The 144,179-nt window shown below is 46.3% G+C and overlaps 1 protein-coding gene, 1 long non-coding RNA gene and 2 pseudogenes across 2 annotated transcripts; 2 read left to right on the top strand and 2 right to left on the bottom strand.

The window, feature by feature from the left end:
• The first annotated feature begins 28,576 nt into the window (after positions 1-28,576).
• On the top strand, positions 28,577-98,696 carry LOC135530419 (semaphorin-5B-like). Its single transcript, XM_064958751.1, has 21 exons — positions 28,577-28,793; positions 34,945-35,044; positions 35,461-35,506; positions 40,821-40,883; positions 42,240-42,338; positions 44,989-45,202; positions 46,688-46,973; positions 52,785-52,920; positions 54,579-54,786; positions 54,934-55,141; positions 68,668-68,785; positions 71,018-71,202; positions 77,752-77,895; positions 78,360-78,507; positions 78,867-79,092; positions 81,326-81,565; positions 94,411-94,581; positions 94,915-95,064; positions 95,297-95,335; positions 97,174-97,379; positions 98,504-98,696. The coding sequence occupies exons 1-21, from the start codon at positions 28,601-28,603 to the stop codon at positions 98,687-98,689; spliced, it is 3,366 nt and encodes a 1,121-aa protein (XP_064814823.1). The 5' UTR covers positions 28,577-28,600; the 3' UTR covers positions 98,690-98,696.
• A 29,636-nt stretch (positions 98,697-128,332) lies between these two features.
• On the top strand, positions 128,333-139,539 carry LOC135530420 (uncharacterized; annotated as a pseudogene).
• Positions 139,540-139,879: 340 nt separating this feature from the next.
• LOC135530421 (uncharacterized) lies at positions 139,880-142,226 on the bottom strand. Its single transcript, XR_010453840.1, has 2 exons — positions 140,052-142,226; positions 139,880-140,014 (listed from the first exon to the last, which is right to left on the bottom strand). It is a non-coding gene; the product is annotated as an uncharacterized LOC135530421 (long non-coding RNA).
• A 734-nt stretch (positions 142,227-142,960) lies between these two features.
• The window catches only part of LOC135530418 (trafficking kinesin-binding protein 2-like), a 4,849-nt pseudogene continuing 3,630 nt past the window's right edge, over positions 142,961-144,179 (bottom strand).

The raw sequence follows: 144,179 nt of genomic DNA on the forward strand, positions 1-144,179 counted from the left end.
CCCTCATGTCTCTGTATAATACTGTATATAAGATGTAAGGGAGTTCCATGCCCTCATGTCTCTGTATAATACTGTATATAAGATGGAAGGGAGTAACATGCCCTCATGTCTCTGTATAATACTGTATAATACTGTATAATACTGTATATAAGATGGAAGGGAGTTCCATGCCCTCATGTCTCTGTATAATACTGTATAATACTGTATAATACTGTATATAAGATGGAAGGGAGTTCCATGCCCTCATGTCTCTGTATAATACTGTATAATACTGTATATAAGATGGAAGGGAGTTCCATGCCCTCATGTCTCTGTATAATACTGTATAATACTGTATAATACTGTATATAAGATGGAAGGGAGTTCCATGCCCTCATGTCTCTGTATAATACTGTATAATACTGTATATAAGATGGAAGGGAGTTCCATGCCCTCATGTCTCTGTATAATACTGTATAATACTGTATATAAGATGGAAGGGAGTTCCATGCCCTCATGTCTCTGTATAATACTGTATATAAGATGGAAGGGAGTAACATGCCCTCATGTCTCTGTATAATACTGTATAATACTGTATATAAGATGGAAGGGAGTTCCATGCCCTCATGTCTCTGTATAATACTGTATATAAGATGGAAGGGAGTTCCATGCCCTCATGTCTCTGTATAATACTGTATAATACTGTATAATACTGTATATAAGATGGAAGGGAGTTCCATGCCCTCATGTCTCTGTATAATACTGTATAATACTGTATATAAGATGGAAGGGAGTTCCATGCCCTCATGTCTCTGTATAATACTGTATAATACTGTATATAAGATGGAAGGGAGTTCCATGCCCTCATGTCTCTGTATAATACTGTATATAAGATGGAAGGGAGTTCCATGCCCTCATGTCTCTGTATAATACTGTATATAAGATGGAAGGGAGTTCCATGCCCTCATGTCTCTGTATAATACTGTATAATACTGTATATAAGATAGAAGGGAGTTCCATGCCCTCATGTCTCTGTATAATACTGTATAATACTGTATATAAGATAGAAGGGAGTTCCATGCCCTCATGTCTCTGTATAATACTGTATATAAGATGGAAGGGAGTTCCATGCCCTCATGTCTCTGTATAATACTGTATAATACTGTATATAAGATGGAAGGGAGTTCTATGCCCTCATGTCTCTGTATAATACTGTATATAAGATGGAAGGGAGTTCCATGCCCTCATGTCTCTGTATAATACTGTATAATACTGTATAATACTGTATATAAGATGGAAGGGAGTTCCATGCCCTCATTTCTCTATATAATACTGTATATAAGATGGAAGGGAGTTCCATGCCCTCATGTCTCTGTATAATACTGTATATAAGATGGAAGGAGTTCCATGCCCTCATGTCTCTGTATAATACTGTATATAAGATGGAAGGGAGTTCCATGCCCTCATGTCTCTGTATAATACTGTATATAAGATGGAAGGGAGTTCCATGCCCTCATGTCTCTGTATAATACTGTATAATACTGTATATAAGATGGAAGGGAGTTCCATGCCCTCATGTCTCTGTATAGTACAGTATATAAGATGGGAGTTCCATGCCCTCATGTCTCTGTATAATACTGTATAATACTGTATATAAGATGGAAGGGAGTTCCATGCCCTCATGTCTCTGTATAATACTGTATAATACAGTATATAAGATGGAAGGGAGTTCCATGCCCTCATGTCTCTGTTTAATACTGTATAATACTGTATATAAGATGGAAGGGAGTAACATGCCCTCATGTCTCTGTATAATACTGTATAATACTGTATAATACTGTATATAAGATGGAAGGGAGTAACATGCCCTCATGTCTCTGTATAATACTGTATAATACTGTATATAAGATGGAAGGGAGTTCCATGCCCTCATGTCTCTGTATAATACTGTATATAAGATGGAAGGGAGTTCCATGCCCTCATGTCTCTGTATAATACTGTATATAAGATAGAAGGGAGTTCCATGCCCTCATGTCTCTGTATAATACTGTATAATACTGTATATAAGATGGAAGGGAGTAACATGCCCTCATGTCTCTGTATAATACTGTATATAAGATGGAAGGGAGTAACATGCCCTCATGTCTCTGTATAATACTGTATATAAGATGGAAGGGAGTTCCATGCCCTCATGTCTCCGTATAATACTGTATAATACTGTATAATACTGTATATAAGATAGAAGGGAGTAACATGCCCTCATGTCTCTGTATAATACTGTATATAAGATGGAAGGGTGGTTCCATGCCCTCATGTCTCTGTATAATACTGTGTATATAAGATAGAAGGGAGTAACATGCCCTCATGTCTCTGTATAATACTGTATATAAGATGTAAGGGAGTTCCATGCCCTCATGTCTCTGTATAATACTGTATATAAGATGGAAGGGAGTAACATGCCCTCATGTCTCTGTATAATACTGTATAATACTGTATAATACTGTATATAAGATGGAAGGGAGTTCCATGCCCTCATGTCTCTGTATATTACTGTATAATACTGTATAATACTGTATATAAGATGGAAGGGAGTTCCATGCCCTCATGTCTCTGTATAATACTGTATAATACTGTATATAAGATGGAAGGAGTTCCATGCCCTCATGTCTCTGTATAATACTGTATAATACTGTATAATACTGTATATAAGATGGAAGGGAGTTCCATGCCCTCATGTCTCTGTATAATACTGTATAATACTGTATATAAGATGGAAGGAGTTCCATGCCCTCATGTCTCTGTATAATACTGTATAATACTGTATATAAGATGGAAGGGAGTTCCATGCCCTCATGTCTCTGTATAATACCGTATATAAGATGGAAGGGAGTAACATGCCCTCATGTCTCTGTATAATACTGTATAATACTGTATATAAGATGGAAGGGAGTTCCATGCCCTCATGTCTCTGTATAATACTGTATATAAGATGGAAGGGAGTTCCATGCCCTCATGTCTCTGTATAATACTGTATAATACTGTATAATACTGTATATAAGATGGAAGGGAGTTCCATGCCCTCATGTCTCTGTATAATACTGTATAATACTGTATATAAGATGGAAGGGAGTTCCATGCCCTCATGTCTCTGTATAATACTGTATAATACTGTATATAAGATGGAAGGAGTTCCATGCCCTCATGTCTCTGTATAATACTGTATATAAGATGGAAGGGAGTTCCATGCCCTCATGTCTCTGTATAATACTGTATATAAGATGGAAGGGAGTTCCATGCCCTCATGTCTCTGTATAATACTGTATAATACTGTATATAAGATGGAAGGGAGTTCCATGCCCTCATGTCTCTGTATAATACTGTATAATACTGTATATAAGATGGAAGGGAGTTCCATGCCCTCATGTCTCTGTATAATACTGTATATAAGATGGAAGGGAGTAACATGCCCTCATGTCTCTGTATAATACTGTATAATACTGTATATAAGATGGAAGGGAGTTCTATGCCCTCATGTCTCTGTATAATACTGTATATAAGATGGAAGGGAGTTCCATGCCCTCATGTCTCTGTATAATACTGTATAATACTGTATAATACTGTATATAAGATGGAAGGGAGTTCCATGCCCTCATGTCTCTGTATAATACTGTATATAAGATGGAAGGGAGTTCCATGCCCTCATGTCTCTGTATAATACTGTATATAAGATGGAAGGGAGTTCCATGCCCTCATGTCTCTGTATAATACTGTATATAAGATGGAAGGGAGTTACATGCCCTCATGTCTCTGTATAATACTGTATATAAGATGGAAGGGAGTTCCATGCCCTCATGTCTCTGTATAATACTGTATAATACTGTATATAAGATGGAAGGGAGTTCCATGCCCTCATGTCTCTGTATAGTACAGTATATAAGATGGGAGTTCCATGCCCTCATGTCTCTGTATAATACTGTATAATAAGGGTAACACTGTATAATACTGTATATAAGATGGAAGGAGTTCCATGCCCTCATGTCTCTGTATAATACTGTATAATACAGTATATAAGATGGAAGGGAGTTCCATGCCCTCATGTCTCTGTTTAATACTGTATAATACTGTATATAAGATGGAAGGGAGTAACATGCCCTCATGTCTCTGTATAATACTGTATAATACTGTATAATACTGTATATAAGATGGAAGGGAGTTCCATGCCCTCATGTCTCTGTATAATACTGTATATAAGATGGAAGGGAGTTCCATGCCCTCATGTCTCTGTATAATACTGTATATAAGATGGAAGGGAGTTCCATGCCCTCATGTCTCTGTATAATACTGTATATAAGATGGAAGGGAGTAACATGCCCTCATGTCTCTGTATAATACTGTATAATACTGTATATAAGATGGAAGGGAGTTCCATGCCCTCATGTCTCTGTATAATACTGTATAATACTGTATATAAGATGGAAGGGAGTAACATGCCCTCATGTCTCTGTATAATACTGTATAATACTGTATATAAGATGGAAGGGAGTTCCATGCCCTCATGTCTCTGTATAATACTGTATAATACTGTATATAAGATGGAAGGGAGTTCCATGCCCTCATGTCTCTGTATAATACTGTATAATACTGTATATAAGATGGAAGGGAGTTCCATGCCCTCATGTCTCTGTATAATACTGTATAATACTGTATATAAGATGGAAGGGAGTTCCACGCCCTCATGTCTCTGTATAATACTGTATATAAGATGGAAGGGAGTTCCATGCCCTCATGTCTATATAATACTGTACGTTTCGTGGAATTTGTCCTGGGCCTGGGGACTGTGAAAAGACCCCTGGTGGCATGTCTGGTGGGGTACACAGCCACGTGGTAGTACAGTCCTTCTCCAGGACAGTGGGGTTCTCCCCGGGGAGTGTGGGAAACACAGAGACACCCTCACAGAGCTGTCACACACTCTCATAATCCCATGTAAAGCCCTGTGTGTGTGTGTGTGTGTGTGTGTGTGTGTGTGTGTGTGTGTGTGTGTGTGTGTGTGTGTGTGTGTGTGTGTGTGTGTGTGTGTGTGTGTGTGTGTGTGTGTGTGTGTGTGTGTGTGTGAGATTTGGATTGGCAACAGACCTGGCTTCAAATAGTATTAGTTTTCTTTTAAATACTTTAGCTGTGCTTGATTGATCTTGCCTGGCGCAATGCAACTAACAAAATAGTCCCAAAAGAGCACACTGCAAACCCCATCCATCTGGGATCTCCAGGCAGGCTCAATCAAACCCTCACTGCATTTGAAAGAAAACAAACACTATTTGAACACAGGTCTGATTGGGGCGAAACCCCTGTCAATCTGCTACCCAATTACCCAGCCTCAGTCCCCTTGTAATTGCGTCATTTACGTGTCAAGAAGTTGCCGTCATTCAGTACAAAAAAAAACTGGAGGGAGCCGACACCTGTTCCCCTATTCAAGTCAACGAACAAAGCGGTCAGAACATTGGGCCTCGCCTGGGTCTGCCTCTCTCTGCCCCTCTGTGCCTCTGTCTGTCTGCCTCTCTCTCTCACTGCCCCCTCTCACAGCCAGAGCTTTTCTAGCAACAAAGGCAAGTTCAGCAATTGAATGGCAGTACTAGTTGGTTCATTAATCATCACAAGTTCACAACTGCTGAACTCCCAGCAGGTTGCAGCCAGGGCCTTCGGCCTCCAGAGTCCAGGTCATTCTCTCTGTTGGAGAAGGGCCACAGTGACCCACCCACACAATGACCTGCCTCTCACACTGTAGCCAACGGTGTAGGGTGAGGTTGACATTAGATGCTGATGTTGGGTCAGGGTGCCCTTTGGGATGCAGTCACAGTAGGAAGGTGTCAGTCTGAATCCTGGGCTGAATGCTCTCTCTTCTGCCTGATAGCAGCCATTAGCTGAGGGACTCCGGGACCAGGGAGACCAGGGATGGAGGGACTCAGGGACCAGTGACTCAGGGAGACAGGGACTCAGGGACCAGGGACTCAGGGAGACAGGGACTATGGAGACAGGGAGACAGGGACAAGGGACTCAGGGAGACGGGGACCAGGGAGACAGGGACCAGGGAGACCAGGGATGCAGTGACTCAAGGATGCAGGGACTCAGGGACTTAGGGAGACAGGGACTTAGGGACTCAGGGATGCAGGGACTCAGGGACCAGGGAGACAGGGACCAGGGAGACAGGGACTCAGGGACCAGGGAGACAGGGACTCAGGGACTCAGGGACCAGGGACTCAGGGACCAGGGATGCAGTAACTTAGGGAGACAGTGACTCAGGGACCAGGGACTCAGGGACTCAGGGACCAGGGATGCAGTGACTTAGGGAGACAGGGACTCAGGGAGGCAGGGACTCAGGGAGGCAGGGACTCAGGGAGGCAGGGACTCAGGGAGGCAGGGACTCAGGGAGACAGGGACTCAGGGAGGCAGGGACTCAGGGAGACAGGGACCATTATCCAGACTCAGCTGTACCACTCTGAAGCACAAGGTAGATAGAGACTTGCATCAAGCCTTTAGAAGTCAAAAGACAGAAGTTATCATGCTGTTTTGCTGTATTGTTGGTTTTCGTGGAAGGTACATAAAGGCTTCAATGGGAGGCATGTATAGATGTAGGATCTTAATTTGATCACCCTGTTGCTGCATCAATATTTTCCTGCTGTGAGACACTGGTCAAATTGAGATCTTATATCTATCTGTATGTTGCTTTTGGCTGTTACTCGATATTTTGAAACACTGTAGAGTAGAGGTCATGTAGAGTAGTGTAGAGGTCGACCGATTAATCGGAATGGCCGATTTAATTGGGGCCGATTTCAAGTTTTCATAACAATCGGAAACTGGTATTTTTGAACACCGATTTGGCCGTTTTTTTTATTTTATTTTTTACACCTTTATTTAATCTTTATTTAACCAGGCAAGTCAGTTAAGAACACATTCTTATTTTCAATGACGGCCTAGGAACAGTGGGTTAACTGCCTTGTTCAGGGGCAGAACGACAGATTTTTACCTTGTCAGCTCGGGGATTCAATCTTGCAACTTTACAGTTAACTAGTCCAACGCTCTAACCACCTGATTACATTGCACTACACAAGGAGACTGCCTGTTACGCGAATGCAGTAAGCCAAAGTAAGTTGCTAGCTAGCATTAAACTTATCTTATAAAAAACAATCAATCAATCAATAATAATCACTAGTTAACTCCACATGGTTGATGATATTACTAGTTTATCTAGCGCACATATGTCAGAGTCAAGGCCCGCGGGCCACATCCGGCCCGCGAGAAGGTTTTTTACGGCCCCTGGGATGATCTTGATTTATTATTAGAACCGGCCCGCAGACCGCAGCAAGCCGGCAGCCCGCAGATCTTTTACACGCACCAATACTACATTTCCCACAATGCAACGGTGACGCACCGAGCAGTAGGCTGCTTCATTTCAATATTTATTGGCACAGCAGTCGTCAGCATCACAGTAAAATTAACTTTCAGATACCCATCAACAATGGCAAAACGGAAGGTGGACACTGAGAACCGGGGGTTTCAAACAAGGTGGGAGTCGGAGTATATGTTCACGGAGGTAGCTGGAAAACCTGTGTGTCTTCTGTGTGGAGAAAGTGTGGCGGTACTGAAAGAGTATAATCTGAGACGACATTATGAAACGAAACACGCGGACAAAAACAAGAATATGGACATGGAACAAAGGCTACAAAAGGCAGAGGAATTAAAACGAGGCCTCAAATCTCGACAGGCTCTGTTCAAAAAGCCAAATCACAAGGCCAGGCTGCTGTCAAGGCCAGTTTTATTTTGGCAGAAGAGATCGCTAAATCAGCCCGGCCATTTACGGAGGGGGATTTCATCAAAAACTGCATGATTAAAGTTTGTGACGAAGTTTGCCCAGAAAAAAGGCAACTCTTTTTAAATGTGAGTCTGAGCAGAAACACCATTGCCGAGAGAGTAGACCAGTTGTCCATCAATCTAAAAGAGCAGCTTGTGAAAAAGGGAAAAGATTTCATTGCATATTCCTTGGCTGTGGATGAGAGCACCGACATTTCTGACATTGCCCAGTTGTCAATTTTCATCCGCGGAGTGGACTCCAGCCTAAGCGTGACAGAGGAGTTTTTGGCTTTACGTCCTATGCATGGCACAACTACGGGGCATGATTTGTATGAAGAGGTGTCAAGATGTGTAAATGAGATGGAGCTGCCTTGGGAAAACTCGTGGGTTTGACAACCGACGGAGCACCTGCGATGTGTGGACACAGGAGCGGACTGGTGGCGAAGATACGGGAAAAGATGCAAGAGGAAAACGCGACAGGTGAGCTGACAGCTTATCATTGTATCATACACCAGGAAGCGTTGTGCGGTAAAGCCTTGAAAAGGTTTTTTTCTTTGAAGTAAATTTAGCCCACTTTTGCTAAAATAGAAAATATAGGCTACTGATGGTGCCTTGAATACCGGTTTCTTTCATTTAATGTTCATGTTATGGGGATTTTTATATAAAGGAAATTTGTCTTTTGTGTCTGTTGAAAATTAAAGATTACTGACAGAGCCATAAGAAAATATTGCTTTATTTATCTGATCATATTGGAATATATTTGTTAGGTTTTCAGTAGGTTCAATTAGGTTCACTAGACTATATGCGTCATTTAAAAATTTTTCAATGAACATTCGAACAGTCCGGCCCTCGGCTTGTAGCTAAATTTTTTATTTGGCCCTCCGTCCATTTGACTTTGACACCCCTGATCTAGCGTGTCCTGCGTTGCACATAATCGATGCGGTGCGTATTCGTGAAAAACGACTGTCGTTGCTCCAATGAGTACCTAACCATAAACATCAATGCCTTTCTTAAAATCAATACACAGAAGTATATATTTTTAAACCTGCATATTAAGCTAAAATAAATCCAGGTTAGCAGGCAATATTAACCAGGTGAAATTGTGTCACTTCTCTTGCGTTCATTGCACGCAGAGTCAGTGTATATCAGTTTGAGCCACCTAATGTGCCAGAATTTTTAATTATGACATAACATTGAAGGTGGTGCAATGTAACAGGAATATTTAGACTTAGGGATGCCACCCGTTAGATAAAATACGGAACAGTTCCGTATTTCACTGAAAGAATAAACGTCTTGTTTTCGAGATAATAGTTTCCGGATGCGACCATATTAATGACCTAAGGCTCATATTTCTGTGTGTTATTATATTATAACTAAGTCTATGATTTGATAGAGCAGTCTGAGCGGTGGTAGGCAGCAGCAGGCTCGTAAGCATTCATTCAAACAGCACTTTTGTGCGTTTGACAGCAGCTCTTCGTAATGCTTCAAGCGTTGAGCTGTTTATGACTTCAAACCTATCAACTCCCGAGATTAGGCTGGTGTAACCGATGTGAAATGGCTAGCTAGTTAGCGGGGTGCGCGCTAACAGCATTTCAAACGTCACTCGCTCTGAGACTTGGAGTGGTTGTTCCCCTGGCTCTGCATGGGTAACGCTGCTTCGAGGGTGGCTGTTGTCATTGTGTTCCTGGTTCGAGCCCAGGGAGGAGCTAGGAGAGGGACGGAAGCTATACTGTTACACTGGCAATACTAAAGTGCCTATAAGAACATCCAATAGTCAAAGGTTAATGAAATACAAATGGCATAGAGAGAAATAGTCCTATAATTCCTATAATAACTACAACCTAAAACTTCTTACCTGGGATTATTGAAGACTCATGTTAAAGGGAACCACCAGCTTTCATATGTTCTCATGTTCTGAGCAAGGAACTTAAACGTTAGCTTTTTTACACGGCTCATATTGCACTTTTACTTTCTCCAACACTTTGTTTTTGCATTATTTAAGCCACATTGAACATGTTTCATTATTTATTTGAGTCTAAATTGATTTTATTGATGTATTATATTAAGTTAAAACAAGTATTCATTCAGTATTGTTGTAATTGTCATTATTACAAATACATTTTTAAAAATCGTCCGATTAATCGGTATCGCCGTTGAAAAATTATAATCGGTCGACCTCTAGTTAAGTTAGAGACTGTTTTCTCTGCTACCTCACGACAAGCGGTACCGGAGCGCCAAGTCTAGGACCAAAAGGCTCCTTAACAGCGTCTACCCCCAAGCCATTAGAGTGCTGAACAATTCATAAAAATTGCCACCGGACAATTTACATTGACCCCCCCTCGTCCATTTTCACTTTTATACTACGGGTTACCGACATATTCAAATAATGACTGACATATTTTCATTAAAAGCATTACTTTGATGAATGTATTCGTACTATTTGATCCTTCCATGATATATGGTCCCGACACGGTTCGTTTGCCTGACCCAGTCGTTAAGTTTCTTTGTTCTAAATCTACGGAGTTGATTGTTCTAATGATGGCTGGCAACGTTCTTATACCTTGCTTGCTAGCTAGCCAAATTCGGCGAACACAGTCACGTGCAGCTAGAATAATAGCAAATTAGCTGCATTTGCATTTGTTTAAGCTGTTGTCTAGTGATTTTATTTGAGTACATCTATAACAATGGGCTAATGATGAGACATTTCGCCTGGCATAGAACATTTGCTCTCTCTCCAGGACACTGTTCAGAGGAGCTAGCCAACTACACAGCTAACACAATCACTTCAAACTGAAGCTGGAATGACAGCAAACTAACTGTATTTCTTTGTATATATCCATAGAAATGTTCCTGATTCATGATTTCAGCTGGCTGAGAAAAGCAGCCAGTCTGTCTGTCTCATCCCGACTTCCGACATATTCATTACCCTAGTTTACCTGGAGATCAAATTTCAATATTGAAATAATGTTGGAAGTGTCAGAGAGACAGACAGCAAGTTTATTACAAATCTGTGCTGTTGAAAACCAAATGTTAGTCTAAAAGAAATGGGAGATAATGTCTAGATGTTTTTTACAGGGTAGATCTAGTATATAAATTGCCTGGCTGGGCTGATGAGACAGTGGATTGCACAGTCAGATGGAACAGAGTAAATAGGCATTTCAACATCATAGATTTAGCCGGTGGTAACTTGTGGAATAGACACCGGCTGGAATGCGGTTTTAACCAATCAGCATCCAGGATTAAACCCACCCATTGTATAACACTGCATACTCTCTGATACAACATTCACAGTCTTAGCCCTATCATATACTTAAGCAATAAGGCCCGAGGAGGTGTGGTATAGGGACAATATACCATGGCTAAGGGCTGTTCGTAGTCTCGATGCAATGCGGAGTGCCTGGACACAGACCTTAGCCGTGGTATATTGGCCATATATCACAAACCCCAGAGGAGCCTTTATTGCTGTTATAAACTGGTTACCAACGTAATTAGAGCAGTACAACTAAACGTTTTGACATACCCGTGGTATACGGTGTTATATACCATGGCTTTCAGCCAATCAGAATTCAGGGCTCAAACCACCCAGTTTATAAAGTACAATATATCATTAATATCTCACTGATTCATCTCATTGTTGTCATGTAAATGTGTGTCTTGAAGATGTTGCTTGATAGTAATGGTGTGGATATGGAAAGGGTACTCTGTTGTCCCTGTCCAGCAGAGACGAGGCTCCCTGCTTTCTTAAGGAAATAATGAATAAATGATCCTACTCCACTCACTGTTCAGATTAGCAAAGTAATGTTGTTTATGTGGTTTTAAACAGACACCTTGCCAGCAAGTAGAATGTTAGGTTGAGTTAAAACAGCGACTAGTCATGGTAGCCTGCCAGTAGGAGCAGCCTTTTATCTGGGACAGAGTGAGTGTGAGGAGAGACTTCACAGGCCAGTGTTTAGCTACAGCATTAGAGGGAACAGCAGAACACAACAGGTCGGAGCAGGAAATCAATAAAGACGTACACACTGGTGATTCACAGGGAAACATCTCGGTGAAGAGCAGTTAGTAGCAGGCCACTGGAGCCTGGACTGGGACTGGAGAACACAAGTTGTTTACTTGTTTTGTCCATGTAAGTATCTAAGTGTATACTTGTTCTGTCCATGTAAGTATCTAAGTGTATGCATTTTTTTGGTCCTCTTTTCTGAGAAGTGAATACAATTAGTGAATACAATTAGTGAATAATTGAAGTGAATATAATTAGTTATTTTGTTTTTTATTCAGGAAACATTCAGGAAAATGTAGTGTTTTGGTCTCATAAATAGTTTTCATTATGAGAAGTGCATTGTATTTATTTATTATCATTGCGATATGAATCTATTTTTCAAGGGAGCCCTGACCAAAATATATTATCATAATGGTATATAATGAGAGCAGCATAATAGTGTATAATGAGAGCAGCATAATGGTGTATAATGAGAGCAGCATAATGGTGTATAATGAGAGCAGCATAATGGTGTATAATGAGAACGGCATAATGGTGTATAATGAGAGCGGCATAATGGTGTATGAAGGTAGCAGCATAATGGTGTATAATGAGAACAGCATAATGGTGTATAATGAGAACGGCATAATGGTGTATTATGAGAGCAGCATAATGGTGTATGAAGGTAGCAGCATAATGGTGTATAATGAGAACAGCATAATGGTGCATAATGAGAGCAGCATAATGGTGTATAATGAGAACGGCATAATGGTGTATTATGAGAGCAGCATAATGGTGTATGAAGGTAGCAGCATAATGGTGTATAATGAGAACAGCATAATGGTGCATAATGAGAGCAGCATAATGGTGTATGAAGGTAGCAGCATAATGGTGTATAATGAAACTCGTTTAATGGTGTATAATGAGAGCGGCATAATGGTGTATGAAGGTAGCAGCATAATGGTGTATAATGAGAACAGCATAATGGTGTATAATGAGAACGGCATAATGGTGTATTATGAGAGCAGCATAATGGTGTATGAAGGTAGCAGCATAATGGTGTATGAAGGTAGCAGCATAATGGTGTATAATGAGAACAGCATAATGGTGCATAATGAGAGCAGCATAATGGTGTATGAAGGTAGCAGCATAATGGTGTATAATGAGAACAGCATAATGGTGTATAATAAGAACAGCATAATGGTGTATAATGAGAGCAGCATAATGGTGTATAATGAGTGCAGCATAATGGTGTATAAAGATAGCAGCATAATGGTGTACAAAGGTAGCAGCATAATGGTGTACAAAGGTAGCAGCATAATGGTGTATAATGAGAGCAGCATAATGGTGTATAATGAGAACAGCATAATGGTGTATAATGAGAGCAGCATAATGGTGTATAATGAGAGCAGCATAATGGTGTATAATGAGAACAGCATAATGGTGTATAATGAGAGCAGCATAATGGTGTATAATGAGAGCAGCATATTTGTGTATGAAGGTAGCAGCATAATGGTGTATAATGAGAACAGCATAACGGTGTATAATGAGAGCAGCATAACGGTGTATAATGAGAGCAGCATAATGGTGTATAATGAGAACAGCATAATGGTGTATAATGAGAGCAGCATAATGGTGTATAATGAGAGCAGCATAATGGTGTATAATGAGAACAGCATAATGGTGTATAATGAGAGCAGCATAATGGTGTATAATGAGAGCAGCATATTTGTGTATGAAGGTAGCAGCATAATGGTGTATAATGAGAACAGCATAACGGTGTATAATGAGAGCAGCATAACGGTGTATAATGAGAGCAGCATAACGGTGTATAATGAGAACAGCATAACGGTGTATAATGAGAGCAGCATAACGGTGTATAATGAGAACGGCAAAATGGTGTATGATGAGAACGGCATAATGGTGTATAATGAGAACGGCATAATGGTGTATAATGAGAACAGCATAATGGTGTATAATGAGAGCAGCATAATGGTGTATAATGAGAGCAGCATAATGGTTTATGAAGGTAGCAGCATAATGGTGTATAATGAGAACAGCATAATGGTGTATAAAGGTAGCAGCATAATGGTGTATAATGAGAGCAGCATAATGGTGTATAATGAGAGCAGCATAATGGTGTATAAAGGTAGCAGCATAATGGTGTATAATGAGAGCAGCATAATAGTGTATAATGAGAGCAGCATAATGGTGTATGAAGGTAGCAGCATAATGGTGTATAAAGGTAGCAGCATAATGGTGTATAAAGGTAGCAGCATAATGGTGTATAAAGGTAGCAGCATAATGGTGTATAAAGGTAGCAGCATAATGGTGTATAATGAGAGCAGCATAATGGTGTATAATGAGAACAGCATAATGGTGTATAATGAGAGCAGTATAATGAGAGCAGCATAATGGTGTATAAAGGTAGCAGCATAATGGTGTATAATGAGAGCAGCATAATAGTGTATAATGAGAGCAGCATAATGGTGTATGAAGGTAGCAGCATAATGGTGTATAATGAGAACAGCATAATGGTGTATAATAAGAACAGCATAATGGTGTATAATGAGAGCAGCATAATGGTGTATAATGAGAACAGCATAATGGTGTATCATGAGAGCAGCATAATGGTGTATGAAGGTAGCAGCATAATGGTGTATAATGAGAACAGCATAATGGTATATAATGAGAGCAGCATAATGGTGTATGAAGGTAGCAGCATAATGGTGTATAATGAGAACAGCATACTGGTGTATAAAGGTAGCAGCATAATGGTGTATAAAGGTAGCAGCATAATGGTGTATAAAGGTAGCAGCATAATGGTGTATAATGAGAGGGGCATAATGGTGTATAATGAGAACAGCATAATGGTGTATAATGAGAGCAGCATAATGGTGTATAATGAGAGCAGCATAATGGTTTATGAAGGTAGCAGCATATTGGTGTATAATGAGAACAGCATAATGGTGTATAAAGGTAGCAGCATAATGGTGTATAATGAGAGCAGCATAATGGTGTATAATGAGAGCAGCATAATGGTGTATAAAGGTAGCAGCATAATGGTGTATAATGAGAACAGCATAATGGTGTATAAAGGTAGCAGCATAATGGTGTATAATGAGAGCAGCATAATGGTGTATAATGAGAGCAGCATAATGGTGTATAAAGGTAGCAGCATAATGGTGTATAATGAGAGCAGCATAATGGTGTATAAAGGTAGCAGCATAATGGTGTATAATGAGAACAGCATAATGGTGTATAAAGGTAGCAGCATACTGGTGTATAATGAGAGCAGCATAATGGTGTATAATGAGAGCAGCATAATGGTGTATAAAGGTAGCAGCATAATGGTGTATAATGAGAGCAGCATAATAGTGTATAATGAGAGCAGCATAATGGTGTATGAAGGTAGCAGCATAATGGTGTATAATGAGAGCAGCATAATAGTGTATAATGAGAGCAGCATAATGGTGTATAATGAGAGCAGCATAATGGTGTATAATGAGAGCAGCATAATGGTTTATGAAGGTAGCAGCATAATGGTGTATAATGAGAACAGCATAATGGTGTTTTAAGGTAGCAGCATAATGGTGTATAATGAGAGCAGCATAATGGTGTATAATGAGAGCAGCATAATAGTGTATAATGAGAGCAGCATAATGGTGTATGAAGGTAGCAGCATAATGGTGTATAAAGGTAGCAGCATAATGGTGTATAAAGGTAGCAGCATAATGGTGTATAAAGGTAGCAGCATAATGGTGTATAATGAGAACAGCATAATGGTGTATAATGAGAGCAGCATAATGGTGTATAATGAGAGCAGCATAATGGTGTATAAAGGTAGCAGCATAATGGTGTATAATGAGAGCAGCATAATAGTGTATAATGAGAGCAGCATAATGGTGTATGAAGGTAGCAGCATAATGGTGTATAATGAGAACAGCATAATGGTGTATAAAGGTAGCAGCATAATGGTGTATAAAGATAGCAGCATAATGGTGTATAATGAGAGCAGCATAATGGTGTATAATGAGAGCAGCATAATGGTGTATAATGAGAGCAGCATAATGGTGTATAATAAGAACATCATAATGGTGTATAATGAGAGCAGCATAATGGTGTATAATGAGAACAGCATAAATGTGTATAATGAGAGCAGCATAATGGTGTATGAAGGTAGCAGCATAATGGTGTATAATGAGAACAGCATACTGGTGTATAAAGGTAGCAGCATAATGGTGTATAAAGGTAGCAGCATAATGGTGTATAAAGGTAGCAGCATAATGGTGTATAAAGGTAGCAGCATAATGGTGTATAATGAGAGGAGCATAATGGTGTATAATGAGAACAGCATAATGGTGTATAATGAGAGCAGCATAATGGTGTATGAAGGTAGCAGCATAATGGTGTATAATGAGAACAGCATAGTGGTTTATAAAGGTAGCAGCATAATGGTGTATAATGAGAACAGCATAATGGTTTATAAAGGTAGCAGCATAATGGTGTATAATGAGAGCAGCATAATGGTGTATAATGAGAACAGCATAATGGTGTATGAAGGTAACAGCATAATGGTGTATAAAGGTAGCAGCATAATGGTGTATAAAGGTAGCAGCATAATGGTGTATAATGAGAACAGCATAATGGTTTATAAAGGTAGCAGCATAATGGTGTATAATGAGAGCAGCATAATGGTGTATAATAAGAGCGGCATAATGTTGTATAATGAGAACAGCATAATGGTGTATAAAGGTAGCAGCATAATGGTGTATAAAGGTAGCAGCATAATGGTGTATAATGAGAGCAGCATAATGGTGTATAATGAGAGCAGCATAATGTTGTATAATGAGAACAGCACAATGGTGTATAAAGGTAGCAGCATAATGGTGTATAAAGGTAGCAGCATAATGGTGTATAATGAGAGCAGAATAATGGTGTATAATGAGAACAGCATAATGGTGTATAATGAGAGCAGCATAATGGTGTATGAAGGTAGCAGCATAATGGTGTATAATGAGAACAACATAATGGTTTATAATGAGAACAGCATAATGGTGTATAACGGTAGCAGCATAATGGTGTATAAAGGTAGCAGCATAATTGTGTATAAAGGTAGCAGCATAATGGTGTATAATGAGAGCAGCATCATAGTGTATAATGAGAGCAGCATAATGGTGTATAAAGGTAGCAGCATAATGGTGTATAATGAGAGGAGCATAATGGTGTATAATGAGAACAGCATAATGGTGTATAATGAGAGCAGCATAATGGTGTATGAAGGTAGCAGCATAATGGTGTATAATGAGAACAGCATAGTGGTTTATAAAGGTAGCAGCATAATGGTGTATAATGAGAACAGCATAATGGTTTATAAAGGTAGCAGCATAATGGTGTATAATGAGAGCAGCATAATGGTGTATAATGAGAACAGCATAATGGTGTATGAAGGTAACAGCATAATGGTGTATAAAGGTAGCAGCATAATGGTGTATAAAGGTAGCAGCATAATGGTGTATAATGAGAACAGCATAATGGTTTATAAAGGTAGCAGCATAATGGTGTATAATGAGAGCAGCATAATGGTGTATAATAAGAGCAGCATAATGTTGTATAATGAGAACAGCATAATGGTGTATAAAGGTAGCAGCATAATGGTGTATAAAGGTAGCAGCATAATGGTGTATAATGAGAGCAGCATAATGGTGTATAATGAGAGCAGCATAATGTTGTATAATGAGAACAGCACAATGGTGTATAAAGGTAGCAGCATAATGGTGTATAAAGGTAGCAGCATAATGGTGTATAATGAGAGCAGAATAATGGTGTATAATGAGAACAGCATAATGGTGTATAATGAGCAGCATAATGGTGTATGAAGGTAGCAGCATAATGGTGTATAATGAGAACAACATAATGGTTTATAATGAGAACAGCATAATGGTGTATAACGGTAGCAGCATAATGGTGTATAAAGGTAGCAGCATAATTGTGTATAAAGGTAGCAGCATAATGGTGTATAATGAGAGCAGCATCATAGTGTATAATGAGAGCAGCATAATGGTGTATAAAGGTAGCAGCATAATGGTGTATGAAGGTAGCAGCATAATGGTGTATAAAGGTAGCAGCATAATGGTGTATAATGAGAGCAGCATAATGGTGTACATTGTGGTGTCATTTCACACACATTGACTGGTTTATCAGATTTATACTTTTTCTTCAAACTTCACTCCAGGTCCTCACTATTAGTTGATCTCCAAATCCTTTTAATTCCATTCCGTTTCGTCCATAAAGCCAACATTTAATTTCCCAAATGAGAGGCATTAGTTCAGAGTCTGCTGAAACCCCTGTACAACCAAGTGCTAATGTTGTTACAATGTTAGTAATGGATTGATAGAAGGAACACTTCTCTGAGAATTAGCCATAAGTGAAATAGTTGACATTCTGAAACCTTTAACAAGACACATTTCTAGGAACTGCCAGTATGGTGTGGTAGTTGTTGTGTCTGGACTTTCATTGGCCAGAAACATGTAAAGCATCTCATGGCTGTGAGAGAAAGGGGGGCTAGATTCTGTCTGCCATACCTTGCTCTGCTCCCTCTCCAGAGAGAGTGCCTTGTCATTCCACGTAAAAGCTGTGGTCCCACTTAAACCAAGCAACCATTTAAAAACCTTTTTAAGACCTTCACAAATGCTTCACAGATCATTCATCAATAAATGTTATGTAAAGGATGGGGAAAAGGGTTATGCCACATATCCAGATATATCCTTAACACCTGTTATATAGTGTGACTTATAAAACCTTTGTGAAGCATCTACGAAGGCCTTATAAAGGGTTGACGAAGCCTTCATTAAGCGTTGACTTTAAACATGCTGTTTGTTGGTCATTAAGTCCCTGTTAGCAGCACATCCTCATTGTTCCAGTATAAACGGTACTGTAGTCCCACGGCTGTCCAGACAGGCCACCAACGCAGCATTTATCCACTCCTTCCATCTCCCCAGGGGGTTTTCACCATGTTTGACACATCATCTCTCGCTCTACCCAGTAGTTAGACTCTCATCTTTCACAGATGATCACATTTGATACGTCCATAAAAGGACTTGGCATCCGTATAAAGGACCTTTATGTGCTTTTACAACACATTGTTCTCTGTCTTCTTCTTTGAGATGTTTTCTCCTCCCTCCCTTCCCCATCTCTTTCCCTCTCTCTTCCTCTCTTTGGTTCAGGCTCATATCTGAATGGAGCTGGATCATAGAGGGCTCTAGAGATGCCACCCCTGGTTTGGGAGCAGGCTTTAGAGGGATTTTGTGGGTCTGGGCCATTGAGGTGGATTAGACATGGTCAATACAGACCTGACTTTAGGGGGTCTGGAGAGAGTGGAGGGAGAATGTGTCTGTGGCAGGCCAGAGGAGAACGGGTAACGCTCATTAGAAGACGTGGAGGGAGTGTGTGTGTGGGGAAGGTGTGTGGGTGTTAGGGTTACAGCTACAGACACCCTCCTATAAGGGCCATGTCTGCCTCAAAAAACCCCAGGCTACAGGGCAGTCCAGACCCTACTCTCCCCTGTCTGTCTGGACCAGCCCCTACTCTCTCCTGTCTGTCTGGACCAGCCCCAACTCTCTCCTGTCTGTCTGGACCAGCCCCTACTCTCCCCTGTCTGTCTGGACCAGCCCCTACTCTCTCCTGTCTGTCTGGACCAGCCCCTACTCTCCCCTGTCTGTCTGGACCAGGCCCTACTCTCTCCTGTCTGTCTGGACCAGACCCTACTCTCCCCTGTCTGTCTGGACCAGCCCCTACTCTCTCCTGTCTGTCTGGACCAGCCCCAACTCTCCCCTGTCTGTCTGGACCAGGCCCTACTCTCTCCTGTCTGTCTGGACCAGCCCCTACTCTCCCCTGTCTGTCTGGACCAGGCCCTACTCTCTCCTGTCTGTCTGGACCAGCCCCTACTCTCTCCTGTCTGTCTGGACCAGCCCCTACTCTCCCCTGTCTGTCTGGACCAGCCCCTACTCTCCCCTGTCTGTCTGGACCAGCCCCTACTCTCTCCTGTCTGTCTGGACCAGCCCCTACTCTCTCCTGTCTGTCTGGACCAGCCCCTACCCTCTCCTGTCTGTCTGGACAAGCCCCTACTCTCCCCTGTCTGTCTGGACCAGCCCCTACTCTCTCCTGTCTGTCTGGACCAGCCCCTACTCTCTCCTGTCTGTCTGGACCAGCCCCTACTCTCCCTGTCTGTCTGGACCAGCCCCTACTCTCTCCTGTCTGTCTGGACCAGCCCCTACTCTCTCCTGTCTGTCTGGACCAGCCCCTACCCTCTCCTGTCTGTCTGGACAAGCCCCTACTCTCCACTGTCTGTCTGGACTAGCCCCTACTCTCCCCTGTCTGTCTGGACCAGCCCCTACTCTCTCCTGTCTGTCTGGACCAGCCCCTACTCTCTCCTGTCTGTCTGGACCAGCCCCTACTCTCCCCTGTCTGTCTGGACCTGCCCCTACTCTCCCCTGTCTGTCTGGACCTGCCCCTACTCTCCCCTGTCTGTCTGGACCAGCCCCTACTCTCCCCTGTCTGTCTGGACCAGCCCCTACTCTCCCTGTCTGTCTGGACCTGCCCCTACTCTCCCCTGTCTGTCTGGACCAGCCCCTACTCTCCCCTGTCTGTCTGGACCAGCCCCTACTCTCCCCTGTCTGTCTGGACCAGCCCCTACTCTCTCCTGTCTGTCTGGACCAGCTCCTACTCTCCCCTGTCTGTCTGGACCAGCCCCTACTCTCTCCTGTCTGTCTGGACCAGCTCCTACTCTCCCCTGTCTGTCTGGACCAGCCCCTACTCTCTCCTGTCTGTCTGGACAAGCCCCTACTCTCCACTGTCTGTCTGGACTAACCCCTACTCTCCCCTGTCTGTCTGGACCAGCCCCTACTCTCCCCTGTCTGTCTGGACCAGCCCCTACTCTCCCCTGTCTGTCTGGACCAGCCCCTACTCTCCTCTGTCTGTCTGGACCAGCCCCTACTCTCCCCTGTCTGTCTGGACCAGCTCCTACTCTCCCCTGTCTGTCTGGACCAGCCCCTACTCTCTCCTGTCTGTCTGGACCAGCTCCTACTCTCCCCTGTCTGTCTGGACCAGCCCCTACTCTCTCCTGTCTGTCTGGACCAGCCCCTACTCTCCCCTGTCTGTCTGGACCAGCTCCTACTCTCCCCTGTCTGTCTGGACCAGCCCCTACTCTCTCCTGTCTGTCTGGACCAGCCCCTACTCTCCCCTGTCTGTCTGGACCAGCCCCTACTCTCCCCTGTCTGTCTGGACCAGCCCCTACTCTCCCTGTCTGTCTGGACCAGCCCCTACTCTCTCCTGTCTGTCTGGACCAGCTCCTACTCTCCCCTGTCTGTCTGGACCAGCCCCTACTCTCTCCTGTCTGTCTGGACAAGCCCCTACTCTCCACTGTCTGTCTGGACTAACCCCTACTCTCCCCTGTCTGTCTGGACCAGCCCCTACTCTCCCCTGTCTGTCTGGACCAGCCCCTACTCTCCCCTGTCTGTCTGGACCAGCCCCTACTCTCCTCTGTCTGTCTGGACCAGCCCCTACTCTCCTCTGTCTGTCTGGACCAGCCCCTACTCTCCTCTGTCTGTCTGGACCAGCCCCTACTCTCCCCTGTCTGGAGTCAATCATGAGCTCTGAACTACTGCTATTCTCTCTCTAACTGGTGGAGAGCCTTTGGCTAGAAGCCTAAACACTTCTCCATACTGAGATCCAGTGGTGTAAAGTAGTTAAGTAAAAATATTTTAAAGTATTTCTTAAGTTGTTTTTTGGGGTATTCGTATTCTACTTTACTATTCATATTTTTGGCAACTTTTACTTCACTACATTCCTAAAGAAAATAATGTACTTATTTACATTTTGACAAGAAAAGGGTCCAATTCACACACTTCAAGAGAACATCCCTGGTCATCCCTAATGCTTCTGCCCGAGTGGACTCACTAAACATAAATGCTTCTTTGTAAATTAGTTTTGTAGTGTGCCCTTGGCTATCCGTCTCAATAAAAAATATACTTTTACTTTTGATACTTAAGTACATTTGAGCAATTTAATTTACTTTTGATACTTAAATATATTTTAAAACCAAATACTACTACTCACGTTGTATTTTACTGGGTTACTTTCACTTTTACTTGAGTCATTTTCTATTAAGGTATCTTTACTTCTACTCATGTATGACAATTGAGTAGTTTTTCCACCACTGCTGAGATCTAACATCTATTCATGACTGGTGGAGAGTCATTGGCTAGAAGTTGCCCAGCTGTGAGACTGTGACACGGACTACTAGCCTCTATTGTCCAGTTTGATTCATGGTTCTTCAGAACTGTGTGCCATGGGCTCTGGTCCAAGGTAGTGCACTCTATAGGGAATAGGGTGCCATTTGGGATGCACACACTGTGTAGGGCAGCAGTTTAATGAGTAAGTTGCCTGGTCAGGACTTAGATCCAAAGGCCAATTAGAGACAACAGAGGGCCTGGAGTAAAGCCTATAATCAAAGTTGTTGCATGATTTATTGCTGGCTGGGTGGTAGGAGGGTTTGGACTGTGTCTGGGTTCCACAGAGTGTAAGAAACAGGCGCACTTTAAATCCAGTCCAAAAATGACAGCACATAAGAACAATAACGTGCCAAAAACACGGAACATAGCAAAAGTGTAGCGCCTGACAAAATCCACATAACAATAAACAATTACACACAAAGACATGGTGGGGAACAGAGGACTAAATACATGCAGTAATTATGGAATGAAAACCAGGTGTGTAGGGAACAAGACAAAACAAATGGATATATGAGAAATGGAGCGGCGATGGCTCGAAAGCCGGTGACGTCGACAGCCGAACGCCGCCCCAACAAGGAGAGGAGACGACTTCGGAGGAAGTCGTGACACCGTTGGTGTCAACACGAGCCGGCATCCCTATGGAACACCTTCAACACCTTGCAGAGTCCATGCCCTGACGAATTGAGGCTGTTCTGAGGGCAAAAGGGGGTGCAACTCAATATTAGGAAGGTGTTCCTAATGTTTTGTTAATCAATATTTGGAAGGTGTTTCTTATGTTTTCTTAATCAATATTAGGAAGGTGTTCCTAATGTTTTGTTAATCAATATTTGGAAGGTGTTCCTAATGTTTTGTTAATCAATATTAGGAAGGTGTTCCTAATGTTTTGTTAATCAATATTAGGAAGGTGTTCCTAATGTTTTGTTAATCAATATTTGGAAGGTGTTCCTAATGTTTTGTTAATCAATATTAGGAAGGTGTTCCTAATGTTTTGTTAATCAATATTTGGAAGGTGTTTCTAATGTTTTGTTAATCAATATTAGGAAGGTGTTCCTAATGTTTTGTTAATCAATATTTGGAAGGTGTTTCTAATGTTTTGTTAATCAATATTAGGAAGGTGTTCCTAATGTTTTGTTAATCAATATTTGGAAGGTGTTTCTAATGTTTTGTTAATCAATATTAGGAAGGTGTTCCTAATGTTTTGTTAATCAATATTTGGAAGGTGTTTCTAATGTTTTGTTAATCAATATTAGGAAGGTGTTCCTAATGTTTTGTTAATCAATATTTGGAAGGTGTTCCTAATGTTTTGTTAATCAATATTTGGAAGGTGTTTCTAATGTTTTGTTAATCAATATTAGGAAGGTGTTTCTAATGTTTTGTTAATCAATATTAGGAAGGTGTTCCTAATGTTTTGTACCCTCAGTGTACAGCATGTATAGGCTACATCACAAACTCCTAATTAAGACTCTCTATAAAAAAATGCATCTGTTCATAATCATCCACATCACTAATCATCTCCATCAGCAATACATGCTGTTACCATGACAACCTATCTACTGCCATAATCAACAGAAGGAGACCCTCCCTTCTCTCATCCAAGATACCTGACTCTGATCATGTACACACGCACGCACGCACGCACGCACACACACACACACACACACACACACACACACACACACACACACACACACACACACACACACACACACACACACACACACCCCTGGCAGCTGCTTGACGCCCAAACACCAAGTCATTACAGTTGTGGCTGAACACCTCTTATGGTTCACTGCCAACATTAATGATCAACTTTACTTCGTTAAAAACTCTCCAGTCCTTCAGCACTACAACAAGGACATTGGGGAGAGAGGGAATGTGAGAAGGAGCATGCCTGTGTGCGTGCGTGTCCGTGAGTGCGTGTCCATGTGCATGCACGATTGTGTGTGCGTGTGTGTTTTCCTCAGTGATGTACAGTACAGTGTGTGTGCCAGCGTCTGCTGATGCCCATGGTGATAGTGGGGCATTAAGCACCCAGATGGTTTTAGACTGGACTTGTGCCAAGTTGCCAACTCCAGTGGTCTCAGAGGCTGCTGTGAGCAGCTAGCTAGGGCCAGATGTTTAGGACTGCAGCAACTTACGCTTGATGCTTCCTTCTTCCTTCACTTGCCCCACATCTTTAAAGAGGAAGGAGGGTTCCACATCTGTGCCCACAACATGCAGGAGAGACGGTTGAATAACTGCACCAGAAGTTTACAGTAACAGATGTAGTGTAAGTGTTTGAGTCTGTCTGTCTTGGGGGTGTTGGGAGCAGAACAGAAGAAGAATGTCAGTCTCTGATGGACTAATATACACTATGATATTCTGGACTATTCTATACTATTCTAGACTATTCTATACTATTTTATACTATTCTATTTTACACTATTCTATTCTATACTATTCAATTTTACACTATTCTAGACTATTCTATTCTAGACTATTTTACACTATTTTATAGTATTCTATTCTATACTATTCTATACATTCTATTTTACACTATTCTAGACTATACTATTCTATACATTCTATTTTACACTATTCTATACTATTCTATTCTACACTATTCTATACTATTCAAATCAAATCAAACTTTATTTGTCACATGCGCCGAATACAAGTATAGACTTTACTGTGAAATGCTTACTTACAGGCCTTTAATCAACAGTGCAGTTCAAGAAGAAGAAAATATTTATGATGTAAAATAAAAGGTAATAATAAAAATTAACACAATAAGAATAACAACAACAAGGCTAAATACAGGTGTACCTGTACCGAGTCAGTGTGGGGGGTATATACAGGTGGTACCTGTACCGAGTCAGTGTGGAGGGTATATACAGGTGGTACCTGTACCGAGTCAGTGTGGAGGCTATATACAGGTGGTACCTGTACCGAGTCAGTGTGGGGGGTATATACAGGGGGCACCTGTACCGAGTCAGTGTGGGGGTATATACAGGTGGTACCTGTACCGAGTCAGTGTGGGGGTATATACAGGTGGTACCTGTACCGAGTCAATGTGGGGGTATATACAGGTGGTACCTGTACCGAGTCAGTGTGGGGGGTATATACAGGTGGTACCTGTACCGAGTCAGTGTGGGGGGTATATACAGGTGGTACCTGTACCGAGTCAGTGTGGGGGGTATATACAGGTGGTACCTGTACCGAGTCAGTGTGGGGGGTATATACAGGTGGTACCTGTACAGAGTCAGTGTGGGGGGTATATACAGGTGGTACCTGTACCGAGTCAGTGTGGGGGTATATACAGGTGGTACCTGTACAGAGTCAGTGTGGGGGGTATATACAGGTGGTACCTGTACCGAGTCAGTGTGTGGGGGGGTATATACAGGTGGCACCTGTACCGAGTCAGTGTGGGGGGTATATACAGGTGGTACCTGTACCGAGTCAGTGTGGGGGGGTATATACAGGGGGCACCTGTACCGAGTCAGTGTGGGGGGTATATACAGGGGGCACCTGTACCGAGTCAGTGTGGGGGGGTATATACAGGTGGTACCTGTACCGAGTCAGTGTGGGGGGTATATACAGGTGGTACCTGTACCGAGTCAGTGTGGGGGGTATATACAGGTGGCACCTGTACCGAGTCAGTGTGGGGGGGTATATACAGGTGGCACCTGTACCGAGTCAGTGTGGGGGTATATACAGGTGGTACCTGTACCGAGTCAGTGTGGGGGGTATATACAGGTGGTACCTGTACCGAGTCAGTGTGGGGGGTATATACAGGTGGTACCTGTACCGAGTCAGTGTGGGGGTATATACAGGTGGCACCTGTACCGAGTCAGTGTGGGGGGTATATACAGGTGGTACCTGTACCGAGTCAGTGTGGGGGGTATATACAGGTGGCACCTGTACCGAGTCAGTGTGGGGGGTATATACAGGTGGTACCTGTACCGAGTCAGTGTGGGGGGTATATACAGGTGGTACCTGTACCAGGTCAGTGTGGGGGTATATACAGGTGGTACCTGTACCGAGTCAGTGTGGGGGGTATATACAGGTGGCACCTGTACCGAGTCAGTGTGGGGGGTATATACAGGTGGCACCTGTACCGAGTCAGTGTGGGGGTATATACAGGTGGTACCTGTACCGAGTCAGTGTGGGTGGTATATACAGGTGGCACCTGTACCGAGTCAGTGTGGGGGGTATATACAGGTGGTACCTGTACCGAGTCAGTGTGGGGGGTATATACAGGGGGCACCTGTACCGAGTCAGTGTGGGGGGTGTATACAGGGGGCACCTGTACCGAGTCAGTGTGGGGGGTGTATACAGGTGGCACCTGTACCGAGTCAGTGTGGGGGGTATATACAGGGGCACCTGTACCGAGTCAGTGTGGGGGGTATATACAGGGGGCACCTGTACCGAGTCAGTGTGGGGTATATACAGGGGGCACCTGTACCGAGTCAGTGTGGGGGGTATATACAGGGGGCACCTGTACCGAGTCAGTGTGGGGGGTATATACAGGTGGCACCTGTACCGAGTCAGTGTGGGGGGGGGGGTATATACAGGTGGTACCTGTACCGAGTCAGTGTGGGGGGTATATACAGGTGGCACCTGTACCGAGTCAGTGTGGGGGGGTTATATACAGGTGGTACCTGTACCGAGTCAGTGTGGGGGGGGTATATACAGGGGGCACCTGTACCGAGTCAGTGTGGGGGTATATACAGGGGGCACCTGTACCGAGTCAGTGTGGGGGGTATATACAGGGGGCACCTGTACCGAGTCAGTGTGGGGGGGTATATACAGGTGGTACCTGTACCGAGTCAGTGTGGGGGGTATATACAGGTGGTACCTGTACCGAGTCAGTGTGGGGGGTATATACAGGGGGCACCTGTACCGAGTCAGTGTGGGGGGTATATACAGGTGGTACCTGTACCGAGTCAGTGTGGGGGTATATACAGGTGGTACCTGTACCGAGTCAGTGTGGGGGGTATATACAGGGGGCACCTGTACCGAGTCAGTGTGGGGGGTATATACAGGTGGTACCTGTACCGAGTCAGTGTGGGGGGTATATACAGGTGGTACCTGTACTGAGTCAGTGTGGGGGTATATACAGGGGGCACCTGTACCGAGTCAGTGTGGGGGGTATATACAGGTGGTACCTGTACTGAGTCAGTGTGGGGGGTATATACAGGGGGCACCTGTACCGAGTCAGTGTGGGGGGTATATACAGGTGGTACCTGTACTGAGTCAGTGTGGGGGGTATATACAGGGGGCACCTGTACCGAGTCAGTGTGGGGGGTATATACAGGTGGCACCTGTACCGAGTCAGTGTGGGGGGGTATATACAGGGGCACCTGTACCGAGTCAGTGTGTGGGGGTACAGGCAAGTTGAGGTAATCCGATTTTATGAATTGTTCAGCAATCTTATGGCTTGGGGCTAGAAGCTGTTGAGGAGCCTTGGTGCTCCGGTATTCTATTCTATACTAAACTTTTCTATACTAAACTAAATGATTCTATACTAAACTTTTCTACACTAAACTATTCTATACTAAACTTTTCTATACTAAACTATTCTATACTAATCTATACTACACTATACTATTCTATAATAAAATATTATATACTGAACTATTCTATTCTAAACTATTCTATACTAAACTATTCTATACTAAACTATTCTATACTAAACTATTCTATACTAAACTATTCTACACTAAACTATTATATTGTAAACTATTCTATACTAATCTATTCTACTGTAAACTATTCTATACTAATCTATTCTACACTAAACTATTCTATACTGAACTATTCTATACTGAACTATTCTATACTAAACTATTCCATACTAAACTATTCTATACTAAACTATTCTATACTAAACTATTCTATACTAAACTTTTCTATACTAAACTATTCTATACTAAACTATTCTATACTAAACTATTCTATACTAAACTATTTTAATGTAAACTATTTTAATGTAAACTATTTTAATGTAAACTATTTTAATGTAAACTATTTTAATGTAAACTATTTTAATGTAAACTATTCTATACTAAACTATTTTAATGTAAACTATTCTATACTAAACTATTTTAATGTAAACTATTCTATACTAAACAATTTTATTGTAAACTATTCTATACTAAACTATTCTACTCTATGAAAATAGGCCATTGTTCTCTTATTCTATCGGCTAAAGGGGATTAAGGGGGACACTGTTCCCTCAACCCCTGCATATCTAAAACATAGTATTATCTATGGTCTGTGGTGTTCAGCTGACACGCTGCTCTTTCTACCTTTAGTTCCCATATCTTTCAAGGAGTAAAAATATCTAAAAGCTCAAATACATTTTATACAGAAGACAATGTCGTTCTAGTTGTCTTTCACTGCACTTTACTGTCTAAGTGGTGATTGGCTGTCTGTATGTTATAATCTATCGTCATTGGCCATGTGTATGTTTGACTGACAGCTCTGTCCTTCCTCCCTCAGGTGTGTCCTGTGAGGACCAGTTAGAGGTATGGTGGGCGTGGTTGGCCCCGTAACCATGGCGACGTCTCTGTGGGAGTTTGTGTCCCTTCATCCCGTTGGTCTAGTGCTGCTCCTCTGCCTGCCACTCTGTCTATGCCAGCAGCCATTGGTCAACGTTGAGAGTCCGTTCCCACCCCTACCGGAGTGTACCAGGAAAGTTCATCCCATCGTCCCATACAAAGGTGAGCACATGAGATACTTTGACCATTTGCCTGTTGTGCCGGGTAGGCAGGGGTTGCATTTTTAAGAGTATGCAATTGGTTGCGGTGCTCCAGGCAGCTCAGTCAAGCATAGCGAAAGTATTTGACAGATTTCCAATACCATTTTGTAAATCTACTCCTCACTAGCATCATTATTCCAATGAGACGTTTCACAATGGTTTGCTATTCACTGCTATCTCCTCTGAGGATTCTGCAGCCTCATCCTTCTCAATCACTCCTCTGCCCGGAACGCCAGCTATATGGGTCTGGCCCAAGAGAAACCCAAAGGACAGCAACATTTTGTGATTGTAGATAATTGGACTCCTCTCATTTCTGGAGCCTTTTCCCTTGTAAGAGAGTTGTCTATTCTTTCTCTCTCTCATCCCCAAACCCCCCCCCCTCACTCCTTCCCTCCACAGTCAGCTCTTTTCAGGGTTCCATTATCCAGAGAGATAGAGAGAGAGAGACTACTTTCCACTCCATTTGGATGTCTGTTAGAAAGTGTCTGTCCTTTGCCAGGATGCTCCCCCCCTCTGGGGTGTAGTTTCTGAAAGGGGTCTGAGGAGAGGAGGGGGGGGAGGAAGAGAGGGGAGAATGGTAAACTGTTCTGTCAGTCAACTGTCAATCATCAGACACTTGTCACACTTGTCACATGCTGGTTCAATGTGGCTGAGACTGGCATCACTATGTAGCTCAGGGAACACTGCTGTCTGCTATTGTTGTCTTACTGGAGACCGGATGGGCAACTCTGATGTGGGTGGGGCCACAAGAAATCTGAACTCATCATGAGGGGCCACTGTGGCTCGCGAGTCTGCCTATCCACACAAGGCTCCCGAGTGGCTCGCTGGTCTGCCTACCCACACAGCTTCTCCCGAGTGGCTCGCGAGTCTGCCTACCCACACAAGGCTCCCGAGTGGTTCGCGGGTCTGCCTACCCACACAAGGCTCCCGAGTGGCTCGCTGGTCTGCCTACCCACACAGGGCTCCCGAGTGGCTCGCTGGTCTGCCTACCCACACAGGGCTCCCGAGTGGCTCGCTGGTCTGCCTACCCACACAGGGCTCCCGAGTGGCTCGCTGGTCTGCCTACCCACACAGGGCTCCCGAGTGGCTCGCTGTTCTGCATACCCACACAGGGCTCCCGAGTGGCTCGCTGGTCTGCCTACCCACACAGCTTCTCCCGAGTGGCTCGCGAGTCTGCCTACCCACACAAGGCTCCCGAGTGGCTCGCTGGTCTGCCTACCCACACAGCTTCTCCCGAGTGGCTCGCTGGTCTGCCTACCCACACAGGGCTCCCGAGTGGCTCGCGGGTCTGCCTACCCACACAGGGCTCCCGAGGGGCTCGCGGGTCTGTCTACCCACACAGGGCTCCCGAGTGGCTCGCTGGTCTGCCTACCCACACAGGGCTCCCGAGTGGTTCGCGGTTCTGCCTACCCACACAGGGCTCCCGAGTGGCTCGCTGGTCTGCCTACCCACACAGGGCTCCCGAGTGGCTCGCTGGTCTGCCTACCCACACAGGGCTCCCGAGTGGCTCGCGAGTCTGCCTACCCACACAAGGCTCCCGAGTGGCTCGCTGGTCTGCCTACCCACACAGCTTCTCCCGAGTGGCTCGCGAGTCTGCCTACCCACACAAGGCTCCCGAGTGGTTCGCGGGTCTGCCTACCCACACAGGGCTCCCGAGTGGCTCGCGGGTCTGCCTACCCACACAAGGCTCCCGAGTGGCTCGCTGGTCTGCCTACCCACACAAGGCTCCCGAGTGGCTCGCTGGTCTGCCTACCCACACAGCTTCTCCCGAGTGGCTCGCTGGTCTGCCTACCCACACAGGGCTCCCGAGTGGCTCGCGGGTCTGCCTACCCACACAGGGTTCCCGAGTGGCTCGCGGGTCTGCGTACCCACACAGGGCTCCTGAGTAGCCGGGGTAGGGGAGGTGTAGGGGAGGGTTTGGTCGGGGTATTGGAGGGGTAGGCCGGGGTAGGGGGGTTTGGTCGGGGTAGGGAGGGGTAGGGGAGGGTTTGGTCGGGGTAGGGGAGGGTTTGGCTGGGGTAGGGGAGGGTTAGGTCGGGGTAGGGGAGGGTTTTGCCGGGGTAGGGGAGGGTTTGGTCGGGGTAGGGAGGGGTAAGGGAGGGGTAGGCCGGGGTAGGGGAGGGTAGGCCGGGGTAGGGGAGGGTTTGGTCGTGGTAGGGGAGGGTTTGGCCGGGGTAGGCCGTCATTGTAAATAAAAATTGTTTACAAATGTAAAACATGCAGTCAGCATGTTGACGGCCCGAAGTGACATCAACTTTTTTCCCCTCATGACAGCAGAGAGAAAAATTTGACGTTTTATAGTTATTTCCTGCAATTCTTCACATTTGGCCATTGGGTGGAGAGAAATGTTTGCAGTTTTTAATATGTTCTGAGTGAGAGTGACTAATAAAATCAATGGGCCCCTGTCGGTAATTCAACCATGATTACTACAAGTTTAGATAGCTGGCAAGACTAACTTACCAATCTAAAACATGTTAGCTGACACGTGCTGTCAGTGACTGACATATTTTGGGGGTGGAATTGATCGCAGGCCTACAGAAGAAGCAGTTGCCCATCTCCCGCTGTAGGCAAACATGGATATGGACTGAAGCCTTTTAAAGATGGCGTCGACAGAGAGGGCTGCCTCGCTTCTAGTCCTTTTACAAGCATTTAGCTACTCTCCCAATAACACCTGCTAACCATGTGTATGTGACCAATAACATCTGCTAACCATGTGTATGTGACCGATAACATATGCTAACCATGTGTATGTGACCAATAACATCTGCTAACCATGTGTATGTGACCAATAACATCTGCTAACCATGTGTATGTGACCAATAACATCTGCTAACCATGTGTATGTGACCGATAACATCTGCTAACCATGTGTATGTGACCGATAACATCTGCTAACCATGTGCATGTGACCGATAACATCTGCTAACCATGTGCATGTGACCAATAACATCTGCTAACCATGTGCATGTGACCAATAACATCTGCTAACCATGTGTATGTGACCAATAACATCTGCTAACCATGTGTATGTGACCGATAACATCTGCTAACCATGTGCATGTGACCAATAACATCTGCTAACTATGTGCATGTGACCAATAACATCTGCTAACCATGTGCATGTGACCAATAACATCTGCTAACCATGTGCATGTGACCAATAACATCTGCTAACCATGTGCATGTGACCAATAACATCTGCTAACCATGTGCATGTGACCAATAACATCTGCTAACCATGTGTATGTGACCAATAACATCTGCTAACCATGTGCATGTGACCAATAACATCTGCTAACCATGTGCATGTGACCAATAACATCTGCTAACCATGTGCATGTGACCAATAACATCTGCTAACCATGTGCATGTGACCAATAACATCTGCTAACCATGTGCATGTGACCAATAACATCTGCTAACCATGTGCATGTGACCAATAACATCTGCTAACCATGTGTATGTGACCAATAACATCTGCTAACCATGTGTATGTGACCAATAACATCTGCTAACCATGTGTATGTGACCAATAACATCTGCTAACCATGTGCATGTGACCAATAACATCTGCTAACCATGTGCATGTGACCAATAACATCTGCTAACCATGTGTATGTGACCAATAACATCTGCTAACCATGTGTATGTGACCAATAACATCTGCTAACCATGTGCATGTGACCAATAATATTTGATTTGAAGCCATTCAGATCCAGTGACATTGTGTCAAGCATGCCTGTATGTTGCTGCACATTTCCCTATGAGAAATGAAAGCATTCAATATATTTATTCATTGATCCATCTACTAGAGAATAGAACTGTAGCGACTACATGTTCTGACCTGGTGTGAAACAGGCACAACTCCACAACATTGTGTTAGTGAGAACTCGGTTAGACATCTTGTAAAGAGCTCATAGCAGCGTACAGTAGCAACTCTATCCAGAAGGGGATGTTTATGGTGTGATACGAATGCTGTCAGAAGTTGTGTGCCATTTTTCATTTTTAATATCGTCGTCATTGAAAGGTTTCAGAGGGACTAACCTTTATGCAGGATACCATTTCTCATTTTGGAAGGAGATTATTCCCACCCAGAGGGAGCATTAACTTCATATTATGGACCAAGAACCAAAGGTCTGTTTTAACAGTGTGAGGTTTGGGGTACTAGTGGTTCTGATTAACAGTCTGTCTGTGTTAGCAGAGTGGTGTGGACTTTCACATTTTACAATACTATCTCAATGGCTGAGGCTTTTTTCATATTACAGTGTTATGATTTTGAAATACACTTAACATCACCTGTCGTCTGTAGAAATGATCTATATATTAAACTGTTGCTGAGATACACTGAACTTTGTTGCAAGAATCTAGTTCAGGCTGATATCACGTCGATATGAGAACGTCTTTGCTCGCCTTCTCTGACTTTTCCCATTTGTTTTGAAGTTGTGTCTCTATCTCCTCAATTTAAAGTCCCCAGTTGGACGCATCCAAGCTAAACTGTTTATATTTGCCCATCAAACAGTCTTTCTATTGGTGCAGAGTCCCGAGCCTTGGCTGTTTTGACTGGGTGTCGAGTTACATTAACATCAGGACACCAAAACAAACCCTGGCTTTATTGCTTTGGGTACATCCCTCCCTCCCCCCAAAGACCTCTTTGTCTCCCCCATCTCTTTCTCTCTCTCTAACACCCGCTCTCTCTCCATCTCTCTCTCTCGGTCTTCCTCTGTCTCTCGCTCTCTCTCTCTGTCTTCCTCTGTCTCTCCCTCTCTCTCTCTGTCTTCCTCTGTCTCTCCCTCTCTCTCTCTGTCTTCCTCTGTCTCTCCCTCTCTCTCTCTGTCTTCCTCTGTCTCTCCCTCTCTCTCTCTGTCTTCCTCTGTCTCTCACTCTCTCGCTCTGTCTTCCTCTGTCTCTCTCGCTCTCTCTCTCTGTCTTCCTCTGTCTCTCTCGCTCTCTCTCTCTGTCTTCCTCTGTCTCTCGCTCTCTCTCTCTGTCTTCATCTGTCTCTCTCGCTCTCTCTCTCTGTCTTCCTCTGTCTCTCGCTCTCTCTCTCTGTCTTCATCTGTCTCCCCCTCTCTCTCTGTCTTTCTCTCTTTCTCTGTCTCCCTCTCTGTTTCCCCCCTCTCTCTCTTTCTCTCTCTCTCTCTTTGTCTCTCACTCTCCCTTTCTCTGTCTCACTCTCTGTTTCCCCCTCTCTCTCTCTCTTTCTCTCTCTCTCTCTGTCTCTCACTCTCTCTTTCTCTGTCTCACTCTCTGTTTCCCCCTCTGTTTCCCCCTCTCTCTTTCTCTCTCTCTCTTTGTCCCTCTCTCTCTCTCTCTCTCTCTCTCTTTCTCTCTCTCTGTTTGTCTCTCACTCTCTTTCTCTGTCTCCCTCTCTTTTTCCCCCTCTCTCTTTCTCTCTCTCTGTCTCTCACTCTCTCTTTCTCTGTCTCGCTCTCTGTTTCCCCCTCTGTTTCCCCCTCTATCTCTCTCTTTCTCTCTCTCTCTTTCTCTCTCTCTCTTTGTCTCTCACTCTCTCTTTGTCTCTCACTCTCTTTCTCTCTCTCCCCCTCTGTTTCCCCCTCTGTTTCCCCCTCTCTCTCTTTCTCTCTCTCTCTCTCTCTCTCTCTCTCTCACTCTCTTTCTCTGTCTCCCCTCTGTTTCCCCCTCTCTCTCTCTTTCTCTCTCTCCCTCCCCTAACTCTCCCTCTGTCTCTCATTCTCCATCTAATGAAGCAGGCTAACTTTAGCTCAGCCTCTGGTAAGGGTCAGCATGCGTTTCAGCACAGGGCTCAAGGAGAGATTATCTGCTGGTTTGGCAGCTTTTGGTTTTGAGCCACCCGCTCACACAGTCGCACTGATCTTGATATGATACAGATGTGTCAACATGCTACTACTGTGTTAGCCTGCTACTGTCATAATGGATCTACAGGAGCTGGTTGATGCCTCGTGAAAAATCAGTTGATGACACAGGCTGAAAGGCTCATCCCCATGTTTCAGGTAAAGCGTCAGGGGAGAGACATTTCACACAGTCAGAGCAGGGCCTGAGCCAGCGACCGTTTAGTGTCGGCTTCCCAACCGACTGGATGTTCACACTCCTTTCACCTCCTCATCTTCCTTCCCTCCTCTTCCTCCTTTCAGCACTGAGTCCCTGGATGTCAGGATTCTCTCGTCCCGGAGTGAAGGACTTTTCCCAGCTGACCCTTGACCTGACCAGAAACCAGCTGATTGTGGGAGCTAGGTGAGACACACACACACACACACACACACACACACACCCTAAGCATACACACACACACACACACACACACACACACACACACACACACACACACACACACACACACACACCTAAGCATACACACACACACACCTAAGCATACACACACACACACACACAAACCTAAGCATACACACACACACACACACACAAACCTAAGCATACACACACACACACAAACCTAAGCATACACACACACACACCTAAGCATACACACACACACACCTAAGCATACACACACACAAAGTGCAACCCACACACAGACCACCTATTTTACATGTACACACACATCCAACACAACAGACTTTTGCTTGTTTGTTTTCCTGATGTAGAATATGCCATCATGTTGGTTAGAACTCTCTCTCCTCTGTCTCCAGAAATCACCTCTTCAGACTGAGTCTCAGTAATGCTTCTCTCTTACAGGTAAGCCGTTCACAGCTCTCCATGCTCCCCCCGTTATTACACACCACATTACGTAGGGCTGTTTTCACTCTTCCAAATGGTAGCTAGGCAACCATATAGTTTGTTGAAATTGTAGAAGAGACCAGACACATCAGAGTAACTGTTAGCCATAAGGCTCTGTTCCTTAGCTTAGTGGAGTAAGGGGGGTGGGGGGTAGGAATGTCAACACACTGAGGGTTTACTGGGCCAAACTGGTGTTTGCCAGGGGTTACATCACACAGGAACGGGATCTACCCAGCTACCTTTACTCTGCCCACTCGCTCTCTGTCAATTTCAATTTAAGGGGCTTTATTGGCATGGGAAACACATGTTTACATTGACAAAGCAAGTGAAATAGATAATAAGTAAAAGTGAAATAAACAATACATTTTTTTACAGTAAACTTTACTTTACATTCACAGAATTACTAAAGAAATGTCAAATTCAGATTATGTGCAAATAGTTAAAGTACAAAAGGGAAAATAAATAAACATAAATCTCTCTGGTTGTTTATCTCTCTCTGTCTCTGTCTCTCTTTCTCTCTCTGTCTATCGCGCTCTCTTTCTCTCTGTCTTGCTCTCTCTCTGTGTCTCTCTCTGTCTCTCTCTGTCTATCGCGCTCTCTTTCTCTCTGTCTCGCTCTCTCTCTCTCTGTATCGCGCTCTCTTTCTCTCTGTCTCGCTCTGTCTATCGCGCTCTCTTTCTCTCTGTCTTGCTCTCTGTGTCTCTCTGTCTCTCTCTGTCTATCGCGCTCTCTTTCTCTCTGTCTCGCTCTCTCTCTCTCTGTATCGCGCTCTCTTTCTCTCTGTCTCTCTGTCTATCTCTTTCTCTCTGTCTTGCTCTCTGTGTCTCTCTGTCTCTCTCTGTCTATCGCGCTCTCTTTCTCTCTGTCTCGCTCTCTCTCTCTCTGTATCGCGCTCTCTTTCTCTCTGTCTCGCTCTGTCTATCGCGCTCTCTTTCTCTCTGTCTCGCTCTCTCTCTCTGTGTCTCTCTCTCTCTGTCTCTCTCTGTCTATCGCGCTCTTTTCCCTCTCTCTCTGTGTCTCTCTCTCTCTGTCTCTCTCTCTCTATTCCTTGTCTCCTCTCCCTCCCCTGATCCCTACCCTGTCATTGCTAAACGGCTGATCAATTTGATGTCAGTCATGAACTTTCTGTCAGATTTGTCCTGAGGGCCACGTCATTGCTTCCTTGGGATAATACCCATCAAACGTCTCCCTAAAATCAATCTGAATAAGCTGTTTTGGAAATGTCACAGTGCTGCACTAATGTCTTCCTGTCCATCTGGCCGTCCGTCTGTCTGTCTTAGAGATATTATAAATATATTCCATCTCTTACAATGACTCCTTGATAAGTCATTAACTGTATGCATTGTTTTTCATCAGTATACAACTAAAGGACCTACCGTGAATATTACAAAGTACCTCTCTCCTTTAATGTTATGATTGTAGTGTTTTTTTCTCTACGAATTATGATCCATTTGTATCCATGGATACAAGGTACATTGAGTTCATTTGGAAGTTCAAGGATGACTGCATATAACATAAATAATTTCTTACAGGGTTGTTTTACAATTTCAATATACAGATGTAGGATCTTAATTTGATCACCCTTTTTCAGGAGAACTTTCCTGCTAAGCAGGAAATTTGAACTTGTAGTATATTTCAGGTTTAAAAAGGCTTCGGAAGTTTGTAATTTCCACTTTGAAAGCGTTAGGTTTAAAATCCGATTTTATGAATTTGTAGCTGTGCTAGCGAGTGACCACTCCGCAGCGCTGCCTCCAGAACAACATTCATGATGAAAAACGCTAATATGCTACAAAGATGACCATTAATTATAATAATTAACATTACCTCTTGCTGCAGGATTTTTTTCCTGCTGTAGCAAACTGGTTCAAATTAAGATCCTACATCTGTACCACTATCGGCAAATGTTAAAATGTTAAACGTGCCTTAAAAAAGTATTGAACTTTGTAGTCAGTATACATCCAGGTACTTAAGGAGTGTAGTCAGTATACATCCAGGTTCTTAAGGAGTGTAGTCAGTATACATCCAGGTACTTAAGGAGTGTAGTCAGTGTACATCCAGGTACTTAAGGAGTGTAGTCAGTATAAATCCAGGTGCTTAAGGAGTGTAGTCAGTATACATCCAGGTACTTAAGGAGTGTAGTCAGTGTACATCCAGGTACTTAAGGAGTGTAATCGGTATACATCCAGGTACTTAAGGAGTGTAGTCAGTATAAATCCAGGTGCTTAAGGAGTGTAGTCAGTATACATCCAGGTACTTAAGGAGTGTAGTCAGTGTACATCCAGGTACTTAAGGAGTGTAATTGGTATACATCCAGGTACTTAAGGAGTGTAGTCAGTATACATCCAGGTACTTAAGGAGTGTAGTCAGTATACATCCAGGTACTTAAGGAGTGTAGTCAATATACATCCAGGTACTTAAGGAGTGTAGTCAGTATACATTCAGGTACTTAAGGAGTGTAGTCAGTATACATCCAGGTACTTAAGGAGTGTAGTCAGTATACATCCAGGTACTTAAGGAGTGTAGTCAGTATACATCCAGGTACTTAAGGAGTGTAGTCAGTATACATCCAGGTACTTAAGGAGCGTAGTCAGTATACATCCAGGTGCTTAAGGAGTGTAGTCAGTATACATCCAGGTGCTTAAGGAGTGTAGTCAGTATACATCCAGGTACTTAAGGAGTGTAGTCAGTATACATCCAGGTACTAAAGGAGTGTAGTCAGTATACATCCAGGTGCTTAAGGAGTGTAGTCAGTATACATCCAGGTGCTTAAGGAGTGTAGTCAGTATACATCCAGGTGCTTAAGGAGTGTAGTCAGTATACATCCAGGTACTTAAGGAGTGTAGTCAGTATACATCCAGGTGCTTAAGGAGTGTAGTCAGTATACATCCAGGTACTTAAGGAGTGTAGTCAGTATACATCCAGGTACTTAAGGAGTGTAGTCAGTATACATCCAGGTACTTAAGGAGTGTAGTCAGTATACATCCAGGTATGTAAGGAGTGTAGTCAGTATACATCCAGGTATGTAAGGAGTGTAGTCAGTATACATCCAGGTGCTTAAGGAGTGTAGTCAGTATACATCCAGGTACTTAAGGAGTGTCCTCGAACAATGAGCCCACTGACCGTCTCAATAAGAGTCTCATGTCATTCATCAATGCTATACTGAATGAACGGACAAGGAGCAGGCTGGGGGAGGGAGGGACATGTGTGACTTTAGAGGCCCTGGTCGGCCTATCAGAGCAAGTGAACCATGAATGACACCTCTGAGAATTAACTCCTTAATCGACCACTGCACCAGTGGCCACAATGGCATTATGTAAACACAGGGAAGAGTTTTCAGTTTGGTCATTCATTCACGCTTTGTCCCTGATATTTAGAAGTAGATTTGGGAGCTCTGTTGTCAGGGGTGACTGAGGGAAAGACTTGGTGGCAGTGAGTTGAGCAGTGAAGGTTCACGAGGCTGAGGCCAGTTTCAGTGGGTCCAAAGTAAAGCACAGTGAAGGTTCACGAGGCTAAGGCCAGTTTCAGTGGGTCCACAGTAAAGCACAGTGAAGGTTCACGAGGCTGAGGCCAGTTTCAGTGGGTCCACAGTAAAGCACAGTGAAGGTTCACGAGGCTAAGGCCAGTTTCAGTGGCTCCACAGTAAAGCACAGTGAAGGTTCACGAGGCTAAGGCCAGTTTCAGTGGCTCCACAGTAAAGCACAGTGAAGGTTCACGAGGCTAAGGCCAGTTTCAGTGGCTCCACAGTAAAGCACAGTGAAATGCTCCAGTATACTGTAAGGTGTGTCAGCGTAAGGACTCCCCTTAAGTTTGAGGGTCTGAGAGATATATCGGTTTAATAGGAAATAGGAAATCGTTTTTGCAGGTCAATAGTTTGTGCAGTCAGCATTGTAATGGTAGGACACATACCAGTTTATTTATCAGCTATTTTAGTGAAATTATATTGCAGTCTTGGATGGCAATTTTGGGCCTTGAGATGTGCACACAATTGTATTTACTACGTTTGTTTACACTGATATTTATGGTGTAAACAAACCTTGATTTATAGTTTCAGTCAGTTTCCCAGAACTATGATAACATTTCCCCCAAAATGAGGTGCTGCTTTTCGCTCTCAGGACCACAATGAAACTGTAGGAACAGAGAATACAGTTTAATTATACTACTATTCTTATGCCCAATAATTGATTTACCTTTATTTAACCTTTATTTAACTTTATTTTACCTTTATTTTACCTTTATTTTACCAGACAAATCAGTTAAGAACAAATTCTTATTTACAATGACGGCCTAGGAACAGTGGGTTAACTGCCTTGTTCAGGGGAAGAACAACAGATTTTTTACATTGTCTTCTCTGGGATTCGACTTTGCAAACTTTCGGTTACTAGGCCAACGCTCTAACCACTAGGCTTCCTTACTGAACCCAAAAAACTATTCCTTGGAAAGTTATATGCAAAATAGGGGAACCTTGTGCAAATGTTGTTAGAACATTTTGTGTTAGCTGGATGACTTGTGTTTTTGTTTTTGTTTGGCCTGTGGTCAAGATCCAATTGGTGTAGCCATGGTGATTAGACTTTAGTGATTGAGTTGGGGGGAGTAACCATGGTGATTAGACTGAGTAATTGAGTTGGGGGGAGTAACCATGGTGATTAGACTGGAGTGATTGAGTTGGGGGAGTAACCATGGTGATTAGACTGAGTGATTGAGTTGGGGGAGTAGCCATGGTGATTAGACTGGAGTGATTGAGTTGGGGGAGTAACCATGGTGATTAGACTGGAGTGATTGACTGCAATCGAGGACAGAGTATTTTTACGCACAACACACTTCAGCACTCGGCGGTCCCGTTCTGTGAGCTTGTGTGGCCTACCACTTCGCGGCTGAGCCATTGTTGCTCCTAGACTTTCCACTTCACAATAACAGCACTTACAAATGCACCTTACCGGGGCAGGTCTAGCAAAGGCAGAAATTTGATGAACTGACTTGTTGGAAAGGTGGCATCCTATGATGGTGCCACGTTGAAAGTCAGTATGGGTCATTCTACTGCCAATGTTTGTCTATGGAGATTGCATGACTGTGCGCTCAATTTTATACACCTGTCAGCAACGGGTGTTGATAAAAAAGGTGTCCACATACTTTTTGTGTATGTGTATGTATAGTAGTATATACAGTACATATCAAATACTAAATCTGATTTAGCAAGGATCCAATCTACACATTCTGTCCACGTTATTGTGCACACGTTTATATGTCATTTTTTAAATGTAATTTTCTTCTCTAGGCAGTAGAATGGGGACCAGATGAAGACACCAAGCGGTCCTGTCAGAGCAAAGGAAAGACAGAGGTATTATAGCTGTCTGGCAGTTATGGACACTTTAAATAGAGAAAGACAGACGACTGGTAGAATTCTACATTAAAGGGGCTGCCCTCACCAGAGATATTTAGATATAGACAGACGACTGGTAGAATTCTACATTAAAGCGGCTGCCCTCACCAGAGATATTTAGATAAAGACAGACGACTGGTAGAATTCTACATTAAAGCGGCTGCCCTCACCAGAGATATTTAGATAAAGACAGACGACTGGTAGAATTCTACATTAAAGCGGCTGCCCTCACCAGAGATATTTAGATAAAGACAGACGACTGGTAGAATTCTACATTAAAGCGGCTGCCCTCACCAGAGATATTTAGATAGAGAAAGACAGATGACTGGTAGAATTCTACATTAAAGGGGCTGCCCTCACCAGAGATATTTAGATAGATGAAGACAGACGACTGGTAGAATTCTACATTAAAGGGGCTGCCCTCACCAGAGATATTTAGATAGAGAAAGACAGATGACTGGTAGAATTCTACATTAAAGCGGCTGCCCTCACCAGAGATATTTAGATAAAGACAGACGACTGGTAGAATTCTACATTAAAGGGGCTGCCCTCACCAGAGATATTTAGATAGAGAAAGACAGATGACTGGTAGAATTCTACATTAAAGCGGCTGCCCTCACCAGAGATATTTAGATAAAGACAGACGACTGGTAGAATTCTACATTAAAGGGGCTGCCCTCACCAGAGATATTTAGATAAAGACAGACGACTGGTAGAATTCTACATTAAAGGGGCTGCCCTCACCAGAGATATTTAGATAGAGGAAGACAGACGACTGGTAGAATTCTACATTAAAGGGGCTGCCCTCACCAGAGATATTTAGATAAAGACAGACGACTGGTAGAATTCTACATTAAAGCGGCTGCCCTCACCAGAGATATTTAGATAGAGGAAGACAGATGACTGGTAGAATTCTACATTAAAGGGGCTGCCCTCACCAGAGATATTTAGATAGAGGAAGACAGACGACTGGTAGAATTCTACATTAAAGCGGCTGCCCTCACCAGAGATATTTAGATAAAGACAGACGACTGGTAGAATTCTACATTAAAGGGGCTGCCCTCACCAGAGATATTTAGATAGAGGAAGACAGACGACTGGTAGAATTCTACATTAAAGCGGCTGCCCTCACCAGAGATATTTAGATAAAGACAGACGACTGGTAGAATTCTACATTAAAGGGGCTGCCCTCACCAGAGATATTTAGATAGCTTCAATGAAGTGTACTAGAACCTTGTACAGGAAGAAATGAATAGACCATATTGTATGGTGGTGTTATGACGTCTTTGACCTCCCGGGTTCCCGTCCCCGCAGGATGAATGTCAGAACTACATCCGGGTCCTGCTCATCACCGGGAAGCGGATCTTTACCTGTGGAACCAACGCCTTTACCCCCGTCTGCACCACTCGGCAGGTGAGAGAGAGAGGGAGGAGGATGAAGATAGAGTTGAAGGAGATGAGAGAGGAGTAACAGGAGAGGGAGATGAGAGAGGAGTAACAGGAGAGGGAGGTGAGAGAGTAACAGGAGAGGGAGATGAGAGAGAGGAGTAACAGGAGAGGGAGATGAGAGAGGAGTAACAGGAGAGGGAGGTGAGAGAGGAGTAACAGGAGAGGGAGATGAGAGAGAGGAGTAACAGGAGAGGGAGAGGGAGATGAGGATGAAGATAGAGTTGAAGGAGATGAGAGAGGAGTAACAGGAGAGGGAGATGAGAGAGGAGTAACAGGAGAGGGGGTGAGAGAGGAGTAACAGGAGAGGGAGATGAGAGAGGAGTAACAGGAGAGGGAGATGAGTAACAGGAGAGGGAGGTGAGAGAGGAGTAACAGGAGAGGGAGATGAGAGAGGAGTAACAGGAGAGGGAGATGAGTAACAGGAGAGGGAGGTGAGAGAGGAGTAACAGGAGAGGGAGATGAGAGAGGAGTAACAGGAGAGGGGGGGAGAGAGTAACAGGAGAGGTAGATGAGAGAGAGGAGTAACAGGAGAGGGAGATGAGAGAGAGAGGAGTAACAGGAGAGGGAGAGGGAGATGAGAGAGGAGTAACAGGAGAGGGAGATGAGAGAGAGGAGTAACAGGAGAGGGAGATGAGAGAGAGGAGTAACAGGAGAGGGAGATGAGAGAGAGGAGTAACAGGAGAGGGAGATGAGAGAGAGGAGTAACAGGAGAGGGAGATGAGAGAGAGGAGTAACAGGAGAGGGAGATGAGAGAGAGGAGTAACAGGAGAGGGAGGGGGAGATGAGAGAGGAGTAACAGGAGAGGGAGATGAGAGAGGAGTAACAGGAGAGGGAGGGGGAGATGAGAGAGGCGTAACAGGCGAGGGAGATGAGAGAGGAGTAACAGGAGAGGGAGATGAGAGAGGAGTAACAGGAGAGGGAGATGAGAGAGGAGTAACAGGAGAGGGAGGGGGAGATGAGAGAGGCGTAACAGGCGAGGGAGATGAGAGAGGCGTAACAGGCGAGGGAGATGAGAGAGGAGTAACAGGAGAGGGAGATGAGAGAGGAGTAACAGGAGAGGGAGGGGGAGATGAGAGAGGCGTAACAGGCGAGGGAGATGAGAGAGGCGTAACAGGCGAGGGAGATGAGAGAGGAGTAACAGGAGAGGGAGATGAGAGAGGAGTAACAGGAGAGGGAGATGAGAGAGGAGTAACAGGAGAGGGAGGGGGAGATGAGAGAGGCGTAACAGGCGAGGGGGTGAGAGAGGAGTAACAGGAGAGGGAGATGAGAGAGGAGTAACAGGAGAGGGAGGGGGAGATGAGAGAGGCGTAACAGGCGAGGGGGTGAGAGAGGAGTAACATGAGAGGGAGGGGGAGATGGGAGAGGAGTAACAGGAGAGGGAGATGAGAGAGGAGGGACAGGATGGAGCACTTTGTTCACAATGTTGAACAGCAAACCACTGACCCACACTACGCCACGACACGCTTTCTGACATCTGCCGGTACAGTAGAATCCGGGATTCATCCGTAAAGAGCACACCTCTCCAGCGTGCCAGTGGCCATCCTAGGTGAGCCTTTGCCCACTGAAGTCGGTTACAACGCCGAACTGCAGTCAGGTCAAGACGACAAGAACACAGATCAGCTTCCCTGAGACGGTTTCTGGCAGTTTGTGCAGAAATTATTTGGTTGTGCAAACCCACAGTGTCATCCGCTGTCCGGCTGGCTGGTCTCAGACAATCCCGCAGGTGAAGAAGCCAGATGTGGGCTGGGTGGTCTCAGACAATCCCGCAGGTGAAGAAGCCAGATGTGGGCTGGGTGGCTGGTCTCAGACAATCCCGCAGGTGAAGAAGCCAGATGTGGGCTGGCTGGTCTCAGACAATCCCGCAGGTGAAGAAGCCGGATGTGGGCTGGCGTGCTTCGCGGTTGTAAGGTCAGTTGGACCTGCTGGCAAACAGCGTTGGAGTGGGCTTATGGTAGAGAAATGAACATTCACTTCTCTGGCAACGGCTCTGGTGGACATTCCTGCAGTCAGCATGCCAATTGCACCCCTCCTCAAAACTTGAGACATCTGTGGCATTGTGTTGTGTAACAAAACTGTACATTTTAGGGTGGCCTTTTATTGTCCCCCACATAAGATGCACTAACAAGGATATAAACAAATTTGTGGCCAAAATTTGAGAGATAAGCTTTTTGTGAGTATGGAACATTTCTGGGATATTTTATTTCAGCTGATGAAACATGGGACCAACACTTTCCATGTTGCGTTTCTATTTCTGTTCAGTGTATATGAAGTAATGTTTTGGCCATGCATACTGTATAGCAGGTGTCTGCGGCAAAACCGGAACAAATCTGTTCTCCAGTATTCCCACGAGTAAAAGAGGAGACATGATTGTGTCTCAATGTAATCAACGAATGAAGGGATTGTTATTTTCAAATACAATATATTTTTTGGCTTAGTTGTGGTCTATTTACAGTGTAAAAATTATAATAATTATGTTCCGGGCCCCTGACATCCGCTCCGACAAAAATCATCCCTTAGCTGAATGGAGTGGCCTGTTCCTGCTGTTTAGGATCCTAGTATGGACATCTGGACATACCTCTATCTAAACACCTCACCCTTCTTCCATCCTCTTCCAGATAGGAAACATCAGTCGGGTGATGGACACGGTGAACGGGGTGGCGAGATGCCCCTACGACCCGCGTCACAACTCCACTGCCATGGTAACAGAGAAGGGCGAACTCTACGCCGCCACTGTCATCGACTTCTCGGGTCGTGACCCCGTCATCTACCGTAGCCTTGGTAACATGCCGCCGCTGCGAACAGCCCAGTACAACTCCAAATGGCTCAACGGTAAACACTCATGTGAACCATACACTCTTTGAAAAAAAGAGAACCCTTTGAAGAAACCTTTTTGGTTCCATATAGAACACAAAAAGGGTTATCCTATAGGGACAGCCGAAGAACCCTTTTGGAACTATTTTGTCTAATAGTGTAGGAATAGAATTACAATTGGATCATGACTGTACTTCCTGCTTTGCTTCCTGGTTATGGGTACATTCAATATGGCTGCCAGTCCACCCATCAGGGAACATAGACTTGATGAGGTATTTGCATTCGAGCAATTCTATGTCAATGCCAATACATTACTGAACAGCCAACTGTAACTGGCTAGAGGCACTCCTTATGTTCTAACGTGAAGGGAATCCTAGAGGATGAGTCCTAATGGTAATAGGAAGGTGTAAGGAAGAGAGAACTACTGATTCCATGCCAAGAACATCACTGCTCACATTCCTGCTGCTGCATCAGCCGTTTGGAGCTGAAATACCATATCTCTTACACCTTCCCTCCCTCTCTTTCTCTATTCCGGTCTTCTCCCCTCCCTCTCTTTCTCTATTCCTGTCTTCTCCCCTCCCTCTCTTTCTCTATTCCTGTCTTCTCCCCTCCCTCTCTTTCTCTATTCCGGTCTTCTCCCCTCCCTCTCGTTCTCTATTCCTGTCTTCTCCCCTCCCTCTCGTTCTCTATTCCTGTCTTCTCCCCTCCCTCTCTTTCTCTATTCCTGTCTTCTCCCCTCCCTCTCTTTCTCTATTCCTGTCTTCTCCCTCCCTCTCTTTCTCTATTCCTGTCTTCTCCCCTCCCTCTCGTTCTCTATTCCTGTCTTCTCCCCTCCCTCTCTTTCTCTATTCCTGTCTTCTCCCTCCCTCTCTTTCTCTATTCCTGTCTTCTCCCCTCCCTCTCGTTCTCTATTCCTGTCTTCTCCCCTCCCTCTCGTTCTCTATTCCTGTCTTCTCCCTCCCTCTCTTTCTCTATTCCTGTCTTCTCCCCTCCCTCTCTTTCTCTATTCCTGTCTTCTCCCCTCCCTCTCTTTCTCTATTCCTGTCTTCTCCCCTCCCTCTCTTTCTCTATTCCTGTCTTCTCCCCTCCCTCTCGTTCTCTATTCCTGTCTTCTCCCCTCCCTCTCTTTCTCTATTCCTGTCTTCTCCCCTCCCTCTCTTTCTCTATTCCTGTCTTCTCCCCTCCCTCTCTTTCTCTATTCCTGTCTTCTCCCCTCCCTCTCTTTCTCTATTCCTGTCTTCTCCCCCTCCCTCTCTTTCTCTATTCCTGTCTTCTCCCCCTCCCTCTCTTTCTCTATTCCTGTCTTCTCCCCTCCCTCTCTTTCTCTATTCCTGTCTTCTCCCCTCCCTCTCTTTCTCTATTCCTGTCTTCTCCCCTCCCTCTCTTTCTCTATTCCTGTCTTCTCCCCTCCCTCTCTTTCTCTATTCCTGTCTTCTCCCCTCCCTCTCTTTCTCTATTCCTGTCTTCTCCCCTCCTCCCCTCCCTCCTTCCTCTCTCCTCCAGACCCTCACTTTATCTCAGTCTACGAGGTGGGCCTCTTCACCTATTTCTTCCTGAGAGAGAACGCAGTGGAACATGACTGCGGTCGGACCGTGTTCTCCCGAGTGGCCCGGGTCTGTAAGAACGACGTGGGCGGTCGCTTCCTATTGGAGGACACTTGGACTACGTTCATGAAGGCGCGGTTGAACTGCTCGCGGTCAGGAGAGATCCCCTTCTACTATAACGAGCTGCAGAGCACCTTCTATCTGCCCGAACAGGACCTCATCTACGGCATCTTCACCACCAACGTGTGAGTGACACACGCACACACACCTACACACAGACACACACATAAAATGAACACACACATTGTCTGTCATACACACACAGGCTCTTTTACATGTACAGAACCAGTCAGTAGTTTGGACACACCTGCTCATTCAAGGGTTTATCATTATTTGGACTATTCTCTACATTGCAAAGCTGTCATCAAGGCTACTTTGAAGAATCTCAAATATAAAATATCTGTTGAACACTTTTTTGCTTACTCCAAGATTCCATATGTGTTATTTCATCGTTTTGATGTCTTCACTATTATTCTACAATGTAGAAAATAGTAAAAATAAAGAAAAACCCTGGAATGAGTAGGTGTGTCCAAACTTTTGACTGGTACTGTATATATATATATACACATGTATAGATGCAGACACACACACACACACACACACACACACACACACACACACACACACACACACACACACACACACACACACACACACACACACACACACACACACACACACACACACACACACACACACACACACACACCTTTATTCTCCATCTATCCAGTCCTACTTTGTTTTAGTTCATTTATTTACACATTGCCCTAACAGCATCCTGCTGAGGCTGAAGGTTTTACAGATGCTGAGAAGCATATTACACATTTCAAGCTGTTTGGACAAATGCTGAGAGGAGGGAAGTGAAAATCACTTCTCGAGTCTTTTCTTCTCCCGTCTCTGTCTGTGTCGGTGCCCTTGGCTTAGCGACAGAGCAGAACCTTGTCTGGGAGAGACGCTTTAGTCCGCAAGGAAGAATGGTGTTGGAGGATAAATCCACTTAAGAACATTTCTGTGTGACTGTGAAACACTTAAATAGGTTTTAAACTCAAAGGGTTGTGGAAATTGATTGTGGTGAACCATTTGTGTTAGTTAACCCTGTCAGGTTTTGGGTTGCTGTCTGTCTGTCAGTCTGTCGGTCCTACTCTGTGCATAGCCTAAAGCATCATATCCTGTCCAGAAGCTCCTCCCTGCCAGTCTATAGTCCCATGTGCCCTTATCATTGGTCTGTTCAGAACCAACACCCAGAATCCCCTCTCTGCCAGTCTATAGTCCCATGTGCCCTTATCATTGGTCTGTTTAGAACAAACACCCAGAATCCTCTCTCTGCCAGTCTATAGTCCCATGTGCCCTTATCATTGGTCTGTTCAGAACCAACACCCAGAATCCCCTCTCTGCCAGTCTATAGTCCCATGTGCCCTTATCATTGGTCTGTTCAGAACCAACACCCAGAATCCCCTCTCTGCCAGTCTATAGTCCCATGTGCCCTTATCATTGGTCTGTTCAGAACCAACACCCAGAATCCCCTCTCTACCAGTCTGTAGTCCCATGTTCCTTCTCCTTGGTCTGTTCAGAACCAACACCCAGAATCCCCTCTCTGCCAGTCTATAGTCCCATGTGCCCTTATCATTGGTCTGTTCAGAACCAACACCCAGAATCCCCTCTCTGCCAGTCTATAGTCCCATGTGCCCTTATCATTGGTCTGTTCAGAACCAACACCCAGAATCCCCTCTCTACCAGTCTATAGTCCCATGTTCCTTCTCATTGGTCTGTTCAGAACCCCTCTCTGCCAGTCTATAGTCCCATGTTCCTTCTCATTGGTCTGTTCAGAACCCCTCTCTGCCAGTCTGTAGTCCCATGTTCCTTCTCATTGGTCTGTTCAGAACCCCTCTCTGCCAGTCTATAGTCCCATGTTCCTTCTCATTGGTCTGTTCAGAACCCCTCTCTGCCAGTCTGTAGTCCCATGTTCCTTCTCATTGGTCTGTTCAGAACCCCTCTCTGCCAGTCTGTAGTCCCATGTTCCTTCTCATTGGTCTGTTCAGAACCCCTCTCTGCCAGTCTGTAGTCCCATGTTCCTTCTCATTGGTCTGTTCAGAACCCCTCTCTGCCAGTCTGTAGTCCCATGTTCCTTCTCCTTGGTCTGTTCAGAACCCCTCTCTGCCAGTCTGTAGTCCCATGTTCCTTCTCATTGGTCTGTTCAGAACCCCTCTCTGCCAGTCTGTAGTCCCATGTTCCTTCTCCTTGGTCTGTTCAGAACCCCTCTCTGCCAGTCTGTAGTCCCATGTTCCTTCTCCTTGGTCTGTTCAGAACCCCTCTCTGCCAGTCTGTAGTCCCATGTTCCTTCTCATTGGTCTGTTCAGAACCCTCTCTGCCAGTCTGTAGTCCCATGTTCCTTCTCATTGGTCTGTTCAGAACCCCTCTCTGCCAGTCTGTAGTCCCATGTTCATTCTCATTGGTCTGTTCAGAACCCCTCTCTGCCAGTCTGTAGTCCCATGTTTCTTCTCCTTGGTCTGTTCAGAACCCCTCTCTGCCAGTCTGTAGTCCCATGTTCCTTCTCATTGGTCTGTTCAGAACCCCTCTCTGCCAGTCTGTAGTCCCATGTTTCTTCTCCTTGTTCTGTTCAGAACCCCTCTCTGCCAGTCTGTAGTCCCATGTTCCTTCTCATTGGTCTGTTCAGAACCCCTCTCTGCCAGTCTGTAGTCCCATGTTTCTTCTCCTTGGTCTGTTCAGAACCCCTCTCTGCCAGTCTGTAGTCCCATGTTCCTTCTCATTGGTCTGTTCAGAACCCCTCTCTGCCAGTCTGTAGTCCCATGTTCCTTCTCCTTGGTCTGTTCAGAACCCCTCTCTACCAGTCTGTAGTTCCATGTTCCTTCTCATTGGTCTGTTCAGAACCCCTCTCTGCCAGTCTATAGTCCCATGTTCCTTCTCATTGGTCTGTTCAGAACCCCTCTCTGCCAGTCTGTAGTCCCATGTTCCTTCTCATTGGTCTGTTCAGAACCCCTCTCTGATAGACTCAGTGCCAGTAGTTATAACACACTATATTAGTGTGGTAGGCTTCTAACCCATCTACCTCTCCTCCTAGACCCTGTTATTAACATGATGTAAACCTACACACTGCAGTACAGTCAGCCACAGTACAGTCAGCTACAGCCAGCTTCAGTACAGTCTGCTACAGTACAGTCTGCTACAGTACAGTCAGATACAGTACAGTCAGATACAGTACAGTCTGCTACAGTACAGTCAGATACAGTACAGTCTGCTACAGTACAGTCAGATACAGTACAGTCTGTTACAATACAGCCAGCTACAGTACAGTCTGCTACAGTACAGTCAGATACAGTACAGTCAGATACAGTACAGTCAGATACAGTACAGTCTGCTACAGTACAGTCTGCTACAGTACAGTCAGATACAGTACAGTCAGATACAGTACAGTCTGCTACAGTACAGTCAGATACAGTACAGTCAGATACAGTACAGTCAGATACAGTACAGTCTGCTACAGTACAGTCAGATACAGTACAGTCAGATACAGTACAGTCTGATACAGTACAGTCAGATACAGTACAGTCAGATACAGTACAGTCAGATACAGTACAGTCTGCTACAGTACAGTCAGATACAGTACAGTCAGATACAGTACAGTCTGCTACAGTACAGTCAGATACAGTACAGTCAGATACAGTACAGTCTGCTACAGTACAGTCAGATACAGTACAGTCAGATACAGTACAGTCAGATACAGTACAGTCTGCTACAGTACAGTCAGATACAGTACAGTCAGATACAGTACAGTCTGATACAGTACAGTCAGATACAGTACAGTCAGATACAGTACAGTCAGATACAGTACAGTCTGCTACAGTACAGTCAGATACAGTACAGTCAGATACAGTACAGTCTGCTACAGTACAGTCTGCTACAGTACAGTCAGATACAGTACAGTCAGATACAGTACAGTCAGATACAGTACAGTCAGATACAGTACAATCAGATACAGTACAGTCAGATACAGTACAGTCAGATACAGTACAGTCTGCTACAGTACAGTCTGCTACAGTACAGTCAGATACAGTACAGTCAGATACAGTACAGTCAGATACAGTACAGTCTGCTACAGTACAGTCAGATACAGTACAGTCTGCTACAGTACAGTCTGCTACAGTACAGTCAGATACAGTACAGTCAGATACAGTACAGTCTGCTACAGTACAGTCAGATACAGTACAGTCAGATACAGTACAGTCTGATACAGTACAATCAGATACAGTACAGTCAGATACAGTACAGTCAGATACAGTACAGTCTGCTACAGTACAGTCTGCTACAGTACAGTCAGATACAGTACAGTCAGATACAGTACAGTCTGCTACAGTACAGTCAGATACAGTACAGTCAGATACAGTACAGTCTGCTACAGTACAGTCAGATACAGTACAGTCAGATACAGTACAGTCAGATACAGTACAGTCTGCTACAGTACAGTCAGATACAGTACAGTCAGATACTGTACAGTCAGACACAGTACAGTCAGATACAGTACAGTCTGTTACAGTACAGTCAGACACAGTACAGTCAGCTACAGTACAGTCAGACACAGTACAGTCAGATACAGTACAGTCTGTTACAGTACAGTCAGACACAGTACAGTCTGATACAGTACAGTCAGACACAGTACAGTCAGCTACAGTACAGTCTGTTACAGTACAGTCAGATACAGTACAGTCTGATACAGTACAGTCAGACACAGTACAGTCAGACACAGTACAGTCAGATACAGTACAGTCTGATACAGTACAGTCAGATACAGTACAGTCTGATACAGTACAGTCGGGTACAGTACAGTCAGATACAGTACAGTCAGATACAGTACAGTACCCCAGTGGTTCCTTTCATACCTGTACTAATGGTCCTATTGAGAGAGAGCAGTAGCATCAATTTGGGCCTGTATTACTGGCACAAGCACTCTTCTGTCTGAGGTCCATTTTGGACTCACCCAGGGCAGAGCTAAAAGGCTTGTAAACTCTGAGGTATTGAGAAAGACATCTTATCCCAGTCGCACAGACAAAAGACAGGCTGCAAGGCATTGAAACGATAGTGATCTCAGGTATCCTCCAGGGATAACAGGAACCACTCTGAAAGACCTTAGTGATGAAGACGTGGTGTGTCTTGATCTGCGTCTCTGTTTCGGAGGGTTTTACCATATAAATAGAATCTATAGAAAGGGCTTGGAACCTCTAACCCTGGCAATTTGACTGTTCCACCGGTGCACTCGCAATGGCTGCCAGTCCACCCATTATGACATCATTGACTTGAATGTTCTGTAGATTCTATTACTATGAGTTTTGCCTTGTGTTTCGGTTGCAGTTCCTTTTCGTAGTCCTTTTCTCCTTACCCTTTCCCTCCTTTTACCAGTGAATACCTTTGTCTGTGTTGCAGCTGAGAGGTTTAAAAGACTGTGAGGATTGTTTAAGATGAGATGGGAGCACAGGTCTATAGGAAAGAAAGACATGTCTGTGCCAGCACTGGGAGATCATCAAAAATCATTATCCTGTCATTATCCTGTCATTATCCAATTATTATCCAATTATGTGCCATATTGTACCTTATATTCATAGTAATAACTATTATAATTGATAGATAAATGTCTTTGTATACTGTAGACGCCATTAAGCTCTCTTTTGAACTAAGAACATAAGTAGGTCTTACGCATCAATTCAGTTCTTTATGAACAGTGGTTTCCTGTATCAAATAGGCTGCTGTATTTTTCCTGCGATGTCCGTACAAAGGGCTTTATAGATACATTTGATGGATTGGATTGAAAAAAAGTGGACGGCGCTCAACCAACGCGAGTCGAGGTGCAACCAAAGCATTTGATCCTCATTGAAAAGGAAAGGGCACAACGCTCGCTCACCGTTAAAAACCGTATCGATTGGTTCACTGCCATGGCCTCTGAGTCACGGTGTCCTGACGTCTTTATGTCCCTCTCTTCCTAACAGGAACAGCATCTCTGCGTCGGCTGTGTGTGCTTTCAACCTCAGCGCCATCACCCAGGCGTTCAACGGACCGTTCCGTTACCAGGAGAACCCTCGTACAAGCTGGCTCTCCACCCCCAACCCCATCCCCAACTTCCAGGTAGGGGGCGATGCAAAGTCTACTGTCTGCTCTTCTACTAGATTCCTTCTTTCACTGTTTCCCAGCCCTCTACTCAGGAACCAAGATGTTTCACGTATGTCTGAACTAGCACAGCTAATTCCACTAGTCGATGACTCAAATGAGCCTTCCATCACACCTAATTCCACTAGTCGATGACTCAAATGAGCCTTTCATCAAACCTAATTCCACTAGTCGATGACTCAAATGGGCCTTTCATCAAACCTGATTCCACTAGTCAATGACTCAAATGAGCCTTTCATCACACCTAATTCCACTAGTCAATGACTCAAATGAGCCTTTCATCACACCTGATTCCACTAGTCAATGACTCAAATGAGCCTTTCATCACACCTGATTCCACTAGTCAATGACTCAAATGAGCCTTTCATCAAACCTAATTCCACTAGTCAATGACTCAAATGAGCCTTTCATCACACCTGATTCCACTAGTCAATGACTCAAATGAGCCTTTCATCACACCTGATTCCACTAGTCAATGACTCAAATGAGCCTTTCATCACACCTGATTCCACTAGTCAATGACTCAAATGAGCCTTTCATCACACCTGAACTATCGATTCCACTAGTCAATGACTCAAATGAGCCTTTCATCACACCTGATTCCACTAGTCAATGACTCAAATTAGCCTTTCATCACACCTGATTCCACTAGTCAATGACTCAAATGAGCCTTTCATCACACCTGATTCCACTAGTCAATGACTCAAATTAGCCTTTCATCACACCTGATTCCACTAGTCAATGACTCAAATGAGCCTTTCATCACACCTGATTCCACTAGTCAATGACTCAAATGAGCCTTTCATCACACCTGATTCCACTAGTCAATGACTCAAATGAGCCTTTCATCACAACTGATTCCACTAGTCGATGACTCAAATGAGCCTTTCATCACAACTGATTCCACTAGTCAATGACTCAAATGAGCCTTCCATCACACCTAATTCCACTAGTCGATGACTCAAATGAGCCTTTCATCACAACTGATTCCACTAGTCAATGACTCAAATGAGCCTTTCATCAAACCTAATTCCACTAGTCGATGACTCAAATGAGCCTTCCATCACACCTGATTCCACTAGTCAATGACTCAAATGAGCCTTTCATCAAACCTAATTCCACTAGTCGATGACTCAAATGAGCCTTTCATCACACCTGATTCCACTAGTCAATGACTCAAATGAGCCTTTCATCAAACCTAATTCCACTAGTCGATGACTCAAATGAGCCTTTCATCACACCTAATTCCACTAGTCGATGACTCAAATGAGCCTTTCATCAAACCTAATTCCACTAGTCGATGACTCAAATGAGCCTTTCATCAAACCTAATTCCACTAGTCGATGACTCAAATGAGCCTTTCATCACACCTGATTCCACTAGTCAATGACTCAAATGAGCCTTTCATCAAACCTGATTCCACTGGTCAATTACTCAAATTAGTGTTTCATCACACCTGATTCCACTAGTCAATTACTCAAATTAGCGTTTCATCAAGCTCCTAGGCTCCACCTTGTGATCTCTGATTTATTGCAAAATTAATCAGTATAATTTAGGAAAAACATTTGGGAAAAAACAAATCAAAAAGTTGTCCTTCTCCCTGCCTGCCCCCTCAGTGTGATACCCTGGAGGAGCGAGGTCCAGGGGAGAACCAGACTGAGCGCAGCCTGCAGGACGCCCAGCGTCTCTTCCTCATGTCTGACGTGGTGCAGCCCGTCTCCACCGACCCCCTCCTGTACCAGGACAACATCCGCTTCTCCAAGCTGGTGGTGGACATCGTGCAGGGCCGAGACACCCTCTACCACGTCATGTACATCGGCACTGGTGAATGAACTGGAAGGGAGGGAGGGGCGGGCGGGCAGGCAGGGAGGGACGGGGAGAGGGAGGGAAGGGAAGAGAGGGAGAGAGGGAGAGAGGGAGAGAGAGAAAGACAGAGGCTAGATGTCTCATTTTGTTTGTTTGTCCAATAAGAATACGGCACCATCCTGAAGGCCCTCTCCACGACCAATAAGAGCATGCGGGGGTGTTACCTGGAAGAGATGAGGCTCCTCCCTGAGGGCGAAAGCGAGCCAATCAAGAGCCTTCAAATCCTCCACAGCGATAGGTCGTTGTTTGTGGGGCTTAGTGACAGGGTGCTGAAGATCCCACTGGAAAGATGCTCCAGCTACAAAACTGAACGGTAAGAAGACCACTCCCACACACCCTCTTCAATACCCCACCACTTATACGGCTGCAGTTCAATCAAACCTGCCTTTGCAATGTTTACGAAATGTCTTAGTTTATAAACTACTTCCTGTACACTTCTTGTTCTGGAAAGTGGATGTATCTACTGGTGAGGGCAAAGTCCAGAAGATAACAATAATATTGTATCAGTATTCTACCTGAAGCTAATCATCTTGGTGACCGTTAATTGGAAAGAAGCCAAATGTTCTGTCCTCCAGCCTCGCAGGGTCTGACTGATCCAGACAGGAAGTAGTCACGTGCAGGAATGGTGGCATTATTACTGTTATGACTACTGATATATGAGGTCTCCTACACCCCACAGCCCTCCGTAGCTTCCATAGGACCTCAGACACCCAATCATTTCACACCTTACTGTACAGTATGAAGAATGGTGGTGTTATCACTATAATGATATCACACCTTACTGTACAGTATGAAGAATGGTGGTGTTATCACTATAATGATATCACACCTTACTGTACAGTATGAAGAATGGTGGTGTTATGACTATAATGATATCACACCTTACTGTACAGTATGAAGAATGGTGGTGTTATCACTATAATGATATCACACCTTACTGTACAGTATGAAGAATGGTGGTGTTATCACTATAATGATATCACACCTTACTGTACAGTATGAAGAATGGTGGTGTTATCACTATAATGATATCACACCTTACTGTACAGTATGAAGAATGGTGGTGTTATCACTATAATGATATCACACCTTACTGTACAGTATGAAGAATGGTGGTGTTATCACTATAATGATATCACACCTTACTGTACAGTATGAAGAATGGTGGTGTTATGACTATAATGATATCACACCTTACTGTACAGTATGAAGAATGGTGGTGTTATCACTATAATGATATCACACCTTACTGTACAGTATGAAGAATGGTGGTGTTATCACTATAATGATATCACACCTTACTGTACAGTATGAAGAATGGTGGTGTTATCACTATAATGATATCACACCTTACTGTACAGTATGAAGAATGGTGGTGTTATCACTATAATGATATCACACCTTACTGTACAGTATGAAGAATGGTGGTGTTATCACTATAATGATATCACACCTTACTGTACAGTATGAAGAATGGTGGTGTTATCACTATAATGATATCACACCTTACTGTACAGTATGAAGAATGGTGGTGTTATGACTATAATGATATCACACCTTACTGTACAGTATGAAGAATGGTGGTGTTATCACTATAATGATATCACACCTTACTGTACAGTATGAAGAATGGTGGTGTTATGACTATAATGATATCACACCTTACTGTACAGTATGAAGAATGGTGGTGTTATCACTATAATGATATCACACCTTACTGTACAGTATGAAGAATGGTGGTGTTATCACTATAATGACTACTGATATATAAGGTTTCTTACACTCCTGTAGCTTCCATAGATTGCACATCCTGTCCACCTCTAACAGCCAATGCCATGACACCTCACCATACATACACAGTGTTATGACTACTGATATGTGGGGTTTAATACATATGAGCATATCATTATTTAATATGCACATTCATTTATAATATATGCCATTTAGCAGGTGCTTTTATTCATTCAGTATCAGCCAAACAGCATTTGCCAGTCCTTCACTCATCTCATGAATAACACCATACATAATCTGCCATGTCATTACCCCCTGTTTATACTGTACAGATGCAGTCAGATATATTGGCACCAATGCATGATATATTGGCACCCTTGCATGACTCACCTTTTCTTCTCAAATACATTTTTTTTTTTTTGGGGGGGGATTCTAACTGAAATTGAAAAAAATGATTGGCCTAGACTAAATTATTCAAAATTGTAATTAACTTGGTTGGAGGCAATGATTCTCATTTACTGTGTAATTTATCTCACCTGTGGTAAGTTGCAGGTGCCTGCAGGGTAAAAATAGCAATTGAACAAGTTTTGAAAAGAAAAAACAGCTCATTCTACTCAGTTGCATTTTTGTAAAGTGCAATGTGTCAACATTTGGCCACATCTGTAAGTAACCAATCCAGCTGAGGCTTCCTGTAATTACATTTGACCTCTCCCGTTGAATGAATCCCTGCTCGCTCCTTGTGAACACTGCCCTTTGCCTCTCCCGGTGCTAGTGGGGAAAAAACTAATTTCCTCTGTTCTGGCTGCAGACTGGAGCCAGTACAATGGCAGTCTGGGATGGTGTTGCAGTGCCAGCAGAGGTTTTCTGTGCGATCCATCACTCTCACCTGTCAGAGGGGAGGAGGGAGGAGGGGAACAGGAAATAAATACAGTCAGGGAAAAAGAGAGAGGGAGAGAGAGGGTTGTCGTTGTGGGAAAGATAGTGAACTGACCACCTCCCTAACTGACTGGACATAGATGGATGTTAATGTGAAAGGCATCCCATTACTACAATAGATTAACTAGTTGTCATGGTGATTGCATGTGTCCTACCCCTAGCTTTTACCACATATTTTACATATCATCCTGTGTATTAACTGTGTAATAACCATCGGCATACCACCCTGTATCCCATGTCTCTGAAGATCCCAGTGCCCCAGGGCAGTGATTGGGGACATTGCCATGTGTAGGGTGCCGTTTTTCAGATGGGATGTTAAACGGGTGTCCTGATTCTCTGTAGTCATTAAAGATCCCATGGCACTTATCATAAGAGTTGGGTTGTTAACCCCGGTTTCCTGGCTAAAATATCCAATCTGGCCCTCATGGCCACCTAATCATCCTCTTAGCCACTCCCTTCCAACCCCATGTCAGGAACCACCTAGCCACTCCCTTCCAACCCCATGTCAGGAACTACCTATCCTAGCCACTCCCTTCCAACCCCATGTCAGGAACTACCTATCCTAGCCACTCCCTTCCAACCCCATGTCAGGAACTACCTATCCTAGCCACTCCCTTCCAACCCCATGTCAGGAACTACCTATCCTAGCCACTCCCTTCCAACCCCATGTCACTAACTACCTATCCTAGCCACTCCCTTCCAACCCCATGTCAGGAACTACCTATCCTAGCCACTCCCTTCCAACCGTATGTCAGGAACTACCTATCCTAGCCACTCCCTTCCAACCCCATGTCAGGAACTACCTATCCTAGCCACTCCCTTCCAACCCCATGTCAGGAACTACCTATCCTAGCCACTCCCTTCCAACCCCATGTCAGGAACTACCTATCCTAGCCACTCCCTTCCAACCCCATGTCAGGAACTACCTATCCTAGCCACTCCCTTCCAACCCCATGTCAGGAACTACCTATCCTAGCCACTCCCTTCCAACCCCATGTCAGGAACTACCTATCCTAGCCACTCCCTTCCAACCCTATGTCAGGAACCACCTAGCCTAGCCACTCCCTTCCAAACCCCATGTCAGGAACTACCTATCCTAGCCACTCCCTTCCAACCCTATGTCAGGAACCACCTAGCCTAGCCACTCCCTTCCAAACCCATGATAGGAACTACCTATCCTAGCCACTCCCTTCCAACCCCATGTCAGGAACTACCTAGCCTAGCCACTCCCTTCCAAACCCCATGTCAGGAACTACCTATCCTAGCCACTCCCTTCCAACCCCATGTCAGGAACTACCTATCCTAGCCACTCCCTTCCAACCCCATGTCAGGAACTACCTATCTTAGCCACTCCCTTCCAACCCCATGTCAGGAACTACCTATCCTAGCCACTCCCTTCCAACCCCATGTCAGGAACTACCTATCCTAGCCACTCCCTTCCAAACCCATGATAGGAACTACCTATCCTAGCCACTCCCTTCCAACCCTATGTCAGGAACTACCTATCCTAGCCACTCCCTTTGAACCCATGTCAGGAACTACCTATCCTAGCCACTCCCTTCCAACCCCATGTCAGGAACTACCTATCCTAGCCACTCCCTTCCAACCCCATGTCAGGAACTACCTATCCTAGCCACTCCCTTCCAACCCTATGTCAGGAACCACCTAGCCTAGCCACTCCCTTCCAAACCCATGATAGGAACTACCTATCCTAGCCACTCCCTTCCAACCCCATGTCAGGAACTACCTATCCTAGCCACTCCCTTCCAACCCCATGTCAGGAACTACCTATCCTAGCCACTCCCTTCCAACCCCATGTCAGGAACTACCTATCCTAGCCACTCCCTTCCAACCCCATGTCAGGAACTACCTATCCTAGCCACTCCCTTCCAACCCTATGTCAGGAACCACCTAGCCTAGCCACTCCCTTCCAAACCCATGATAGGAACTACCTATCCTAGCCACTCCCTTCCAACCCCATGTCAGGAACTACCTATCCTAGCCACTCCCTTCCAACCCCATGTCAGGAACTACCTATCCTAGCCACTCCCTTCCAACCCCATGTCACTAACTACCTATCCTAGCCACTCCCTTCCAACCCCATGTCAGGAACTACCTATCCTAGCCACTCCCTTCCAACCGTATGTCAGGAACTACCTATCCTAGCCACTCCCTTCCAAACCCATGATAGGAACTACCTATCCTAGCCACTCCCTTCCAACCCCATGTCAGGAACTACCTATCCTAGCCACTCCCTTCCAACCCCATGTCAGGAACTACCTATCCTAGCCACTCCCTTCCAACCCCATGTCAGGAACTACCTATCCTAGCCACTCCCTTCCAACCCCATGTCAGGAACTACCTATCCTAGCCACTCCCTTCCAACCCCATGTCAGGAACTACCTATCCTAGCCACTCCCTTCCAACCCTATGTCAGGAACCACCTAGCCTAGCCACTCCCTTCCAAACCCCATGTCAGGAACTACCTATCCTAGCCACTCCCTTCCAACCCCATGTCAGGAACTACCTATCCTAGCCACTCCCTTCCAAACCCATGATAGGAACTACCTATCCTAGCCACTCCCTTCCAACCCCATGTCAGGAACTACCTATCCTAGCCACTCCCTTCCAACCCCATGTCAGGAACTACCTATCCTAGCCACTCCCTTCCAACCCCATGTCACTAACTACCTATCCTAGCCACTCCCTTCCAACCCCATGTCAGGAACTACCTATCCTAGCCACTCCCTTCCAAACCCATGATAGGAACTACCTATCCTAGCCACTCCCTTCCAAACCCATGATAGGAACTACCTATCCTAGCCACTCCCTTCCAAACCCATGTCAGGAACTACCTATCCTAGCCACTCCCTTCCAACCGTATGTCAGGAACTACCTATCCTAGCCACTCCCTTCCAACCCCATGTCAGGAACTACCTATCCTAGCCACTCACAACCCCATAAACCCCAGTGTGCCCCCAGGTTACGTTTTCTCTCATTATACTCTGTGTTCTGAATGGCATCTGCATGTGGCGACATTTTGGCTCTACAGACCAGGGTTACGGACCGCATGTGGCGTCATTTTGTCTCTACAGACCAGGGTTACGGACCGCATGTGGCGACATTTCGGCTCTACAGACCAGGGTTACGGACCGCATGTGGCGACATTTTGGCTCTACAGACCAGGGTTACGGACCGCATGTGGCGTCATTTTGTCTCTACAGACCAGGGTTACGGACCGCATGTGGCGACATTTCGGCTCTACAGACCAGGGTTACAGACTGCAGGTGGCGACATTTTGGCTCTACAGACCAGGGTTACGGACCGCATGTGGCGTCATTTTGGCTCTACAGACCAGGGTTACGGACCGCATGTGGCGACATTTTGGCTCTACAGACCAGGGTTACGGACCGCATGTGGCGTCATTTTGGCTCTACAGACCAGGGTTACGGACCGCATGTGGCGTCATTTTGTCTCTACAGACCAGGGTTACGGACCGCATGTGGCGACATTTTGGCTCTACAGACCAGGGTTACGGACCGCATGTGGCGACATTTTGGCTCTACAGACCAGGGTTACGGACCGCATGTGGCGTCATTTTGGCTCTACAGACCAGGGTTACCGACCGCATGTGGCGTCATTTTGTCTCTACAGACCAGGGTTACGGACCGCATGTGGCGACATTTTGGCTCTACAGACCAGGGTTACGGACCGCATGTGGAGACATTTTGGCTCTACAGACCAGGGTTACGGACCGCATGTGGCGACATTTTGTCTCTACAGACCAGGGTTACCGACCGCATGTGGCGACATTTTGGCTCTACAGACCAGGGTTACCGACTGCGTGTGGAGACATTTTGGCTCTACAGACCAGGGTTACTGACTGCGTGTGGAGACATTTTGTCTCTACAGACCATAGTTACGAGCTGCATATGGAGACATTTTGGCTCTACAGACCAGGGTTACGAGCTGCGTATGGAGACATTTTGGCTCTACAGACCAGGGTTACGAGCTGCGTATGGAGACATTTTGGCTCTACAGACCAGCGTTTCGAGCTGTGGGTTGTTTGTTTAATTGTTCTGAGAGAAAATGTTTCCTTCCCTCCCCCTAAGGATAAATAATCACAGTAATACACTTGGCAAACGGCGATATTAGCAGCTTGACTTGCAGCCACACAGGGAAATATTGTATTACATGCATAATGGATGAGAGCCCTCTCTTACTAGCAGCTTGCTTAGTGTAGTAGCTATAATCCTATAATCTATGGTAGTTATTGGCCAAGTGGGTTTAGCTAGTGTGTTAACCAATGAGCTCTTTGAGATATTAAGAGGCTATCTTCTCCATAGCAGAACTGTGAGGAGAGTAGAATGGGGAAATGGTTAACTGGGTGAGAGTAGACTGAGGAAGTGGTTAACTGGGTGAGAGTAGACTGAGGAAGTGGTTAACTGGGTGAGAGTAGACTGAGGAAGTGGTTAACTGGGTGAGAGTAGACTGAGGAAGTGGTTAACTGGGTGAGAGTAGACTGAGGAAGTGGTTAACTGGGTGAGAGTAGACTGAGGAAGTGGTTAACTGGGTGAGAGTAGACTGAGGAAGTGGTTAACTGGGTGAGAGTAGACTGAGGAAGTGGTTAACTGGGTGAGAGTAGACTGAGGAAGTGGTTAACTGGGTGAGAGTAGACTGAGGAAGTGGTTAACTGGGTGAGAGTAGACTGAGGAAGTGGTTAACTGGGTGAGAGTAGACTGAGGAAGTGGTTAACTGGGTGAGAGTAGACTGAGGAAGTGGTTAACTGGGTGAGAGTAGACTGAGGAAGTGGTTAACTGTGAGGAGAGTAGAATGAGGAAGGGGTTAACTGTGAGGAGAATAGAATGAGGAAGGGGTTAACTGTGAGGAGAGTAGAATTGTGAAGTGGTTAACTGGGGTGAAGCGGGATGGAGGCAGGGGTTGGGGGGAAAGAGGTAGAGGCTGGGGTTGGGGGAAAGAGGTAGAGGCTGGGGTTGGGGGGGAAAGAGGTAGAGGCTGGGGTTGGGGGAAAGAGGTAGAGGCTGGGGTTGGGGGAAAGAGGTAGAGGCGGGGGTTGGGGGGAAAGAGGTAGAGGCTGGGGTTGGGGGAAAGAGGTAGAGACTGGGATTGGGGGAAAAGGGGTAGAGGCTGGGATTGGGGGAAAGAGGTAGAGGCTGGGATTGGGGGGAAAGAGGTAGAGGCTGGGTTGGGGGGAAAGAGGTAGAGGCAGGGGTTGGGGGAAAGAGGTAGAGACTGGGATTGGGGGAAAGAGGTAGAGACTGGGATTGGGGGGAAAAGGGGTAGAGGCTGGGGTTTGGGGAAAGAGGGGTAGAGGCTGGGGTTGGGGGAAAGAGGGGTAGAGGCTGGGGTTGGGGGAAAGAGGGGTAGAGGCTGGGGTTGGGGGAAAGAGGGGTAGAGGCTGGGGTTGGGGGAAGAGGGGTAGAGGCTGGGGTTGGGGGAAGAGGAGTAGAGGCTGGGGTTGGGGGAAAGAGGAGGCTGGGGAGGGGGGGTTGGGGGAAGAAGAGTAGAGGCTGGGGTTGGGGGGAAAGAGGTAGAGGCTGGGATTGGTGGGAAAAGGGGTAGAGGCTGGGGTTGGGGGGAAGAGGAGTAGAGGCTGGGGTTGGGGGGAAAAGGGGTAGAGGCTGGGGTTGGGGGAAAGAGGAGTAGAGGCTGGGGTTGGGGGGAAGAGGAGTAGAGGCTGGGGTTGGGGGGAAGAGGAGTAGAGGCTGGGGTTGGGGGGAAGAGGAGTAGAGGCTGGGGTTGGGGGGAATAGGAGTAGAGGCTGGGGTTGGGGGAAAGGGGGTAGAGGCTGGGGTTGGGGGAAGAGGAGTAGAGGCTGGGGTTGGGGGGAAGAGGAGCCCGGGGTTGGGGGGAAGAGGAGTAGAGGCTGGGGTTGGGGGAAGAGGAGCCCGGGGTTGGGGGGAAGAGGAGTGGAGGCTGGGGTTGGGGGGGTGGAGTGGAGTGGAGGCTGGGATTGGGGGGAAGAGGACTAGAGGCTGGGTTTGGGTGGGAAGTTTTCTACAATAATGTAGGGGCTTTATTGGGGTTTTCCTCCCAGGATAAATACACAAACACAACAGCGCACACACACACACACACACACACACACACACACACACACACACACACACACACACACACACACACACACACACACACTAGCACACACACACACACACACACACACACACACACACACACACACACACACACACACACACACACACACACCCTAGCACATAATAATTTGTGTAACACACACACCCTATGACCATACCCCTGCCCCCTTCCCATCCCTCTCAGACAACCATTATTTAGTGCAGTCTGTAGTGATCAACACAGTGGTTGTTAGTCTCTCCCCCGCTGCCTGCTAAACTGATATTACTGCTGATTATCAGGAACTGATCTGTCCACTGTTTATTGCAGGGGAGTGTTTTGTTGGTCGCGCTCCCTATACAGAATACCAATAGGTCCTAGGTAGGCTGCTGTTAGTGCAGTTATATTCCATTCATCAGATTGTAGATGGCTTACTAGACTTTACCGTCATACTAAAGTTCCACAATGTTGACACACTATCTCTTCCACTCCATAATGTAGACAGACGGCTGGATGGCTTTATGTAGGGAAATACTGAGATGTTGATTACTGGTGATTGATAGATGGAGATGTTGATTGCTGGTGATTGATAGATGTACATATTGATTACTGGCGATATATGGTGATATTGATTACTGGTGATTGATAGATGGAGATGTTGATTGCTGGTGATTGATAGATGGAGATGTTGATTGCTGGTGATTGATAGATGGAGATGTTGATTACTGGTGATTGATAGATGTACATATTGATTACTGGTGATTGATAGATGGAGATGTTGATTGCTGGTGATTGATAGATGGAGATGTTGATTACTGGTGATTGATAGATGTACATATTGATTACTGGTGATTGATAGATGGAGATGTTGATTGCTGGTGATTGATAGATGGAGATGTTGATTGCTGGTGATTGATAGATGGAGATGTTGATTGCTGGTGATTGATAGATGGGGATGTTGATTACTGGTGATTGATAGATGGAGATGTTGATTACTGGTGATTGATAGATGTACATATTGATTACTGGCAATGTATGGTGATATTGATTACTGGTGCAGCTTGGGAGTGGCTTTCTTTATACTATCCCCCTCTCCTGTCACATCATCTCTTTCTCCCTCCTTTCCTTTCCTCTCCTCTCACTTTTCTTCTCTCCATCCCTCTCTTGTGTACCCCCAGAGTGAGACCTTGTCTGGTAGACTGGGTGCTGTCGTGTGATAAACTGTTTCTAGAGTGGGGTCACAGTGAGACCTTGTCTGGTAGACTGGGGGCTGTCGTGTAATAAACTGTTTCCAGAGTGGGGTCACTCAGTGGGAGATGAGGCGAGGGTTTGAGGGAGAGTTAAGGGGTCTGGGGGGGGGGGGGGTTAACCCCCCCCCCCCCCCCCACTGCTTAGCAATGTCTTGTTGCTGTAGAGAGAGGCTCTCTGAACCTGGAGAAAAGAGCCTTCACAGGACTGGAAGCCCAAACTAACCCATCCCCGTTCTGACTCTGGTCTCACAGCGAAACGTTTATTCTCCCAACCCCATTAAATCTCTCTCTCTCTCATACACACACACACACACACACTATGACCATACCCCTTCCCATCCCTCTTAGACAACCATGATTTACTGTAGTCTGTAGCCGCCAGCCCGTCAGCAGGGTGATCAACACAGTGGTTGTTAGTCTCTCCCCCGCTGCCTGATAAACTGATATTACTGCTGATTATCAGGAACTGATCTGTCAACTGTTTATTGCAGGGGAGTGTTTTGTTGGTCGCGCTCCCTATACAGAATACCAATAGGTCCTAGGTAGGCTGCTGTTAGTGCAGTTATATTCCATTCATCAGATTGTAGATGGCTTAGTCCCAAATGCCACCCTGTTCCCTATATAGTGCACTACTTTCGACGAGGGCCCATTGGTAGTAGTGTAATATATAGGGAATAGGGTGGTGTTTGGGACTGACCCGTTGTCTTGCACAGATGCAAGGGAACAGGAGATACAAAGACCGCAAATAATCAAACAATCTATAAAAGGCTTTATAGAGCGTTCACAAAGTCTTCATAAGCACGACATAGGTCATAAGAAAAGTCATACTCGACTCCACCGTGAAACGCTTCCACAATGTTGACACATATCTCTTCCGCTCCATAATTCAAGGCAGACAGACACACTGGCCTCTTGCTCTGTTCATCAGCCTACTGAGTGCTCTGGGTCAACAGGACCTGTTTTCTCTGCTCCATCTGGGCCTCATGGAGCCACATAAACAACCAGGAAGAGAAGGACCCCTCACAGAGTACTACATAAAGAGGCTGCCCTAACCTGTGCCTGTCAGACAGGGTCCTACGGTAGCGAGGCTGTCCTCACCTGTGCCTGTCAGACAGGGTCCTACGGTAGAGAGGCTGTCCTCACCTGTGCCTGTCAGACAGGGTCCTACGGTAGGGAGGCTGTCCTCACCTGTGCCTGTCAGACAGGGTCCTACGGTAGAGAGGCTGTCCTCACCTGTGCCTGTCAGACAGGGTCCTACGGTAGAGAGCCTGTCTTCACCTGTGCCTGTCAGACAGGGTCCTACGGTAGAGAGGCTGTCCTCACCTGTGCCTGTCAGACAGGGTCCTACGGTAGAGAGGCTGTCCTCACCTGTGCCTGTCAGACAGGGTCCTACGGTAGCGAGGCTGTCCTCACCTGTGCCTGTCAGACAGGGTCCTACGGTAGAGAGGCTGTCCTCACCTGTGCCTGTCAGACAGGGTCCTACGGTAGAGAGGCTGTCCTCACCTGTGCCTGTCAGACAGGGTCCTACGGTAGAGAGCCTGTCCTCACCTGTGCCTGTCAGACAGGGTCCTACGGTAGAGAGGCTGTCCTCACCTGTGCCTGTCAGACAGGGTCCTACGGTAGAGAGGCTGTCCTCACCTGTGCCTGTCAGACAGGGTCCTACTGTAGAGAGGCTGTCCTCACCTGTGCCTGTCAGACAGGGTCCTACGGTAGGGAGGCTGTCCTCACCTGTGCCTGTCAGACAGGGTCCTACGGTAGAGAGCCTGTCTTCACCTGTGCCTGTCAGACAGGGTCCTACGGTAGAGAGGCTGTCCTCACCTGTGCCTGTCAGACAGGGTCCTACGGTAGAGAGGCTGTCCTCACCTGTGCCTGTCAGACAGGGTCCTACGGTAGCGAGGCTGTCCTCACCTGTGCCTGTCAGACAGGGTCCTACGGTAGAGAGGCTGTCCTCACCTGTGCCTGTCAGACAGGGTCCTACGGTAGAGAGGCTGTCCTCACCTGTGCCTGTCAGACAGGGTCCTACGGTAGAGAGCCTGTCCTCACCTGTGCCTGTCAGACAGGGTCCTACGGTAGAGAGGCTGTCCTCACCTGTGCCTGTCAGACAGGGTCCTACGGTAGAGAGGCTGTCCTCACCTGTGCCTGTCAGACAGGGTCCTACTGTAGAGAGGCTGTCCTCACCTGTGCCTGTCAGACAGGGTCCTACGGTAGCGAGGCTGTCCTCACCTGTGCCTGTCAGACAGGGTCCTACGGTAGAGAGGCTGTCCTCACCTGTGCCTGTCAGACAGGGTCCTACGGTAGAGAGGCTGTCCTCACCTGTGCCTGTCAGACAGGGTCCTGCGGTAGAGAGGCTGTCCTCACCTGTGCCTGTCAGACAGGGTCCTACGGTAGAGAGGCTGTCCTCACCTGTGCCTGTCAGACAGGGTCCTACGGTAGCGAGGCTGTCCTCACCTGTGCCTGTCAGACAGGGTCCTACGGTAGAGAGGCTGTCCTCACCCGTGCCTGTCAGACAGGGTCCTACGGTAGAGAGGCTGTCCTCACCTGTGCCTGTCAGACAGGGTCCTACGGTAGAGAGCCTGTCCTCACCTGTGCCTGTCAGACAGGGTCCTACGGTAGAGAGGCTGTCCTCACCTGTGCCTGTCAGACAGGGTCCTACGGTAGAGAGGCTGTCCTCACCTGTGCCTGTCAGACAGGGTCCTACTGTAGAGAGGCTGTCCTCACCTGTGCCTGTCAGACAGGGTCCTACGGTAGCGAGGCTGTCCTCACCTGTGCCTGTCAGACAGGGTCCTACGGTAGAGAGGCTGTCCTCACCTGTGCCTGTCAGACAGGGTCCTACGGTAGAGAGGCTGTCCTCACCTGTGCCTGTCAGACAGGGTCCTGCGGTAGAGAGGCTGTCCTCACCTGTGCCTGTCAGACAGGGTCCTACGGTAGAGAGGCTGTCCTCACCTGTGCCTGTCAGACAGGGTCCTACGGTAGAGAGGCTGTCCTCACCTGTGCCTGTCAGACAGAGTCTTATGGTAGAGAGGCTGCCCATTGACCTTGATAGACATCGCATCATTGTATCTGTCCCATTATGGCGTCTGTGAGAGCACGGGCAGCACCATTGTATCTGTCCCATTATGGCGTCTGTGAGAGCACGGGCAGCACCATTGTATCTGTCCCATGATGGCGTCTGTGAGAGCACGGGCAGCACCATTGTATCTGTCCCATGATGGCGTCTGTGAGAGCACGGGCAGCACCATTGTATCTGTCCCATGATGGCGTCTGTGAGAGCACGGGCAGCACCATTGTATCTGTCCCATTATGGCGTCTGTGAGAGCACGGGCAGCACCATTGAGGCCATCTCCATTTTGAAGTAGTCCACGTTCTTCTTCTACTACTTCTATAAGTTGGTAAACACTAGAGTCCTGTACCAATTTCTATTTCTATGGGCTGCCCTGACCTGTGCCTTTTCACAAACACGTTGTCAAACAGCAGTCCTAAGCTAGGGGGTTCCCTTCCCGGGGTCTCTGACAACTTCTTTTCATTAACAATCCTGGATTTAATGACTGAAATTAGCTTGTGTTTTTTCTGGAGCATACAAACACTGAGCTGCAGTGAAGCGTGTTGTATGGCACGGTGCCTTACAGTGGAGCATATGTCAGAGTATGTCCTTCTTGATGTGTCAACACCTCAACTAGCACCAGTCTGATACTGTATGGGTTCTATTGGGGGAGAGCTGTTTTCCGAGCTTTACGCTAACATTTTTTGAGTGAGTTGAGGTGTGAGGTGTTTTTCCAGTGCTGTCCCTCTCCACTGACTGCTGTCTTTGTGCCCTGGGGTCCTACAGGCACTGCCTGGACGCCCGAGACCCCTACTGTGGCTGGGACCGTAAGCAGAAGCGTTGCACCACCATCGAGGACAGTTCCAACATGAGCCAGTGGAGCCAGAATATCACTGAGTGCCCGGTAAGGGTCACACACACACCTCATATCATATGTAACACACACACCTCATATCATATGTAACACACACACCTCATATCATATGTAACATACACACCTCATATCATATGTAACACACACACCTCATATCATATGTAACATACACACCTCATATCATATGTAACACACACACCTCATATCATATGTAACACACACACCTCATATCATATGTAACACACACACCTCATATCATATGTAACACACACACCTCATATCATATGTAACATACACACCTCATATGTAACACACACACACACCTCATATCATATGTAACATACACACCTCATATGTAACACACACCTCATATCATATGTAACATACACACCTCATATGTAACACACACACACACCTCATATTATATGTAACACACACACCTCATATCATATGTAACACACACACCTCATATGTAACACACACCTCATATCATATGTAACATACACACCTCATATCATATGTAACACACACACCTCATATCATATGTAACACACACACCTCATATGTAACACACACACACACCTCATATCATATGTAACACACACACCTCATATGTAACATACACACCTCATATCATATGTAACACACACACCTCATATCATATGTAACATACACACCTCATATGTAACACACACACACACCTCATATCATATGTAACACACACACCTCATATGTAACACACACCTCATATCATATGTAACATACACACCTCATATCATATGTAACACACACACCTCATATCATATGTAACATACACACCTCATATTATATGTAACACACACACCTCATATCATATGTAACATACACACCTCATATCATATGTAACATACACACCTCATATCATATGTAACACACACACCTCATATCATATGTAACACACACACCTCATATCATATGTAACACACACACACCTCATATGTAACATACACACCTCATATCATATGTAACATACACACCTCATATGTAACACACACACCTCATATCATATGTAACACACACACCTCATATCATATGTAACACACACACCTCATATGTAACATACACACACATTTTGTTTTCATGAAATATCAGAACTTTTTGGAGTGTAAAAATGTTTGACCACTATTTTCCCTAACCCCTAAACCTAACCCTACTACCAACCTTAACCCCAAAAACCCTAACCCTAACCTTATACCAAACCCTTAAACCTAAACCCTAACCATAACACTAAAAGCCTGAATCTAACCTTTAAGCTTAAAATAGCATTTGAACAAATTCAGCTGTTCCTCCCTTTTCAGGACATTCAGGTGAAATGTTAGGGGTCCTGATAATGTAGGAAAACACACACACACACACACACACACACACACACACACACACACACACACACACACACACACACACACACACACACACACACACACACACACACACACACACACACACATTAATTGAGTTTCCCCACACACCTTCCCCTCTCTCCTACCACCTTCCCCTCTCTCCTACCACCTTCCCCTCTCTCCTACCACCTTCCCCTCTCTCCTACCACCTTCCCCTCTCTCCTACCACCTTCCCCTCTCTCCTACCACTTCCCCTCTCTCCTACCACCTTCCCCTCTCTCCTACCACCTTCCCCTCTCTCCTACCACCTTCCCCTCTCTCCTAACAACTTCCCCTCTCTCCTACCACCTTCCCCTCTCTCCTACCACCTTCCCCTCTCTCCTACCAGCTTCCCCTCTCTCCTAACACCTTCCCCTCTCTCCTAACAGCTTCCCCTCTCTCCTAACAGCTTCCCCTCTCTCCTAACAGCTTCCCCTCTCTCCTAACACCTTCCCCTCTCTCCTAACAGCTTCCCCTCTCTCATACCACCTTCCCCTCTCTCCTAACACCTTCCCCTCTCTCCTAACAGCTTCCCCTCTCTCCTACCACCTTCCCCTCTCTCCTACCACCTACCCCTCTCTCCTACCACCTACCCCTCTCTCCTACCACCTTCCCCTCTCTCCTACCACCTTCCCCTCTCTCCTACCACCTTCCCCTCTCTCCTAACAGCTTCCCCTCTCTCCTAACAGCTTCCCCTCTCTCCTACCAGCTTCCCCTCTCTCCTACCACCTTCCCCTCTCTCCTACCACCTTCCCCTTTGTCCTACCACTTTTCCCCATTAGCCACCATTCTGACCCAATCTCTGATTGGTCCCTTCTGATGCTGAACTCCTGCCCGCTCACAGGTAAGGAACCTGACCCAGGACGGTGGCTTCAGCCCCTGGGCGCCATGGCAACCATGTACCCATGACGACAGGGAGGGAGCCAGCACCAGTTGCGCGTGTCGCTCACGCTCTTGTAACAGTCCAGTCCCTCAGTGTGGAGGCTCCAACTGCAAGGGCCCCACCATCCAGGTGGCCAACTGTTCCAGGTACTGTAGAGGAAGAAGACAAGATAAGTTTCAGTCTACTATTCATCATTCAGTACCAAACATCATAACGGTCACTGACTTCCCAAAAGTGGAATAGTCATGACCGTCAGCAGAGTCAGAGTATGTTTCCTGGAGCTTTTGGGGATTATCAAATCCCTCATTTGAGCACCTGATTCACGTTTTTTTGTTCCAGTTGGGCTGACGCGCATTTGAGTCCGCTCTCATTCTATGTTTCCAGCATGTTAACAAACTGTCAGTATATTTGACAGAAGGTATTGTACATGTTGACCTTAAATGGATCTCTAGACAAAGACAAGTAGTAACATGAGACTTCAGACCAGCAGCAGACAAGCACACGTAGACTCAGCAATGTTTGTTCTATTCTTGATGAGTTCTATTCTTCTGCTTTCAGAGAGTTGACATTCGACTTCCAACTCCCAGACAGTGTTGACATGTTCTCAGAGGAAACTCAAGTAGTAGAATCAGACCAGCAGCAGAGTCCAACTACCAGACAGTGTTGATATGTTCTCAGAGGAAACTACAGTAGTAGAATCAGACCAGCAGCAGAGTCCAACTCCCAGAGTGTTGATATGTTCTCAGAGGAAACCACAGTAGTAGAATCAGACCAGCAGCAGAGTCCAACTACCAGACAGTGTTGATATGTTCTCAGAGGAAACTACAGTAGTAGAATCAGACCAGCAGCAGAGTCCAACTCCCAGAGTGTTGATATGTTCTCAGAGGAAACTACAGTAGTAGAATTAGACCAGCAGCAGAGTCCAACTCCCAGAGTGTTGACATGTTCTCAGAGGAAACTACAGTAGTAGAATTAGACCAGCAGCAGAGTCCAACTCCCAGACAGTGTTGACATGTTCTCAGAGGAAACTACAGTAGTAGAATTAGACCAGCAGCAGAGTCCAACTACCAGACAGTGTTGACATGTTCTCAGAGGAAACTACAATAGTAGAATCAGACCAGCAGCAGAGTCCAACTCCCAGACAGTGTTGACATGTTCTCAGAGGAAACTACAGTAGTAGAATCAGACCAGCAGCAGAGTCCAACTACCAGACAGTGTTGACATGTTCTTAGAGGAAACAACAGTAGTAGAATCAGACCAGCAGCAGAGCCCAACTCCCAGACAGTGTTGACATGTTCTCAGAGGAAACTCAAGTAGTAGAATCAGACCAGCAGCAGAGTCCAACTCCCAGACAGTGTTGACATGTTCTCAGAGGAAACTACAGTAGTAGAATCAGACCAGCAGCAGAGTCCAACTCCCAGACAGTGTTGACATGTTCTCAGAGGAAACTCAAGTAGTAGAATCAGACCAGCAGCAGAGTCCAACTACCAGACAGTGTTGACATGTTCTCAGAGGAAACTCAAGTAGTAGAATCAGACCAGCAGCAGAGTCCAACTACCAGACAGTGTTGACATGTTCTCAGAGGAAACTACAGTAGTAGAATCAGACCAGCAGCAGAGTCCAACTCCCAGAGTGTTGACATGTTCTGAGAGGAAACTCAAGGACTCCCTTGCCCTCTATTATTAGAGGTTTCCCTCATTAGGCAAAAGAGATTGGATTTATCTAGAGTGAGTTGAAAACCGAAAACCGAACCTCTCAGTATAGCACGTCTATATATGTGTGTGTGTGCGTGTGTGCGTGTGTGCGTGTGTGCGTGTGTGCGTGTGTGTGTGTTATTAGAGAGATTACGGTCTTCACTGGTGGCTTCCTGTTGCTTACTTTACTGTGTTACTATGAAGTAGAGAGACGGAGGTGCTGAAATTAAATAGTCTTTTACAGAAAGCACCAATTTAATTAGAAGGGAAGCTCCACCAGCCTGAAGCACTTAAACACATTAGGTGGATATTTATGCCTCAGCCCAGTCAGCTTCCCAGACAAGCACATGTTGCCTCAGCAATGTTTGTTCTGTTCTTCTATTCTTCTGCTTTCAGAGAGTTTACAATAGACTGGGCTATTAGAGTTTACAATAGACTAGGCTATTAGAGTTTACAATAGACTAGGCTATTAGAGTTTACAATAGACAAGGCTATTAGAGTTTACAATAGACTGGGCTATTAGAGTTTACAATAGACAAGGCTATAGAGTTTACAACAGACAAGGCTATTAGAGTTTACAATAGACAAGGCTATTAGAGTTTACAATAGACTGGGCTATTAGAGTTTACAATAGACAAGGCTATAGAGTTTACAACAGACAAGGCTATTAGAGTTTACAATAGACAAGGCTATTAGAGTTTACAATAGACTAGGCTATTAGAGTTTACAATAGACTAGGCTATTAGAGTTTACAATAGACTGGGCTATTAGAGTTTACAATAGACAAGGCTATAGAGTTTACAACAGACAAGGCTATTAGAGTTTACAATAGACAAGGCTATTAGAGTTTACAATAGACTAGGCTATTAGAGTTTACAATAGACTAGGCTGTTAGAGTTTACAGTAGACTAGGTTGTTAGAGTTTACAATAGACTAGGTTGTTAGAGTTTACAATAGACTAGGCTGTTAGAGTTTACAATAGACAAGGCTATTGGAGTTTACAATAGAATAGGCTATTAGAGTTTACAATAGACTAGGCTATTAGAGTTTACAATAGACTAGGCGATTAGAGTTTACAATAGACTAGGCTATTAGAGTTTACAATAGACTGGGCTATTAGAGTTTACAATAGACAAGGCCGTGTCGTGTCTTTACTATCATTAACTGAAGACTGATTGTTTTTTGTCAAAGATTCTCTGTAATGAGTTATTACGTGATCAACTGATTAATCACGTAACTAATTAACTAGGAAGTTGGGGCACCAAGGAAAAATATTCAGATTACAACGTTATCATTTCCTAAAATAACTTTTCAGATATTTTATCTGATCAATTAGTCTTCGAATTAATTAATTATTTACTTTACCTAACGTTAGTCTCATTCATTATCTGCACGAACCCAGTCTTCACTATGAGTCATCCATACATCAATTGTCTTAAATAATGGATTTATTACTAACTAAGTAATTCACAGAAATGCATAAACAAACAAGGTAAATATGGTTACAAGATATGATAGGAGAATGTGCCCTAGTGGGCTAAACCGGCATGGCGGCTTGTTAGACAAAAGGGGAAGTGGGGGTCGACTAAGAAGTAACTACAGAGTGATAATTATAACAATTGAAATGCTAATCCTTTGCACATGAATGCTCACTCATTCGGGAACAATTGCAATCAATATATATATTTACGCTCAGTGTGTCGTCTTGATCGCTGGTGAAAAGTTAATTTATTTTGTAGAATTGTCCGTCTCGCTCCCTCTCTCTCAGTTGTGGTTAGAGGGGATTGTTCAGAATGACATTCATTATAGAATAGATGTTTCGGTGGTTGTCGTTCTTCGCGTTCAATGATACCGAATTCCTAGCTGCAGACTAGTAATTAATATCAAAGACTTGTTCTTATTCTGTCGGTATCGATAGTCTAAGAGTTTAACCACATGGTATGGTTAAAAGATTCAGCAATGGTCTACAACCTTTGTCCTCCTGATGGAGAAAAACATGTTCTGCAACCTTTAGCCATCTTGTAATTCGGTCTGCTGATCGAAAACCCGAGTGGGGGTTTTATTCGGAATGGCAGAAAAGGGCTGTCCCAGGATGTCTGACCCTAACTGGGCTCAGGGGCGGTCCAGGATGTCTGACCCTAACTGGGCTCAGGGGCGGTTCTCTGATTTAGTTCAAATCCAATTCCCTTTTTGAGTTTTCCTTCGTTAAACAGTCCAAAATCACATTGTAACATTGTGTAAACAGTATCAGACTCACTCATTCATCTTATACAACAATTATATGTACTAACAGATATAGCCCTCAGTTCTCCCCAGACCTGACTGCTCTTAACCAACACAAAAACATCCTATGGCGTTCTGCATTAGTTTCGAACAGCCCCCGTGATATGCAGCTTTTCAGGGAAGCTAGAAACCAATATACACAGGCAGTTAGAAAAGCCAAGGCTAGCTTTTCAAGCAGAAATTTGCTTCCTGCAACACTAACTCAAAAAAGTTTGGGACACTGTAAAGTCCATGGAGAATAAGAACACCTCCTCCCAGCTGCCCACAGCACTGAAGATAGGAAACACTGTCACCACTGATAAATCCACTATAATTGAGAATTTCAATAAGCATTTTTCTACGGCTGGCCATGCTTTCCACCTGGCTACTCCTACCCCGGTCAACAGCACTGCACCCCCCACAGCAACTCGCCCAAGCCTTCCCCATTTCTCCTTCTCCCAAATCCAGTCAGCTGATGTTTTGAAAGAGCTGCAAAATCTGTACCCCTACAAATCAGCCGGGCTAGACAATCTCGACCCTTTCTTTCTAAAATCATCCGCCGAAATTGTTGCCACCCCTATTACTAGCCTATTCAACCTCTCTTTCGTGTCGTCTGAGATTCCCATAGATTGGAAAGCAGCTGCGGTCATCCCCCTCTTCCAAGGGGGGGACACTCTTGACCCAAACTGCTACAGACCTATATCTATCCTGCCCTGCCTTTCTAAGGTCTTCGAAAGCCAAGTCAACAAACAGATTACCGACCATTTTGAATCTCACCATACCCTCTCTGCTATGCAATCTGGTTTCAGAGCTGGTCATGGGAGCACCTCAGCCACGCTCAAGGTCCTAAACGATATCATAACCGCCATCGATAAGAAACATTACTGTGCAGCCGTATTCATTAATCTGGCCAAGGCTTTCGACTCTGTCAATCACCACATCCTCATCGGCAGACTCGACAGCCTTGGTTTCTCAAATGATTGCCTCGCCTGGTTCACCAACTACTTCTCTGATAGAGTTCAGTGTGTCAAATCGGAGGGTCTGTTTCCGGACCTCTGGCAGTCTCTATGGGGGTGCCACCGGGTTCAATTCTTGGACCGACTCTCTTCTCTGTATACATCAATGATGTCGCTCTTGCTGCTGGTGAGTCTCTGATCCACCTCTACGCAGACGACACCATTCTGTATAATTCTGGCCCTTCTTTGGACACACACCCTCCAGGCAAGCTTCAATGCCATACAACTCTCCTTCCGTAGCCTCCAATTGCTCTTAAATACAAGAAAAACTAAATGTATGCTCTTCAACCGATCGCTGCCTGCACCTGCCCGCCTGTCCAACATCACTACTCTGGACGGTTCTGACTTAGAATACGTGGGCAACTACAAATACCTATGTGTCTGGTTAGACGTTAAACTCTCCTTCCAGACCCATATCAAACATCTCCAATCCAAAGTTAAATCTAGAATTGGCTTTCTATTTTGCAACAAAGCATCCTTCACTCATGCTGCCAAACATACCCTTGTAAAACTGACCATCCTACCATTCCTCGACTTCGGCGATGTCATTTACAAAATAGCCTCCAGTAGCCTACTCAACAAATTGGATGCAGTCTATCACAGTGCAATCCATTTTGTCACCAAAGCCCCATATACTACCCACCATTGCGACCTGTACGCTCTCGTTGGCTGGCCCTCACTGGCTCCATGTCATCTACAAGACCCTGCTAGGTAAAGTCCCCCCTTATCTCAGCTCGCTGGTCACCATAGCATCACCCACCTGTAGCACGCGCTCCAGCAGGTATATCTCTCTAGTCACCCCCAAAACCAATTCTTCCTTTGGCCGCCTCTCCTTCCAGTTCTCTGCTGCCAATGACTAGAACGAACATAAAAAAGTATCTGAAACTGGAAACACTTATCTCCCTCACTAGCTTCAGGCACCAGCTGTCAGAGCAGCTCACAAATTACTGCACCTGTACATAGCCCATCTATAATTTAGCCCAAACAACTACCTCTTTCTCTACTGTATTTATTTATTTTATTTATTTATTTTGCTCCTTTGCACCCCGTTATTTTTATTTCTACTTTGCACATTCTTCCACTGCAAATCTACCATTCCATTGTTTTACTTGCTATATTGTATTATTGACTGCATAGCTGGATTCTTCACCGATCTTTTATACTTTCTCCGGAACATAAAATTTCTTCGTACCTCAAGTTCTGTGAGGTGGAAGGATTTCCTTTGTTCTCCATGAAAATCTACTCTCTCTATACTGTGTGTCCATGAGAAGATCCTCAGGAATTTACGACGTCTCTCTGACCACAGCAACCTAGTTGAAGGAGGAAAGGGGGAGGCAGGGAGAGGGGGATGGGCTTGCTATGCCCAAAGAGGCCAACGTCATGACAGCTGTTAGAGTTTACAATAGACTAGGCTATTAGAGTTTTAGGTGAATCTGTGTGTCTTCCCAGTTGTTCTGAGTTTCTCTCTCTCTCTCTCTCTCTCTCTCTCTCTCTCTCTGTTTCTGTCTCTCTGTTTCTGTCTCTGTCTCTCTCTCTGTCTCTCTGTTTCTGTCTCTGTCTCTCTCTGTCTCTGTCTCTGTCTCTCTCTGTCTCTGTCTCTCTCTGTCTCTCTCTCTCTCTCTCTGTCTCTCTCTCTGTCTCTCTCTCTGTCTCTCTCTCTCTGTCCGTCTCTCTCTGTCTCTGTCCGTCTCTCTCTGTCTCTATGTCTCTCTGTCTCCTCTAGGAACGGAGGCTGGACCCCCTGGTCCACCTGGGGTCAGTGCAGCACCAGCTGTGGCATCGGGTACGAGGTGCGCCAGCGCTCCTGCAACAACCCCTCCCCCCGGCATGGGGGGCGTGTCTGTGTGGGACAAGGCCGAGATGAGAGGTGAGACAGAGGGACTCAATGCAGTACATACAGACAGGTTCACCTTCAGTCAGGTTCACATTCAGTCAGGTTCACATTCAGTCAGGTTCACATTCAGTCAGGTTCACATTCAGTCAGGTTCACATTCAGTCAGGTTCACCTTCAGTCAGGTTCACATTCAGTCAGGTTCACATTCAGTCAGGTTCACCTTCAGTCAGGTTCACATTCAGTCAGGTTCACATTCAGTCAGGTTCACATTCAGTCAGGTTCACCTTCAGTCAGGTTCACATTCAGTCAGGTTCACATTCAGTCAGGTTCACATTGTCAGGTTTTCTTGTGGCGTTGCAGGAGACCCTCGTTCAGCGTTGCAATGCCCTGAAATGGTGCACATATTGTAAAGCAGTGGTTCACCTTCTCTTACAGAGACCACCAGGCAGAAAGAGTAGGACTGCAGGTTTACCGTGTGTTTGTGTGTGTGTGTGTAGGCTGTGCAACGAGAAGAGCCCATGTCCCCTGCCTGTGATCTGGTCATCTTGGGGCTCCTGGTCTCAGTGCAGTGCAGAGTGTGGAGGAGGGGTCCATTCCCGGGTCAGGAGCTGTGAGAAGGGGAACACCTGCCCAGGATGTGCTCTGGTACACACACACACACACACACACACACACACACACACACACACACACACACACACACACACACACACACACACACACACACACACACACACACACACACACACACACACACACACACACACACACACACACACACACACACACACACACACACACACACACACACACACACACCCAAATGCATCCTTTACCACAACTTTCTCACAGATAACACCCTTATTTGATCTAGTGAATGGCATCTTTCATTATTCATTTATCATAGCCTGAGGATGAACAGTCAGGTCGAAGCTGACATATCCTCTCTCCTTTTCATACATCCTTCAATCCTCTCTCCTCTTCCCTAAAACACACTCCCCTAGGAGTACAAGACCTGTAACCTGGAGGCGTGTCCGGAGGTCCGTCGCAACACCCCCTGGACCCCCTGGATGCCGGTGAATGTGACCCAGGACGGGGCCCGCCAGGAGCAGAGGACCCGCTACACCTGCAGGGCCCTCCTTCCAGACCCTCATCAGCTGCAGCTGGGCAAGAAGAAGGTGGAGACCCGCGTCTGCCCCAACGACGGCACCGCCGCCTGTGAGACTGAAGGTAAGTCTGAGGTCCCACTCATACATACGTACTGGACATACACTCACACACTTTCTCCATACACCTTTCCCCCCTTCTAAAGAACCAAGGGCAGACAGGCAGACAGACAGACAGGCAGACAGGCAGGCAGGCAGACAGACAGACAGACAGACAGACAGACAGACAGGCAGGCAGGCAGGCAGGCAGGCAGGCAGACAGACAGACAGACAAGCCTGCTAAGCCTCTGATGTTATGCAGTGGGCTGTGGTTTTTAACCGGCCAGCTGGGATGACCCATGCTGTGCTCTCTGGGGCGAGACGATCTGGGCGGTCGTACCCAGTGACAGGCTCCCCGGGGTGGGGTAGGTGTCACAGTCCACAGCCTCTCATTGATTTAAAGGTCAGACAGGCAGGCAGAACGCCTCTCCTGCTGACAGTAACTAGACGGGGGAGAAGGGTGTGTGTGTGTGTGTGCATATTTAAGACAGGCTCCATGTAAAGCAAGGCATATAGAGAGGATGTGTTTGCAACGATTTGCAGATTATAGAGCAACCGCGTGGTCACCGGGCCTAAACACCATGTCACAGGCTGTCACCGGGCCTAAAAACCATTCACAGGCTGTCACCGGGCCTAAACACCATGTCACAGGCTGTCACCGGGCCTAAACACCATGTCACAGGCTGTCACCGGGCCTAAACACCATTCACAGGCTGTCACCGGGCCTAAACACCATTCACAGACTGTCACCGGCCTAAACACAATGTCACAGGCTGTCACTGGGCCTAAACACAATGTCACAGGCTGTCACCGGGCCTAAACACCATTCACAGGCTGTCACCGGGCCTAAACACCATTCACAGGCTGTCACCGGGCCTAAACACCATTCACAGGCTGTCACCGGGCCTAAACACCATTCACAGACTGTCACTGGGCCTAAACACAATGTCACAGGCTGTCATCGGGCCTAAACACAATGTCACAGGCTGTCACCGGGCCTAAACACCATTCACAGGCTGTCACCGGGCCTAAACACCATTCACAGACTGTCACCGGCCTAAACACAATGTCACAGGCTGTCACCGGGCCTAAACACAATATCACAGGCTGTCACCGGGCCTAAACACAGTGTCACAGGCTGTCACTGGGCCTAAACACCATGTCACAGGCTGTCACCGGGCCTAAACACCATGTCACAGGCTGTCACCGGGCCTAAACACCATGTCACAGGCTGTCACCAGGCCTAAACACCATGTCACAGGCTGTCACCGGGCCTAAACACCATGTCACAGGCTGTCACCGGGCCTAAACACCATGTCACAGGCTGTCACCGGGCCTGGCCTAAACACCATGTCACAGGCTGTCACCGGGCCTAAACACCATGTCACAGGCTGTCACTGGGCCTAAACACCATGTCACAGGCTGTCACCGGGCCTAAACACAATGTCACAGGCTGTCACCGGGCCTAAACACAATATCACAGGCTGTCACCGGGCCTAAACACAATGTCACAGGCTGTCACCGGGCCTAAACACCATGTCACAGGCTGTCACCGGGCCTAAACACAATGTCACAGACTGTCACCGGGCCTAAACACCATGTCACAGGCTGTCACCGGGCCTAAACACCATGTCACAGGCTGTCACCGGGCCTAAACACAATGTCACAGGCTGTAACCGGGCCTAAACACCATGTCATAGGCTGTCACCGGGCCTAAACACCATGTCACAGGCTGTCACCGGGCCTAAACACCATGTCACAGGCTGTCACCGGGCCTACACACTGTGTCACAGAGGCGCTGTCTAGACTCAAGAGGAGACATCTGGCCTCACAGTAACAGTAACATGGGCAGTATGACATATTTCTGCTGCCCTGGTTTCAAACCACACAGAAAATAAAAAGCTTTCAATTCATTATTGAAGTCATTTCCATAATTTAGGTGACGTGTTGCTTTTCTTTCACTTTTCAAAGAGTTCATCTGGAACCGATTAACCCAGATTTTACCCCACGGTTGAATGTTTGGCCCAGATTCTAACTGCCATGTCATGAGGAAGGAAGCCTCTGCACTCTTAGAACCAGCACATTGTCTGATATTTCATTGCCAAGCTTTAGGTCACAGAAGACCATTGTTTATCAGAGCTGTTCTCCTACCAGACCATTAGGAAAACAACATATTTATGACTTTGAGAAGTAAAAAGAATATTGTAAATCACCTTTTGTGTTGTAATGTCTCATGTATGAGTATATCTGTGATTCAGCCCTGGTTGAAGACTTGGTCAGGGCCAGTGGAGGAGGCAGTAGTGGTCGACCTTTGCTCCGACAACCAGGTGGCACCAGGTGGTCGCCGTGGGAGACATGGTCGACCTGCTCCCAGGAGTGTGCCAAAGGCTTCCGCACGCGCAAGCGCACCTGTGCCTCAGCAGAGGGCAAGAGCAGCCCCAGTGCCTGTAGTGGATCCCCAGTGGAATACCAGGACTACAACTCCCAGCCCTGCCCAGGTAAGACACTGACTACTCCAGTGCCTGTAGTGGATCCCCAGTGGAGTACCAGGACTACAACTCCCAGCCCTGCCCAGGTAAGACACTGACTACTCCAGTGCCTGTAGTGGATCCCCAGCAGTGGAGTACCAGGACTGCAACTCCCAGCCCTGCCCAGGTAAGACACTGACTACTCCAGTGCCTGTAGTGGATCCCCAGTGGAGTACCAGGACTACAACTCCCAGCCCTGCCCAGGTAAGACACTGACTACTCCAGTGCCTGTAGTGGATCCCCAGTGGAGTACCAGGACTACAACTCCCAGCCCTGCCCAGGTAAGACACTGACTACTCCAGTGCCTGTAGTGGATCCCCAGCAGTGGAGTACCAGGACTGCAACTCCCAGCCCTGCCCAGGTAAGACACTGACTACTCCAGTGCCTGTAGTGGATCCCCAGCAGTGGAGTACCAGGACTACAACTCCCAGCCCTGCCCAGGTAAGACACTGACTACTCCAGTGCCTGTAGTGGATCCCCAGTGGAGTACCAGGACTACAACTCCCAGCCCTGCCCAGGTAAGACACTGACTACTCCAGTGCCTGTAGTGGATCCCCAGTGGAGTACCAGGACTACAACTCCCAGCCCTGCCCAGGTAAGACACTGACTACTCCAGTGCCTGTAGTGGATCCCCAGCAGTGGAGTACCAGGACTGCAACTCCCAGCCCTGCCCAGGTAAGACACTGACTACTCCAGTGCCTGTAGTGGATCCCCAGTGGAGTACCAGGACTACAACTCCCAGCCCTGCCCAGGTAAGACACTGACTACTCCAGTGCCTGTAGTGGATCCCCAGTGGAGTACCAGGACTACAACTCCCAGCCCTGCCCAGGTAAGACACTGACTACTCCAGTGCCTGTAGTGGATCCCCAGCAGTGGAGTACCAGGACTACAACTCCCAGCCCTGCCCAGGTAAGACACTGACTACTCCAGTGCCTGTAGTGGATCCCCAGTGGAGTACCAGGACTACAACTCCCAGCCCTGCCCAGGTAAGACACTGACTACTCCAGTGCCTGTAGTGGATCCCCAGTGGAGTACCAGGACTACAACTCCCAGCCCTGCCCAGGTAAGACACTGACTACTCCAGTGCCTGTAGTGGATCCCCAGTGGAGTACCAGGACTACAACTCCCAGCCCTGCCCAGGTAAGACACTGACTACTCCAGTGCCTGTAGTGGATCCCCAGCAGTGGAGTACCAGGACTGCAACTCCCAGCCCTGCCCAGGTAAGACACTGACTACTCCAGTGCCTGTAGTGGATCCCCAGTGGAGTACCAGGACTACAACTCCCAGCCCTGCCCAGGTAAGACACTGACTACTCCAGTGCCTGTAGTGGATCCCCAGCAGTGGAGTACCAGGACTGCAACTCCCAGCCCTGCCCAGGTAAGACACTGACTACTCCAGTGCCTGTAGTGGATCCCCAGTGGAGTACCAGGACTACAACTCCCAGCCCTGCCCAGGTAAGACACTGACTACTCCAGTGCCTGTAGTGGATCCCCAGTGGAGTACCAGGACTACAACTCCCAGCCCTGCCCAGGTAAGACACTGACTACTCCAGTGCCTGTAGTGGATCCCCAGTGGAGTACCAGGACTACAACTCCCAGCCCTGCCCAGGTAAGACACTGACTACTCCAGTGCCTGTAGTGGATCCCCAGTGGAGTACCAGGACTACAACTCCCAGCCCTGCCCAGGTAAGACACTGACTACTCCAGTGCCTGTAGTGGATCCCCAGTGGAGTACCAGGACTACAACTCCCAGCCCTGCCCAGGTAAGACACTGACTACTCCAGTGCCTGTAGTGGATCCCCAGCAGTGGAGTACCAGGACTGCAACTCCCAGCCCTGCCCAGGTAAGACACTGACTACTCCAGTGCCTGTAGTGGATCCCCAGTGGAGTACCAGGACTACAACTCCCAGCCCTGCCCAGGTAAGACACTGACTACTCTAGTGCCTGTAGTGGATCCCCAGTGGAGTACCAGGACTACAACTCCCAGCCCTGCCCAGGTAAGACACTGACTACTCCAGTGCCTGTAGTGGATCCCCAGCAGTGGAGTACCAGGACTACAACTCCCAGCCCTGCCCAGGTAAGACACTGACTACTCTAGTGCCTGTAGTGGATCCCCAGTGGAGTACCAGGACTACAACTCCCAGCCCTGCCCAGGTAAGACACTGACTACTCCAGTGCCTGTAGTGGATCCCCAGTGGAGTACCAGGACTACAACTCCCAGCCCTGCCCAGGTAAGACACTGACTACTCTAGTGCCTGTAGTGGATCCCTAGTGGAGTACCAGGACTGCAACTCCCAGCCCTGCCCAGGTAAGACACTGTATATCTGCTCAAATACTGTACTGATCAATTCACCTAACGGGCAGTGTAGAACCGAGATTGGGATTCCTTCAAAGCTGACGATAGCCTTTCTCGGAGATCGCATTCATGGTAAAAGCTGCTTAAGCGTAAATTGCCTTTAAAAGTCTGTAGTGAAAAACAAACTGGTCTAATAAACATGAATAAAATGTTTTGTTTTCATGTGCAGAAAAACATGTTAAAAAAAACTCAGTATCTGGATAAATAGTTAACCCCTTACACTTGTGGGCCTTTATGGATTGGGCTAAATGGAAATGTTTCTTACAGAAGAAATATGGAAAGTATATGCAAAACCATGTTAGCAATTAAAAGGGAAAGGTTTGGAGATTATGGGAAAATGATGACTAACGTTGAGGACACAACAGTTCACCTGACTGACACAAGACTGAATCCAATTTATGTGCATTTTACATTTACTGTACTTTTTGCCGCATTTGTTGATAACAAAATCAAAGAAGTGTCAACTATAAGGCGCTATTTTTATCTCTCCTTGTTGTTTTGTTTGGAACACAACCCTGCATCCCTCCTTCACACAATTACTGTTGTTTTCGCATTCCAAAAACAGTCCATTATAAATCACAATCTGGGTCAGATGGGCATCATTTGAAAGCTTGTTCTACTGCCAACATGACGAGCTAAATTATAAAATACGTTAGGTTTTCACAAGGCAATTCAGAGAAGCAGGTCATCATTTTGATGTGCATAGAATGGAGTCATGAACAGTGGTGTTCAGTACTTAAGTAAAAATACTTTAAAGTACTACTTAAGTAGTTTTTTGGGGTATCTGTACTTTACTATTTATATTTTTGACAACTTTTACTTTTTCTCCAATACATTCCTAGAGAAAATAATGTACTTTTTACTCCATACATTTTCCTTAACATCCAAAATTACTAGTTACATTTTGAATGCTTTGCAGGACAGGAAAATGGTCTAATTCATGCACTTATCAAGAGAACATCTCCGGTCATCCCTACTGCCTCTGATCTGGCAGACTCACGAAACACAAATGCTTAGTTTGTAAATTATGTCTGAGTGTTGAAGTGTGCTCCTGGCTATCCATAAATGTAAAAAAAACAAGAAAATTGTGCCGTCAGGTTTGCTTAATATTAGGAATTTGAAATTATTTATACTTGTACTTTTGATACCTACAGTTGAAGTCGGAAGTTTACATACACCTTAGCCAAATACATTTAAACTCAGATTTTCACAATTCCTGACATTTAATATTAGTAAAAAGGATTAGGATCACCACTTTATTTTAAGAATGTGAAATGTCAGAATAATAGTAGAGAAAATTATTTATTTCAGCTTTTATTTCTTTCATCATGAGTAGCCTTCCACAAGCTTCCCACAATAAGTTGGGTGAATTTTGGCCCATTCCTCCTGACAGAGCTGGTGTAACTGAGTCAAGTTTGTAGGCCTCCTTGCTCGCACACGCTTTTTCAATTCTGCCAACAAATTTTCTTTAGGATTGAGGTCAGGGCTTTGTGATGGCCACTCCAATACCTTGACTTTGTTGTCCTTAAGCCATAACTTTGGAAGTATGCTTAGGGTCATTGTCAATTTGGAAGACCCATTTGCGACCAAGCTTTAACTTCCTGACTGATGTCTTGAGATGTTGCTTCAATATATCCACATAATTTTCTTCCCTCATGATGCCATCTATTTTGTGTACCCCCACAACATGATGCTGCCACCCCTGTGCTTCACGGTTGGGATGGTGTTCTTCAGCTTGCAAGCCTCCCCCTTTTTCCTCCAGACATAACAACGGTTATTATGGCCAAACAGTTCTATTTTTGTTTCATCAGACCAGAGGACATTTCTCCAAAAAGTTTGATATTTGTCCCAATGTGCAGTTGCAAACCGTAGTCTGGCTTTTTTATGGTGGTTTTGGAGCAGTGGCTTCTTCCTTGCTGAGCGGCCTTTCAGGTTATGTCGATCTAGGACTCCTTTTACTGTGGATATAGATACTTTTGTACCTGTTTCCTCCAGCATCATCACAAGGTCCTTTGCTGTTGATCTGGGATGGATTTGCACTTTTCACACCAGAGTACGTTCATCTCTAGGAGACAGAACGTGTCTCCTTCCTGAGCGGTATGACGACTGCGTGGTCCCATGGTGTTTATACTTGCGTACAGATTTGTACCTTCAGGCATTTGGATGAACCAGACAAGGATGAACCAGACTTGTGGAGGTCTACAATTATTTTTCTGAGGTCTTGGCTGATTTCTTTTGATTTTCCCATGATGTCAAGCAAAGAGGCACTGAGTTTAAAGGTAGGCCTTGAAATACATCCACAGGTACACCTCCAATTGACTCAAATTATGTCAATTAGCCTATCGGAAGCTTCTAAAGCCATGACATAAACAGATTTTCCAATCCGTTTAAAGGCACAGTCAACTTAGTGTATGTAAACTTCTGACCCACTGGAATTGTGATAAAGTGAATTATAAGTGAAATAATCTGTCTGTAAGCAATTGTTGGAATAATTACTTGCGTCATGCACAAAGTAGATGTCCTAACCGACTTGCCAAAACTATAGTCTGTTAACAAGAAATTTGTGGAGTGGTTGAAAAACGAGTTTTAATGACTCCAACCTAAGTGTATGTAAACTTCCAACTTATATTTTTTGCGATTACATTTACTTCTGATACTTAAGTACATTTAATACTTTTACTCAAGAAGTATTTTACTGAGTGACTTTCATTTTTACTTCGTTTTCGTTTTAAGGTATCGATACTTTTACTCAAGTATGACAGTTGGGTACTTTTCCCACCACTGGCCATGAATGTATTCTGCTGCATGGTCCACGGAACATGTTGACAATGTAACTAACATAGACTCATTCTGTTCATGACAACCCAGGGTATAACGCCATGTCATCTCATAACTAATATAGACTCATTCTGTTCAGGACAACCCAGGGTATAACGCCATCTCATAACTAACATAGACTCATTCTGTTCAGGACAACCCAGGGTATAACACCATGTCATCTCATAACTAACATAGACTCATTCTGTTCAGGACAACCCAGGGTATAACACCATGTCATCTCATAACTAACATAGACTCATTCTGTTCAGGACAACCCAGGGTATAACACCATCTCATAACTAACATAGACTCATTCTGTTCAGGACAACCCAGGGTATAACGCCATGTCATCTCATAACTAACATAGACTCATTCTGTTCAGGACAACCCAGGGTATAACACCATGTCATCTCATAACTAACATAGACTCATTCTGTTCATGACAACCCAGGGTATAACGCCATGTCATCTCATAACTAACATAGACTCATTCTGTTCAGGACAACCCAGGGTATAACACCATCTCATAACTAACATAGACTCATTCTGTTCAGGACAACCCAGGGTATAACACCATGTCATCTCATAACTAACATAGACTCATTCTGTTCAGGACAACCCAGGGTATAACGCCATGTCATCTCATAACTAACATAGACTCATTCTGTTCAGGACAACCCAGGGTATAACACCATGTCATCTCATAACTAACATAGACTCATTCTGTTCAGGACAACCCAGGGTATAACACCATGTCATCTCATAACTAACATAGACTCATTCTGTTCAGGACAACCCAGGGTATAACACCATGTCATCTCATAACTAACATAGACTCATTCTGTTCAGGACAACCCAGGGTATAACACCATGTCATAACTAACATAGACTCATTCTGTTCAGGACAACCCAGGGTATAACGCCATGTCATCTCATAACTAACATAGACTCATTCTGTTCAGGACAACCCAGGGTATAACGTCATGTCATCTCATAACTAACATAGACTCATTCTGTTCAGGACAACCCAGGGTATAACGTCATCTCATAACTAACATAGACTCATTCTGTTCAGGACAACCCAGGGTATAACACCATGTCATCTCATAACTAACATAGACTCATTCTGTTCAGGACAACCCAGGGTATAACACCATGTCATCTCATAACTAACATAGACTCATTCTGTTCAGGACAACCCAGGGTATAACACCATGTCATCTCATAACTAACATAGACTCATTCTGTTCAGGACAACCCAGGTTATAACGCCATGTCATCTCATAACTAACATAGACTCATTCTGTTCAGGACAACCCAGGGTATAACACCATGTCATCTCATAACTAACATAGACTCATTCTGTTCAGGACAACCCAGGGTATAACACCATCTCATAACTAACATAGACTCATTCTGTTCAGGACAACCCAGGGTATAACACCATGTCATCTCATAACTAACATAGACTCATTCTGTTCAGGACAACCCAGGGTATAACGCCATGTCATCTCATAACTAACATAGACTCATTCTGTTCAGGACAACCCAGGGTATAACACCATGTCATCTCATAACTAACATAGACTCATTCTGTTCAGGACAACCCAGGGTATAACACCATCTCATAACTAACATAGACTCATTCTGTTCAGGACAACCCAGGGTATAACACCATGTCATCTCATAACTAACATAGACTCATTCTGTTCAGGACAACCCAGGGTATAACGCCATGTCATCTCATAACTAACATAGACTCATTCTGTTCAGGACAACCCAGGGTATAACACCATGTCATCTCATAACTAACATAGACTCATTCTGTTCAGGACAACCCAGGGTATAACACCATCTCATAACTAACATAGGCTCATTCTGTTCAGGACAACCCAGGGTATAACGCCATGCCATCTCATAACTAACATAGACTCATTCTGTTCAGGACAACCCAGGGTATAACACCATGTCATCTCATAACTAACATAGACTCATTCTGTTCAGGACAACCCAGGGTATAACACCATGTCATCTCATAACTAACATAGACTCATTCTGTTCAGGACAACCCAGGGTATAATGCCATGTCATCTTGTAACTAACATAGACTCATTCTGTTCAGGACAACCCAGAGTATAACGCCATGTCATCTCATAACTAACATAGGTTCATTCTGTTCAGGACAACCCAGGGTATAACACCATCTCATAACTAACATAGACTCATTCTGTTCAGGACAACCCAGGGTATAACGCCATCTCATAACTAACATAGACTCATTCTGTTCAGGACAACCCAGGGTATAACACCATGTCATCTCATAACTAACATAGACTCATTCTGTTCAGGACAACCCAGGGTATAACGCCATCTCATAACTAACATAGACTCATTCTGTTCAGGACAACCCAGGGTATAACACCATGTCATCTCATAACTAACATAGACTCATTCTGTTAAGGACAACCCAGGGTATAACACCATCTCATAACTAACATAGACTCATTCTGTTCAGGACAACCCAGGGTATAACGCCATCTCATAACTAACATAGACTCATTCTGTTCAGGACAACCCAGGGTATAACACCATGTCATCTCATAACTAACATAGACTCATTCTGTTCAGGACAACCCAGGGTATAACGCCATGTCATCTCATAACTAACATAGACTCATTCTGTTCAGGACAACCCAGGGTATAACACCATGTCATCTCATAACTAACATAGACTCATTCTGTTCAGGACAACCCAGGGTATAACACCATCTCATAACTAACATAGGCTCATTCTGTTCAGGACAACCCAGGGTATAACGCCATGCCATCTCATAACTAACATAGACTCATTCTGTTCAGGACAACCCAGGGTATAACACCATGTCATCTCATAACTAACATAGACTCATTCTGTTCAGGACAACCCAGGGTATAACACCATGTCATCTCATAACTAACATAGACTCATTCTGTTCAGGACAACCCAGGGTATAATGCCATGTCATCTTGTAACTAACATAGACTCATTCTGTTCAGGACAACCCAGAGTATAACGCCATGTCATCTCATAACTAACATAGGTTCATTCTGTTCAGGACAACCCAGGGTATAACACCATCTCATAACTAACATAGACTCATTCTGTTCAGGACAACCCAGGGTATAACGCCATCTCATAACTAACATAGACTCATTCTGTTCAGGACAACCCAGGGTATAACACCATGTCATCTCATAACTAACATAGACTCATTCTGTTCAGGACAACCCAGGGTATAACGCCATCTCATAACTAACATAGACTCATTCTGTTCAGGACAACCCAGGGTATAACACCATGTCATCTCATAACTAACATAGACTCATTCTGTTCAGGACAACCCAGGGTATAACACCATCTCATAACTAACATAGACTCATTCTGTTCAGGACAACCCAGGGTATAACGCCATCTCATAACTAACATAGACTCATTCTGTTCAGGACAACCCAGGGTATAACACCATGTCATCTCATAACTAACATAGACTCATTCTGTTCAGGACAACCCAGGGTATAACGCCATCTCATAACTAACATAGACTCATTCTGTTCAGGACAACCCAGGGTATAACACCATGTCATCTCATAACTAACATAGACTCATTCTGTTCAGGACAACCCAGGGTATAACGCCATGTCATCTTGTAACTAACATAGGCTCATTCTGTTCAGGACAACCCAGGGTATAACGCCATGTCATCTTGTAACTAACATAGGCTCATTCTGTTCAGGACAACCCAGGGTATAACGCCATGTCATCTCATAACTAACATAGACTCATTCTGTTCAGGACAACCCAGGGTATAACGCCATCTCATAACTAACATAGACTCATTCTGTTCAGGACAACCCAGGGTATAACACCATGTCATCTCATAACTAACATAGACTCATTCTGTTCAGGACAACCCAGGGTATAACGCCATGTCATCTTGTAACTAACATAGACTCATTCTGTTCAGGACAACCCAGGGTATAACGCCATGTCATCTCATAACTAACATAGACTCATTCTGTTCAGGACAACCCAGGGTATAACACCATGTCATCTCATAACTAACATAGACTCATTCTGTTCAGGACAACCCAGGGTATAACACCATGTCATCTCATAACTAACATAGACTCATTCTGTTCAGGACAACCCAGGGTATAACACCATGTCATCTCATAACTAACATAGAATAATTCTGTTCAGGACAACCCAGGGTATAATGCCATGTCATCTAGTAACTAACATAGACTCATTCTGTTCAGGACAACCCAGAGTATAACGCCATGTCATCTCATAACTAACATAGGTTCATTCTGTTCAGGACAACCCAGGGTATAACACCATCTCATAACTAACATAGACTCATTCTGTTCAGGACAACCCAGGGTATAACGCCATCTCATAACTAACATAGACTCATTCTGTTCAGGACAACCCAGGGTATAACACCATGTCATCTCATAACTAACATAGACTCATTCTGTTCAGGACAACCCAGGGTATAACGCCATCTCATAACTAACATAGACTCATTCTGTTCAGGACAACCCAGGGTATAACACCATGTCATCTCATAACTAACATAGACTCATTCTGTTCAGGACAACCCAGGGTATAACACCATCTCATAACTAACATAGACTCATTCTGTTCAGGACAACCCAGGGTATAACGCCATCTCATAACTAACATAGACTCATTCTGTTCAGGACAACCCAGGGTATAACACCATGTCATCTCATAACTAACATAGACTCATTCTGTTCAGGACAACCCAGGGTATAACGCCATGTCATCTTGTAACTAACATAGGCTCATTCTGTTCAGGACAACCCAGGGTATAACGCCATGTCATCTTGTAACTAACATAGGCTCATTCTGTTCAGGACAACCCAGGGTATAACGCCATGTCATCTCATAACTAACATAGACTCATTCTGTTCAGGACAACCCAGGGTATAACGCCATCTCATAACTAACATAGACTCATTCTGTTCAGGACAACCCAGGGTATAACACCATGTCATCTCATAACTAACATAGACTCATTCTGTTCAGGACAACCCAGGGTATAACGCCATGTCATCTTGTAACTAACATAGGCTCATTCTGTTCAGGACAACCCAGGGTATAACGCCATGTCATCTCATAACTAACATAGACTCATTCTGTTCAGGACAACCCAGGGTATAACACCATGTCATCTCATAACTAACATAGACTCATTCTGTTCAGGACAACCCAGGGTATAACACCATGTCATCTCATAACTAACATAGACTCATTCTGTTCAGGACAACCCAGGGTATAACACCATCTCATAACTAACATAGACTCATTCTGTTCAGGACAACCCAGGGTATAACACCATGTCATCTCATAACTAACATAGACTCATTCTGTTCAGGACAACCCAGGGTATAACGCCATGTCATCTCATAACTAACATAGACTCATTCTGTTCAGGACAACCCAGGGTATAACGCCATGTCATCTCATAACTAACATAGACTCATTCTGTTCAGGACAACCCAGGGTATAACACCATCTCATAACTAACATAGACTCATTCTGTTCAGGACAACCCAGGGTATAACGCCATCTCATAACTAACATAGACTCATTCTGTTCAGGACAACCCAGGGTATAACGCCATCTCATAACTAACATAGACTCATTCTGTTCAGGACAACCCAGGGTATAACGCCATCTCATAACTAACATAGACTCATTCTGTTCAGGACAACCCAGGGTATAACGCCATGTCATCTCATAACTAACATAGACTCATTCTGTTCAGGACAACCCAGGGTATAACGCCATCTCATAACTAACATAGACTCATTCTGTTCAGGACAACCCAGGGTATAACACCATGTCATCTCATAACTAACATAGACTCATTCTGTTCAGGACAACCCAGGGTATAACACCATGTCATCTCATAACTAACATAGACTCATTCTGTTCAGGACAACCCAGGGTATAACGCCATCTCATAACTAACATAGACTCATTCTGTTCAGGACAACCCAGGGTATAACGCCATCTCATAACTAACATAGACTCATTCTGTTCAGGACAACCCAGGGTATAACACCATGTCATCTCATAACTAACATAGACTCATTCTGTTCAGGACAACCCAGGGTATAACGCCATGTCATCTCATAACTAACATAGACTCATTCTGTTCAGGACCACCCAGAGTATAACGCCATGTCATCTCATAACTAACATAGACTCATTCTGTTCAGGACAACCCAGGGTATAACGCCATGTCATCTCCTAACTAACATAGACTCATTCTGTTCAGGACAACCCAGGGTATAACACCATGTCATAACTAACATAGACTCATTCTGTTCAGGACAACCCAGGGTATAACGCCATGTCATCTCATAACTAACATAGACTCATTCTGTTCAGGACAACCCAGGGTATAACGCCATGTCATCTTGTAACTAACATAGACTCATTCTGTTCAGGACCACCCAGGGTATAACACCATGTCATAACTAACATAGACTCATTCTGTTCAGGACCACCCAGGGTATAACACCATGTCATCTCATAACTAACATAGGCTCATTCTGTTCAGGACCACCCAGGGTATAACACCATGTCATCTCATAACTAACATAGACTCATTCTGTTCAGGACAACCCAGGGTATAACGCCATGTCATCTCATAACTAACATAGACTCATTCTGTTCAGGACAACCCAGGGTATAACGCCATCTCATAACTAACATAGACTCATTCTGTTCAGGATAACCCAGGGTATAACGCCATGTCATCTCATAACTAACATAGACTCATTCTGTTCAGGACAACCCAGGGTATAACGCCATGTCATCTCATAACTAACATAGACTCATTCTGTTCAGGACAACCCAGGGTATAACGCCATCTCATAACTAACATAGACTCATTCTGTTCAGGACAACCCAGGGTATAACACCATGTCATCTCATAACTAACATAGGCTCATTCTGTTCAGGACAACCCAGGGTATAACACCATGTCATCTCATAACTAACATAGACTCATTCTGTTCAGGACAACCCAGGGTATAACGCCATGTCATCTTGTAACTAACTGTACGTCAACATAGTGATCATAAACGTTGACACTATATGACATGAGTTTTATGATATGGAAATGTGAAGTGCGCATTTGGACTCACTGGTGTTTGGCTAGCTTGTATGATGTCAAAGTGGTATTTATTATAATTCTCAACGTATCCTCTTTCAAAATACATCGCGTCCTTGTAATTTAAAGCATTCCCCTCACTCAGACAACAACAAATGTGAAAAAGTTGCCTAATTACCTGGAGGGATGGGGGACAACTTCTTGTTGTCGTCTGTCAGTCGAAACCCATACAGAGCTGTGAAGCGCAGAGCCAGAGCTGTATAACATGTTACTTTACAGCCACTGTGTTCCAATGTAGGTGCTTATCAGTGTCCAAATCAGCCCTTTTCAACCTGTATACTGACTGTGAAGGACTACAGGAAATAAACTGTTTATACTTTCTATAAAAGTTTGGTGCCTCTGTGTGTGTGTGTGTGTGTGTGTGTGTGTGTGTGTGTGTGTGTCCAGTAAAAGGAACCTGGACGTGCTGGGCGTCATGGTCTCACTGCTCCGCCAACTGTGGAGGTGGGCACTACCAGCGTACCCGTACCTGTAGCAACCCTGCCCCCACCAACGGAGGTGACATCTGCATCGGCCTGCACACTGAAGAGGCCCTGTGCAACACACACACCTGTGAAGGTATGCAGAATGTACAGATTCACAGATGACAGATATGCAGCACTCAGTCATACACAGATACACAACATTCAATCATATCCTGCACAGGTACACATATTTGCGGCATTCGTTCATACAAATATTGTTTTAAAAATGTTCAGCATTCAAAGTAACTCGTTTAATTTAAATGATGGTGTATAAGTCATGTTAAGGTTATGTAGCTGCTATGCTGAGTTTACTGTGGCTTTGCTTTGACTTATAGTGGTACCACAACTCATCATCCTCTCTTCTCTCCGTCCACCCTCTCCTCTCTCTCCTCCAACCCCCTCCACTCCTCATCTGCTGTTCCTCCAGGTGGCTGGCTGCTGTGGTCAGAGTGGGGGGAGTGTGACGAGGAGGGGCTGCAGCATCGCAGCAGGGAGTGTGGGGAACGGGAGGCAGACCCCAGCCTGTGTCAGGGCAATGCCACCGTGAGCAGGCCCTGCCAGCCCCCCGAGGTGCCGGGTCAGTCCCCAACATTTAGAACACACTGCTAAATAGCCAGCTGACCATCACTTTATGGGCAGTGCTTGGTTGGTTTTGCTGCAGAAAATGGTACTCTGTGATTGTGGGGAGCTTTGACTCTATTGGCTGGTTGAATTGTGCATTGCAGTAACAGTCTGTTTCTCTCTCGGTTCCTCCCTATTTCTTTCCTCTTCTTCTATCTATTTTTCTCTCTCTATATTTTTCTCCGCAGTCGTTCTGCCTGGACAGGATAACGATCAGCGCTGTGGGGGTAAGTGACTTACGAGATTCCCCTCCCCCATCCCAGTGGGGGGTTACAGGGACCCCAAGGACATGGAGCGTGACTCTCGCCACCCCCTTTTCCCCCTCTCCACTTGTTTTACGCCCGTCCCACTCCTGTTGCATCACAAATGAACCATCGCCACCCTGATTACACACAATGCTATCATTCCTAAAAGCTTTAGGCCTAGATTCAATCAGATCAAGCGTTAACGGGCAATAGCAAATACCCGCAGCTGATATTTTGGCGGTGTTGGAGATGTAACTGTGTTGGAGCTGTCAAATCAGGGAGCAGCTGCTATTGGTCATTGTCCAGAAGCCACACCCCGTCCCACTCGCATTACAAGTTCACAATGACAAAGTGTAGAATGTATAGAAATAATTGCTCTCAAATCAAAAATCATTAAACAAAAATAATGAGGATTTCTATCAGCCTAATCAAGGTGTAGATGACATCTCACATTCCAGTGTTAAAACTTCTAAACAAGGCTGCAAGGGATTTCTCTTAATGCGACACTGTTCAGCCAATGGCAATGTCTGCTTTAGGAATGATGCCAGGAGCCGCTTGTGGATCTGACAGCTCTAACACAGTTCCAACTCTGACACTGTCAAAACAACCACTATGTGGATGTAGGCTCAAGCGGATCTGATTGACTAAAGCCTTGTTCACATTGGCAGTTTGAAGTGATTCAAATTTTTTAAAAATCCACATCTGGTCCGAATCTGTTATTTTTCCTGCAGTCTGAACAGCCAAAAAGTAAATGGAATCAAATATTTCAAGACATATTTCAAACCACCTTTGTAGGTGGTTTGCAATCAGATGCAAATCTGATTCCTGGCTGTGCAACTTCTGTCTGAACGATCAAATTTGATTTATTTGGTAAATATTGTTGCTTACTAACTAGTGGGTTGACAGTTTTGACAAGACCATGTGGAAGCTAATTAGCTTGTTAATTTAAGAACAATTTACTGAATGTGCTAGAAAGCTAAACAGCTAGCTAGCTGACGGCTGTGGCTAGCTGGCTGACTGCTGTGGCTAGCTAGCTGACGGCTGTGGCTAGCTAGCTGACGGCTGTGGCTAGCCGAAAAGGATTAGTTTTAAAAGTTGGATCATGTTATCCTTTGAGGTTTTAAAAAAAGTGTTCTTCCTCTATGAATTTGAACATTCAAAACAACAGGGAGGCATTGTTGTCACCTTAGCTTGCTAGATAACTTCTGAGTGATAGGAAGCACGAGCACCACCAATCAGGCTACACCACCGCGCACACATCCGTCGTTACTATGACAACTAGCATAGCAACGTCAGCAAATGACTGCTGTCTGAACACACACAAATCTGATTTGGTCACTTGTAACTTGCTGTTTGGACAGTCAGTATTCCAAAACAGATTTGAAGAACTAATTTGAGTCTCAAGGCGTGCAGTGTGAACAAGGCTTTAGTTTCAGTATGATTCTTGGTCTTTTGAGCGGATCCTCTCATGACAAAAACATTATGGAGCTATTGCAATGTTGCGAGTAGACCTGGGTTCAAATACTATTTGTAATCTTTCCAAGACCAGGGTTCACACTTTTAGAAATGTTCCATTTAGCCAGGAAAGCTCAATTAAGCACAGATAAGGCATTTTAACTGATTTCAAATAGTATTTGAAACCAGGTCTGATCACTAGCTTAGCTGCACTTAGCCTTCAAAACAGGTTTGAACTCACAATTTTTAGGGAACAAGACTACATTGCCAAAACAGACATATTGGAACATTTTAAATAACTGATTATGTAGTAAACAATACCAATGATATTCTAACTATGGACCTTTTCTCTCTCCTCCCACCAGCCTTCTCTCTGTTCCACCTGATGGCCACGGGAGCGTTGTGTTTCTTTGCAGCGGTGGGGCTGTCGGTCCTGGTCTACGCCTACTGCCAACGACTCCACAAGCCCTCCCAGGAGTCAGCCGTCATCCACCCCACCACGCCCAACCACCTCAGCTATAAGGGCAACACGACGCCAAAGAACGAGAAGTACACCCCCATGGAGTTCAAGGTGGAGTATTCCACTCTTTCTACCCCCCCACCCCCCACACACACACACACTTACACACAGGGAATGGAACAATCCGTTAGGGCAGAGTCAGACCTGCAGGTTCAGATAGATAACATTGGTTTTCTTTCAAATGCTTTTAAATAAGCCTGCCTGGAGTGCCAGATGGGTGGGGTTTGCACTTTTGGAACTACTCCATTGCATCAGGCGAGCCCAATCAAGCACAGATGAAGAATTTGAAAGAAAGTAAATATTATTTGAACATAGGTCTGCTTCAAATACCAAATATCAGACCTCAAATGGTCAGGTCATTGTAGTCCTTGCTTGTCTGATTGTGCCTATTTTGCTCTTTGGTAGAATGGCAGAGAGACAGTGTCCGTCCGTCCTTCCTGCCCTTGTGATGTCCCAGTGATATACCGTCTGTTTTCCTCCCACTCTTTATTAATGTGTTCATTAGCCTGTTAACCTATCAGAAAGGAGGGCGAGACTCACACAGCTGTGTTTGATTAATCGAGCCATTACTTGAATTAATTAACTAACGTCTGCTCTTTGGCTGTCTCCTCATACACACACACACACACACACACACACACACACACACACACACACACACACACACAAACCATCCCTCATGTCCTTCCTGTGTCTTCCTCTCGCCATGGTTACCAGCGATTACCACCATGGTTTGTCTATCTGAGACCCCCTAGAGGGATCGGTAGTCCATCTGTGTGTGATTGATCGTGTCTACTTGTTGATACAGTTTTATGTATTATACTATCTCTGTGTGATTGATCGGGTCTGTGTGTGAAGATACAGTATGATGTAACTGTGGGAGAGAATCTCAATTGCTTACTCCTTGTGTCCTCGCCTCTGTCTCAAAACCCAAAGCCAGAGGTCACGCCCCTTGACCTTCTTCACCAATGGGTTTTGAGAAGGAGGCGAGGAGAGAGATTCTCCCTGAGTGTTAGTGGGTGGTACAGTATGGCGTTGCAGCGAAGTGGAACTGGAAACAAAAATGAGCTTTCTCATTGGACGAGATCAGGTTGCGCCTCCTGCCTTTAGAAACGTTTTCTCCCATGTTGCACCTACTGATCACCCCCTGTTCTGTTCCCTTCTGTCTTCCACAGACGCTGAACAAGAACAACCTTCTCCCGGACGAAAGCTGCAACTTCTTCCCCTCGTCCCTCTCGCCCCTCCCCTCTCTCCCCCAGAATAACGTTTACACCACCACCTACTACCCTGCACCCCTGGGCAAATACGACCACCCCTTCCACCCCGACTCACCTTGCAGGAACTATATGCACCACAGTTGAGACAGGACCCCCCCAACTCTCTTCTCTATGGGAATTTGGAAGCACTCCTGCACCCCAGACCCTTCACCGTTTCCTCTCCTCTCTCCTCTCCTCTCCTCTCCTCTATTGAGTGTGTGCTTTGCTACAGTGAGGGGGAGCTGTGTTGACGACCGGGCAGACCTTTGAACTGGGTGTGTCCACTCAAGGTCCGAACCATGCACGTTCTTCTCAATCACCAGTGCGGGCGGAGGTTGAACTGTCCCTGTCAACCAACAGGAGAATAATTTCGTATCATTGTAACTGTTCAGTTGATATGACTGTTTTTATGACGTTGTTTTTCTACTCTACTGTGCAGTACAGCAACTCATCTCAAGAGGAGGAAGTAGACTGGACCATGTGGAATGCTGGGAGTTGGAGTCTTATGAGGGAGCTGGGCTGTAGCAGCCTTATGGTTCAGTATGGAGATTCACTACTTGTGGAATCTGTTCTAAAACAACGCTGTTAAAGGTCTCCTGTAAAACCCTACGGTATCAGATCATGTATATCACAGAAACCCACAGACTTCACATTTGATCTGAGGAGAATATAAGACATTGTGGCTGGTTTGTATTCGATATAGACGGCAAAATCAACCGTTCCCAAAGGATACCGTACCGGAATATGCTGACCAAGACACCTTCCAGCTCTAAACACCGGCTTTATGATGGTGAAAATGCAGAACTCAATGACACTGACAGTATGGGCACGTTTGTCATGCTTCTGCTCACCAACTTGTTTCTCCTGTCTGTTTGGACACGCTGCATCAGATTAGCCTCATGGTCAATTGCCCCCGCAGTGTGGACGAACAGAGAGGGAAAGGGAGTGAGGGGCTGGTACTGCTTTCATCTGAGCAGCCCAAGGACTCCTGGGTCACGTCCCAAATGGCACCCTATTCCCTATATAGTGCACTACTTTTGACTAGAGCCCAATGGGCCCTGGTTGAAAGGAGTGCACTATGTAGGGAATATGGAACCAAATGGGACGTGACCATGGCCTCTGAAAGGGTTTATAATCCTGTAACTACCTGCACCGACACCCAAAAATGACAATAGCGGGGATTCAGAGTCGATGTAAAAGGAGGCAATTTTGAGAAAAAACATGTATTTTGAACAACCCAGATACTCAGCGATCCTGTCTCACCACCCTCATCCCTTCAAATGGTTCGCTGTCTCACCACCCTCATCCCTTAAAATGGATCGCTGTCTCACCACCCTCATCCCTTCAAATGGTTCACTGTCTAACCACCCTCATCCCTTCAAATAGTTCGCTGTCTCACCACCCTCATCCCTTCAAATGGATCGCTGTCTCACCACCCTCATCCCTTCAAATGGATTGCTGTCTCACCACCCTCATCCCTTCAAATGGATCGCTGTCTCACCACCCTCATCCCTTCAAATGGTTCGCTGTCTCACCACCCTCATCCATTCAAATGGTTTGCTGTCTCACCACCCTCATCCCTTCAAATGGTTCGCTGTCTCACCACCCTCATCCCTTCAAATGGTTCGCTGTCTCACCACCCTCATCCCTTCAAATGGTTCGCTGTCTAACCACCCTCATCCCTTCAAATGGATCGCTGTCTCACCACCCTCATCCCTTCAAATGGTTCGCTGTCTCACCACCCTCATCCCTTCAAATGGTTCGCTGTCTAACCACCCTCATCCCTTCAAATGGTTCGCTGTCTCACCACCCTCATCCCTTCAAATGGTTCGCTGTCTCACCACCCTCATCCCTTCAAATGGTTCGCTGTCTAACCACCCTCATCCCTTCAAATGGTTCGTGTCTAACCACCCTCATCCCTTCAAATGGTTCGCTGTCTCACCACCCTCATCCCTTCAAATGGTTCGCTGTCTCACCACCCTCATCCCTTCAAATGGTTCGCTGTCTAACCACCCTCATCCCTTCAAATGGTTCGCTGTCTAACCACCCTCATCCCTTCAAATGGTTCGCTGTCTCACCACCCTCATCCCTTCAAATGGTTCGCTGTCTCACCACCCTCATCCCTTCAAATGGTTCGCTGTCTAACCACCCTCATCCCTTCAAATGGTTCGCTGTCTAACCACCCTCATCCCTTCAAATGGTTCGCTGTCTCACCACCCTCATCCCTTCAAATGGATAGCTGTCTCACCACCCTCATCCCTTCAAATGGATCGCTGTCTCACCACCCTCATCCCTTCAAATGGATCGCTGTCTCACCACCCTCATCCCTTCAAATGGATCGCTGTCTCACCACCCTCATCCCTTCAAATTGATTGCTGTCTCACCACCCTCATCCCTTCAACTGGTTTGCTGTCTCACCACCCTCATCCCTTCAAATGGTAAGATGTTTCACCACCCTCATCCCTTCAACTGGTTAGCTGTCTCACCACCCTCATCCCTTCAAATGGATCGCTGTCTCACCACCCTCATCCCTTCAAATGGTTCGCTGTCTCACCACCCTCATCCCTTCAAATGGTTCGCTGTCTCACCACCCTCATCCCTTCAAATTGATAGCTGTCTCACCACCCTCATCCCTTCAAATGGATCGCTGTCTCACCACCCTCATCCCTTCAAATGGTTCGCTGCCTCACCACCCTCATCCCTTCAAATGGTTCGCTGTCTCACCACCCTCATCCCTTCAAATGGTTCGCTGTCTCACCACCCTCATCCCTTCAAATGGTTCGTTGTCTCACCACCCTCATCCCTTCAAATAGTTCGCTGTCTCACCACCCTCATCCCTTCAAATGGTTCGTTGTCTCACCACCCTCATCCCTTCAAATAGTTCGCTGTCTCACCACCTTCATCCCTTCAAATAGTTCGCTGTCTCACCACCCTCATCCCTTCAAATAGTTCGCTGTCTCACCACCCTCATCCCTTCAAATAGTTCGCTGTCTCACCACCCTCATCCCTTCAAATGGATCGCTGTCTCACCACCCTCATCCCTTCAAATGGTTCGCTGTCTCACCACCCTCATCCTTTCAAATGGATCGCTGTCTCACCACCCTCATCCCTTCAAATGGTTCGCTGTCTCACCACCCTCATCCCTTCAAATAGTTCGCTGTCTCACCACCCTCATCCCTTCAAATGGATAAATGGATGCATCAAATTGGAAATGTGGGGAAATGATCTGTAAACCAAACCTTGACGTGAAGCATGATGAATACAGTTAGTGTGTAAGGGCACTGTTTCATCATCATGCCACAGGAAAATGTGTTTGTCATGTTGGTATGATGACATGGGTATGGAATGGGGGCAGATAAGATCATCACCTGGATTACAATACTGGATCACTCAGCACCTCCTCCACTAGATCACAATACTGGATCACTCAGCACCTCCTCCACTAGATCACAATACTGGATCACTCAGCACCTCCTCCACTAGATCACAATACTGGATCACTCAGCACCTCCTCCACTAGATCACAATACTGGATCACTCAGCACCTCCTCCACTAGATCACAATACTGGATCACTCAGCACCTCCTCCACTAGATCACTAAATGACACTGAGCTGATGGTAGGCCATCTTCACCTAAATGACACTGAGCTGATGGTAGGACATCTTCACCTAAATGACACTGAGCTGATGGTAGGACATCTTCACCTAAATGACACTGAGATAATGGTCGGACATCTTCACCTAAATGACACTGAGATAATGGTCGGACATCTTCACCTAAATGACACTGAGATAATGGTAGGACATCTTCACCTAAATGACACTGAGTCTGGAAGTTTACCGTGAAGGTTCTCAAACTATTCATTCTCCATTCGATGAATGTTAAGCCATGTTTTCTTAAACAGCTAATCTTAATTTGTTCATAGATGCTGTTCCATGCTAAAGGCAATGCAACCTAAAGTCAGTATGGTTTGTAAAATGTATATTGTATAGCTTTTCTGTGTTTTTAAAGGCTTCTAGTTGTAAAAATGGATATGTTTTGTAAATATCAAGAAGGAGATGGAGGTTTGTACCTGTCAGTAACCGAGTTGTTCTCCATCCTGGATTTGATGTGAGCGCCAGTCTGTTTGTGCTGTCATGCCAACCCCTCACCACTCATTGTCACATGGCTTGACAATGACCAATGGGGTTGGCAGGAGCACAAACAGATCAGGGACAAGGCTAGATGTTATGTAGCATAATGTTCATCCCTGTAATGTAGTAATGACAGATCTGAGACCAGGTTAGATGTTATGTAGCATAATGTTCAACCCTGTAATGTAGTAATGACAGATCTGGGACCAGCCTAGATACTATGTAGATTAATGTTCAGCCCTGTGATGTAGTAATGTAGCCACACATAGGTTTAGCTGCCATGGTATCTGTTACCCTCAAATCTCAAGATACAACCCTCTTCATGTATTTCAATGAGTTTAATTGCGTGTGTGTGTGTGTGTGTGTGTGTGTGTGTGTGTGTGTGTGTGTGTGTGTGTGTGTGTGTGTGTGTGTGTGTGTGTGTGTGTGTGTGTGTGTGTGTGTGTGTGTGTGTGTGTGTGTGTGTGTGTGTGTTAAAAATAAAATTCAAATAAATATTACTTGTACATTCATCGTTGTGGACATTCACAGGACACATTCACTTCGTTTTGTCATCGTGATTGGACATGTTGCTGTTGCATGTTGGAAAAACACCAATCAAAGGGCTCTGCACCCTTCTACGCAATCAACCAGGTGGTACTGTCAGCTGGGTATTGTAGTCCTGCTCACAAGTTATTGCTCTTTTCCAGAACTACAAACATGGCTGTTGGATTTGTGAATTGAGACTTTTTAATCACTGCCTTTCAGACACTGTGAATTTTTTGCTACTCTATATTTTTGTATATTGTACATTGTAAAAAATGAATAAAAATTAACTTTGGTGCCAAACATGTCAACTGTGCCCTTCTACATTCACTAGGAAGCTTGGTTGATCACTCCATTGTAAAGACACTACCATTCAGTTAGCCTCACTAAATCACTAGGAAGCTTGGTTAATTACTCCATTTGTCAAGACACTACCATTCAGTTAGCCTCACTAAATCACTAGGAAGCTTGGTTGACCCACGTGGAGTTCCTGGTCTCCGGTAGCCTCTGGAACTGCCGATCTGCGGCCAACAAGGCAGAGTTCATCTCAGCCTATGCCTCCCTCCAGTCCCTCGACTTCCTGGCACTGACGGAAACATGGATCACCACAGATAACACTGCTACTCCTACTGCTCTCTCTTCGTCCGCCCACGTGTTCTCGCACACCCCGAGAGCTTCTGGTCAGCGGGGTGGTGGCACCGGGATCCTCATCTCTCCCAAGTGGTCATTCTCTCTCTCTCCCCCTTACCCATCTATCTATCGCCTCCTTTGAATTCCATGCTGTCACAGTTACCAGCCCTTTCAAGCTTAACATCCTTATCATTTATCGCCCTCCAGGTTCCCTCGGAGAGTTCATCAATGAGCTTGATGCCTTGATAAGCTCCTTTCCTGAGGACGGCTCACCTCTCACAGTCCTGGGCGACTTTAACCTCCCCACGTCTACCTTTGACTCATTCCTCTCTGCCTCCTTCTTTCCACTCCTCTCCTCTTTTGACCTCACCCTCTCACCTTCCCCCTACTCACAAGGCAGGCAATACGCTCGACCTCATCTTTACTAGATGCTGTTCTTCCACTAACCTCATTGCAACTCCCCTCCAAGTCTCCGACCACTACCTTGTATCCTTTTCCCTCTCGCTCTCATCCAACACTTCCCACACTGCCCCTACTCGGATGGTATCACGCCGTCCCAACCTTCGCTCTCTCTCCCCCGCTACTCTCTCCTCTTCCATCCTATCATCTCTTCCCTCTGCTCATACCTTCTCCAACCTTTCTCCTGAGTCTGCCTCCTCAACCCTCCTCTCTTCCCTTTCTGCATCCTTTGACTCTCTATGTCCCCTATCCTCCAGGCCGGCTCGGTCCTCCCCTCCCGCTCCGTGGCTCGATGACTCATTGCGAGCTCACAGAACAGAGCTCCGGGCAGCCGAGCGGAAATGGAGGAAAACTCGCCTCCCTGCGGACCTGGCATCCTTTCACTCCCTCCTCTCTACATTTTCCTCCTCTGTCTCTGCTGCTAAAGCCACTTTCTACCACTCTAAATTCCAAGCATCTGCCTCTAACCCTAGGAAGCTCTTTGCCACCTTCTCCTCCCTCCTGAATCCTCCTCCCCTCCCCCCTCCTCCCTCTCTGCAGATGACTTCGTCAACCATTTTGAAAAGAAGGTCGACGACATCCGATCCTCGTTTGCTAAGTCAAACGACACCGCTGGTTCTGCTCACACTGCCCTACCCTGTGCTCTGACCTCTTTCTCCTCTCTCTCCAGATGAAATCTCGCTTCTTGTGACGGCCGGCCGCCCAACAACCTGCCCGCTTGACCCTATCCCCTCCTCTCTTCTCCAGACCATTTCCGGGGACCTTCTCCCTTACCTCACCTCGCTCATCAACTCATCCCTGACCGCTGGCTACGTCCCTTCCGTCTTCAAGAGAGCGAGAGTTGCACCCCTTCTGAAAAACCTACACTCGATCCCTCCGATGTCAACAACTACAGACCAGTATCCCTTCTTTCTTTTCTCTCCAAAACTCTTGAACGTGCCGTCCTTGGCCAGCTCTCCCACTATCTCTCTCAGAATGACCTTCTTGATCCAAATCAGTCAGGTTTCAAGACTAGTCATTCAACTGAGACTGCTCTTCTCTGTATCACGGAGGCGCTCCGCACTGCTAAAGCTAACTCTCTCTCCTCTGCTCTCATCCTTCTAGACCTATCGGCTGCCTTCGATACTGTGAACCATCAGATCCTCCTCTCCACCCTCTCCGAGTTGGGCATCTCCGGCGCGGCCCACGCTTGGATTGCGTCCTACCTGACAGGTCGCTCCTACCAGGTGGCGTGGCGAGAATCTGTCTCCTCGCCACGCGCTCTCACCACTGGTGTCCCCCAGGGCTCTGTTCTAGGCCCTCTCCTATTCTCGCTATACACCAAGTCACTTGGCTCTGTCATAACCTCACATGGTCTCTCCTATCATTGCTATGCAGACGACACACAATTAATCTTCTCCTTTCCCCTTCTGATGACCAGGTGGCGAATCGCATCTCTGCATGTCTGGCAGACATATCAGTGTGGATGACGGATCACCACCTCAAGCTGAACCTCGGCAAGACGGAGCTGCTCTTCCTCCCGGGGAAGGACTGCCCGTTCCATGATCTCGCCATCACGGTTGACAACTCCATTGTGTCCTCCTCCCAGAGCGCTAAGAACCTTGGCGTGATCCTGGACAACACCCTGTCGTTCTCAACCAACATCATGGCGGTGGCCCGTTCCTGTAGGTTCATGCTCTACAACATCCGCAGAGTACGACCCTGCCTCACACAGGAAGCGGCGCAGGTCCTAATCCAGGCACTTGTCATCTCCCGTCTGGATTACTGCAACTCGCTGTTGGCTGGGCTCCCTGCCTGTGCCATTAAACCCCTACAACTCATCCAGAACGCCGCAGCCCGTCTGGTGTTCAACCTTCCCAAGTTCTCTCACGTCACCCCGCTCCTCCGCTCTCTCCACTGGCTTCCAGTTGAAGCTCGCATCCGCTACAAGACCATGGTGCTTGCCTACGGAGCTGTGAGGGAACGGCACCGCAGTACCTCCAGGCTCTGATCAGGCCCTACACCCAAGCAAGGGCACTGCGTTCATCCACCTCTGGCCTGCTCGCCTCCCTACCATTGAGGAAGTACAGTTCCCGCTCAGCCCAGTCAAAACTGTTCGCTGCTCTGGCCCCCCAATGGTGGAACAAACTCCCTCACGACGCCAGGACAGCGGAGTCAATCACCACCTTCCGGAGACACCTGAAACCCCACCTCTTCAAGGAATACCTAGGATAAGATAAGTAATCCTTCTCACCACCCCCCTTAATGATTTAGATGCACTATTGTAAAGTGGCTGTTCCACTGGATGTCAGAAGGTGAATTCACCAATTTGTAAGTCGCTCTGGATAAGAGCGTCTGCTAAATGACTTAAATGTAAATGTAATGTAAATGTTGATCACTCCATTGTAAAGACACTACCATTCAGTTAGCCTCACTAAATCACTAGGAAGCTTGGTTGATCACTCCATTGTAAAGACACTACCATTCAGTTAGCCTCACTAAATCACTAGGAAGCTTGGTTGATTACTCCATTGTAAAGACACTACCATTCAGTTAGCCTCACTAAATCACTAGGAAGCTTTGTTGATTCCTCCATTGTAAAGACACTACCATTCAATTAGCCTCTTGCTCTTTCCCTACAGTCACCATGTATTCATACTGTATTTGTGCTGAGGCCGACTTCAGTCTTCCTACATATATGGTACATGGCAACAAGAAGCATAGAGTTGGCCAACACATACAGTACAGGATGGATACAATCAAATGTCTTTTACAAAGCCCTTTTTACATCAGCAGTTGTCCGAAAGTGATTTACAGACACCCAGCCTAAAACCCCAAAGAGCAAGCAATGCAGATGTAGAAGCATGGTGGCTAGGAACAACTCCATAAAGGCAAGAATCTAGGAAGAAACCTAGAGAGGAGCCAGGCTCTGAGAGGTGGCCAGTCCTCTTCTGGCTGTACCGGGTAGAGAGGAGCCAGGCTCTGAGAGGTGGACAGTCCTCTTCTGGCTGTACCGGGTAGAGAGGAACCAGGCTCTGAGAGGTGGCCAGTCCTCTTCTGGCTGTACTGGATAGGGAGGAACCAGGCTCTGAGAGGTGGCCAGTCCTCTTCTGGATGTACCGGGTAGAGAGGAGCCAGGCTCTGAGGGGTGGCCAGTCCTCTTCTGGCTGTACCGGGTAGAGAGGAGCCAGTCTCTGAGAGGTGGCCAGTCCTCTTCTGGCTGTACTGGGTAGAGAGGAACCAGTCTCTGAGTGGCCAGTCTCTGAGAGGTGGCCAGTCCTCTTCTGGCTGTACCGGGTAGAGAGGAACCAGTCTCAGAGGGGTGGCCAGTCCTCTTCTGGCTGTACCGGGTAGAGAGGAACCAGTCTCAGAGGGGTGGCCAGTCCTCTTCTGGCTGTACCGGGTAGAGAGGAGCCAGTCTCTGAGAGGTGGCCAGTCCTCTTCTGGCTGTACTGGGTAGAGAGGAACCAGTCTCTGAGAGGTGGCCAGTCCTCTTCTGGCTGTACCGGGTAGAGAGGAACCAGTCTCAGAGGGGTGGCCAGTCCTCTTCTGGCTGTACCGGGTAGAGAGGTACCAGTCTCAGAGGGGTGGCCAGTCCTCTTCTGGCTGTACCGGGTAGAGAGGAACCAGTCTCAGAGGGGTGGCCAGTCCTCTTCTGGTTGTACCGGGTAGAGATATAAGAGTAGGTGTGGCCATTAAAGCCAGAACACAAGACTATAATTACCATACATCATACACACACTGTCTCCAACTGACTGTGTCCAGTGCTGTGTGACTCCCAGCTTGTCTGTTTCATCACCAGTACTGTGTGAGTCCCAGCTTGACTGTTTCATCACCAGGACTGTGTGAGTCCCAGCTTGACTGTTTCATCACCAGGACTGTGTGAGTCCCAGCTTGACTGTTTCATCACCACCCAGCTTGACTGTTTCATCACCAGTACTGTGTGAGTCCCAGCTTGACTGTTTCATCACCAGTACTGTGTGAGTCCCAGCTTGACTGTTCCAGCACCAGTACTGTGTGAGTCCCAGCTTGACTGTTTCATCACCAGTACTGTGTGAGTCCCAGCTTGACTGTTTCATCACCACCCAGCTTGACTGTTTCATCACCAGTACTGTGAGTCCCAGCTTGACTGTTTCATCACCAGTACTGTGTGAGTCCCAGCTTGACTGTTTCATCACCAGTACTGTGTGAGTCCCAGCTTGACTGTTTCATCACCAGTACTGTGTGAGTCCCAGCTTGACTTCACCACTGTTTCATCACCAGTACTGTGTGAGTCCAGGCTTGACTGTTTCATCACCAGTACTGTGTGAGTCCCAGCTTGACTGTTTCATCACCAGTACTGTGTTAGTCCCAGCTTGACTGTTTCATCACCAGTACTGTGTGAGTCCCAACTTGACTGTTTCATCACCAGTACTGTGTGAGTCCCAGCTTGACTGTTTCATCACCAGTACTGTGTTAGTCCCAGCTTGACTGTTTCATCACCAGTACTGTGTGAGTCCCAGCTTGACTGTTTCATCACCAGTACTGTGTGAGTCCTAGCTTGACCACTTTGCTTGTATTGCTTACAAGTGTCTCACTGAATGGTATCAGATTGTTATTACTACTGAGACACACCACCATTGACCCCTCGTTCCGAAACCTGTCAGAGAGAATCCAGATCCACACTGGATGACTGGTGATGCTACGGTCCTCTCTTTCCCCTCCAACACATCCTAGCGTGAGATCAAGGTTGACTTTGGCTTTGCTTCGGCATTCACACGGTGTTATGCACTATTTGACGCCCAAGATAAATTGTGTGAAACCTGTCACCTGCAATCAACCAATTCATGCACAACCTGGCATGAACTCCAGTACGCATGCACACACACACAATCTCTTTCTCGCTCTCACACAAATAAACACACACACTCTCTCTCTCTGTCTCTCCCCCTGTCTCTATCTTTTTCTCTTTGTTTGCATCTGTCTGTCTGTCTGTCTGTCTGTCTGTCTGTAAGTCTGTAAGTCTGTAAGTCTGTCGGGTGTGTGAAAAACATCCTTCCAGACAGACCAGACCTTGTTGCTACAATGGCTGTGTTTACACCGGTAGTCCAATTCTGATATTTTGAAATTAATTGGTCTTTAGACCAATCAGATCAGATCTCTTGTCAATCATTGGACAAAATATCTAAATTGGACTACCTGTATAAACGCAGCCAATGACAAAGCAAAGCCCTCCAGAGGCATGCTGGGATATTTATGGAGCTGAGGTAAGGAGGATGGCCTATAGCCAGCCTCAAGGTATCTCACGGAAACTGGACAGGGCTTTTTCACCATCCTGTACTAGCCAGCTAAAGCACCAACCCAGATCAGTAAACTTTAAAACATGCTTTTAACCTTTATGTCAGCCTTAAAATGTATCATTCAGCCCGTAGAGTCATACCTTAGCCCCTAAAGTCATACCTCAGCCCCGAGAGTCGTACCTCAGCCCCTAGAGTCGTACCTCAGCCCGTAGAGTCATACCTTAGCCCCTAAAGTCATACCTCAGCCCCGAGAGTCGTACCTCAGCCCCGAGAGTCGTACCTCCGCCCCGAGAGTCGTACATCAGCCCGTAGAGTCATACCTTAGCCCCTAAAGTCATACCTCAGCCCCTAGAGTCGTACCTCAGCCCCGAGAGTCGTACATCAGCCCCTAGAGTCGTACCTCAGCCCGAGAGTCGTACATCAGCCCGTAGAGTCATACCTTAGCCCCTAAAGTCATACCTCAGCCCCTAGAGTCGTACCTCGGCCCTGAGAGATGTACCTCGGCCCCTAGAGTCATACCTTAGCCCCTAAAGTCATACCTCAGCCCCGAGAGTCGTACCTCAGCCCCGAGAGTCGTACATCAGCCCCTAGAGTCGTACCTCAGCCCGAGAGTCGTACATCAGCCCGTAGAGTCATACCTTAGCCCCTAAAGTCATACCTCAGCCCCTAGAGTCGTACCTCGGCCCTGAGAGATGTACCTCGGCCCCTAGAGTCATACCTTAGCCCCTAAAGTCATACCTCAGCCCCGAGAGTCGTACCTCGGCCCTGAGAGATGTACCTCGGCCCCTAGAGTCATACCTTAGCCCCGAGAGTCGTACCTCGGCCCTGAGAGATGTACCTCGGCCCCTAGAGTCATACCTTAGCCCCTAGAGTCATACCTCAGCCCCGAGAGTCATACCTTAGCCCCTAGAGTCATACCTCAGCCCCGAGAGTCGTACCTCGGCCCTGAGAGATGTACCTCGGCCCCTAGAGTCATACCTCAGCCCCGAGAGTCATACCTTAGCCCCTAGAGTCATACCTCAGCCCCGAGAGTCATACCTTAGCCCCTAGAGTCGTACCTCAGCCCCTAGAGTCTTACCTCAGCCCCTAGAGTCTTACCTCAGCCCCTAGAGTCTTACCTAAGTCCCTAGAGTCGTACCTCGGCCCTAGAGTCTTACCTCGGCCCTAGAGTCTTACCTCGGCCCCTAGAGTCGTACCTCGGCCCCTAGTCTTACCTCGCCCCTAGAGTCTTACCTCGCCCCTAGCGTCATACCTCGGCCCCTAGAGTCGTACCTCGGCCCCTAGAGTCGTACCTCGGCCCCTAGAGTCTTACCTCGCCCCTAGAGTCGTACCTCGGCCCCTAGAGTCGTACCTCAGCCCCTAGAGTCGTACCTCAGCCCCTAGAGTCGTACCTCAGCCCCTAGAGTCGTACCTCAGCCCCTAGAGTCGTACATCAGCCCCTAGAGTCTTACCTCAGCCCCTAGAGTCGTACCTCAGCCCCTAGAGTCGTACCTCAGCCCCTAGAGTCATTCCTCGCCCCTAGAGTCTTACCTCAGCCCCTAGAGTCGTACCTCAGCCCCTAGAGTCGTACCTCAGCCCCTAGAGTCTTACCTCAGCCCCTAGAGTCGTACCTCAGCCCCTAGAGTCGTACCTCAGCCCCTAGAGTCGTACCTCAGCCCCTAGAGTCTTACCTCGCCCCCTAGAGTCGTACCTCGCCCCTAGAGTTGTACCTCAGCCCCTAGAGTCGTTATCACATCTAGTGTATATGTCACCCTGCATTTAGTAAATACCCTCATTCATCACAGACCTACAATATGAAGGACTCAAAAGTTGTTGCTTTTTCAATTACTCAACTGAAAATGTGTTGTATTATTAAGTATATCCCCTGATGCCTCTTAGAAAACAATTCAAACACATTTACATACAGTCATAACTTACCAGGCCATCATGAGTCTGGCAGCCAAAGTGACCGAGACATTTCATGAGGATGGTGACTCAATATTATGATTGATGGTGTTTGTATTAAGTCCTGATGGATTGTGATAGTATTTTAATGAGCTGGGCTGTGTATTGGCTTTCCCATTAAATAGAAGGAAACCATCCATTTCCTAACAGATGTTGTAGATTAGAGGGTGGTTGAGCCCCTAGAGTCCTGTGGGACATATGTGTATGTGTGTGTGTGTGTGTGTGTGTGTGTGTGTGTGTGTGTGTGTGTGTGTGTGTGTGTGTGTGTGTGTGTGTGCGTGCATGTCCAGAGATCAGTCAGACAGTGTATCAATGATAATCCACATGTTCATTATGTTCATACAACCTGAAACGACATCCTACATCCTGTTTTTTACCCTCATCGTTCTCTAGGATGTTTCCACGCTTGAGTCTATTTGATTTACCACTATAATGGTGAGTCATACACACACACACACAGTCTCCCTCCAAGGAAACCTCCTCTGATGGGAGGAACAACCCTCCTGGTTCTCTATGCCAAGCCCTCTGATGGGAGGAACAAACCCTCCTGGTTCTCTATGCCAAGCAGCCTCTGATGGGAGGAACAGCCCTCCTGGTTCTCTATGCCAAGCAGCCTCTGATGGGAGGAACAAACCTCCTGGTTCTCTATGCCAAGCAGCCTCTGATGGGAGGAACAACCCTCCTGGTTCTCTATGCCAAGCAGCCTCTGATGGGAGGAACAACCCTCCTGGTTCTCTATGCCAAGCAGCCTCTGATGGGAGGAACAACCCTCCTGGTTCTCTATGCCAAGCAGCCTCTGATGGGAGTTAACAACCCTCCTGGTTCTCTATGCCAAGCAGCCCTGATGGGAGGAACAAACCTCCTGGTTCTCTATGCCAAGCAGCCTCTGATGGGAGGAACAACCCTCCTGGTTCTCTATGCCAAGCAGCCTCTGATGGGAGGAACAACCCTCCTGGTTCTCTATGCCAAGCAGCCTCTGATGGGAGGAACAACCCTCCTGGTTCTCTATGCCAAGCAGCCTCTGATGGGAGGAACAAACCCTCCTGGTTCTCTATGCCAAGCAGCCTCTGATGGGAGGAACAAACCTCCTGGTTCTCTATGCCAAGCAGCCTCTGATGGGAGGAACAAACCTCCTGGTTCTCTATGCCAAGCAGCCTCTGATGGGAGGAACAACCCTCCTTTCTCTATGCCAAGCAGCCTCTGATGGGAGGAACAACCCTCCTGGTTCTCTATGCCAAGCAGCCTCTGATGGGAGGAACAACCCTCCTGGTTCTCTATGCCAGAGCCTTGATGGGAGGAACAAACCCTCCTGGTTCTCTATGCCAAGCAGCCTCTGATGGGAGGAACAAACCCTCCTGGTTCTCTATGCCAAGCAGCCTCTGATGTGAGGAACAAACCTCCTGGTTCTCTATGCCAAGCAGCCTCTGATGGGAGGAACAAACCTCCTGGTTCTCTATGCCAAGCAGCCTCTGATGGGAGGAACAAACCTCCTGGTTCTCTATGCCAAGCAGCCTCTGATGGGAGGAACAAACCTCCTGGTTCTCTATACCAAGCAGCCTCTGATGTGAGGAACAAACCTCCTGGTTCTCCATGCCAAGCAGCCTCTGATGGGAGGAACAACCCTCCTGGTTCTCTATGCCAAGCAGCCTCTGATGGGAGGAACAACCCTCCTGGTTCTCTATGCCAAGCAGCCTCTGATGGGAGGAACAGCCCTCCTGGTTCTCTATGCCAAGCAGCCTCTGATGGGAGGAACAAACCTCCTGGTTCTCTATGCCAAGCAGCCTCTGATGGGAGGAACAAACCCTCCTGGTTCTCTATGCCAAGCAGCCTCTGATGGGAGGAACAAACCCTCCTGGTTCTCCATGCCAAGCAGCCTCTGATGGGAGGAACAAACCCTCCTGGTTCTCCATGCCAAGCAGCCTCTGATGGGAGGAACAAACCCTCCTGGTTCTCCATGCCAAGCAGCCTCTGATGGGAGGAACAACCCTCCTGGTTCTCTATGCCAAGCAGCCTCTGATGGGAGGAACAAACCCTCCTGGTTCTCTATGCCAAGCAGCCTCTGATGGGAGGAACAAACCTCCTGGTTCTCTATGCCAAGCAGCCTCTGATGGGAGGAACAAACCCTCCTGGTTCTCTATGCCAAGCAGCCTCTGATGGGAGGAACAAACCTCCTGGTTCTCTATGCCAAGCAGCCTCTGATGGGAGGAACAACCCTCCTGGTTCTCTATGCCAAGCAGCCTCTGATGGGAGGAACAAACCTCCTGGTTCTCCATGCCAAGCAGCCTCTGATGGGAGGAACAACCCTCCTGGTTCTCTATGCCAAGCAGCCTCTGATGGGAGGAACAGCCCTCCTGGTTCTCCATGCCAAGCAGCCTCTGATGGGAGGAACAACCCTCCTGGTTCTCTATGCCAAGCAGCCTCTGATGGGAGGAACAAACCTCCTGGTTCTCTATGCCAAGCAGCCTCTGATGGGAGGAACAACCCTCCTGGTTCTCTATGCCAAGCAGCCTCTGATGGGAGGAACAAACCTCCTGGTTCTCTATGCCAAGCAGCCTCTGATGGGAGGAACAAACCTCCTGGTTCTCTATGCCAAGCAGCCTCTGATGGGAGGAACAAACCTCCTGGTTCTCTATGCCAAGCAGCCTCTGATGGGAGGAACAGCCCTCCTGGTTCTCTATGCCAAGCAGCCTGATGGGAGGAACAAACCTCCTGGTTCTCTATGCCAGGCAGCCTCTGATGGGAGGAACAACCCTCCTGGTTCTCTAAATGTTAGCCTCTGATGGGAAACAACCCTCCTGGTTCTCTATAAGCAGCCTCTGATGGGACTAACAACCCTCCTGGTTCTCTACAGTTGAAGTCTGATGGGAGGAACAAACCTCCTGGTCAAATACATTTAAACCTCAGATTTTCAACAAACCTCCTGGTTCTCTTGCCAATCCTCTGATGGGAGGAACAACCCTCCTGGTTCTTTGCCAAGCAGCCTCTGATGGGGAGGAACAAACCCTCCTGGTTTCTATGCCAAGCAGCCTCTGATGGGAAACAATGTCAGAGGTTCTCTATGCCAAGAGCCTCTGATGGGAGGAACAACCCTCCTGGTTCTTTGCAACAGCCTATGATGGGAGGAACAGCCTTCTCTACAAGCTTCCCATGGGAAACAAACCTCCTGGTTCTCCATGCCAAGCAGCCTCTGATGGGAGGAACAGAGGTTCTCTTTGTAGGCCTCTGATGGGAGGAACAGCCCTCCTGGTTCTCCATGCACAGAGCCTTGATGGGAGAACAACCCTCCTGGTTCTCTATGCCAGGGCTTGATGGAGGAACAAACCTCCTGGTTCTCTATGCCATAAGCCTCTGATGGGAGGAACAACCCTCCTGGTTCTCTATGCCAAGCAGCCTCTGATGGGAGGAACAAACCTCCTGGTTCCTATGCCAAGCAGCCTCTGATGGGAGGAACAAACCTCCTGGTTCTCTATGCCAAGCAGCCTCTGATGGGAGGAACAAACCTCCTGGTTCTCTATGCCAAGCAGCCTCTGATGGGAGGAACAGCCCCCCTGGTTCTCATGCCAAGTTGGGATCCTGGTTCTCTATGCCAAGCAGCCTCTGATGGGAGGAACAAACCCTCCTGGTTCTCTATGCCAAGCAGCCTCTGATGGGAGGAACAAACCCTTGGTTCTCATGCCAAGCAGCCTCTGATGGGAGGAACAACCCTCCTGGTTCTCTATGCCAAGCAGCCTCTGATGGGAGGAACAAACCTCCTGGTTCTCTATGCCAAGCAGCCTCTGACGGGAGGAACAAACCTCCTGGTTCTCTATGCCAAGCAGCCTCTGATGGGAGGAACAACCCTCCTGGTTCTCTATGCCAAGCAGCCTCTGATGGGAGGAACAAACCTCCTGGTTTATGCCAAGCAGCCTCTGATTTGTCCTGGTTCTCTATGCCAGCATCCTCTGATGGGAGGAACAACCCTCCTGGTTCTCTCTGCCAAGCAGCCTCTGATGGGAGGAACAACCCTCCTGGTTCTCTAAGTACATTCATCTCTGATGGGAGGAACAACCCTCCTGGTTCTCTATGCCAAGCAGCCTCTGATGGGAGGAACAACCCTCCTGGTTCTCTATGCCAAGCAGCCTCTGATGGGAGGAACAGATCCTGGTTCTCTTGCCAAGCAGCCTTTGGGAAATCCTGGTTCTCTATGCCAATGGAGGAACAACTTGGTTCTCCATGCCAAGCAGCCTCTGAGGGAGGAACAAACCTCCTGGTTCTCCATGCCAAGGCCTCTGATGGGAGGAACAAACCCTCCTGGTTCTCTTGCCACAGCCTCTGATGGGAGGAACAAACCCTCCTGGTTCTCCATGCCAAGCAGCCTCTGATGGGAGGAACAACCACCTGGTTCTCTATGCCAATTAGCTCTGATGGGAGGGATGAACAAAGGAACAAACCTCCTGGTTCTCTATGCCAAGCAGCCTCTGATGGGAGGAACAAACCTCCTGGTTCTCTATGCCAATCCTTTTCTGGCCTCTGATGGGAGGAACAAACCTCCTGGTTCTCTATGCCAAGCAGCCTCTGATGGGAGGAACAACCCTCCTGGTTCTCTATGCCAAGCAGCCTCTGATGGGAGGAACAAACCTCCTGGTTCTCTATGCCAAGCAGCCTCTGATGGGAGGAACAACCCTCCTGGTTCTGTCTGATGGGAGGAACAACCCTCCTGGTTCTCCAAAAAGCCTCTGATGGGAGGAACAACCCTCCTGGTTCTCTATGCCAAGCAGCCTCTGATGGGAGGAACAAACCTCCTGGTTCTCAAGCATCTGATGGGAGGAAAAATGAGTTTTAATGACTTCAACCTCCTGGTTCTCTATGCCAAGCAGCCTCTGATGGGAGGAACAAATAGGTCCAATGTTCTCTATGCCAAGCAGCCTCTGATGGGAGGAACAACCCTCCTGGTTCTCTATGCCGAGTCAAGCAGCCTCTGATGGGAGGAACAAACCCAAATGGTTCTCTATGCCAAGCAGCCTCTGATGGGAGGAACAACCCTCCTGGTTCTCTATGCCAAGCAGCCTCTGATGGGAGGAACAAACCCTCCTGGTTCTCCATGCCAAGCAGCCTAATGGGAGGAACAACCCTCCTGGTTCTCTATGCCAAGCAGCCTCTGATGGGAGGAACAACCCTCCTGGTTCTCTAAGCAGCCTCTGATGGGAGGAACAACCCTCCTGGTTCTCTATGCCAAGCAGCCTCTGATGGGAGGAACAAACCTCCTGGTTCTCCATGCCAACATTAGCCTCTGATGGGAGGAACAACCCTCCTGGTTCTCTATGCCAAGCAGCCTCTGATGGGAGGAACAAACCTCCTGGTTCTCTATGCCAAGCAGCCTCTGATGGGAGGAACAAACCTCCTGGTTCTCTATGCCAAGCAGCCTCTGATGGGAGGAACAAACCTCCTGGTTCTCTATGCCAAGCAGCCTCTGATGGGAGGAACAAACCTCCTGCCTCTGATGGGAGGAACAAACCTCCTGGTTCTCTTGCCAAGCAGCCTCTGATGGGAGAACAAAACTCCTGGTTCTCTATGCCAAGCCCTCCTGGTTCTCTAGCCTCTGATGGGAGGAACAAACCTCCTGGTTCTCTATGCCAAGCAGCCTCTGATGGGAGGAACAACCCTCCTGGTTCTCTATGCCAAGCAGCCTCTGATGGGAGGAACAAACCTCCTGGTTCTCTATGCCAAGCAGCCTCTGATGGGAGGAACAAACCCTCCTGGTTCTCTATTTCCAAGCAGCCTCTCATGGGAGGAACAACAAATCTGATGGGAGGAACAAACCTCCTGGTTCTCTATGCCAAGCAGCCTCTGATGGGAGGAACAAACCTCCTGGTTCTCTATGCCAAGCAGCCTCTGATGGGAGGAACAACCCTCCTGGTTCTCTATGCCAAGCAGCCTCTGATGGGAGGAACAAAGGGAGGTTCTCTATGCCAAGCAGCCTCTGATGGGAGGAACAACCCTCCTGGTTCTCTATGCCAAGCAGCCTCTGATGGGAGGAACAAACCTCCTGGTTCTCTATGCCAAGCAGCCTCTGATGGGAGGAACAGCCCTCCTGGTTCTCTATGCCAAGCAGCCTCTGATGGGAGGAACAACCCTCCTGGTTCTCTATGCCAAGCAGCCTCTGATGGGAGGAACAACCCTCCTGGTTCTCTATGCCAAGCAGCCTCTGATGGGAGGAACAGCCCTCCTGGTTCTCTATGCCAAGCAGACTCTGATGGGAGGAACAACCCTCCTGGTTCTCTATGCCAAGCAGCCTCTGATGGGAGGAACAAACCTCCTGGTTCTCTATGCCAAGCAGCCTCTGATGGGAGGAACAAACCTCCTGGTTTGTGGTGTCTGATGGGAGGAACAAACCTCCTGGTTCTCTATGCCAAGCAGCCTCTGATGGGAGGAACAAAAAACCTCCTGGTTCTCTATGCCAAGCAGCCTCTGATGGGAGGAACAAACCTCCTGGTTCTCTATGCCAAGCAGCCTCTGATGTGAGGAACAACCCTCCTGGTTCTCTATGCCAAGCAGCCTCTGATGGGAGGAACAACCCTCCTGGTTCTCTATGCCAAGCAGCCTCTGATGGGAGGAACAACCCTCCTGGTTCTCTATGCCAAGCAGCCTCTGATGGGAGGAACAAACCTCCTGGTTCTCTATGCCAAGCAGCCTCTGATGGGAGGAACAAACCTCCTGGTTCTCTATGCCAAGCAGCCTCTGATGGGAGGAACAACCCCTGGTTCTCTATGCCAAGCAGCCTCTGATGGGAGGAACAAACCCTCCTGGTTCTCTATGCCAAGCAGCCTCTGATGTCAGAGGAACAACCCTCCTGGTTCTCTATGCCAAGCAGCCTCTGATGGGAGTCAACCCTCCTGGTTCTCTATGCCAAGCAGCCTCTGATGGGAGGAACAGCCCTCCTGGTTCTCTATGCCAAGCAGCCTCTGACGGGAGGAACAGCCCTCCTGGTTCTCTATGCCAAGCAGCCTCTGATGTGAGGAACAACCCTCCTGGTTCTCTATGCCAAGCAGCCTCTGATGGGAGGAACAGCCCTCCTGGTTCTCTATGCCAAGCAGACTCTGATGTGAGGAACAACCCTCCTGGTTCTCTATGCCAAGCAGCCTCTGATGGGAGGAACAAACCTCCTGGTTCTCTATGCCAAGCAGCCTCTGATGTGAGGAACAACCCTCCTGGTTCTCTATGCCAAGCAGCCTCTGATGTGAGGAACAAACCTCCTGGTTCTCTATGCCAAGCAGCCTCTGATGGGAGGAACAAACCTCCTGGTTCTCTATGCCAAGCAGCCTCTGATGGGAGGAACAAACCTCCTGGTTCTCTATGCCAAGCAGCCTCTGATGGGAGGAACAAACCTCCTGGTTCTCTATGCCAAGCAGCCTCTGATGGGAGGAACACACCTCCTGGTTCTCTATGCCAAGCAGCCTCTGATGGGAGGAACAAACCTCCTGGTTCTATATGCCAAGCAGCCTCTGATGGGAGGAACAGCCCTCCTGGTTCTCTATGCCAAGCAGCCTCTGATGGGAGGAACAAACCTCCTGGTTCTCTATGCCAAGCAGACTCTGATGTGAGGAACAACCCTCCTGGTTCTCTATGCCAAGCAGCCTCTGATGGGAGGAACAAACCTCCTGGTTCTCTATGCCAAGGTGACTATAGCAAATCCCTCAGGTAAGCAGCCTCTGATGGGAGGAACAAACCTCCTGGTTCTCTATGCCAAGCAGCCTCTGATGGGAGGAACAAACCTCCTGGTTCTCTATGCCAAGCAGCTTCTGATGGGAGGAACAAACCTCCTGGTTCTCTATGCCAAGCAGCCTCTGATGGGAGGAACAAACCTCCTGGTTCTCTATACCAAGCAGCCTCTGATGGGAGGAACAAACCTCCTGGTTCTCTATGCCAAGGTGACTATAGCAAATCCCTCAGGTACTATACCAGGCATATGGCGAAAACAAGCAGAATTAAATGTTATTTTCTGTTCAAAAATATATATACACTTTGAATACTAATAACATGGCTGGTATACAGTTGAAGTCGTAAGTTTACATACACCTTAGTCAAATACATTTAAACTCGGTTTTTCACAATTCCTGACATTTAATCCTCGTAAAAATCTGCCTGTCTTTGGTCAGTTAGGATCACCACTTTATTTTAAGAATGTAAAATGTCAGAGTAATAGTCGAGAGGGATTTATTTAAGCTTTTATTTCTTTCAACACGGGTAGCCTTCCACAAGCTTCCCACAATAAGTTGGGTATATTTTGCCCATTCCTCCTGCTGGTGTAACAGAGTCAGCTTTGTAGGCCTCCTTGCTCGCACACGCCTTTTCAGTTCTGCCCACAGATTTTCTGTAGAATTGAGGGTCAGTGCTTTGATGGCCACTCCAATACCTTGACTTTGTTGTCCATAAGCCATTTTGCCAAACTTTGGAAGTATGCTTGGGGTCATTGTCCATTTGGAAGACCCATTTGCAACTTCCTGACTGATGTCTTGAGATGTTGCTTCAATATATCCACTTAATGTTCTTTCCTCATGATGCCATCTATTTTGTGAATGGCACTAGTCCCTCCTGCAGCAAAGCACCCCCACAACATGATGCTGCCACCCCGTGCTTCATGGTTGGGATGGTGTTCTTCATCCCCTTTTTCCTCCAAACGTAATGATGGTCATTATGGCCAAACAGTTCTATTTTTGTTTCATCAGACCAGAGGACATGTCCCCATGGGCAGTTAGAAACCCGTAGTCTGGCTTTTTATGGTGGTTTTGGAGAAGTGGCTTCTTCCTTGCTGTGCGGCCTTCAGGTTATGTCGATATAGGACTTGTTTTACTGTGGATATAGATACTTTTGTACCTGTTTCCTCCAGCATCTTCACAAGGTCCTTTGCTGTTGTTCTGGGATTGATTTGCACTTTTCGCATCAAAGTACATTCATCTCTAGGAGACAGAACGCATCTCCTTCCTGACCGGTATGACGGCTCATTCCTGGTCCCATGGTGTTTCTAAGTTGCTTACTATTGTTTGTACAGATGAACGTGGTACCTTCAGGCATTTGGAAATTGCTCCCAAGGATGAACCAGACTTGTGGAGGTCTATAATTATTTTTCTGAGGTCTTGGCTGATTTCTTTTGCTTGACATCATGGGAAAATCAAAGAGGCACTGAGTTTGAAAGTAGGCCTTGAAATACATCCACAGGTACACCCCCAATTAACTCAAATGATGTCAATTAGCCTATCAGAAGCTTCTAAAGCCATGACATCCTTTTCTGGAATTTCCAAGCTGATAAAAGGCAAAGTCAACTTAGTGTATGTAAACTTCTGACCCAAGTGAATTATAAATGAAATAATTTGTCTGTAAACAATTGTTGGAAAAATGACTTGTGTCATGCACAAAGTAGATGTCCTAACCGACTTGCCAAAACTATAGTTTGTTAACAATACATTTGTGGAGTGGTTGAAAAATGAGTTTTAATGACTTCAACCTGAGTGTATGTAAACTTCCGACTTCAACTGTATGCATAGGTCCAATCATTTAGAAATGTAGATTAGGTACCTTGATATAGGAATAGTCACACCATCCCTTTAGGACCGGGAGGAAGGAATGCATCCCAAATGGCATCCTATTCCCTATGTAGTGCACTATATTGCTCTGGTTCCACTGCCCATGCTAATAATAATGTGAAGATGAATGTTAATGCCAAGGTAATGCTGTTAGTACCATTCCACAGCACATCAAGCTGTTATCTAAATGGATCAATGGAGGATGCACCACAGGTGCAGTGTCCCCAAATGAATCATAGACTCAGAGAGAACATTAGCTCCTCGGATAAAGACAACGTTAGTTCTAGTCAGCTAGGCCGCTTCCCAAATGGCACCCTTTTCCGTTCACAGTGTGCTACTTTGGATCAGCGCCCTATGGATATTGATCAAAAGTAGGGCACTAAATAGGGAATAGGGTGCCATTTGGGACGTACACCTAGTCATTTCAGCATGTGATTGAGAATATAAACTCAGTCATCCCCTTCATCCCGGCTGATGCATAGGGCAGCATATATAAAGACCTGGGGAAATGATGAGCTGAAATAGCCATATGCAGAGGTGTGTGTCTATCAGCAACAGGTTGTGTTTGGTAAATCATCCAACCCATCCTCCCTTTATTTCCATTCACATTAAAACAAATAGTGATGTGATGTTCACCAGTTCAGATTTAAAAACACATCCAGAAAGAGGAGCTGATGGGAGTACCATAGGGAGGGAGGGAGGGAGGGAGGGAGGGAGGGAGGTGTAGAGACAGGGAGAGAAAGAGAGAAAGAGAGAGAAAGAGAGGGAGGGAGAGAAAGAGAGGGAGGGAGAGGTAAGGGTAGAAGCAGTAGGAGTATAACTGCTGCACCTGACACCCAGACAACAGATATCATGAATCTATTAAATGTAGTCTGCTATAGGTGGGAATGCTTGTTTGTGTGTGCGTGTGTGTGTGTGTGTGTGTGTGTGTGTGTGTGTGTGTGTGTGTGTGTGTGATCATCACTTCACAGTGTGTGTGTGTGTGTGTGTGTGTGTGTGTGTGTGTGTGTGTGTGTGTGTCTGTGTGTGCGTAGACAGGCTGTGTGTGTGCAGATCATGCGTGTGTGTGTGTGTGTGTGCGTATGCGTGTGTGTGTGTGTGTGTGTGTATTTGGGGGGGGGGTGAACAAAAAACCTTTCATAAGATGGTAGAAGGCATAGAACAGATTGCAGAGGGGAGATGGAGGGTGGAATGGGGTTGGCGTGGTGACAGCGTGATAAGACATGCTGAAACCTCTGTTAATCTGCCACTCAACACAGGCCTCAGGAATTCACCTCACCTGAACCCCCCCTCTCTCTCCACACACACCCATACACACACGCACGCACGCACACACACACACACACTCACACACAAACACACACACACACACACACAGTCAGTCAGTCAGTCAGTCAGTCAGTCAGTCACATCTTCATATTGTTTATTCTCTACAGTGCTACAGTCTGTTAATTTCATCTAACAACAATAACTTCAAACCCCCTCAATCTCTTATGAATAAATATGAGGCATTTCGTTTTCTGAATCACTTACCCAGAACAGTACAAACGTCCATCAGCGCTTCTCAGTTTGTCGATCAGCAAAAACCTTTAATGTTGTGGTCCATGGAAAACCAGAAGATTGATGATCCAAGCTGTAGTCTTTCTGTTTCTATAGTCTCTCTAGCTAGTTTGATTGCAGCACTAACCTAAGCAGTACAGGATTAAATCAGGTGACATTCGGCCAAAGACAATGATGAGGGAGGGACAGGTTACAGGGAACAGAACCCGTGTCATCATACAGAACAAACTGCCTTCTGCTGCTTATGTTGTCCTACATTCTGCTTCATGACAGGGTGGAACTCACTGTGTCATTGGGCTCTGGACACACACACACGTGACGGATGGTACATACACACACGGGCGTGCGACACACGCACACACACACACACACACACACATACATACACACACGGGCGTGCGCACACACACACACACACACACTCATGGGCACACACACACACACACACGGGCATACACACTCATACACACACACACATAGGCAAGCAGACACACGGGCCATTTCTGTCAGAAAGAGGAGAATTAGCGATGAGTCTTTTCTAGCACCAGGCCCATAACAAAGAGACCACTTAGGAGGCCAGACACAGATGGCATTGTGGGTCCAGCCGTCACAGTCAGTACCCCCTGTCATCGCCATCGCCCAGTGACACTGACAGACAGGGACCTGAGTCGTGTTCAGTGAGGGCACACTTTAGGAAACATTTCTTATTGGACAAGTTCAGGAAGCCTGTGCGTGTTACTCCATTTCAAAACGTTTCCTCCCTACTGAACACATCCCCAGTGTATCTCTGTTCGCAACACAGTGTAGAATGATCAGCAGGAACACAAGATGTCCAGAGAGTAGCGGCCAGTCTGATTAGATTAGACTAATTAATGGATACTGTATCTACTCTCCACATCTCCCAATAAAAAAACACTCTCCTTCCCCTACCTTCCTCTGTGACCTTCACAAGATGTCCGTTCTTATCTCCAGTCTCACTGAAACAACAGTACAAAGTGAATTTACCATTTTGATTGGATTCCAGGGTCTCCATGATTAGCATACTAAGGCTGGTGAAGGGATCTGAGGTCGTAAAATTCTGGTTCAACAACAGTATAAAGGTGGTACTACAATAATCCCAGTGAAGTGGGACATCTGCTGGGCAAAATGGTGAACTACACATAAAATGAAACAGCCAAGAGTTTGCACATGCCTTTACCCCTATCTCTGTCTCTGGTACTGAAAGGAAACCCAGAAGGAAATAGGCTACACACGAGGAGAGGTTTTAAGACTATAGAGACTTCTAGCCACTGGCAGGTCCTAGGTAGGGGGTGAAGATACTGTGTTGATGATGAAGCCATAGCAGCTCTCTGGGATCTGAAGCCAATACTAAAACACAGAGAATCCTGTCCAGATTAGCCCACCCTCAGCATTCCAACTCTCTAACAGCACACAGACATAGGTCATTCCTGCACCCTGTAACAAGTCAATTACAGCTAGTCTCACACAGACAGAGACCTGAGCACCTATCAACCAATCAATCAAATGTATTTATAAAGCTCTTTTTACATCAGCTGATATCTCAAAGTGCTGTACAGAAACCCAGCCTAAAACCCCAAACAGAAAGCAATGCAGATGTGGAAGAACTGTGGCTTGGAAAAACTCCCTAGAATTGCAAGAACCTTGGAAGAAACCTAGAGAGGAACCAGGCTCTGAGGGGTGGCCAGTCCTCTTCTGGCTATGCCGGGTGGAGATTATAACAGTACATGGCCAACATGTTCAAACGTTCATAGATGACTATAGATCACAGTGGTTGTAGAGGGTGCAACAGGTCAGCATCTCAGGAGTAAATGTCAATTGGCTTTTCATAGCTGAGCATTCAGAGTTCGAGAAAGCAGGTGGGGTAGATAGAGTCGAAAACAGCAGGTCCGGGACAAGGTAGCAGGTCCAGGACAAGGTAGCAGGTCCGGTGAACAGGTCAGGGTTCCATAGCCGCAGGCAGAACAGTTGAAACTGGAGCAGCAGCACAACCAGGTGGACTGGGGACAGCAAGAAGTCATCAAGCCAGGTAGTCCTGAGGGATGGTCCTAGGGCTCAGGTCCTCGGGGAGGTTGGGAGAGAGAATTAGAGGGAGCATACAAATTCACACAGGACACCGGATAAGACAGGAGAATGACACCAGATATAACAGACTTACCCTCGCCCACTGATAAACTACTGCAGCGTAGATACTGGAGGCGGAGACAGGAGGGGTCGCATCTGTCTTTTCACAGGTATGCTAATGAGCCCAACCCTACAACGCCCAGCTAAGATGTTAATGAACTGAATTAGGCCTGGCATTAGAGAATGAAACTGCACACCTTGCAGTGGAGGTAGACGCCATAACAATGGATGGATATTATGGAGCAAGACAGCAATAGGGAAGGGAAGGTTGATTGGTCAAATGCACATGACACATACAGACAGTGAGGATGATAGACCTCTACTGGTTGTTGACAGGCTTGGTCAGATCACCACTTCACAGTGAGGATGGTAGACCTCTACTGGTTGAAGACAGGCTTGGTCAGATCACCACTTCACAGTGAGGATGGTAGACCTCTACTGGTTGTTGACATGCTTGGTCAGATTACCACTTCACAGTGAGGATGGTAGACCTCTACTGGTTGTTGACAGGCTTGGTCAGATCACCACTTCACAGTGAGGATGGTAGACCTCTACTGGTTGTTGACAGGCTTGGTCAGATCACCACTTCACAGTGAGGATGGTAGACCTCTACTGGTTGAAGACAGGCTTGGTCAGATCACCACTTCACAGTGAGGATGGTAGACCTCTACTGGTTGAAGACAGGCTTGGTCAGATCACCACTTCACAGTGAGGATGGTAGACCTCTACTGGTTGTTGACAGGCTTGGTCAGATCACCACTTCACAGTGAGAATGGTAGACCTCTACTGGTTGAAGACAGGCTTGGTCAGATCACCACTTCACAGTGAGGATGGTAGACCTCTACTGGTTGTTGACAGGCTTGGTCAGATCACCACTTCACAGTGAGGATGGTAGACCTCTACTGGTTGTTGACAGGCTTGGTCAGAGCACCACTTCACAGTGAGGATGGTAGACCTCTACTGGTTGTTGACAGGCTTGATCAGAGCACCACTTCACAGTGAGGATGGTAGACCTCTACTGGTTGTTGACAGGCTTGGTCAGATCACCACTTCACAGTGAGGATGGTAGACCTCTACTGGTTGTTGACAGGCTTGGTCAGATCACCACTTCCACCTAGCGTCTGTTTTCACACACTATGTTGTTTTTAGAGAAAGAGATGGAGGGAGAGAAAGAGACAGAGAGAGTTCACCTATAGTGGAATGGTCTAGGTATCATCAGCTGATATGCAAGGAAGGAAGTGTGTGACTTTCTTTATTGTTTTGTTACTGTAACATGCCGGTGACCTTCTATTCTAATTACTGTAACATGCTGGTGACCTTCTATTCTAGTTACTGTAACATGCCGGTGACCTTCTATTCTAGTTACTGTAACATGCCGGTGACCTCCTATTCTAGTTACTGTAACAGGCCGGTCACCTTCTATTCTAGTTACTGTAACATGCCGGTGACCTTCTATTCTAGTTACGGTAACATGCCGGTGACCTTCTATTCTAGTTACTGTAACATGCCGGTGACCTTCTATTCTAGTTACTGTAACATGCCGGTGACTTTCTATTCTAGTTACTATAACATGCCGGTGACCTTCTATTCTAGTTACGGTAACATGCCGGTGACCTTCTATTCTAGTTACTGTAACATGCCAGTGACTTTCTATTCTAGTTACTAAAACATGCCGGTGACCTTCTATTCTAGTTACTGTAACATGCCGGTGACCTTCTATTCTAGTTACTGTAACATGCCGGTGACCTTCTATTCTAGTTACGGTAACATGCTGGTGACCTTCTATTCTAGTTACTGTAACAAGCAGGTGACCTTCTATTCTAGTTACTGTAACATGCCGGTGACCTTCTATTCTAGTTACTGTAACATGCCGGTGACCTTCTATTCTAGTTACTGTAACATGCCGGTGACCTTCTATTCTAGTTACTGTAACATGCCGGTGACATTCTATTGTAATTATTGTAATATTCCAGTGACCTTCTATTCTAGTTACTGTAACATGCCGGTGACCTTCTATTCTAGTTACTGTAACATGCCGGTGACCTTCTATTCTAGTTACTGTAACATGCCGGTGACCTTCTATTCTAGTTACTGTAACATGCCGGTGACCTTCTATTCTAGTTACTATAACAAGCAGGTGACCTTCTATTCTAGTTACGGTAACAAGCATGTGACTTTCTATTCTAGTTACTGTAACATGCCGGTGACCTTCTATTCTAGTTACGGTAACAAGCAGGTGACTTTCTATTCTAGTTACTATAACATGCCGGTGACCTTCTATTTAGGTTACTGTAACATGCCGGTGACCTTCTATTCTAGTTACTGTAACATGCCAGTGACCTTCTATTCTAGTTACTGTAACATGCAGGTGACATTCTATTGTAATTATTGTAATATTCCGGTGGCATTCTATTCTAGTTACTGTAACATGCCGGTGAACTTCATTCTAGTTATTGTAACATGCAGGTGGACTTCATTCTAGTTACTGTAACAGGCCAGGTGACCTTCTTTTCTATTTACGGTAACAAGCAGGTGGCCTTCTTTCTAGTTACTCTAGCATGCCGGTGACCTTCTTTCTATTTACTGTAGCATGCCAGCGACCTTCTATTTTAGTTACTGTAACGTGCAGGTAATCTTCTTTCTAGTTACTGTAACAGGCAGGTGACCTTCTTTCTAGTTACTGTAACAGGCCAGGTGACCTTCTATTCTAATTACTGTAACATGCCGGTGACCTTCTATTCTAGTTACTGTAGCATGTCGGTGACCTTCTATTCTAATTACTGTAACACGCCAGTGACCTTCTTTCTAGTTACTATAACATGCTGGTGACCTTCTATTCTAGTTACTGTAACATGCCGATGACCTTCTATTCTAGCTATTGTAACATTCCGGTGACCTTCTATTCTAGTTACTGTAACAAGCAGGTGACCTTCTATTCTAGTTACTGTAACAAGCAGGTGACCTTCTATTCTAGTTACTGTAACATGCCGGTGACCTTCATTCTAGTTATTGTAACATGCAGGTGGACTTCATTCTAGTTACTGTAACAGGCCAGGTGACCTTCCTTTCTATTTACGGTAACAAGCAGGTGACCTTCTTTTCTAGTTACGGTAACATGCAGGTGGCCTTCTTTCTAGTTACTCTAGCATGCCGGTGACCTTCTTTCTATTTACCGTAGCATGCCAGCGACCTTCTATTCTAGTTACTGTAACATGCTGGTGACATTCTATTCTAGTTACTGTGACATGCTGGTGACATTCTATTCTAGTTACTGTAATGGTATGTGACATCACAAAGAAACTCATCCCTCCTGTTTTTCTCCCTAAACCAGCTCTGTGACTCTAGCCCCGCACTTCTACCTCTCTACCTTTTATTCCGACAACACCATTGGTCCATCTCATGAGATCACCACTCTCTGACTAACACCCTGGACAGACTCATACCTCTGTCTTATACCTCATATCTCTGTGTGTCTCTGCTCTGTAGCTACATATCAGCTCATATCTCTGTGCTGTACAGTGTGTCATTATCTTTGTGTACAGCATTCTTTCTGATTCTACCCATTTCTGTTTTCATCCATCTCTACCTCAACTTTTTCCTCTCAGTTGCCTTTCTCTATTCTCTCTGTCTCTCTCTCTCTTTGTAATAGTCTACATTCACCTCTGCTACCTGTGGTCTCACTATGAGTGGTAATCTGTGGACGGAGGAGCAGTTCAACTGTCCTGTGTGCCTGGACCTCCCCAATGAGCCAGTCACCATCCCGTGTGGCCACAGCTACTGCATGGGCTGCATCAAGGACTACTGGAGCAAGGACAACCCTCGCTCCCCTGGAGTCTACAGCTGCCCCCAGTGCCGCCAGACATTCTGTCCCAAGCCCTCCTTGTCCAGGAACACCATGCTGGCAGAGGCCGTGGAGCAGCTCCGCAAGGGGGCCCTCACCACCTCCGCCAGGGAGTCCATCCGGAGCGCCCACCGTGCCAACACCATGGGTAGAGCCAAGGGAGGTTCCCGTGGTGGTGGTGTCAGCAGGCTGCCAGCCATGGCCGTGCCCTGTGACATGTGCCACGGCGCTGGAGACCAGCGGGCTGCGGTGAAGTCTTGCCTGGTGTGTATGGCGTCCTACTGCGACGCCCACCTGAAACCGCATCAGACGAAAGCGGAGTTGAAAAAGCACGAGCTGATTGCGCCCACGGGCAAGCTGGCGCAGAAGATCTGTACCGAGCACAAGTACCTGCAGGAGTTCTACTGTCGTCAGTGCCAGATGTTTGTGTGCTGGCTGTGCACCAGTAACCAGCACAAGGACCATGAGACCAGCTCCACCAAGGCAGAGCGCACGGAGAGACAGGTAAGCCCTCAGACATAAACAGGGCATTCGGAAAGTATTCAGACCCCTTGATTTTTTCCACATTTTGTTACGTTACAGCCTTATTCTAAATTCATTTAAAAAATATATATTCTCAAACAATATACAAACAATACCCCATAATGGGATAGCCACTAGCCACTTTAACTATGCCACTTTGTTTACATACTCATCTCACATGTATATACTGTACTCGATACCATCTACTGTATCTTGCCTATGCTGCTCTGTACCATCACTCATTCATATATCCTTATGTACATATTCTTTATCCCCTTACACTGTGTATAAGACAGTAGATTAGGAATTGTTAGTTAGATTACTTGTTGGTTATTACTGCATTGTCGGAACTAGAAGCACAAGCATTTCGCTACACTCGCATTAACATCTGCTAACCATGTGTATGTGACAAATAAAATTTGATTTGATTTGATTTGATTTAATGACAAAGCGAAAACAGATTTTTAGGATTTTGTTCAAATGTATTCAAATATAAAACTGAAATATCCCATTTGCATAAAGTTTTCAGACCCTTTACTCAGTACTTTGTTGAAGCACATTTGGCAGCGATTTCAGCCCTGAGACTTCTTGGTTATGACGCTACAAGCTTGTCACACCTGCATTTCAGGAGTTTCTACTATTCTTCTCTGCATATCGTCTCAAGCTTTGTCAGGTTGGTTGGGGTGTTTCTCCCATTCTTCTCCACAGATCCTATCAAGCTCTGTCAGGTTGGTTGGGATGCATCGCTACACAGCTATTTTCAGGTCTCTCCAGAGATGTTAGATCGGGTTCAAGTCCGAGCTCTGGCTGGGCCACTCAATGAAATTCATAGACTTGTCCCGAAGCCACTCCTGCGTTTTCTTGGCTGTGTGCTTAGGTTTCCCCAGATCTGTGCCTAGACACAATCCTGTCTCGGAGCTCTACGGCCAATTCATTCGACCTAATGACTTGCTTTTTGCTCTGACATGCACTGTCAACTGTGCCTTTCCAAATAATGTCCAATCAATTGAATTTACCACATTTTGACACCAATCAAGTTGTAGAAACATCTCAAAGATGATCAATGGAAACAGGATGCACTTGAGCTTAATTTTGAGTCTCATAGCAAAGGGTCTGAATACTTATGTAAATAAGGTATTTCAGTTTTTTTTGTAATACATTTGCAAAAATGTCTAAAAACCTGTTTTCGCTTCGTCATTGTGCGGTATTGTGTGTAGATTGGTGAATAATTTGTATTTATTTAATCCATTTTAGAATAAGGCTGTAACGTAACAAAATGTGGAAAAACTCAAGTGGTCTGAAATACTTCCCGAATGCGCTGTACATGGACACCACCACACCCACCCACTAATGTGATCAACTGCTTGGCACAAGACTGTGTTATCCCGCTGAACCAAAGGCTAGTCATTCGCTCTGGGAGCTAACACAAGTCTTCAGGTCTCAGGCAAGGTTACTCATGACCTTTACAACAAAACAACACCCAATCAGGTCCTGTGTGGCTCTGTATGCAAAGCCAAGGTTCGATTCCCGCTGGGGCCACACATACAGTACGCACACATGACCGTAAGTCATTTTGGATGAAAGCGTTTACTAAATGGTATATATTATTATTATAATATTAATCAAACACACCAGCATGTACAGACTCAATCCACAAAAACATGTAAATACAGTCTGATCAAAACATTCATACAGGCTGCTGGTCTGTGTCCCATCACAGCTGATCTGGACACACCTAGAACTGCCTCTCATTCAGCCTTTGCTGTGGTGATTCATTAGAGGTGTGTGTGTGTGTGTGTGTGTGTGTGTGTGTGTGTGTGTGTGTGTGTGTGTGTGTGTGTGTGTGTGTGTGTGTGTGTGTGTGTGTGTGTGTGTGTGTAGAGTAAGGTGGTGCCATATCTTATGTAGTTGTCTTTGTGGGCCAGTGAGCATTCCAGACTGCATTCCAGTCCATTCAGGAGTGAGTTGATGTGACTGTGTTTTGCAGAAAGAGCTGGCTGAGGTGCAGACAGAGAATCATCAGAGACTGAAAGAAAGAGAAGGAGAGCTGAAAGACATGAAGAAGATGCTGGAGGCAACAAAGGTAAGGGCTTAGGACACACTACAGAAACTTCACACACCCACTAGACTACACCCCACTACTCTATACCCCACTATGCCCCACTACACTATACCCCACTACACCCCACTACACTATACCCCACTACACCTCACTACACCACACTACACCCCACTACACTATACCCCACTACCCCCCACTACACTATACCCCACTACCCTATACCTCACTACACCCCACTACACCCCACTACACTATACCACACTACACTATACCACACTACACCCCACTACACTATACCACACTACACCCCACTACACTACACCCCACTACACTATACCCCATTACACCCCACTACACTATACCCCACTACACTATACCACACTACACCCCACTACACCCCACTACACTATACCCCACTACACCCCACTACACTATACCCCACTACACCTCACTACACCACACTACAGAAACTACACTACACTACACCCCACTAGACTACACCCCACTACTCTATACCCCACTACACCCCACTACACTATACCCCACTACACCCCACTACACACCCCACTACATCCCACTACACTATGCCCCACTACACCCCACTACACTATACCCCACTACACTATACCCACTACACCCCACTACACTATACCCCACTACACCCCACTTACCACACTATACCCCACTACACTATACCACACTACACCTCACTACACCCCACTACACTATACCACACTACACTACACCCCACTACACTACACCCCACTATACCCCACTACACTACACCACACTACACCCCACTACACTACACCCCACTACACTATACCCCACTACACTATACCACACTACACTATACCACACTACACTATACCCCACTACACTACACCCCACTACACTATACCCCACTACACTATACCCCACTACACTATACCCCACTACACTATACCCCACTACACCCCACTACACTATACCCCACTACACCCCACTACACTATACCCCACTACACAATATCACACTACACCACACCACATTATATTACACATCATTACACCAGTGCGTAGGTGTGTGTGTGTGTTCCTCAGTGAGTACCTTTCTATCCACCTCCATACAGTACCAGTGTGCGTATGTCTTCATACCTGTGTTTGTGTCCCCAGCGCTCAGCAGACAGGGTACGTGATGACACAGAGACAGTGCTGTCGGAGCTCCAGCGCTCAGTGGAGAGGCTCCAGGAGCTGGTGGAGGGTGTGATGAACCAGGCTGGGCAGGAGAAAGTAAGCGAGGCCCAGGACGTGGTGGACAAGCTGGAGGCTGAGATCTCGGAGCTGAAGAGGAGAGACAAGGACATGAAGGAGGTGTTCCGCTGTGAAGACAACATCCACTTCCTGGAGGTAGGACGCTTGTCTCTTTCTGGTACCTTTTATATATTTTTGATCCACTTTAGCTGCATGCAGCTGGTTGATGGCCATATTGGACATGGCTGCCAGGGTGTGAAAGACCACATCTGGGATGGGACAATAGTTAAAAAGCAGCATTGTCCTAGTCATGTTTGAAATGTGCAGCTTCGATCACAAAAGTCATTATTTCTTAAATGACGTGTCTTCTCTTTCTGTCGTTGCCTTTCTTTCTGTCTTCATTTCTCCATCTCTGCCCTCTTCCATCCCATCCTCTTGTCCTCCTTCTCCACCTCCACCTTCTCCTGTGCGCCGCCCTACAGATCTGTGAGTCTCTGTGCAGCCCGTTTGAGTGTAATGATCTGTCGTGTGTGGTGGCCAATCCAGAGGCTACGTTTGAGCCTGTACGTGAAGCCATCCTGAACCTACGGGAGAGAGTGGAGGACATGTGCAACGTGGAACTGGGCAAGATCACCAAGACAGGTGTGTCAGAGTGGAGGACATGCATACTACACACACACACACACTACACACACACACATCGACTCACACACACACACACACACACTACTTGCAGAGATCTCCATCACCTTGTTCACTATAAATATTGTCATAAAGACAGAGTATTTTTTCCACACTACGTTTTAGACTGATATCAGTGGATCAATACAATGTCCATGAGTTAATAAACTGTAATTTCTCATCCTTCTCTTCAGTGAATGACACAACACTGTTCACCTTAGGAGACAAAGGTGAGTTCTGGTCCAGAGGATGTCTCTAGCTCTGGTCCAGGGTGTTTTGTGGGGCTTGAAGAAGGCTCAGCATAAGCAAGCCGCTCGTAATGCCCTGGACCAGAGCAAGAAGCTATCGATTACCAATAAACATTTAAGTTGTGGATTGACAGACTGAACTTACTCACTGCACTTTTTTCCCCCATCATAGCAAAACAAAATGGCGGCCAGAAGACGGGAGGGTTCAGAAGTTGTGAGTAGTTCCCATTTCTTTATTGGCAGCGTGAGTTGGACTTTAATAATTCATTGAGATTGTGAACTAATCTGAATTGGACATTTTAGTCAACAGCAAATAATGTGAGGAAAGGCAATATTTAATTTCCGCAGTGCAAATGCTTTATACTCAGTGCCTGTTCCTTTTGGTGCTGGTCTTTTCACTTGTCTCGTTGAGTGATTGCTCATCATCATTCATTGTGCAGTTTGGATATGAAATACCTAACTTGAAATAATGATTTATTGTTCCTGATGAAGGATCATCATAGTCAGGTTTTTAATAGTTACAGTATGTATTTAATGGTTAAACAGTATGTTTTTAATGGTTAAACAGTATGTTTTTAATGGTTAAACAGTATGTTTTTAATGGTTAAACAGTATGTTTTTAATGGTTAAACAGTATGTTTTTAATGGTTAAACAGTATGTTTTTAATGGTTAAACAGTATGTTTTTAATGGCTAAACAGTATGTTTTTAATGGTTAAACAGTATGTTTTTAATGGTTAAACAGTATGTTTTTAATGGTTAAACAGTATGTTTTTAATGGTTAAACTGTATGTTTTTAATGGTTAAACAGTATGTTTTTAATGGTTAAACAGTATGTTTTTAATGGTTAAACTGTATGTTTTTAATGGCTAAACTGTATGTTTTTAATGGTTAAACTGTATGTTTTTAATGGTTAAACTGTATGTTTTTAATGGTTAAACAGTATGTTTTTAATGGTTAAACAGTATGTTTTTAATGGTTAAACAGTATGTTTTTAATGGTTAAAATGTATGTTTTTAATGGTGAGTGTTGTGCCTTTTTATTTTATTTTTATTTCAACTATTCCTCAGTGTTTTCTGGTCTGGGATCCAAAACAACAACAACAAACAACAACCGTCCTGCAGGTATGTACTGTAGCGACTGTTTCCTGTATCGGTTTTAACATGCGGTTTGTGATGGGTCATTGAATGACACATAATGATGTGTACGTTTGGCGTCGTGTTTCAGCTCCCACACCGACTGTCTCCGTGGCGGTTCGAGGTCCTAACTCACGTGGTAGGGTGATGTCATGTGGTTAGTTTCATTACAAATCTCACTATGACGATCATGATCAAACATTAGATCAGCTTAATCATGTCTCCTTCTGTAGGTGTAGGCCTGCGCTCTCAGGATGTTCGGAGCAGAGAGGAACCACGAGGTCAGACGTGTGTGTGTGTGTGTGTGTGTGTGTGTGTGTGTGTGTGTGTGTGTGTGTGTGTGTGTGTGTGTGTGTGTGTGTGTGTGTGTGTGTGTGTGTGTGTGTGTGTGTGTGTGTGTGTGTGTGTGTGTGTGTGTTTGCGTGTGTGTGTTTGCATGTGTGTGTGTTTGCATGTGTGTGTGCTTGCATGTGTGTGTGTGTGCGTTTGCATGTGTGTGTGTGTGCGTTTGCATGTGTGTGTGTGTGCGTTTGCATGTGTGTGTGTGTGTTTGCGTGCATGTGTGTGTTTGTGCGTGTGTGTGTGTGTGTTTGCGTGTGTGTGTTTGCGTGTAAAGGGGTTTTAACTCTCTTCTACCTCTTTCCTTTAGCTGACAGAGACAGGCCGAGGAGAGAGAAGAGAGAACCAGGTAACACACACACACACACACACACAAGCCCAGAATTTCTTTGTGAACAAAACCGGTTCCACAGGTTGGCCTGCCTCACAAGAGGAACATCTCCTTATCATCTGTGATGCTCCTTCTTCCTGTCTCCTCCATCCGTACTGTGTCACATCCTGAACCTCTTAAGAATAACTGCAGATATCAGTTCCATAAATGTATCTCTGACCACCTCCCTCAGGTGGTCTTGACCAATACTACAAATTCAGTCATCATTAGAGTGTTTATAAAATCTACTCAACTGCCTCGCTTTTCCTCTCATTCTCTCTCTATCCAATCAGAAAGGTGTCCGGATACATAGGTTTGGTTTGCTACGAGCAAAACCTGGCTGGGTGAAGCGAACGTCTGTGCTCGCATACTCCCTCATGACCGTCCCTTAAAAAATGAGAAAAGGCGTCAACATGACTGTTGTTTGTCCTTCTTGAAGCACCGTAGCAACAACATACCCAGTAATACTTTCTCAAAATAGTCTGGATTAATCTAAGATAAATCAGGTGTCATTCATTTTGACGTTTTTTGCCAATAAGGTCTTAGTCGCATCATTTCACATCTGTCTAAAGATGTTTGGTGCGGTATTTCTCAAGTGGAAAAATCTGCATGAAAACTAGTCATCTCTTGTTGAATGACAAACACTTAATTGAAGAATCCCATCTATGGTTCCCACTCTTACTAAGAGTAGTCCTGTTGACCAATCTCTGACGAAGGGCGTATAGACTTTGGCTACCGAACTTCCACTTGCCTCTAGAGAAAATGTAGTGTATGCCAACAGCCAAGCAAACGCCCGGCGAACACCAAAACCAACCAAAACGTCACAAAAATGTTTCATAATATATGATGGAACTGTTTCTACTGGGAAGTGACAGGCTTTAAGCTTACTGTATGTTTCATTGTCTAAACAGTTTAAGCATTTATGATGATGAAACGTTGTGACGTTTTGGTTCGGCTGTTCAGCAACACAACATTTTTCCTTGAGGCAAGTCGATGTTCGTTAGTCTGAAGTCTACGCCCCTTCGTCTGTGATTGGTCAATGGTATTACTGGACTAGGTACTGCGCCTAGTAGGAGTGGGAGCAATGAATGGGATTGTTTGCTGGCTAGTTTTAATGCACATTTTTCCACTTGAGAAATACCGCACCAAACATTTTAGTTAGATGTAACATTGCGCGACTAGGACCTCCTTGGCAAAAAACGTCAAAAATAATTGCACATTTCTTGATTTATCTTGATTATTTTCTTCTATTTTGAGGAAGTGTTACTGGGTATATTGTTGCTACAGTGGCTCAAGCGGGACCAAACAGTAATACTGAGATTTTTCAAGCAAGACGTCAGACGTTCGTTTCATCTAGCCGAGTTCTGCTAGAAGCAAACCGAACCGTATGTGGACGCCTCTAGACCTACCAAGCCATGCTCACCCAGTAATACCTCTCATCTCTCCACAGCCAGAGAGGCAGCCCCCAGACCAAGCACCAGATCTAGTCCCACTCAGAGTCGGAGAAAGCCAGCCAGAAATAGCCCTACCCAAAGTCGAAGAGAGACGCGCAGACGCAGTCCCAGCCCCACTCCAAGTCGTAGAGAGCCAGCCAGACCCAGCCCTACTCCCAGCCGGAGAGAGACACCCAGACCAGAACCCACCACCACCCCTACCCACGGTGCTGTTACCCAAGCCACCCCTACCCACGGTGCTGTTACCCAAGCCACCCCAGCCTCAGGAGCTTTCACCCGGATGGGATCCATAGCAAGTCTCTTCCGTTCCCATCGACGTGCCACACCGGCCCCTGGGCCAGTCAACAACAACACTGGTGGAGTTAGCCCATGTGAGTCCCGACCCGAGAGAATGATTGAGGCCTCTAGTAGCTAAAAGGCCGTATTAGCACGGGCATCACCATTGAGGGCTTCCACCATTTTAATGTAGTCAACTGGGTGGCTTCCAAGACCACTGGATAATCCCTCCTCGTGACATTCTTGGAGTCATGTACAACGGGTCATCAGGAGGGATCAGCCAATCGGGAAAATGGAAATTGCCTAATTAGCGCTGCCCATGCTGCCACAGACTCTATAATGGCACAGATACAAAGATGAGTCCTCTATATATCTCTATGGTCCCGACCCTCAACGCGTTAACCCCATCAGAGGTCATAAACCCTGGTCTTACTAGCCTTTCTCCAGTGCAGACACTGTGTAATGTACTTCAGAATGTACCTTGCAGGTGCCACAGCACATTGTTTGAAAATCATGGCTATAAACATACTGTTTTGACAGGGGGGATGGGTGCACTGACGGAATCCCAACCGGAAGTGAATACCAGCCTTTTCCTGGATCCGCCGACCCCTGACCCCATCATGAATCAGATGCCAGCTTTCCCTGCATGTGAGTCATCATTCAGTCATTTTCTTCATTCTCCAGTTCTTCCTCTCTACATCTGAGGAAAGCATATTGCCCTATATTTACGGTTACCCTTGTTGTGATCAGTGGTGTAAAGTACTTAATTTAAAACACTTTAAAGTACTACTTAAGTAGTTTCTTGGAGTATCTATACTTTACTATTTATATTTTTGACAACTTTTACTTTACTACTTTCCTGAAATAAATAATGTACTTTTTACTCAATATATTTTAACTGTCATCCAAAGTACTCATTACATTTTGAATGCTTAGCAGGACAGGAAAATGGCCCAATTCACACACTTATAAAGAGAACACGTGGTCATCCCTACTGCCTCTGATCTGACGGACTCACTAAACACACATGTGTCTTTTGTAAATGATGTCTCAGTGTTGGAATGTGCCCATGCTATATGTACATTTTAAAAACTAGAAAATGGTGCAGTCTGCTTTGCTTAATATAAGGAATTTGAAATTATTTACACTTTTACTTTTAATACTTAATTATATTTAGAACCAAATACTTTTAGACTTTTCCTCAAGTAGTATTTTACTGGGTGACTTTCCCTTTTACTGTAGTAACTCTCCATTGAAATATCTACTGTATACTTTTACTCAAGTTGGGTACTTTTTCCACCACTGGTTGTGATCCTCTCCCCTCATACTGCCTGTCTTCGTCTCCTGTAGTGAGGGAGATAGACATCTCCAGCATCCAGGCCCCAGAGCCCAGGAGCAGAGAGGAGTTCCTGCAGTGTGAGTATAGAACAGCTAAACATCTACACAGACACAGCCTGTTCCAGTTCGCTCCCTGCCGTGTGGCCTTGGCCCTCACCCTTCCATGTTTGCAGACATGAAGGGAAAGGTATGAGCATTGTAGCATCCACCATATTGATTACAACTTTCAGATCTGAAAACTTCAGAAGGTTAGGGCCAAGGGGAAGGAGTACTCACACCAGCTGACAACCAAATGTGCAGAGTCCTTATCCCCACAACTTAACTATTCATCCATCCATCCCCCCACTCTTCCCTCCCCCAGATGCCTGTACCCTGACCCTAGACACGAGAGGACAGCCCACCGGCGTCTGACCCTGTCGGAGGGCAACACCAAGGCCACCCTACAGGGGGCAGGGCAGCCCTACCCAGACTGCCCCCAACGCTTCGACGGCTGGACCCAGGTGCTGTGCCAGGCCCCCTTTCCGCCCAGCGATGTTACTGGGAGGTGGATTGGCGGGGAAGGGGTCATCAATGGGCGTGGCTTATGGAGCCCTGAGCAGGAAGGGGGCGGACGCCAGGGCGGGGCTTGGCTACAACGCCCAATCATGGAGCCTGGAGCTGTCAGATACGTGTTGCACGGCAATGCATGACAATGAGAAGAGGGACATCCCGGTGACGTACTCGCCGCGTCTGGGGTTGTTCCTGGACCTCAACGCGGGCACCCTGGCGTTCTATAGCGTGGCGGAGAGCATGGCACACCTGCACACGTTCCGGGCCAACTTTACACAGCCACTGTATGCGGCCTTCGGGGTGGGAAGTGGGGTTGGTGTTGGACTGGACTTCGCTCTGGGTCAGTTCAGCCAGACATCCGACAGCATCAAGATCTGCCCCATGTGACGAGACCTACGACCTCTGTATAGATCTGCCCCATGTGATGAGACCTACGACCTCTGTATAGATCTGCCCCATGTGACGAGACCTACGACCTCTGTATAGATCTGCCCCATGTGATGAGACCTACGACCTCTGTATAGATCTGCCCCATGTGACGAGACCTACGACCTCTGTATAGATCTGCCCCATGTGATGTGACCTACGACCTCTGTATAGATCTGCCCCATGTGATGAGACCTACAACCTCTGTATAGATCTGCCCCATGTGACGAGACCTACGACCTCTGTATAGATCTGCCCCATGTGATGAGACCTACCTCTGTATACCCCCATGTGATGAGACCTGTATAGATCTGCCCCATGTGATGAGACCTACAACCTCTGTATAGATCTGCCCCATGTGATGTGACCTACGACCTCTGTATAGACCTGCCCCATGTGATGTGACCTACAACCTCTGATCCCCATCTGCTATCACCAATTTATATGACATAATTTAACCAGAATTAGTTTGTTTCCTAAACATTTACAAAACAGCCCAAGTGCTGCACTTCTGACATACAAACACTAATAGAAGACTGAACTGACAAATGGTGTCACACACACACACACACACACAAGTTATAAGACAATAAATATAAGACAACCAAATAATTTCTCATTTTCTTTATTAAAACAAAAGCACCAAAAAGGGTATTGGGTATTTGGGTATTTTATGAAGCATGGAGGAGAGGCGCCAGGTCGAAAACCAATAATGAACACTTCCAACGAGACAGAGCCCATAACCTCCACCATCACCCATCAGTTACACAGAGCCCATAACAACCTCCACCATCACCCATCAGCTACACTGAATAGAGCCAACGGTGTGAATCATAGAACTAGATTCAATAGAACGAACAGCCTCTCCTCCTATACCTCCCGCAGAGCAGAAACCCTAGTATAAAACTGATGCTCTTTCCTCATGGTTACATAGGTAATAGGTATTACAACACACAAGCCAACACAAAGCATTTCACTCTATTTAAAAATGAGTTTTGGTTTGCACTGATATACAGTTTTAAAAACATGACAGCTTGGATTCCCTTTTCAATGGTTCATCACACAATGGAGGCACAACAAAACATTAAACTAAATGTCTACATGAAATGCTAAATAACTTATTACCTTTGATAATGATACAGTATTTGATGCTATAACCTGGTCTAAATATCAATATTTGTCTCTAATAATATTTCCTAACTAGTGATCTCTGTAAATCAGGTTATAAAGTGCAGTACATGAGTGGGATAGGTCAGACGGACGGACGGTGAGAGAAGAGGCGTAGCAGGGACGTCTGAGAGTCACACCAGGGGTCAAGTATGGGGTCAAAGGGCACAGGGTCAAAGGGTCACACACTAGTCTAGCTAGCTTGAAATACAGAACCTGTCTTGCTAGCATTCCAGGTCATGTACTCTGTGTCATGTGAACACAGACTGGTACCCAGGCTCTAGTCTAGCCCCTCCCCACTACACACTCCAGGACACCTGAAAGGAATAACAACATGGGGTTTGTTTGACCTTGACCTCTGATAGGCTAGCTGTAATTTCCCCAGAATGCTTAGGGTGTGCCGCTATACCCATCAAGTCCTTTCAGATTTAAAATAAACGGCATTACAGTGGAAGGTACTAGAGGCCAGTTAGTCTCATAGCTGTTCAATATCACACAACACCATGTTGCCCTCCACTGGCCGCTGAGTGAATAGAGTACCTTTAAAGACCATAACCACAGTAATAGTGAACCATACATGAGATGAGACTCAGAGCTAACCTGGATCAACACATAGTACAGCCACTACTACCGAGGATGCTGATGGTTCCCCGTTTGGGACCAAACCTCTTGTACCAGGAGCGTGTTGAGAAGGTAAATGTTGTGGAACGTTAGAACTGTCTTGAATAGAGCTGACGTGATTCCTTATGTCAGAGGCATAGTTGTTCTGCATATATTTCTACTGGAACATTCCACAATGGTGTGCCCTAATGAACGCGGAGCTGAGCACGCCATGGGCCTGAGATAAGGGCCTGTTCCTCAGCGGGGCTATTTGGACCTGTGCTGTTAAAAAGCCTCTCCAGCGACTACCATGTTCTCCGTTTCCAGTCAATAACCTAAGCACTTGTGGGGAGTCTGTCAGGATTTGACAGGTGTAAGCAATTTGGTAATACATCTACCTTGCCCTCTGATAGGCTAGGTGGAAGTGTCACCATATTGGTTATACCAATCAAATCCTCTCAGATCTCCACAAGCTGAGGAAAAGTCCATCCCAGCTGCATCCGAGCCTGGTTCCAGATCGGTTTGTGCTGTAACATGACAATGACAATAGGGGTATGGCAAGACCGCACAAACAGATCTGGGACCAGGCTAACGGCATCCAAAACAAAACCTACCAATCCCACTAAGTGTCTAATAAAATACACACATGGCTTTAAACCAAAAACACCCAAACAGGCTTCTCCTTTAAAGCTTTACAACCTCTTCCTTATGGGAGACCTGAGGAGGAGCAGCCTCGGACCTGTCAGTCAGACCACTACAGCCAATCACGCTGCACGGCTGGGTCCTACCCACCCCCAGAGGGCCAGGTGCATGCTGGGACCTGTAGGCAAAGAAGTGTGTCGTTTTCAGGACATACCATGCATTTCAGAGACTGGTTGTAGCCTATTACAATGCACAAAGAGTTGCCCCTGACGACAGCAAAGCAAAAGGATCATTGTATTAGTAGTAGCACTGGGAAGGCTAGATTGTAGTTCCCTAGCAATGGGCTGGCAGTAGTAAGGTGCATGGGCACCAGCCTGGTTCCTAAGAGAAGCTAAGGGGCGTAGCGAGTCTAACTAGCGTATATACACATGAAAAACTGCTCTACTGCTTTTAAAAATGAACTTTAGAAAGCTATTCGAACTACAGAACAACAAGCCCCTAGACATTGAGGCTCTGGAGGCTCAAGCTCTCTTTTACACTGCTCTTCTCTCATCCCCCTCACCTCTGTCCTCCTCGTCTCCCTCTCTCATCTCTTTCTCTTTACACTGCTCTTCTCTCACCCCCTCATCTCTGTCCTCCTCGTCTCCCTCTCTCTCTCTCGTCTCTTTCTCTTTACATTGCTCTTCTCTCATCCCCCCTCATGTCCTTCTCGTCTCCCTCTCTCATCTCTTTCTCTTTACAGTGCTCTTCTCTCATCCCCCCTCATCTCTGTTCTCCCTCGTCTCCCTCTCTCTCATCTCTTTCTCTTTACACTGCTCTTCTCTCATCCCCCTCATGTCCTTCTCGTCTCTCTCTCTCTCATCTCTTTCTTTTGCTTGTTCTTCCTCTCCTTGACATTCTGTAACATTCTGCCACTTCCCCATTTTACCTCTTCTTCCCCATCCCTCTAACATTCTCAAGCCCTCATCAACTTACTTATCCCCTCGGTCATCTTCCCATCTATTTGAGCATCCAGAGCCTCACAGATGATTAACTACTGTAGCAGGGGCAGAGCAGAAGAGAGCAGGGAGAAGGTCTACCTACAGCGCTCCTAGAGGGCTGGAGGGGGAAGGCAGGCAAGGCTCGGAACAGCTAATAAAGCCCTTTGCAGGCAATCTAAGGCTTTTAAAATGGCATATACACCGTGGTATTAATGCACATTTCCATTTTTAACAATATTGTGCTTTTAAAAAGAATGTAGAAAATAGGAGAGGGACTTTTCCCCACTTGTTGCCCTTTTCTTCACCGAATATCAGTCTGAAAGAGATGTGGAGAAGGAGCAAGGCAGGGAGGGATGGAGGGGGAAAGAGGAGAGAGGTGTGGGCCCAAATGCTTATGTTCAGTGCTGGCTCCCCTCCAAACCCTGCCTCCCTGTAGTGTCATAACTTCTTCATGGTTTGAGTGAAGGGGTGGGGCATGGGAGGTGGAGGCGGGCCTAGAGCGGACAAAGCGCTGCCCTTCAGGTTGCCCCAGAGGGGCGGGGCGATGGCTAGGGAGCTGGGTGGTTGAGGTGGGGCCTGGCCCAGATGGTGGGAGGGGCTTCCCGCGTCGCTCCACTCATAGCGGGGAGGCTCTGGTTCCGCCGCAGGCCGTCCAATAGACTGCCTCCGACTGTGGCTAGGAAGGTGGCCGAGTCCTGACGCACCAGGCACTCTGACAACGGCTCCACCCCTGGGGAACCTTGACCAATCCCAGCCGGCGTAGCCTCTCGACTAAGTTTACATTGATGGGGTCGGGTTTGGCTTTTGATTCTGGGGCCGTGGCTGAAGCTATGTGAGGCGGGGTCGGGGCTGGGGAGGTTGGGGCGATGGGTGCGGCCAAACTTCAGCCCATACACGTCCTGGAGGAAGAGCTCGGCCGGACGCGACGCCAGGAAGTTGTCACAGGTGGCTGGCGCGAGGCGCGGGCCTCAAAGGGCACAGGCGAGGGGGTTGGCGAGTGGGACGGGGAGTTGGGGGGCGTGCTGGGGAGGAGACGCTGGGGGAGTGGGGCTTTAAGGTGAGAGGGAGGGGGGGCATCGGCGGTGGAGAGGGAAGCAGAGATGCCCCTCTCCAGGACCAGCTTTGCCAGGCCACAGGGGGCGGGGGGACGGCGAGGGGGGAAGGAGTCCACCCCCAAACTCAGCCTGCAGGGGGTCACCGGGGTGCTGGGGCCTGTCCTCATGGAGCTGGGAGTGTACTCTGAGACAGAAGACTGACAGTGGGAACTGAGAGAGAGAGACAAGACAATGTTACCCCACACAGCCATGTCATAAACACTACAGCACAAACACACAACACCAATCACCTTCATAGTCGTGTGTGTGTGTGTGTGTGTGTGTGTGTGTGTGTGTGTGTGTGTGTGTGTGTGTGTGTGTACCTGGAGGTGACCTGGGTGATGTCAGAGGGGTGCAGGATGCGGCAGGTTGTAAAGGTGTAGGTGGAAGACGTTGAACTCTGACATTTCCCCGGGTTATAAACTG

Source organism: Oncorhynchus masou, unplaced genomic scaffold, assembly GCF_036934945.1.
Source record: "Oncorhynchus masou masou isolate Uvic2021 unplaced genomic scaffold, UVic_Omas_1.1 unplaced_scaffold_1339, whole genome shotgun sequence".
NCBI classification, from domain to species: Eukaryota; Metazoa; Chordata; class Actinopteri; order Salmoniformes; family Salmonidae; genus Oncorhynchus; species Oncorhynchus masou.

What these genes read in the sequence shown, in the direction of transcription:
- LOC135530419 (XM_064958751.1), top strand. Translation starts at nt 28,601, where the DNA reads ATGGTGGGCGTGGTTGGCCCCGTAACCATGGCGACGTCTCTGTGGGAG. An exon ending in GTAATGCTTCTCTCTTACAG is followed by an intron (nt 35,507 to 40,820) that starts GTAAGCCGTTCA and finishes TTTCTTCTCTAG; the next exon opens with GCAGTAGAATGGGGACCAGA. An exon ending in TCCAGCTACAAAACTGAACG is followed by an intron (nt 55,142 to 68,667) that starts GTAAGAAGACCA and finishes GGGGTCCTACAG; the next exon opens with GCACTGCCTGGACGCCCGAG.